Genomic DNA, 126725 nt, shown 5'->3' with positions numbered 1-126725 from the left:
TCTCAAACTTTTCCTTGCAACTGTATATGGCCTTCCTGATCATTACAATCCTAATCAGAGGGGTGAGCCATTTAGGATTGAAATAGAACATAGAAATCTACATCACATTACAGGCCCATTGGCCACAATGTTGTGCCGACCATGTAGCCTATCCTAGAAACTGCCCAGAATTTCCCTACCCCATTGTCCTCCACATTTTCTAAGCTCCATGAACATGAGTCTCTTTAAAGACCCTATTGTATCCGCCTCCACCTCCATTGCTGGGAGTGCACCCACCACTCTCTGCGTGAAAAACTTACCTCTGGCGTCCCCCATCCCCCTTGTACCTACTTCCAAGCACCTTAAAACTATGCCCCCTTGTGTTAGCCATTTCAGCCCTGGGAGAAAGCCTCTGGCTATCCACACAATCAATGCCTCTCATCATCTTATACACTTCTATCAGGTCACCTCTCATCCTCCGTCACTCTAAGGAGAAAAGGTCAAGTTCACTCAATCTATTCTCATAAGGCATGCTCTCCAATCCTTGTAAATCTCCTCCACACTCTAATATCCACATCCTTCCTGTAGTGAGGTGACCAGAACTTCATGTGGGGTCTAATTAAGGTCTTATATAGCTGTAACATTACCTCACGGCTCTTGAACTCAATTCCATAGTTGATGAAGGCCAACTCACCATATGCCTTCTCAACAACACTGTCAAAATGTGCAGCAGCTTTGAGTGTCCCATGGACATGGACCCCAAGATCACACTGATCCTCCACAGTGCCAAGAGTCTTACCATTATTATACTCTGTCTTCAAATTTGACCTACCAAGATGAACCACTTCATACTTATCTGGATTGAACTCCCATCTGCCACTTTCAGCCCAGTTCTGCATACTATCAATGTCCCGCTGTAACCTCTGACAACCCCCAGACCATCCACAACATCCTGAACTTTTGTTTCATCAGCAAACTTACTAACCCACCCCTCCACTTCTTCATACAGGTCATTTATAAAAATCACAAAGAGGAGGGGTCCCAGAACAGATTCCTGTGGAACACCACTGGTCACCATCTTCCATGTAGAATATGAACAATCTACAACCACCATTTGCTTTCTGGGGGCAAGCCAGTTCTGGATCCACAAAGCAAGGTCTCCTTGGATCCCATGCCTCATTACTTTCTGAATGAGCCTCGTGTGTGAAACCTTACCAAATATCTTACTGAAATCCATATACACTACATGCACTGCTCTACCTTCATCACTGTATGTTGTTACATCCTAAAAGAATTCAATCAGGCTCGTAAGGCATGACCTGCCCTTGACAAAGCCATGTTGACTATACCTAATCAGATTATATCTCTCCAAATGCTGCCTCTCAGGATTGTCTCCAACAACTGTCCTCCACTGAAGTAAGACTCACTGGGCTTTCCTGGGTTATCTCTACTCCCTTTCTTGAACAATGAAGATAAATTTCTTCACTCAGGAGGACTGAGGATGTTTGGAATTTTTTTATCCAACAGGACTGTAGGGGCTCTCTCTCTGTGACCATATTGCCACAAGTATCATTAGATTTATGGATAACAGATGCTATTTTGACATCTGTTTTGGGTAGGAAAATGGATTTAAGGTGAAAGGTCAGCTGCAATCTTGCTGAATGGCAGATCAGGCTCACAAGACCAAACTGCTTCCTTCCACTCCTATTTCTTATATTATTTTTCTTGTTTCAGTCTTCCCCTTACCTCCAGCCAGCCCTGTCTCCTTCTTCCTTAAATGATATACAATCATTTCTTACAACTCTTTCAAAACATTCACTCCATTTAACACATTTTTATTGATTGTATAGCTGCATCTACTCCTGCCTTTGTCACCATTATTTTCTTTCACTTTGATCACTCACCACCCAACCTGGTACAGCCCTCAGACAAAAATAGAAAATGCTGGAAATACTCAACAAATTAGGCCACATCTGCGGGAAGAGAAATAGAGCCAGTGTTTCAGGTCAAAGATCCTCATCAAAATGTTCCAATGAAGGGTCTATGATCTGAAACTTTAACCCTGTCCCACTTCCCACAAAGGCAGCCTCACCTGCCAAGTATCTCCAGCATCTACAGTTCCTTTGATTTTCCTTCCCAGTATTATTTTCTCACCTGTTGCTGAAAGCCTTAACTCCGGCATTGTTATCTCCAGGCTTGTCTATGTATTGCAGCTGTCTTGATATTATTCTCAGTAAATGTAAGGTAATTTTAAACTGTTGCTATGTCCCAAGTTGTGTCAAGTCCCATTCACCCACCATCCCTGAACTTGCTGATCTAGTGATTCCTGATTAGGTAAGTTTACAATTCTCTTCTTTTTTTCAATTGTCTTGTGCCCGTTCCTTGCAAGTTGCTCTACTCTTACAACTCCTAAAGATCTCCAAACCCCTCACTTTGAATCAGACCCAAATTTAATTCTTCCTTGACTAGTGCCGATGTCTTCATCTGACTTGGTCTTCAGTTCCTCCCTTTTCTCCCTCTTTCTGAAAATGATCCTTAAACACCACATTAATCAGTCTTTTGATCATAAATGTCATATTATTGCCTTGTGACAGGGAATTAATTTCTTGTTTGAATACACTCCTGTGTAAAACCCTTGTAGTGCTTCTCTCCACAACTGTTGCTGTAAAAAAAAAGATGATGATGTTGTTGTTCCTTGCCTTGTGTGTCTCTCCCCCACCCTCATAATCTTCACTGATAAACTGCATGGGAACCCTGCTTTGTTCTTAGACCTGTGGAAACACAACAGCAACGCAGATGTATAGGGGTGTGTGACTGAAACCCACAAGTAATTTAGGTACTTTTTCCAATACTGCACAGAAAATATTGGGGTTACAGGGCAAGCAAAATACAAACCCAGAGCAATTAAAAATGAGCTTGAGGCAAAACAGTGTACGCTAAGAGCAAAAGAGCACCACCTCAGGATGTTCAGAGCACTAATCCCAGGCAAGAATACTAGCTCTAAGTATTACCATTGGGTGGCAGAGTACTAGTACACAGCAGCAAAGAAGGAGTCTAATGCAACAGGAAAGTTGACCCCAAGTTGGGAATCCCCACCCTAAACCAGCCCAGGAACGAGCGCTTATAACGTAAGAGAAATGTAATATGATCCCAAAAATTTTATCAGAGAGTCATAAATATAACAATAAAATACAAATCCCAAAAACAGTGTATTAGTTTACAGTGGCAGCATCTATTGTGTTAGCTCAGGGAAAGCAAATACTAATTCAGAGCCTAACCTCCTTAATGTTTTCTGATGCACTGTTGCTCTAAACTATACATTTTTCATTAATAGCACATTTGCAGTTTTCTTTTAATCACTGTGAATGGACAGATCAGTCATTAAATTCTCAGGTAATTTTAGATCAGCAGAGAGATCATCTCAAATTTTGGGGCTGCGTGCTCTATCTACTTCCGTGCAGCTTAATTCTTCAAATGTTGTTGTGACCCGTGCTTGGAACTGAGAGATTTCACAACCTTGCGGTACAGAAAACTGACGTAGTTGTGGGAAGGATAGTTTGTTTGTCACACACCCTAACATGGGACCTTGTGGCAAAGTTTCAAGAAGGCTTGACATTATCTGTGTTTCCATGCTAATTGGCTTGGGGATTCCCAAACATCTGTTTCACATTCTGATATATTTCCACTCAGAGACTGGGGGTGGAGTGATATTTATTCACAGGGCAGGCCTGATGGGCGCAGCATATTACAATCTTGTTTAACCCTTTTATTACTGAACTTGCATTCAAATAGATTTATGGTAATACAAAATGCTCTCCGGTCCTGTTCACCCTGTACACATCAGACTTCCAATATAACTCGGAGTCCTGCCATGTGCAGAAGTTCGCTGATGACACAGCCATAGTGGGGTGTGTCAGGAATGGACAGGAGGAGGAGCATAGGAAACTGATACAGGACTTTGTGATATGGTGCAACTCAAACTACCTGCGTCTCAATATCACCAAGACCAAGGAGATGGTGGTGGACTTTAGGAGATCTAGGCCTCATATGGAGCCAGTGATCATTAATGGAGAATGTGTGGAGCAGGTTAAGACCTACAAGTATCTGGGAGTACAGTTAGACGAGAAGCTAGACTGGACTGCCAACACAGATGCCTTGTGCAGGAAGGCACAGAGTCGACTGTACTTCCTTAGAAGGTTGGCGTCATTCAATGTCTGTGGTGAGATGCTGAAGATGTTCTATAGGTCAGTTGTGGAGAGCGCCTTCTTCTTTGTGGTGGCGTGTTGGGAAGGAAGCATTAAGAAGAGGGACGCCTCACGTCTTAATAAGCTGGTAAGGAAGGCGGGCTCTGTCGTGGGCAAAGTACTGGAGAGTTTAACATCGGTAGCTGAGCGAAGGGCGCTGAGTAGGCTACGGTCAATTATGGAAAACTCTGAACATCCTCTACATAGCACCATCCAGAGACAGAGAAGCAGTTTCAGCGACAGGTTACTATCGATGCAATGCTCCTCAGACAGGATGAAGAGGTCAATACTCCCCAATGCCATTAGGCTTTACAATTCAACCGCCAGGACTTAAGAACTTTTTAAAAGCTATTATTAATGCTTTTTGAGATAGTGATTTAGATGCATATCATATTTTTTACTGAGTTAAGTATTGTATGTAATTAGTTTTGATACAACAAGTGTATGGGACATTGGAAAAAAAAAAGTTGAATTTCCCCATGGGGATGAATAAAGTATCTATCTATCTATCTATTACCTTAACTATATTTTCACTGTCTTCTGGTTCCGTACATGTTGACTTTTATTGGCATATTGCTTCCACAGGATTCAAAATCAAGTTCCCTCTTTAATTCATCAAGATATCTACTAAATTGTGGTACCTGACTGGCTCTGACAAGGATTTAATTTAATTTCCCAACTAACTGTGGTCAGAAAGGGGTTAAAAAGGAAATTGACTTCACACTCTACTGATGTATGTGGTTACAGTAAAGCAGTCAGTGACTTCCACAATGGCAGTAAATGGTTTATGCATTTTGGGTACAAGTGCACATTTTTGAGTTAATTGCCAAATTTAATTACCAATCATAAGACCGTTCAAACTGACTAATTAACCAAGCTATTAGCAAAACCACACAATAAGCAAAATTGAATATATTTAAACAGCGCAGAAGTTTTAATAAGTTCTTCTCAGAAGTAGTTTGTCAGAATGTGGATTGACCAAACACCCTGCCGTAGATGCACTCACTGAGATGCAGGCCCCATAAACACTAATTCCACTGGACAACAAATTTTCTCAGAAGTGTTGCTTCGAGAATTTTTATTTTGTTTATGATAGACTGCTTGAAGATGAACGCAAATATAATTTCAGAATACTTGTATCACGTAGAAATTTGGAGAAACAGCAAATTAACTTTTATTGAATATAATGTGTTTAATTGCATAATGGTGCTGATGCTTTGCAATAGTTCAGCTAAGTGAAAAATATTTTGTTAATGATTTTGTTAATGAGGCTTCTCGCTTAAATGTCCAACAATAATTTGTCAGCATTGATGGATTCCAGTTGCTCTGGTATCTTTTCTCCATGACCACAATGTCCTGGTGAAACCTTTCACCATGCTTGTCACTGACAGCACCAAGATTTGCAGGGAAGAAGTCTAAATGGGAATGCAGAAAATGAATCTTTAGTGACATCTTGGATTTGCTTGAAACATATGCTTGAAGCATGCTTTCAACCAGCTGCATGAATGCCTTCCATGTGATTTTCTCCGGTCCAACTAGAAATTCTTCAAATTGCCTGTCATTGATGACCTGTTTGATTTGTGGACCAACAAAAATGCTTTCCTTAATCTTGCCATCAGTTATTCTGGGAAGCATCTGTCTCAAATATCAAAATCCTTCATAGAAATTTTTGTGCCTGATGATAGCAGATTCCATCCTTACAGTCCTGAACCCAATAATTATTACTAAAACCTGTCCTGCCATGCAGCAGCCATACTGCCCAAGCATGCCTGGACAAGATAGGAAACTCTCCAGCTTACATTGTAGGCAATATTTTAATTGACTTGAATTACAAATTGAAATAATAAACATAAGTTTATTTTTAAAAAGGTGCATGATAGGGAAATTTCACGGTGATTTTCATGGTCAGTAGCCCAAAATTTATAAGATACACCTAAAGGTATTCAGGAAGCAAAATCTTTGTTGTCCAGTGGTCTCAGTTCAGTATGAGACTTAAAAGAGTTGCAGGGGCATGGGAACCAGAGTGTCAGAACAGTTAGTGGAGAGGTCATGGAGGCATAATAGTGCTGAAGATGAGGTAGCTGGTTTACAAATAGAGGCAATGTGTAGCAAGGGAAAGGTCCTAACTACAGGGCAAAATTGCAGTTAACAGGATGAGCTGCAATGTAAAAGGTGGACAAAATCAAAAAAGGTGAATACAGGACTGAAGCTGTTGTATTTGAATGTGCGCAGTATACAGAATAAGGTTGATGAACTTGCAGTACAGTTGCAGATTGACAAGCATGATACTGTAGGCATCACAGACTCATGGCTGAAAGAAGATTAAAGTTGGGAGCTTAATGTCCAAGGATGCAGATTGTATCGAAAGGACAGGCAGGAAGGCAGAGGGGGACGGTGTTGCACTGTTGGTAAAAAAAAATTAAATCAAATCATTAGAAAGAGGTGACATAATATGATCAAATTCACCCTAAAATTTGAGAAGGAGAAGCTAAAGTCAGATGCATCAGTATTACAGTGGAGTAAAGGGAATTACAGAAGCATGACAGAGGAGTTGGCCAGAAATGATTGGAAAAAAACTCTGGCATGGATGACGGCAGAGCAGTAATGACTGAAATTTCTGGAAGCAATTCAGAAGGCACAGGATATATACATCCCAAAGAGGAAGAAGTATTCTAAAGGTAATACAACCATGGCTAACAAGAGAAGTCAAAGCCAACATTAAAGCCAAAGAGAGGGCATATAATAGAGCAAAAATCTGTAGGAAGTTAGAGGTTAAAAAAAAAGAAAGCAACTAATAAAGTCACTAAGAAGGTAAAAATGGAGTATGTAAGTAAGGTAGCCAATAATATTAAAGAGGATACCAAAAGTTGCTTGAGATACATAAAGTGTAAAAGCGTGACAAGAGTGGATATTAGACCACTGGAAAATAATGCTGGAGAGGTAGTAATGGGGGAACAATGAAATGGCAAATGAACTGAATAATTACTTTGCATCAGTCTTCACTGTAGAAGACACTAACAGTATGGTGGAAGTTCCAGGTATCAAGGGTCATGAAGTGTGTGAAGTTACCATAACTTGAGGGAAGGCTCTTGGAAACCTAAAGGATCTGAAGATAGATAAGTCACCTGGACAAGATGGTATACACCCCAGGGTTCTGAAAGAGGTGGCTGAAGAATTGTGCAGGCATTAATAATGATCTTTCAAGAAATCACTAGATTCTGGAGTGGTTACGGAAGACCAGAAAATTGCAAATGTCACTCCACTCTTCAAGGGAAAGAGGCAGAAGAAAGAAACTATAGGCCACTTAGTCTGACCTCAGTAGCTGGGAAGATGCTGGAGTCGATTATTCAGGATAAAGTGTCAGGATACTTGGAGGCACATGAGGCATGGTAAAATAGGCTGTAGTCAGCATGGTTTCCTCAAGGGAAAAATCTTGCCTGACAAATCTGTTGGAATTCTTTGAAGAAATAACTAGCAAGATAGACAAAGGGGAATCGGTTGATGTTGTGTACTTGGATTTCAGAAGGCCTTTGACAAGATGCCACACGAGGCTACTTAACAAGACACAGGCCCATGCTATTACAGGAAAGATTCTAGCATGGATAAAGCAGAGGCTGATTGGCAGGAGCCAAAGAGTGGGGATAAAGGGAGCCTTTTCTGGTTGGCTGCCGGTGAGAGGTGTTCCACAGGGATCTCTGTTGGGACCAATTCTTTTTAAGTTGTATGTCAATGATTTAGATGATGGAATTGATGGCTTTGTTGCAAAGTTTGCAGATGATATGAAGATCAGTGGAAGGGCAGATAGTTTTGAGGAAGTACAGACGCTACAGAAGGACAAGACAGATTAGGAGAATGGGCAAAGAAATAGCAGAATACAGAAGTGGAATAGTGTCAGGAAGTCAGTATGGTCTTGCACTTTGGTAGAAAAAAATGAAAGGGTTGACTATTTTCTAAATGGAGAGAAAATGCAAAAAACTGAGGCGCAATGAGACTTGGGAGTCCTTGTGCAGGATTCCCTAAAGTTTAATTTGCAGGTTGAGTCTGTGATGAGGAAGGCACATGTAATGTTAGCATTCAAGGGGACTAGAATATAAAAGCAGGGATGTAATGTTGAGATTTTATAAGGCGCTGCTGAGGCCTCAGTTGGAGTATTGAGTGAAGTTTTGGGCCCCTCATCTTAGAAAGGATGTGCTGAAACTGGAGCAGGTTCAAAGGAGGCTCACAAAAATTTCAGGACATGAAGAGTGATGGCTCTGGGCCTGTATTCATTGGAATTCAGAAGAATGATGGGCGACCCCATTGAAACCTTATCGAATGGTGAAAGGCCTTGATAAAGTGGATGTGGAGGAGATGTTTCCTATGGTGGAAGAGTCTAAGACCAGAGACAGTTTTAGAATAGAGGGCCATACTTTTAGAGCGGAGGTGAGAATTTCTTAGCCAGAGAGTGGTGAATCTGTGGGATTTTGTGTGCAGGCAACTGGGGAGGTCAAATCTTTATGTAAATTTAAGGCAGAGGTTGATAGTTTCTTGATTGGTCAGGCATGACGGGATACGGGGAGAAGGCAGGAGATAGGGGCTGAGAGGATAAGTGGGTCAGCCATGATAAAATGGCACAGCAAACTAGATGGGCCAAACAGCCTAATTCTGCTCCTGTACCTTATGGTCTTAGAGACTCTTTCGGGGATATGGGCTCTCACTGTGTGGTAGAATCCCCAAAACACTTACACTCACTGGGTAAGGGTCCCTATTTAATATACACTCTCACCAAAGCAGGGGTTCCCAACATGGGGTCCATGGACCCCTTGGCTAATGGCATAATAACATTGGGAACCCCTGCATCAAAGACTCTTGTTAAGATTTAGGTTGCACAGACTTTCAATTCTTAGTAGAGTACCAATTCCATTGACAACAACTGACTCTTTTATATCTTCTTAAGCAGTACTTCAGGATCAAAGAGCTCCCTTCTAGTCTGATTTAATTAGTTCTGAGGTGACTGATAAGGCCAGTTTGGCACAAAGACTGTTCCACAGCTGGAGAAAGAAATCTTGGCAGGATGGGTAGCTTGGAAGGTGGGTGCTCCCACAGCCATTTATAATGGGTTTGTGTATTCTTCCAACTCAAAAATTTATTGCCTCCCAGAATGTTCCTCATCCCTTTTTAGAACAGGGGTCTCCACAAATTGTGCTACAAGCCCATGCCACAGAAACGAGTGCAAGGATCATTGTTGCTCGATAGACAATGAGATCTGCACTTGTTTGGATCAATGGATGAGCCAGTGAAGGGTCCGAATATGTGTATGTTCATGCATTGCCTGCACAGTACAGCCTAAGTTGAGGTGATCTTTCTGCTGCAGTGGAAGTGACTTGTTTGAAGTTTCTCCTTTTGTTCTGTAGTACAGTCCCACACCAGTAGGAAGCAGGCTAGGAGGTGAAGTACAGCAGCGGGGTGAGAAAGATCAAGCAGAGTGCTGGGACACTGACTCGGCCTTTTTTGGCAGTCATCTATATTGAGACCGGATTGAAAGCATTGTGATTCATCCTTCACAGCTCTCTGGGGTGGAGAACTCCAAAGGTTCAAACTCAGAAAGCAATTCCTTCCTCAGCTCTTTCCTTTAAAATTATGTCTTGTCTAATGCACCGGGGGTTCTTTTTTTTTTTAAATACAGTGTTACCCTGTTAAACCCTCTCAAAATCATTTTCAAAAAGCATCCTGCTGCTCTTCTGGTCTCCAGAGAGTATTGCCTCAATTTGTTCAGTCTTTCCAGATGAATCAGCCACTTCAAGCAAGGAGATCAAAGCTATTACCAGTGCTCCATTTGTGAGTTCACTCTGGCCCTGTTGTAGCAAGTCTTTGTACTTTATTCATCTTGCAATTAAGACCAAACATGCTATTTGCTTCCCTTTGTACAAGATGTACAGACACACTAATTTTGTGCTTTTTGATCAAGGACAGCCTGGTATTTCGGAACATTCATTCCTCTCATACCATTTAGAGGATTTCCTGCTTTTCTATTCTCCCTACAAAAGAACAACCTGTACCCTCACTTTTCCAGTGGAACATAATGCCTCTGCTACTTCCCGGCCAGCCCTCTGACTTCACATTAAAACCTCATGATTCTTATCGCCCCCCCCCCTTCCAATAATCACTTTCAGTGGCAAAAATGGAGAATGTAAAGCTGAACTTTGAGTCAGTCAGTTTTCATAGTAAAGAAGTTACATGAATAAAGACATGGCTGATCGTTTGTGCCCTGATCTCCACATCATTCTCCAGACACGTCCTAGGAATGGATCAGGCTCAGACGTCATCAAGTGCGTCAGACTCAGACGTCATCTGACAAAGAGCCATTTCTGAACAAAAGCTAAAAATAATCTGGGCCTGGAGACTATTACCTTAGAGCTCTGCCTGCATCAGCAGCAGCCTATGACAGAAAAGCCAGCATCTAACACCATGGCAACACTGACATCTTTTGATGACTGCGTTGTCTGCAGCAGGGGTTGAGAGAGGCTGGAAATCCCACTCAGTAAGGCAGCTAAAGAGAAGCACAGATTGGAACTGAAAACTGTGTGAACACATCAGGAACAGAAGCATTAGGCCAGTCAGCTCCAACAACAAGATCAAGGCTGATATTTCATCTAAATGCCATTTCTGCACGAATTGCATATCCTTGGATTTGATTAGTATGTGGATGGTAAAATAAAACTTAAGCCAACATTCCCCTCATACTCCTCCCTCTTCCTTCCCTTTCCTTGTACAGGCATGACAGATGTAGAACTGCAGTTGCCAATTGAATAGGGATTATTGATACAGTAAATCTCTAGGATATTGCTGTGAATGAGGAAGATGTGGAGGGAGAAAAATGTGAGGAATTAGACTGGATGGACAGTTTGAAGCTGGAATGCAGGGTTTTTGTTTTCTACCTTTATCAACTCCCCACATGCTGAAACCCTGCAGCAGTGATGATTTTGCAGCCAATCCTGGTCAGAGGGGTTTGTGATACAGAACAAACTGTAGTTGCTGTAAACCTGAAAACTAACTCATTCTCTCTCTAATGAAGAATCCTGGACCTGAAACCAAAAATTAACTTTCTTTCCCCACCCCCCCCTCCCCAGATGCTGCCTGGTTTGCTTACTATTTCTAGCAATCGTACTTGTCTTATTTTCATTTACTGTCAACTTCGCTTTCAGGAATACTAACTTTGAATAAGTTTTCCTCTGATCTCCGGTGGGTCTTGTCTTTCCTTTTCTTTTATTCACCTTTGGTGGCTTCTAGTTTCCCTTCTAGTCTTCCTAAACCCAACCTGATTTCCCTCTTTCCCAGTTCTGATGTAGATTCCTGGCCCAGACACTGAATAAACTGACTCCCTTTCTGTAGATGCTTCCTAAACTGCCAAGTGTTTCCAGTATTTGTTTTTAAAGACATCAGTTGGCACTGTCCAGTGCCAGTACCAGTTCACATGCTGCCGTATTGGAGAAAAAATTATTACAGGCCAGTGTATATTTGGAAGGACAGTAGCAAGATTGAGCTAATCATTGGTTAGTAAAGCAATTGGTTGTTCAGAAAGCACTGCTAAACCCGAATAAAATTGTCACTCAATTCTAGTTTCCTGCCTAATGTAAATTCATCAGGTACAGCATAATTCTCACCTGGAAGTTTGTTATAAAATTCACATGTAAATCATCTTCTGTGATTGACCAGTTTGTTGTTTTTGGTGTTTATGATATTTTGCTGTGTACAAACTAGCTGCTGCAGTTTTTATAACCTTCCACAAAACATAACCTGTAGTGAAGTGTTTTTGTGGTGAAAAGCACTCTATAAATGCATATTTTTTTTAAATTCAAAAGTTTCCAAGGTAAGATCAAGACAGAGATTCTATCATGACAATTCTTAATGAGACACATTTACCCAGCTGGCTGTTCTGCACCTGTTAGTGTCGCCAGAGCAATATCACTCTATTCAACCTTAGCAGTCATCCTCCTGTCTCCTACCAGGGATGGAGCTGTACAAGAGCCAACTTCTTGTCTGTGCCTTGGATTACTAAACTGTTTATAAATGTATCCTAACTGACACCTAAAGGAATGGATTAACCTGGCAAAGAAGTGCACACATCAGGATGTGAGAAAATTCAAAGTGGGTTGGAAAGTACACGAAGTTAAGGGAAGCAACCAGGATCACATTACAAACTTTAAAATTCTCACTTCCTCTTTCCAAAAAAAACCGGAACAGTTTAAAAAGAAAAGGGAAATTACTTGGCTCTGACTGAACTGAGTAAATGTCAGAAACATCAGCCCAGCATGTGAAATAACCCGATTTTGACCAATGGACACATCTTCTCACACAGCCTGAATTGGGCACTGAGTGAAACATTCAAAGCTCCATCTGCATCTGAAAGTACAGGTGGTCTTTGGCCTTTAGAAGTCTAGACCCAGTAAGTCTTTAAAGCTGGACTTATTCTCTTTCTCAGACACTAAATTACACACCAATCATTTCAACCAGAGGCAGAAAGTGCTGATCAGACTCATATCATCATACTAAACATTGAGACTCTTATTATTAGTCATTACCCACCTCCGACTTCTCCGGGCATGAACAATCTGCCCCAACTGGTTTATCTGGAGCAGAAATGGAAGATAAATTGCCCGGAAGATGATGTCTGGGGTGTGACTACAATCAACACACTATTTCACTCGACAAACCCAACTGGTGAGAATTGCAAAATGCAAATTTACTTCAAAATGAGAAACAGGGTTACAGGGAAGAGAGCATGGAGAAACATCATTTACCTATGTAATCTTCTCCTGCCCAGTTCAATTCACGATGTGTAAGGCTTGGATCAGTATTAGTGTAATCATGTCACTGTGCAAAGTTGGATTACTATAACACTAGGGTACAATCCAGGCAAGTACAGATCTATCACGTGCAACACAGGGGCTCAATACTTGTGGTACAGGCCTGTCCTGCAAACTCCTGGGATAAGGGACTAGTGAGGACAGGATGGACTAAATGCCAAAAAAAAAAGCCCGCACAGCTTTTGGAAATTGGAATGAAGAAAATTCTGAGTGATCAGGCTAGGCAGCAAACTTAGAAGGAGAAAAACCAAGTCAATGCTCTTCCTCTATAATACTATCGTTTGTGAGATTAAGATACAAGATTGGTGGGTACAAGCTCATCACTGTTTAACATGGGCACAGTGAAGGTGGGGTCCCCGACATCCAAAAGACCACTGGCTCTGTCATTGTGTGACATAGCGACACACTGTCTACTAATCCAAATCTAAACAATATAAGCACGGTGAAGAACTCTGTCTTTCTTATCATTATTATTTATCCATTCAAGGGGTTTGCACGTTGGCATTTATTGTTCATCCGTAATTATCCATTAAAAGAGGCAGCGATCATGAACAAACCACTTTGAGAGATTTGGAGTTGCATATGGCTAGGTTAAGTTAACAGATTCCACCCCCCCCCCCCCCACTGAAAGTATGTTAGAGGTTTCATAGCTATTGTGATTTAGTATAATTAAATTTCAGACTTATTTAATTAATTTAAATTCCCCAGCTGAAGACAAGAGGCTGCAAATGCTGGAATCTGGAGCAACAAAATATCTGCTGGAGGAACTCAGCAGGTCAAACAGCATCTGTGGGGGAGAAAGGAGTTGTCAATGTTTCAGGTTGTTCTAGTAGGGTTTCCACACAGTATTTCGAGTCCAGGGAACAGCGCTACAGGCAGCACTCCAAGATGAGGATCTCCGGTCTACCTTGGGGCATGGTTGCTACTTTGTTGAACTGCTTGCCAGACAAGTTGCCTCATTTTGGTATTTTCCCCATTTTCAGTGAACCCACCTCCCATTCAAACAGTCCTCAGAGTCCATACATCCTTCCCTTCCAGGATCCTCCAGAGCAATCTTGTTGATATTGTGTTGCTGTGGTGTTCTTGTTACTTGGCGACAGCTTTTCCTTTATCTGTTTAATGGGTGGAATATACTGTTTGACCAAAAAAATAACTTGGATTGGTAGATGCAATATGAATTTATACGTACCTCACACAAAAGTCTAGCTAAAGGTTTGAAATTCCTTATTAACCAAGAATGATTTGACAAACTCTGCTCCCATCCACACCAAGCTCGCAGATACTTAACCAAAAGCAGTGATAACCAATTGGAATTGGATAGTCCAGTCTCCAGGAAACCCTACCATTCCAGGTAGTATATGTCCAAAGTCTGTGCAGAAATTGTGCAAAACCAACTCATAAATGCAGAGCATTTCACTGTTTGATTATTTTGTTTAAAGAAATGTCACTTTTGAGGGTTTCCCTCTCTGCTCACTGCTTAGTGTTTACAGAACACAAGGGATAAGATTCAATAAATCAAATACTGACAGTAAATAAAGGCAGCTGTTGAGTGTCTACATGAGCCACGACTTGTGATTGAATTACCCCAAGACGAGTGGAAGAGATAGGGGTGGACGTTCAGCATCTCAGAAGTGGGTGGAGGGGGAAAATAAGCTTAACTGTCCCACGAAAACAATTCCAAACCTCCCAATCTGCCCCCAACACCAAACTCCATACTTATTCCTGTTTGTGTCACCAATTGCAAGGGCAAAGGTCAGAGCATGGATTAAGAGTTTGGAAAATGGCTAAGCAGGGGGGAGTTACGTCCATGAAGAGTGCATACTGGGGCCAGTGAATGTGATGGGAAGCAGCTGGCAGGTGTCACATCATTGTGATTGGCAGGCGGGGTGGGGGTTCAGAAATGCAAGCTCCTGCTTTCAATCCGAAGCAGAACAGCAATTCCAAGCTGACATATCTCGGAGAATAAATACAAGAACACACCCAGATGAATCATGGCCTGGCAACTGCTGCTGACTAAAAATTCTCTGAATAAACAGAGCATGTATAGTGACAGTGGGCCGAGGTGCAGCTTGATCCATGGGAGAGGCTATAATAACAGAGCAACAACTGACAGCTTTGCTATTGGATTAACACTCCCAGCAGGCCACCCAGACACCAGAACATTTTCAAGCTCTCCCTGCACACAGATCAGAACTCCAAATCAAATGCCCCATTGCTCAGAGAGAGACTACCAGCCTCCATCCTTGGACTACATAAACCTATTTTCCAGTCTCTCAAATTCAAAGAAGTGTTACTGCTGGTTAAGCTGCAAACTGCTGGTAAAGAAGTCTGCTCCTTAGACTTCCTTCAAACACAATTTATTTATAATTTACAAAACCCAGGTAACCAATCTCCAGTCGTGGATTTGTTACTCATTTACACAATTTATACAGAAAGCAAATACCGTCAGAAGCTAGTGGATGGGCGCACGCACACACACCCACACACTCACACACACACACATAAGCACGCACACTTGTTGTTCTCCTCACTGCTTCTTCACTCCCGATAGTTTTCCCGGTTTCTTCTCTTGTCCTCGGTTTGCTCCGCCCACCCCTCGACCACGGCCACCAAACACTCCTGTTGACAGCGAAAAGTACTGGGTTACACTGAGCTCAATCTGCAACCTTCAAAACACCCAGATTAAAAACAAATTCAGCCAGAGGAGTGGATCCCACTAAAACCTACAGCAGATTTGGGGTGCTGGGTCCCCCCCCCCCCCCCCCCACAACAGGTTAGATGATAAACTGGCCCTACTGACCCCTGATTTCCCCCACTCTCTCTCTAAGGAATTAGTCCCAGCCAGCCCAAGTTTTAGCTGGGTATTAGTCATAAAACTTATAGGAATCAGAAAATCCCATATCCTCTCCAATTCAGAGAATCAGGACAGTAATCCAGGATGACATATCAGTTATTAAGGCAATACAACTTCAGGACATTAAACAGAGCTGAAAGGCAAAAATAAAATTGCAGATGTTGAAATAGCGAAACAAAAAAAAATTCTATGAATAAATAGGTCAGACAGCTGGGAGAGATAAAGAGAAACAAATGTTTGTTTCTTCAGAGATGCTGTCCAACATGCTGAATATTTCCACCATTTTCTGTTTTGATATTAAGCTGAGGCCTTGTCTCTCAGGTAGCATCAAACAACTTATGGTACTATTGTAAACAGCAAGTGGCTTAGCTTGGCTGTATTGGAAGCCAATCCCTATCCTTCCAAGAACATTACTAAAAATGTAAACTGTTCATTGGGGTTTGTGGGAAGTGACTGCATATTTTATGTATTTTGATGATAATGATGGCGTTGGTTATGAGGTGCTATGATACATCCCAAGACTGTAAAACTTGGGGGGGGGGGGGTATTGGAAAGTGATCAGGAACACTGGGTGCTCTATAATCTCTGTGCTCCCCCAACCCAACAGCAATAAGAGTTCAAATCTACCCTTAATAGCAATGATAAACCAAGAAGGCCTTTTGAGTGGAGAACCCAAGCTCTGGCTGAATGAGGATTTTTTCCCCCTTCACTCTGAGCCCAGAGTGGGGTCTGACTGATGCTTCCCAGCCGGGGGATGGTCTTTCGTCACAGATGGCTGGAGTTAATAACAGTGAAGAGCATTACTATACTGCGTAACACTGCTTTTAATCGAACCATTAGTCCATGACCTTGGCTATGATCAGGTCTGCCACTGCCATTATATATATCAAGCTGAGAACTTACCTCGCCCAGCCCCTCCACCAACGCCTCGCCCCTTCTGCTGCTGTTGCTGCTTCTGCTGCTGGAGGCCACCTCGACCTCTACCCTTTGAAAGCACCTCCTCCTTTACCATGTCAATGATTTCATCAGGGATCCGGAGGTATTTGATGGTGCTGCCACGGATGTAGCATTCTGGCATCTTCCAGAACTTATCACCATCCTGTGGAGCAGGGGAGAGAGGAAAATAAAACAAATCAGACCAGTGGAGAGGTGGGTGGTGGTATGGGGTGTGTGTGTTGGGGAACAGCAATCTTTTTGATCAGGGGATGGGGGCTATGATGCATCTTCATGAATCAACATTTCACTCCACATACAGGAACATAATCAACTAAGAATATAAAGGAGCTACACCAACACAGTACAGTTATTACACAGCGTGTCACTGAACTAATTGGTGGAAATTCTAGAACTTTACGTGGTGTCGCTAGTTCTTTTGCAACACATAGCCATAACTAACTGAGGGAAGAAAAGCTTTTCTGTGCCCACCAATGCTGAATTTTTATGATATTCAGCACAGATACATCTCTGTCTAATAATGTTCTTCAGTCTCATGTATTGCCTGACCCGTTTCCACCAGTACAGGAGTGAGGTTGGATTGATCTAAGCGCCAAGCCAATTTGGACAGTCTGCATATGGGCCGGCCACAGTTTGAGTAGCAAGGTCCAGGCATGGAGTGTATGGCTGCAGTGGGGCCCAGGTCCTCATGCCGGGGGACGACCCAGCGTTTGGACTGAAAAGGCAGGTTGTCAGGATGGGAGGCAAGGGTAGGGCTTATTCCGCTCACTCCTCCATGACATTTAATGCTCTCTCTCCCCACAATGCTGAGGCTGTACCAGGCTCTGTATCAGCGAGCTTTGTGGCAATTTGCCCCGCTGTGTGATGAACTGAGACCACTATGGGCCTACTCCAGCTGCTCTAGGATCTGGGTCTATGGATTCCATTTCATTCTGAATGCTGTTGCTTGCTTTTATTGTGTTTTTAAAAAATATAAACATTCCCCCCACCCCTGCGCATTGATCTTTTTTTAAACTGGGTTCTTTCAGGTTTCTTTTTCTTTGTGGCTGCCTGTAAGCAGACGAATCTCAACGTTGCATAATTTGTACATACTTTGATAATAAATGTACTTTGAATCTTTGATCCCAGTGCGATAGAGTGTCAGACCCATCAGCACTAAAACAGCGTTATACACTGGCGTAATGTGGGAAAGAAGTAGCTAAAACGAGAAATAAAATTAACTTTGGTTTAGGATTTACACAATGTTACCTTTTACATTCTTAGGATATTGCAAAAGGCTGTGAGCCTATGACGAAGTCATAAATTGTGTCCAGTCCAATGGAGCATACTGATGCCAAGTCAACAGGCCACAGTGCTGCTGAAAAGAAATACATCTGACTGGTTCCACAGCAAGAGCAAAGCCTGTTCTGCCACCCAGTGGTTACACCAGGAGGTAGTAATATCTCAGAGCAACCGACACAAAGAAGTCGTGTTCAAGGAAGTAGCCAAGTAATGCAGATGGGTGCTCATGGACATGGCAGAGCTCCAGCTATTGGCAGCCTTCCCACAAGTTCACAATCCACATGGTACATTAACCTGCCCTCTGAGATATGCCTGCAGATGACTTATTGTGGTAAGTTACTGTGACCCAATACACGCTGTTCACAAACACTCCAAAGCATCTCACAAATCCTAAGTTCCTGTGCATTGCCTTAGCAACCAAAAAGGAAGCTGGTTTTGCAGGGTGAATTTCCGTATGAGTCTCTCAATGCATAAAAAAACCATGTAGATTCTGAGAAAGATAGTTACATTCTTCAAGGAAATGCAGACAAGACTGCAGAATGGGGAATAATTAGCAGAGGAGATTTAATGGTGAACGTATGTCATGTTTTCTTGCATTTTGGTAGAAAGAACAAAGAAATGAATTAGAAAGATACGTTTTTGAAAAGGGTACAAGAACAGAAAGGTCTAAGGGCATATGTGCAAAAGTTCTTTGAAAATAGTAGAGCAGATTGGGAAAGCACAAATTATCCTGTGCTTGAGAGTCATAGTTATACGGCACAGTCCAACTCATCCATGTAGACAAGGCTGTCTAGCTAAGCTAGTCCCATTTACCTGTGTTTGGCACATATTCCTGCAAACCTTTCTTATACATGCATCCAGTTAAGCAACTTTATAAATGTTTATAATAGTGATGAGCTTCCAGAACAAAGAAATCATAATTACAAATCATGGCTACAAATGAAGTGGAGTCCTACATTCAATACTTTACAAGAAAGATGAAAAGGGTTTACAAGGTCACAAAAGAAATTAAAATTATTCCAGAGATGAAGATCTTTAGTAATGCAGATTAACTGGAGAAGTTGTGGTTTTCTTCTTAGACCAGGGCAGGTTTTGAGAAGAAGTAACAAAAGTTATTTTTTTTAAAAACAAATCAAGAAGAGAACAGATAAAGAGAAGTTGTTATTGGCAGAAGAGTTCAAAACAATACAACACAGAATGAATGCACAAAAAAGTGAAAAGAGGAAAGTCTATTTAAAAGAAGTCAGCAGTTAGAGCAAACACGAGGAAATCTGCAGATGCTGGAAATTCAAACAACACACACAAAATGCTGGTGGAACACAGCAGGCCAGGCAGCATCTATAGGGAGAAGCACTGTTGACATTTCAGACCGAGACGGGCTGAGACCCTTCGTGACGAAGGGTCTCGGCCTGAAACGTCGACAGTGCTTCTCCCTATAGATGCTGCCTGGCCTGCTGTGTTCCACCAGCATTTTGTGTGTGTTGTCAGCAGTTACGAGTCAGGAATCCATTGCAATGCTAAGTGCGGAGGCAGATTCCCTGGGGCAGTGGGATTAAAGGGCTTGCATGACCCCTTTGGTTTTGGGATCCAAACGACCACCTTTCCTGTAATTATTTTATACTCCAGATAATATAGACTAAGGCTACATCCACACTAGACCGGATAATTTTGAAAACACCTGTTTCGTGTAAAAACGATAGGCGTCCACACTATGCGTTTTTGAAAATATCTCTATCCACACTGAAATGGGGATTTCGGCAAATCTCCTCCTCCTGCGCATGCGCAGGACACATCTACCGAAAACAAGCGACATGTTTGGTGTTGAATCTTGCCGTAAAAGTGCGCATTTGTGTAGTTACAGACTAGAAAAACTTAAAATGACGGACAGCCGTTGGCTCTCGTGCAGGAGAACTTAAAACTAAAAAAACACAAATACTGGAGCGTACGGCGGCAACCGACAGGGAGTTCACGGACAGATTGACCCGGCTGATGACGAACATTGAAAAACTGACTAACTCTGTTGCATTAATAAAGCACCTTGTTAAATGTATAAAACATGTCTGCATCAGTGTTATCTTGTATTTCCATACAATGTTACATTAGGCTGTTACACATCTATTGTCAGAGAAGCACTTGCATAAATAGGTAAACCACCTTCATACAAGCAAGGACAAGGACAAAGTGAGTATACTTATTTATTCAGTAAGTTATGGGTCAAAGTATTTGGTGAGTACATTTTTAACTCTTCTGGCTTCAGTCTCTTTGCCGTCTGTACTGAAATTGTTAGGTTGCGTTCAAGAAAATAACGAAATAGCGCGCTGCCGTCTGATAGCGTTTTCAAAAGTCTCCGGTTACTCCATCTACACTGATCTGCCCAAGCAGCGTTTTCAAAAATACCCAGCCTGGAAAGTGTTTCTGAAAAGCTCCGGTTTTGGGGGACGAAAACGCCATTTTAGTGTGGATGGAGGGTAAAAACGAAGAGAAAAAGCTTCGGTTACGGATTTATCCGGTGTAGTGTGGATGTAGCCTAAACTTCCTGCACTGAGATAGTTGAATGTGCCTCCATTATGGGAGTCAATCACAGCAAAGTGGGTACATCTACAGACTCTACGCTGCTGGTGGTTTTCCAGGTAACTATTAAACCTGATGTCATGGTTCTTGCAATCATTGGCATACAAACAAAAGATTATCAATTAATTGTTCTAATTATCACCTCATCAAAAATCAGCTGTGATATCTTACAGTTGATTAAATAATTACACTAGAGGAGATAATGGAAGAAGGCAAAGAAACCAGAGAAGGGAAGAGGAGAAACTCTCTTCCTGCAGAGAGCCGTCATGCAGAATAAGCTGCCCAAAGGGTGGCAGAAGCACTTTCAATGAAACCTTTCAAAAAGGAATTGGAACAATGACTTAACAATAAAAATCTGTGGGTCTCCTTAGGTGTTGTATAATTTTCTGACTGAACAGGAAACAAATTGAGGAAATTCAGGGTTTTAGCTAGGTGACAAGCTGGGCACGAGTGGCCAGATGGGCTCGGAGTCTGCATCCGTATCAATGACTGTGTACGAGAAGCAAAGGTTTTGCATAAGAGGGAGATAAGCTTACACCCCCAAGCAGCCCAGAGTTCCAGTAACAGTCCTCACGGAAAACATTACCATTATTGAAAGTCTCACTTTCATAACAGACTGAAACTGCAATCTCTAGAATCTAAGGAGGGTGGAGAACTGGAGACAATGAAGGTCCCTCACTAAGCAGCCAAGAGGTGGGAACCTTGGCACATAGACAAGGAATATGTTTCCACTTGTGGAAGAATCCAAAACTAGAAAATGATCACTAATAAATGCATTAGGAAGTGCAGTGTTCTTGCATTGAGAGTAGAACTCACCATCAAGATAACTGGCAGAAATGTGTTTGAATCAAGCTAACGTACAAGTTTTAATTATTTACTCATAGGATGTGGAGGTCACTGGCAGATCTGTTTTTTAACCACCATACCCACTATATCACTGGTGGGTCTACGGTGACATGTGGCCCAGACAAGGTAAGGTTGAAGATTTTGTTCTCTAAAGAACATAGTGAGAGCAAGATGATAGGGTAAAGGAGAATCAGTGAAACATGTCTGTTGAATGGTCTATTTCTGTACTGTGAAGCCTGTGAAAGAATCTGATCAAAGGTGCCAAACACTGAAGAGGAATTTGTAAAATTTAGATTAAATGACATTAAATTGGGCACACTAGTCATTAAGGAAATATTTTTACACAACATCTTTATTTTGAAATAATCAATCTAAGAGGCTTAGTGGAGTGACTACCCAGTTCCTATCCACAGTCTAAGCAGCACATTTCCTCATTCTTACTTAGAATCAACAGAGTCTCCTTTATAACCTCGACAAAAATCAAAGCAAACAAGTCGAATGGAAAATCATCAAAGCCAGTAGTGGTTAGTGTTCCCCGTAGCCTAATGCTTCAGTGACAGGACACCACTAGTATTCATACAGAACCTGATGCCAGTAGTATTTTGTGGCATCGCTGACAGACTTTGTGATTTGCCACAAAATAATTGTGCTCAAAATATTTCATTACCTGCTCATGTTCCACGAATCATGGGTTTCACTAAACTGATTCTCAAAGATCATTTTCTTACACAATCTTGTTAACAACACAAACAGGAGAAGGCCTTCCCCATTCAATCACGTAATGGCCAGTGTTAATTTCAACTTCATTCCCCTTGAGATATTTACCCCACAAAAGAAGCACCCATTTTGAGTTTCTCAGTTCATCCAACCCCCAGGACCAAATCCTTGGAATGGAAAGAATCATATTTCCATTGCCCTGTTTTACTCAACCCCCTCCTCCTCCTACAAATCACGTCACTGAAACCTCGCTCCATACCACAATTTATATGTTCCCTATACCTTGAGGTCTTGCTTTTAAATGTTCAGTGAACAGCCTGAATAACTTTAAAAAGCTATGCTGATTGACAGCCACATACCCGAGATGTGCAAATGACCTCCCGCAGGTTGATGTTCATCCAGTTGTCACAGCTGACCAGATGACCATTGTACGTCTCCCCATTCTTCAACTCCACAAGCTGTCAAACAAAACACACATCTTATTCAATGGAACATAATTTCTGAAATATTGCCATGACCTTGCTCTGGCATTCTTTAGGTATTCCTCAGCCTGCATTCCAAGAGATTAATTCCACTGTTTTAGGTGAATTTAATCCCGTAATCAGCTCCTGTCAAGGTCTGCCTTTTCTCATGACACTAGCAGTGTTACAGGCTGTTATAACTGGTGTGTTAAGGGTAGCCCAACATTGATGCTGGAGTGCAACAAACTGGGTCCCTGAGAGAATGTGTAGCCAGCAACCTCACTTTGAGACTGCCTGGGAAGCACTGAACATTTGTTACTCAAAGGCAAGCTAAGAGTGGGATGAAGAGCTCCACATCAAAGCCTTGCCCCATGAACAAATCATTGAAATAATAAAAGAGCACCTTCAGCATCCAGCAATTCTCAGGACGGTGAAGCACTAAATGCATCCAGTCTGCAGCAGCTGGGCACGGGCGACTGGTGAGAGAACAAATCTGGCTGCATCGGGCACTGCAAAGTCAAGGTTGTGAAAGACGATACAATGACTCAAAAATCCCTTCCTGGATTTCCCAAGAGGTTTTCCCATCACATATAGCAAAGACCAGAGCACAGAATATTCGGGGATTGGGAAAGCGTAAGCAAAATTAGCGAGGGAGTGAAGTGTTTTAACATTTTACAGTTGCAGATCTCAAAAGGATCCCAATTTTCCCCATTGCTGTTTTTCCTTTATTTCTCTGCTTCTCTCCCTTTTTCTTTTCTGATACGCATCAGAAATAAAACAGAGGCGTAAATGGATAAAGAGGTTCCATGGAATGCAATGTAGTCTCAGCAATGTTAGCTCCTGAAATTGTGCATTAACTCAACCTAGACAGGCACCAGGCGGCCTGACTGCGTCTGTTCCACAAACAAACATTTGTCAACACAAGCTATCCAGACAGGCTCGGCAACGTCAAACTCTACCACATATCACCAAGGGCGTGGATACTGAGACATGCTGTAGAAAACTGGAACGTGCAGACAGCTGTCTGAGTGCAATCAAAGAGCCTGACAGTCTGGTAGAAACAGGAATTGGAGATTGGTCTGAGGTGTTTTAGTGCCTGAATTAAAGCTTTCTGCAAATTCTAAACCATTTTTGACCAGCACAGCTTGCCATCTACACAAAGCCATTTAATACCATGCAGATGATGGAGTCAGCTCCTGAGCTCTCAATCCACAAGTTGCTCAGTTGGTAAACCTTACAAGGTCATCAATGCCAGAGTTTTCAGAAATTAAAATTTAAACCCCTGAATAACATGAGCAAGTACTTGGGGAGGATCTTAACAAGGCATGAAAAAAAAAGTGTTCTATTTTCTTTGAACAACTTGCTTTTCTACAGCATCTGGATTTCACTAAAAAAAAGTGCAAGGCGACTTCTCAGAAACCTAGTCAAAAATTATACCAAGCCACTGGTTGGTGGGTTCCACAGGACGTTCTCCAGATGCCACTGCAAGTGGGTGAAGGGGCATGACTAGCATACAAAATTATCAATATCTGTTAATGGCTTTAACCAGACTCACCATGGGATGATTCTGTGCTGTCTTCAGTAATGAGAGGGGTAGCTGAAACAAGAACAAAATTAAATCTTACAGAGGGATCTGCTTCACATAATCAAAATTTGCAATTGAAATACAACCTCCCACAAAATTTCCCCCGAAAACTCAGCAGCACCCCTAATTAAAGGGTAACTAATAACAAGGCAAGCGCTGATAACCAAAGCTGATCCCACCCAAAATAGTACAGAAACCACTGCTGAGTACAAACAAGCTGTCTTTACATGCATCTGCAAGTTGGAAAATACACACACACACACACACAAAAATCAATACGTTAACCATATCACCACAGAAAGATGGCCAATTAACACAAGTACATATATTTATTGTTTTTGGAGCGTAGCGGCAAAGAATCAGGATGTCCCTAGCACAATGGCTGGTTTTGATGGTCTTGAAGTATCAGTAGGTGTTTAATAGAGTATCATTGATACCAGTGCAACAGAAACAACTGTCTGTCAGTTTCCCAGAAACTCAAAGCCTGTGTTAAGAAATGGTGGTTATCTGATAATGCAAAGAAGTTACACATAAATAGGTTTTGCTCCTCCGCAATACAAAAAGGTTTAATTTTGTGCTATAATTTATATTAGTTAGTTAGAAGCCACCTGAAGTTACTGCATTCAGTTCTGGGCAGTGAGTAGAGGGAAGTGAAAATAGCCTTGGAGCACAGACAGTAGTGGTAGTCCTTCGGATTCGAAGAAGACACAGAAACCTGTGCGTGATGGAGTTTTAAGCGGAATAGCCGTTGCACAGGGGCAATCCCACTCTCTCAGCAGAAGAGATCTTGATCCAGTGGCACGGACAACCGTTACGGCTGGAGACCTCTCCTGCTGCAGTGGATGACCAGGACGTCTAAATGTCTTGCTGTGCTGTTCATTCTGTACAACGCATGCTGGGCCTGCCTTCCTGACCATTGGACCATTAATCGGTCTCCTCCGCTCAATCTGCCAGGGACAGACTTCAAACGCTGGGATAGTCAGATGCCCTACCTAACTGAGGGTCGAAGACCCGTCAGCTACCCTCACCTGGTTTAGCCCGTCTGCTGTGACAGTTTACCAGGGATGTGGCTGCTGCGCATGTTACAGCTACTTGGAGCCACTGGTGAGAGCTGAGTGCCAGGTGGTGACCAAAGGTGGACGTGCTGCCCTGAAAAGGGCACGGCAGGCCCCCCACCAGAGGTGCTACCCCTCCCTAGACACCCCATACACGCAGATAGAGATCCATCAATAACAACACTGAGACCCACACAGGTTCTTGCTTCCTAACAGTATCAATCTTTTCAAGCCCTTAAGAATCAGTTCTTTCATTGAGATCATTCTTCTTAATTCCAGGAATTATAAAACTTGGTCCATTTAATCTCCATGAGACACGTTTCACAGATCAATCTTGATTTCTTTGAATTTAGAAAATTAAAGGTGATCTAACTGAAGTTGTTAAAAGGTTACAGGATTTTGTGATCAATTTAAACCAATGGAGAGCTCTTTCAAAGGAACACCCAGATAGGCACAATAGGCCAAATGGCCTCTACAGAATGATTCTGATGTATTTTTTTACTCTGATATAATCTGGTGGTGTTTGGAGGTAGCTAGTCTAGCAGAAGTGAATGATAATGAAATAGATCTCAAACAGGCCATTCTGTCCCTTAAGCCTGCTTCACCATTTAATGACATTACAGCAGATCCTCAACCCTAACACCAATTTCTTGTCCATAACCATATCCCTCAAATCGATCTGCCTTAAGGACTGTGTCTAAAACACGAGTGAAGAAATTCTTCATCTTGTTCCTAAATGGCTGACTTCTTAATTCTTGACTCAGTATCAATATTTTCAAGCCCCTTAAAGAATAGCTTCTTTCATTGAGCTCTTCCTCCATAATTCTACTGAGGAGTGTGGTAGAACAGAGCGATCTGGGTATACAGATCCGCAATTCCTTTAAGTGGCGTCACAGGTAGAGGGACATAAAGAAGGCTTTTAGCACATTGGCCTTCATAAATCAAATTATTGAGTACAGGAGTTGGGACATTATTTCGAAGTCTTCTAAGACGCTAATGAGGCCAAATTTGGAGTATTGTGTGGTTCTAGTCACCTACCTATGGGAAAGATATCACTAAGATTGAAAGAATACAGAGAAAATCTATAAGGATGTTGCTGGAACTCAAGGTCCTGTGATACAGGGAAAGGTTGAGTAGGTTAGGACTTTATTCCCTCAAGCAAAGGACAATGGGAAGAGATTTGATAGAGGCATACAAAATTATGAGGAATGTAGATGCAAGCAGACTTTTACTACCGAGGTTGGGTGAGACTAGAGCTAGAAGTCATAGGTTAAGGGTGAAAGGTAAAATATTAAGGGGAACCTGAGGAGGAACTTCCTCACTCAGAGGGTGGTCTGAGTGTGGAACGAGTTGCCAGCAGAAGTGGAGGATGCAGGCTCCATTGCAACATCTAACAGAAGCCTGGGTGGGAGAGTATGGTCCAGGTACAAGTTGACGGGAGTAGGCAGAATAACAATTGGGCACAGATTAGACTGGCCAAATGGCATGTTTCTCTGACGCAGTGCTCTACGACTCTATGACTTCAGGAATTATAAACCTGGAGTCTCCTCTCAGCAGTCCATGGAGTAAGACATGTGTTGGTGCTACTTCTTCCTTTTACAACTTACTTTCCACTGCTAGTTTTGTTTAAACTTTGAAGATTTACTACTTTTAGTGAAGGATTTACAATTTAATTACGATGGCTGGAACCCAAACTGCAATCGAATTAAGAGATGGCAAAATTGTTTCTGAAACTGAACAAACTAAGCAGGCAGTGGAAGTCTCTACTTCAGAAAGAATGTTTTTTTTGGATGCAAGATATTAACACCAAGATCGGAAAGCTGGACACTAAGATTGATAAACTGACGAACTCTAATGAAAAACTTGAAAAAACTGTCTCTGCTGTCCAGGAATGTTTGAGGAATCTGGAATTTCAGTATCAGACACTTAAAAAGGACACTAATAGAATCAGAACAGGAGACAATGAATCAAGTGGTTAAAGATATCTACTATCTTTAGAAAAGAAAATTGTTGAGGTTTCTTCGGAATTATTAAGAATTAAGAAGAAAATGATTGATCCTGAAAGCAGAAGTCGTAGGATGAATTTACGCATACTGGGTTTGTCTGAAAACATGGAAACCAGTGAGCTACTGAAGTTTTTTATGAATATGCTACACTCACTTTTTAGTGAGATACTCGAAGCTCCTCCGTTGATAGACAGAGCTCACCGAATCTCCCGCCTGAAGCCTTCAGTGGAGATGAAACCTTACCCGGTGATTTTATGTTTGCATTACTTTGCTACTAAAGAAGCAATTCTTCGAGATGCTAGGAAGTGGGGGAAGCTAATTTATAATGGAGTAGAGATTCGTACTGTTACGAAAGTGCCACGACTCTGAGGGGCCAAAGGGTACAAAGTAGCCCCCTCCTTTTTGAGAATCGCAAGTTCGCTATTAATTCAGGTCTGGGGACCCAGGAAATGAGAGAGAATCCTCAAGGGTTTGGAATGTAGTCCTGCCCTCCACGATACAAAGCCACGGATACCGGCCATTGTCTCTTGGAGACGGAATTGTGTATTGAGTACTGTACTATTCATTGAAGCCCTCAGGGAATGACCAGAGTGGGCTGGTTGAGGGATGGCATCATCCCAACCTGATTGACATCTGAGACCCCGTGAGTAAGGATAAAAGAGGGTCTGGGGAACAACCCCTTCAGACGCACCAGGAGAAACGCTAGAAATCCCGTGACAGCGTTTAATAGCGACAGCCGGTGGAGCCCGCGTGCGTCCTTCCCTGTTGCCTGGGATTGGCGGGACTTACCACGGAAAAACGGCTTTAGCTAAAAGGAGAAACCACCACCAACGAAATTTGGAAGGATCGACATCATAAAAAGGAAAAGCTGGCAAGTTCTAAAAATCTGTCTCTCTCTCCAACCAAAAGCTGCAGCCTGAATGAACTTGAGTGACTTTTATATTCCATCGGACAATACATTATCCCCTAGACAACGATAGAGCTATTTCTTATTGATTATTATTATACCCGCACTTTTAGATCTAGTATTGATGACGTATAGTATCTGTATGTTTGCATTGATATTATTTTTGTGTATTTTCACCAATAAATACTGTTAAAAGAGTACCATCAGACTTCAACGGACCTCTCTATCTTTGCTGGTAAGTGACCCAGTTACGGGGTACGTAACAGTACAGTTGAAGATTTTGCCCCTGAGGTTTATGCAGAAAGAATTAAAAATCGGGAAGTGATGGCTGAACTTTATAAGAACTGTCATCCCTCTGAGTTATCCCCGCCCAACGCTCGCCCAAAACAGTTTGACTCCCCAGAAGAGGCTTGGAAATTTATAAAGGAGCTTAAGCCTGTCTTGCAAGCAACTCAAACACTTAATCCTTAGCCGAGAGTCATTTGTAGCTGGATCGTTGAAAGTTCAATCTACATTCTATGTCTGCCCAGACATTGTTTTGGCCGTTTTATTTTTTCCTTTTGGATTTGGGAGAGTTTAACACTAGTAGTAGTAACATATTATTTGGTTGGATCTATCTTTCTTGTGAATATATGATGAATTTTTATTAAATGAATTTAAGATGGCCACTGTTAACTACATTCTAACGTCTATTAGACACAATATCAAAATATTTGGAATTTGTTTATCTCTTTATCTATCTGTTGTTGTGTCTTTAGTCAGTGGTGTCAGCGTATAACTTTTTAAAAAGAGTCTGGCTATTGGAGACAAGGGGTTTAGGGAGTTTAGTTTAGCATGCTGTCCACCTATTGGGGTTTTCGGGCTTTGGGGGGAGAGGGGCGGGGCTATTAGTTTAGGCTTTTTCGACTGGGCAATCTTGAGAGGTTTTCTTGTCAATCATGTTTATTTTCTCTCTGATCGAATCCATAATTTGTTCTTCCCTGCGGGGTTGGTCTGTGTCAATGCACTAACTTATTTTATAAAATCTCAAATTAAACCCTTATTTTGGATGTTAATAAAATTAATATAATCTCTTGGAACCTGAATGGCTTGAACCAACCTATTAAGCGAAGAACGATCTTTAAGAAATTAAAAACATTCCAAGCTGATATTATTTTTGCACAAGAGACCCATATCCGTAGGGAAGATGAAAACCGTTTTTTTAAATTTTGGAGGGGCTCTCAGTTTCATTCTTCATCAGTAACTAAAATTAGAGGGGTATCTATTTTTATTAATTTTAAAATCCCTTTTGTACATTTTAATACATCACTGATTCAACTGGAAGATACTTAGTTGCCACTGGTTTGTTATGTGGCCGAAAGAGGGGGGGGTGGGTGGGTGGGGGGGGGGTGGGTGTGTGTGTCGCGCGCGCACCAAATGTAGATAGCTCTGAATTTTATAAAGAGGTTATTTTCTGCATTGCCAAATTTAAATGAATATAAATTGATCATGGGCAGTGACTTTAACTATTGTCTCAATCCTTCAATTGATAGGTCATCAACCAATCTGTAGCTTCCTAACAAGGCTGTGACCTGTATTAATTCATTTTTACTAGAATACAGTTTGGTCGATATTTGGAGATTTCTCCAACCTAAAGACAAGGATTTTTATTTTTTTTCCTCCACATATACATCATAAATTTTCAAGAATTGATTATTTTTTGTTGGATATGTGATTGGTGCCTTTTGTTGCTGACTGTGCATATGACGCTATTGCGTTGTCGGATCATGTGCCCACGAAACTAATACTGAAGTTCCTTGATAATATACGGAATGCATCTCAGTGGAGATTTAATGCTACATTGCTGCATGATTCAGCATTTGTAATTTTTATTAAAGAGCAAATTTCTCTATTTTTTAAATTAAATACAACTGAGGGTGTGTCAAATTTGGTTATTTGGGATACAATGTAATCTTTTCTTAGGGGACAGATAATCTCATATTCAGTAGCTTTAAGGAGGAAAACTAAAGTGGAGCTTTTAGTGATTACTAACAGGAATAAAGAAATAGATAAAGATTCAGTAACACCTAGTGAAGATTTATATAAGGGTGAAACTTCAAACGCAGCATGATCTGCTTTTAACTTTTCCCATTGATAGATAGATAGATACTTTATTCATCCCCATGGGGAAATTCAACTTTTTTTCCAATGTCCCATACACTTGTTGTAGCAAAACTAATTACATACAATACTTAACTCAGTAAAAAATATGATATGCATCTAAATCACTATCTCAAAAAGCATTAATAATAGCTTTTAAAAAGTTCTTAAGTCCTGGCGGTTGAATTGTAAAGCCTAATGGCATTGGGGAGTATTGACCTCTTCATCCTGTCTGAGGAGCATTGCATCGATAGTAACCTGTCGCTGAAACTGCTTCTCTGTCTCTGGATGGTGCTATGTAGAGGATGTTCAGAGTTATCCATAATTGACCGTAGCCTACTCAGCGCCCTTCGCTCAGCTACCGATGTTAAACTCTCCAGTACTTTGCCCACGACAGAGCCCGCCTTCCTTACCAGCTTATTAAGACGTGAGCAGGAACTTATTAAGATTGAGCAGGAACTTTTGAAATCCAGAAGTCAATTTTATATACATGGAGATAAGTCAGGTAAATTGTTGGCTGGCCAACTTAAAGCAACTATGGCTAGAAGGCAGATTTTGAAAATACGAGGAACTGATAGAACTGAAACATCAGATTGTCAGGAAATTAATAAGGTATTTTTGGATTTTCACTCTAACCTTTATAAATCTGATTTTCCAGACAACACTACTTTTATGAATAGATTCTTGCCAAGATTGAATATACTCAAAATTTCTATTCAAGATATGAATATATTAGATGAGCCTATTAAACGAGAGGAAATAGCAAGGGCTATATCCTCTTTTCAATCAGGTAAAGCTCCGGGACCAGATTTACAGTAGAATTTTTTTAAGACACTTACTAAAATACTTACACCTCACTTATGCCAAATTTTCACTGATTCTGTATCTTCTGGGACCCTCCTGAAAACTTTCTAAGAGGCATCAATTTCATTAGTACCCAAAAAAGAAAAAGACTTATCTGAATGTGCCTCTTACAGACCAATTTCCTTATTAAATGTGGATTCTAAAATTCTTTCTAAGATTTTGGCTAACAGTCTCAATAATATTTTACCTAAGGTTATTTCTAAGGATCAAACTGGATTTATTAATAGATATTCATACTTTAATATTCAGAGATTATTGACCATTATGCATTCCTCTCCATCTAAAGAATCCAAATGTGTTGTTTCCCTCGATGCAGAAAAAGCCTTTGATAGGGTAGAATGGTCTTAATTATTCAAGGTTTTAGAAAGATTTAATTTTGGTCCAGGTTTTATTTCCTGGATTAAGCTGATCTATCAGGCTCCTATGGTGGCAGTTATAACTAACAATCAAAAATCTCCTTATTTTAGGCTATACAGAGGTACCCTGCAGGGTTGTCCTCTTAGTCCGCTGTTATTCAACCTGGCTTTAAAATCTCTTGCTATTGCTCTTCGGGTCTCCAACAATGTTCAAGGTATTAAGAGAGATAAAGTGCATAAGGTTTCGTTGTATGCAGATGCCTTGTTAGTTTATATTTCAGATCCTAAGAAATCTATTCCTTCTATGTTATCTATATTTTCTGAATTTAGTAGTTTTTCTGGATAAAAATTAAATTTGCACAAAAGTGAGTTATTTCCTATTAATAACTACTTGGATCAATATGATCAAATTCCTTTTAGCATTGCTAAAAATAACTTTACTTATCTTGGTATTAAAATTACCAAAAAATTTAAGAACCTGTATAAATATAACTTTCTTCCATTAATTGAATATACACAACAAATACTTTCTAAATGGTCTCCTATGACATCATCATTAATTGGTCAAATTAATGCTATTAAAATGATAGAGTTACCAAAATTCTTGTATGTATTCCAAGCAATCCCTTCCTTTGTTCCTAAACTTTTTTTTTGATAGAACAGATTCTAAAATTCTATCTTATATTTGGAATAATAAAATTCCAAAATTGAGTAAACCTCTATTACAGAAATTAAAAAAGCATGGTGGTATGGCTTTGCCAAAATTTAGAATGTATTACTGGGCAATTAATATTCGATATATTTCATTTTGGATTCATTACTCAGACATACATGACTGTACTTTATGGGTGGATTTAGAGAAAAACTTGGTGAAGGGGTATTCTTTGGCCTCTTTACTGGGAGCTCCTCTTCCTTTTTTGCTTTCTACAATTGGTAGTCGAGACCTCAATCCCATTATTAAACATACATTAAGAATTTGGTTTCAGTTTTGTAGATTTTTTGAGTTTAATAACTTTGTTCTTTCTAGTAAAATCCATCTTAATTTTTTTTTAAACCATCAATTTTCGATCAGACCTTTTTAATTTGGAAAACCAAAGGAATAATAACTTTCTAGACTTGTTTATGGGGGATTGTTTAATGTCTTTCACTTAGTTAGTGAACAAATATGACTTATCTAATGCACAGTTCTTTTAGATATTTACAAATTAGGAATTTTTTTTTTTTTTTTTTCCCCCCCCAAATTTTCCCTCTGCTTATTCACCCAATATGATAGATACTCTTTTTCCAGGTTAAACCATTTCAAAAAGGACTGTTAGCTATAATTTATAAATGGTTATTGAATTTGCCAATTGTATCTAACGATAAAATTAAAGCTGCGTGGGAATTGGAATGTCGAGAGTCACTTTCAGATAATCAATGGGATAAATTTTTTCATTTGGTAAATACTTCATCTATTTGTGCCCGTCATTCCTTGATACAATTCAAGGTAGTACATCGGGCACATATGTCAAAGGATAAATTAGCCCCCATCTTTCCCAATATTAATCCTATTTGTAACAGATGTAATATTGAGGTGGCTACTTTAACTCATATGTTTTGGTCTTGTATCAAGATAGATAATTTTTGGAAAGATGTCTTTAAAACTTTATCAAAAGTCTTGAATTTGGACCTACAACCGAACTTTTTTTTTTTACAGCAATTTTTGGGATCACTCCACCGGAAGCAGGATATATTCCTGTTTCCGCTCAACAGATGATAGCTTTTACAACTTCATTGGCTAGGAGAGCCATTTTGCTTAAATGGAAGGATTCGAATCCACCTACTGTTTTTTATTGACTTACCTCCACTATGTCCTGTCTAAGTTTAGAGAAAATGAGAAGTCGGACATTTGATACATCCTTTAAATTTGAAGAAACCTGGCAACCTTTTATTCAATATTTTCATATGGTTTGATTTATTGATCTTCCAGTTACTTTCTCGAAACTTTGGATTTGATCAGAAAGTTTCTCTTTTCTTGCTTTTACTCTCAGTATGGGCTGCCCAGTCCCTTTCCCCCCTCTTTTTCTTTTTTTGTTTTTTTTTGTTTAGCGGGGTTTTTTTATGTATATAAAAATTATAAAAGTTCATTATCTTTTTTCTTCTTTTCATGGAATGATGAGAGGAATTGATTATCTTATTTTTATTATATACTATCTGATTAATACTATGTATGATCTTGATAATGCTTATTTTATCTTTTATATGAATTATTATCAATGTAGATACTTGAGATAGTTCTCCTCTTGCTTATATACATGTAGTTTCTTTAATTAATAAAAAGATTGATAAAAAAGGAATTATAAACCTGTCTGACTTAATCTCACACCATGAGACAGCCAGCTGAACCCATGAATTAACCTAGAGAATCTTAGACAAATTTAATCCTTCTTCTATTAAATTAGAGCTGCTCACAACACTCCAGTTATTGTCTCACTACCAACTAGTACTAGAGTTAACAACTTCATTACTCCTGGATTCTGAAAGTCAACACAACATTCACGTTGCCAGTTGCTTACTTCTCCATATCCCATAGTGAGGATAATGTGTGACATGTTGGGAGTTCATGGTATTCCCATGAACCTGCTGTTCTGTCCTTTTACGTAAGGCTTGAAAGGTGTTGTTAAAAACCTCATCACACCTTATTCCTGCTTACTACAATGTCTTATGTCTACTATAAACCATCAGGGTTTGTAGTAGCAGCAAACTTATTACACTCCAGTCCCTCACCTAAGTCAATAATATGGATAGTTTCAAACCAGGCACACGGAAAGTTTTGACACACTTGCGGGAAAAAAAAACATCAGACAGCGTACAAATTAGCAATTTAACCCTTCTGTTCTTCCTGTAAACAAACTGTCAGTTAAAAGAGATAAAATCAAGAGGGGGAAGATGACACACAAATGATCATCTTAAAACCAAAGCAAGTTGGAAAAGCACATCTTCACACTAAAATGCACCTCTCTCTCTCTCTCTTCCCAAAGGACTGCTGAAGCTCAAGGGGGTGGGATCAACCTAAAGAATTGGAGTTGGTTTATTATTGTTACATGTACCAAAGAACAGTGTAAAACTTGTCTTACATACTGTTAATACAGATCAATTCATTACCCAGTGTATTTTAAGGTAGTGTGAGGTACAGAATGCAGAGTGAAGTGTAACAGCTACAGGGAATGTGCAGTGAAGATAGACAATAAGATGCAACATCATAACAAGGTACTGTACTATGCAAAAGTCATATATATAGCTAGGGTGACTTTTGCACAGTACTACAGTAATTGTATATATTGCACTGTACTGCTGCTGCTGCTGCAAAAAAACAAATTTCATGACACATGAGTGATGATAAATCTGATTTTGATATGGGCCTCTGTTGTGGGCTGAGTGGGAAGAGGGCAGGGAGAGGGGAATCATGATTGGGAAAAGGGGAAGTGGGGAGGGAAGGGAGCAGGAAGCACCAGAGAGACATTCTGTAATGATTAATAAAACAATTGGTTGGAATCAAATGACCTTGCCTGGTGTCTCAGGGGTGGGTGCATCTGCAACTGCACCACCACCCCCAGCCCTGGTAGTCCTTGTATCACCTGTGCCACATCGCTCCACCCTCGCCATTCACAACATTCCTTTTCTCATGCCAGGTTTACAAACTCGCTCTCTGCTCCCACATTAACAAATACAATGCTGTGCAAATCCTAGGCACTCTAACTATATATAGGTGCCAAAGACTTTCGCAGAGTTCCGTATGCTGGGAGATAGAAGTAGGGAACCATTCAATAGTCTGACAACAGCAGAAAATGAGCAGCCCTTGGAATTAGTGGTGGGCAGTCTTTGATTATGCTGCCTGTTTGACTGAGACAGCAAGTAGTACAACAATGATCAACAAACCAATTGTTATAGATAGATGGAGTTAGAGTAGAATCTGGCCACTCAGTCATGAGTGTACAAGGAGTAGATTATGGGGCTCAGAACGCATCCTCACGGAGCACCGATGTTGATAATAATCATGGCAGAGGTGCTGCCACCTATCCCTAATCTTGTAGGATGTTGGCCAGGAAGTTCCAAAGCAAGTAATGAATTTTTGTTGACTCAGCCTACATCTATGGAAGGGAATAAATAGCTGCTGTTTTGGGCTGATACCAGGGAAACATCAATTGTTTATTCCCCTCCGTAGAGGCTGCCCGACTTGCTGAGCTCCTCTGGTATTGTGCGTAGATTTTTATTGGAGAGGGCAAAGGGCTATAGAAAGGATATTTACCCAGTGGCCATTTTATTAAGTACACATGTTCATTAGTGCAAATATCTGATCAGCCAATCAGGAGGCAGCAACTCAGTGCATAAAAACATGCAGACATGATGGAGAGGTTCAGTTGCTGTTCAGACAGACATCAGAATTGGGAAAGAAATGTGAACCAAGTGACTTCGCCAATGGAGCGATTGTTGGGGCTAGATGGAGTGCTTTGAGCACCTCAGAAACTGATCTCTTGGAATTTTCATGAACAAGTCTTTAGGATTTTCAAAGAATGGTGTGAAAAGCTAAAAAGCATCCAGTCTGTTGTAGTTCTGTGGACGAAAACACCTTGTAAATGAGAGGTCAGAGGAGAATGGCCAGACTGGTTCAAGCTAAAAGAAAGGTGACAGTACCTCAAATAACCACAGGTTATAACAGTGGTGTGTAGAAGAGCATCTCTGAATGCACAACATGACAAAGCTTGAAGTGGAAGGGGAACAGCAGCAAAAGACCACAAATGTACACTCAGTGGCCACTTCATTAGGTACTGGAAGAACCCCATAAAGTGGCCGCTGAGTGTAACGTGGACGGAGTTAAGAAACAGTATATGATCTAACTGAATAATTGAATGTACTCAAGTGGTTGAATTGTTTATTCACCCACGTCCTAAGCTTTGTTCCTTTACATGCCCCACTTTTTGGCTTTTCCACTCACTTTTAATCAGTACTCAGTCTGTGTAGTTGCTGGCACCAAAATTTACATTCCACCCACCTTCAAGATAAAGTAAAATTTCCATCTTCCTCCTTATTCAGTAGAAAGATTTAAATTTGTGCTATTTAACCACTGAAGTATTAGATTGATACCTGGTCGTAACTTGCCATAATCAAACAATTCTCTTGTCACTCCATCACCTTGTAATCACAAATTGAAGGCCCTAAGTTTGCATCCCTCACTTTAATCAACACCTCCTGGCAAACATCATTCCTACTATTTGCTAGTCTTTCTGTACAGTCCAAACATCATACACAGTCCTCCCAACCACAGGCCTGCTAAATACTTCAATATTTCAGTAACCTCCCTGATTTTCTACTCCACACCTCCAGATAAATAACCAGAAATTCTTGTAACCTTTAACAGAAATGAAACTATTTACAATTAAAGTTTGCATAAATCAGCAGTTATTTTTGGCTACAGTAGCTTAGCACTAAAATAAGTGTGCATAATTTATCTTTGTCTGAATTAAAACATTTCAGGCAACATCACCCAAATATTTTGAGGTGCTCCTTAACCCATTCTGCAGAGCCATAAATTTCTCCAAACCAATGTGTAACGTAACGATGCAGCAATTTGGAAATAAGCTACAACCATCAATCACTGAATAACATTTAGGAGTACCAGCCTTGGAATTACTGTCAGTCCAGTCAAGATAAAAACACACTTCAAACAAATGGAAAACATTTTGCCTGCTACAAACCCAGGACCTGTCAAAAACATTACAACCTTATTCTCACAGCTCACTTTCACAACACAAACTCTTTCATAGCTAAATAGTGCCACCACTGGCAGAGGATGCATAACAGCCCAGGATATTTAAAATGGACAGAGCACAGTATAAATGTTTCCAAAAAAAATCTCTGGTGTCAAAGAAAAAGTTGGGTGCAGTTTAAAATGGAGATGTCAAATATGGCAGTCCAATTAAGTTCAACGGTGCAGGTTGACAAAGCCCTGGCGGGAACAATACAGCGACTGACTGTGCTAAAGCAATGTGAACAGTATCACAGAGAGGATCACTGATTTGAGCCCTCCTTTTAGTGGCTTGACCATAAAATCTCGGCTGATACTTTAGCTCAGTGCAGAAAGAGTATTTGCACAATCTGAGATACCATTTTCAGGATGTGTCCGATCTGCCATTTTAGTTGCATGTAAAACAACTCAAGGCCTCTCTGAAAATAAAGGGGAACTTCTGAGGTGCCTGTCGCGATTAAGAAAGCTCACAGTAATGTTGCCTCTACTTCCTACAATCCAGCTCTTACTCCTTCCTCTTGTTCTTGGCTCCGCATTCAACAAAAATTTAATCATAATTTGTCCAACATTTCAGTATACATTCAGCGAGATTCCACCACTAGATACAGTTTCACCTCTCCCTCTGAGATTCTCTGGTTTGTTCTTCCATCACTACTCATTTCCTTGTGGGATTTACCGATGCAACAAGAAAACAGTATCAAGGCTTTTACCCTTCCCAACATCCAGGAATCCAATCTTTCCAGGTGAAGCAGCAATCCTTTGATACTTCCAAGTGTTTGCTTTCATTGCTCTCAACAACTTCTTCTACACTGAAGAACCCAACGTCTGACTGGGGTGAACACTTTGTAGCACACCTTCATTCAGTCCACAAGGTGACTTGACCTTCCAGATGCCGGTTACTGCAGCTCTTCACCCCCAACTCCTGCCTTCTAAGAAAGCTTAAGAAACAGCCTCTTGCCTTTTATCCAGGCATGCTGCAGTCCTTGGTACTCAATACAGAAATTTCAAATAACTACTCATTCCTGTTTGTATCAGAATTTGCCAGTTCTAATAAAAGATCATACACCTATAATAGTAATTGGGTTTTTCTCTACAAATGCTACTTGATCTGGTGAACATGAGCATTTATTTCTTATTTCCAGGAACTGATGTGTTGTGCAGACAACTTCAGCACGTTGATGTTTAATATTCCTTTGCTAATTCCCTCATTCATACTCGTTCAGACAGATCAGCTCTGTTTCAACAGTTGTTCTCTTTATTCTTACCCCCACTCTGAAATTAAAATACGCTCTTTCCCCACCCCAACTCTTTCAGCTCTATAAGAGTTGACCCAAAGCAACATCCAGATTGAACAATTACGCCAACTCTGTGCCTGCACCAACAAAACATTCAACCCAGCTTTCTAGCTTATTTAACAGGTTCTAGAGATGATGGGGGAAAATGGAAATGTCCACCTTCCACCTTGGATGGAAACTTTTGCAGAGCCAGAACTTCAGTTGTGGTAAGTAGATTGCTAGTCTGTTTTAAGATCCTGCTTTGATGGAGACACTAAAAACAACATGGCAGTGGGAAAACTCTTGAAGCCATTTCTGAGTATGGTGAACAAACATGGATTCATATTGATAGGGCATTTGAAGAAAGAATAGATGGGTAAGAGCCAAGAGAATTTCATACAGGGACACAATGCGAGTTTTTACTGTGACTCATCCCTCGTACAATCTTATTATGCTGATATCATAAGCCTGTGATAGGCATACATCCTTCTCCTGTCCCTCCCTGCCAATCCAACACAAGATTTAATAAGATACAGCACAGGCTGTGGTTTATTGTGGAGTCAAGGATGGAGTTCCGGTGACATATTTAAACTTCCAGCAGCTATGCTAAATCTACTTTTTGTTTATCAGGATCTGTACTGATTAATATACATAATATGGTTGGCTAGTTCTTGTACTGCTTCCAGTATTGCGATAATGCAGTCTTGGCTCAATGTAAGCTTTGCACAATGCAAGCTCGGTCAGGCAAAGGGTGGAAGGGGGTATAGGGAGTGAGGAAAGGGGCAGAACTCCTAACACCACCATTGTGGTTTGCATCGGGCACTTTAGCTGGCTGCAAGCAACCATATTGCTATTAACAATCCTGGTCAGACCATTTGTTCTTTATTCTTTTGCAAGCTTATTTTAATGACTATCAACATTGCAGTTCAATTGCTTTCGTGAAGATCCACACAATACTTCAGGGAAATGCAATGCCTTTAGAATACTGGGCATTTCCTTTGGGCTCCCTTTTATGATCCATTCTAGCAGGTAATCCAAAAATTGTGAAAGCCATCAGTTATTTTGCATTTGATTACTTGTGATTCGTTCACTTTCAGTTGTGCAGTTACACATCCCGCCCAGGTTACCACAGCGATCCATTCCCAAGAAAGGTTTGCAAGTTAGAAATATAGCCATGATCCGAGTTACAAGGCACAAGATGTCAGCAGCCCCACAAGAGCCAGCAAATTCATCTCACTGATCACCTAATTGTTCACATGTACGGGCTGCAAACACGTCATTGGCTTATTAGCTGGGGAGGACCTGCACTTGATTTCAGTGGAAGAGCCTTGCATCTTTTTAGCCTCGCTATGCATTTATGATCATCTTTTTTTCCCCCCAAACAGAAGTATTATGTAAATACCTTGTTATTAGCTTAAATGTGATTCCTACCTCGGAGACAAGAGATTGTAGAGAAGCTAGAAATCTTCCTGCATCTGCATTTTACAAGTATGCTGTCCAGTTTTTACTCATACTGTGCTTTAAACTCATCTTTCTACAACTAAACACAAGTTTCACTACACTATTCCTCAAACAATACATTACTGCTATCACACTTCTTCAATGTCATTACAAGTAATGTTCTGACTACATCTTTAAAATTAACCCTAAATGCCCATGTTACACTTAATACCATGTTCACAAAAAAATGGGGGGAAGGAGAGAAACATTTTCACAGTAGGACACCAAAGCCTGATCGGTCATCCAATAGACTTCTTGGCTGAATATTGGTTAAAACTTCATTTTTCTGTCTCATCATCTTGCTTTGATTCCTCAAGAATCTATCTTACTCAGCTTTGAATCTACTTAGTGACACAAGAGAGCGAACTTCTGGAAAATTCACATTCCTCAACAAATAAAAATCAGTATCCCCCCTCCCCACACCCATCTCAATAAGCTAACTAGATTAATACATGGAAAGGGAAGGTTGTCTTATGAGGAAGGAGTGGAGGGGTAAAACTTATATCTACTGGAGTCTAGAAAAGTGAGAATGAACTTGATAGAAACACAAAATCCTAAGGGGCATTGCTGTCAGATGTGGAGATGTTATTCCAGAACAGAGATCACTCTCAAAAATAAAAGGTTTGCTCTTTTTGAGACAGATGGAGTAAATTGATTTATCTAATGGTACTCTCCTTAAAGGGTTGTGGAAACAGAAACAAATGAATATTTTTAAGACACAAGTAAAAGACACCTTCCATTTAAGAGGACGAAAGCTGAGATGATAACAGATCAGCCATGATCTTATCAAATAACAGAGCCAGTCTCAAAATTATTTTGTTGTAAACCCTTATCCCAAGTGTTTGCCCTTAATCCCAGAACAGGACAAACATATCTACATCACCTACCCTGCATAGTAGCGTGGGTCAGTGGTCATCCAAACAGCATCTTCTAATCATCGACCACCTTAACTGAGTTTACAGGAACACTACTGAGAGTGTCCTACACCTCCCCCCTCCCCACCAATCTGGTACGAGATCAGCAGAGCGTCAGACAGGAAGTCCTACAAAGGACTATGAGAATGGTCAAGAGGATCATAGGGGTCTCCCTACTGTCCATCAGAAACATTTATCAGGAGCGCTGTGTACGCAGGGCACTTAGTATTATCAAGGATCCCAGCCATCCATCCAGCATCCTCTCTGACTTTCTACCATTAGGCAGGACACTCCGATGCATAAAGACAAGAACAGTCAGGGTGGGAAACAGCTTCTTCCCACAAGCCATTAGACCTCTGAACTCGCTGCCATATCACATTTGAATTGTCACCGGACAATCTGTACTGTACCCTACAATATTTAATATATGCACTTTACTTATGCATAACTCATTTGTAGATTTAATTCTTATTTTCCTAAATTCTGTGTTATGTGTACAACTGTGCTTACACACTGTGTACTACACCCTGGTCTGGAGAAACGGCATCTCGTTTAGTGGCATACAAGTATAGTATATCGTTGAATGACAATAAACTTGACTGTACATAAAGTGCTTCCTGATTTCATTCCCAAATGTCCTTCCACTAAGCATAAAATTAAGATTCCCTTTGAATCAAACAGCTTCTCCATTCACTCCATCAAATCCTCGAATCACTTTAAATACATCAACTGGAACACATTTCAATCCCTTGAACAAGCTAAGTATGTGTGACCTGTCCTTATAATTTAACCCTCAGGGCTAGCTTTCTAATTACAGATAACTTTACATCAGCAAAGGGGACTTCAACTTAAAAACAAACTCATGTGGAGAAACTGAAATTACTTAAACACTAGTTTGTTGAAGTGATGTTGATGCATCATGCAATGCAAGCACAGTAGGAAATCTGGAAGAGTTCCTTTGTAGCATTATGGGAAAGCACTCAAAGAACACAATGAAACCGCTCTACAACAGCCAAGGCACCTCACTCATAATAAACAAAGCCAAATTTTCCTAAACCAACTTGGTTCCCATTTTGACTTCCTATTAGTTACCCTATTAGTATCCTTCTGGCATGACAAGAAAAAATTTTGAACAAAGCAATTAAATCTTCAGCAATAGATGTAGCTCAAACATATGACAGTAAATATTCACCTTTGTGCTTCCCTTTTGTGATTGCTGCTGCTACTATTATGTACATTACACTCGCACTATTCTTGGAGCTGAGCAGTTGGGCAGCTAGTTACTTGCATTGAAGAAGACAGTAGATGACACTGAAGGATAACCTGGGCTCAAAACCGAGCTTAAGCATGAATTGTTTTGGCACTAGTGGTGGCTGTGAGTTAGCTGGTTCTGGTCCAGATGTGAGCCAAGGGAATGGGAGAATAAAGGTCATCATCCTGAAAAATACACAGATAGACCAAAGACACAACCTTGGACTGGGTCATCAAATGGCCGTGGTGCAGTTTTCTGCTCCAATGCCTCTACATCTACATGAAACATAGAAAAGCAGCATCCATCATCAGAGATCCCCACTACCCAGGTCACGTTCTCTTCTTGCTGCTTTCGTTAGGTAGAAGGTACAGCAGCCTCAGGACTTGAACCACCAGGTTCAAGAAGTTACTACCCCTCAACCATTAGGCCCTTGAATAAAAGGGGACAATTGCACTCATCATTGAAATGTTTTCACAACCAGTGATCTCACTTTAAGTACGCTTTATCTCATGTTCTCATTATTTATTTATATTTGCGTTTGCACACTTTGTTGTCTCTGCACTCTGGTTGGTCCTTCATCGATCCTGTTATAGTTACCATTCTATAGATTTGCTGAGTATGCCCGCAAGTAAATTAATCTCAGTTCTGCTGAAGGGTTTTGGCCCAAAACATACTTTTTTATCCCTCATAGATGCTGCCTGGCCTGCTGAGTTCCTCCAGCATTTTGTGTGCGTTGCTTGGATTTCCAGCATCTACAGATTTTCTTTTGCTTGGGGTTGCATATGGTGTTATTTATACACTTTGATAATAAATTTCTTTGAACTCTATCAATAACAGCAGCTAGCAGAACCCTAGTGAGAATGGTCCAACTTTCTTTTGCCGCACAGTACATTAGGTAAATTCCACCTGTGCTAGAATAATGGCCGAGTCTTCCACCTCCACCAAACCATCTCAGTTTTGGATTTGCACCCACTGATATGGCAATGTATCTTACCCACCTACCTGCCAACAGCAACTTCAGGTTTTGTATTGAGGACAACAAAAGACACAATGGACACGGTAAGATTATGAGATACTGGTCCAGTAAGCAGAGCACAGGGCTATCAATCTTAAAGCAAAGTTCAAATCTCACTGCCAACAACGATGAACATTACTTGTAGCAATTAAGTACTTGCAAGCACTGAACACTCAGCAAACATTTGCAGGAACCTGTGCTCTGAAGAACTGCTGGTAAAAGTATGCAATAAAACATTTGTATAGATGTGTTAATAATGCCATTGTAAAAGACAAATAACCAAGAATGGAGGCTCGGACTCAACTCAAAAGAATGGATGGCCTGTTCTTGCTCCTATATTTCACTTTTCTCCCTCAAGCAAGATCATGGAGCACTAACCCAACCATAATCACGTGGAGGTTGTTAGCACCCCCTTCCATCGTCTAACCTTCCCACTCTTATTACCCTCACTCCACTGTTAACACAGTGACGAGACAAATGTAATTAAATGTAAGGCATTGGGCTATAAAATAACAACGCAAGTACAACTTAAGCAGCAGAGCATCCCACTAGTACGAACTATCCTTTCTCACAACCATGGCAACACCCCCATCCGATCCTCCACGTTCTCTTTCCCCTCTTCTCCGTTTCTCTTTCCACCCTCCTCCTTTTACTTTCTTCCCTTCTTTCTCTTCTGCTTTTCTCACCATTTTCCTGCCGCTTTTCTCTTTCTCTTTCTTTCTGTGATCCCGGACCGGATCCAACCAAACTTGCTCAGTCCACCTTCTCCCTGAGTGACAGCCAAATGCACCAATCAGCGAATGCGCTCGCCGTATCGCCTCATCGATGATACGCTTAAGACAAGAGCCAATCAGCGAACGGAACATGTTTGGTTGGTTGGTAGAGCAGCGCCGTAGATTGTATTTGTGGTTGCTTCAGTGGCGGGAAAGAGGAGTTGTCGTAATGTAAGGCCTACTGGTAGGGGAAAAGCCTGAATTTTATTTTATAGGATTAATGGAATCAGTTGAAAGGGAGATGTGTTCTTGTTGGTTTAGCATATAAAGATGGTAAGAGCCTAGAATCCGGATATTATTTTAATCTCTGGGTTAAACATACGTAGAAGCCAACTTTGTGCACGAATTTTGGCAACACAAGAGATAAGCTAATTAAGTTTAAAGCAATCTACGTTGTCTGGCTAACACGAGGAAATCTGCAGATGCTGGAAATTCAAACAACAACACACACAAAATGCTGGTGGAACACAGCAGGCCAGGCAGCATCTATAGGGAGAAGTGCTGTCGACGTTTCGGGCCGAGACCCTTGGGCTTGGACTCACTTTCGAGGATTCTTCATCTCCTGTTCTTTCCCTTGGGTCTCGGCCCGAAACGTCGACAGCGCTTCTCCCTATAGATGCTGCCTGGCCTGCTGTGTTCCACCAGCATTTTGTGTACGTTGCCTGGCTTACGGTTTTAAGTGCATATTAAGGACAGCTAAAGTTTTAGAACGATCACTTGAGACACAAGTTCAAATCCCACCAATGCATCGGGGTATCAGAGATGGAAGGGGTTAGAAACACAGGAAAGTACCGCAGCACCTCAACTTTCTCAAATGTGTGCGAAGGTTCAGTATGACATCCAAAACTTTGACAAACTTCAATAGATGTGTGGTGGAGAGTATATTGACTGGTTGCATCATGGACTGTCATGGAAACACCAATGCCCTTGAATGGAAAATCGTACAAAATCTTACCCAGTCCATTGGGTCAGAGGTGTCGAACTCAATTGCACATGGGGCCAAAACTCAAAGCACACTTTAGGTCGCGGGCCGAACAGGATAAACATTTATTGAACACACTAAAACTAAACATTTTTTGAACATAAATATGAATAAAAACAGACAGGAATATTATTCCAGAAAAAATAAACTAAAACTTTAAATAACTTAAATATTTTGCTCTCCATAAAAATATCTCCTGTCAGTATTATACAAGTTAGAAATATGAGCATGCTGCAAAAAACCCTGAAAATATAAATAAAATTTGTGCTTTTCAACAAAAGTTAAAACAACAACAAATCAAAACACTCAGTTTTCTTTGCTCTTATGCCGTTTTGTCAGAGCTGGATGCTTGGCATCTTTTCTTGGCAATAAGTTCGTTTAGGTTTGGTGTAAGGTTCTGTGTTGTGGAGATTCTCAGGATGGACTGCAGGTGTTCATCAGTGAGACGACTCCTGTGTGATGTTTTGTTAATCTTCATCACTGAGAAAAGCTTCTCACACAGATATGTGCTACCAAACATGCACAAGGTTCGAGCCGCATGTAGACGGAGCTGAGGCATTGCTTCAGGAATGGAGCGAATAAACTGCAGTGTCGTACTTTGCCTTTAGTGTCCCATTACACTGCAGCTCTATCAGCTCCATCTGAATCTGTACAGGTGCAGTTTCCACGTCGACGGCAAATGGGTTGCGAAGCAGCTCGAAAATAATTTTTTGTGCTTCAAAGTCACCAAAGCGCCGTGCGAACTCAGTGCGAAGTGTGCTCAGTTTATCAGCAAAGTGCGCATTTGGGAACATCATTGTGCCGACCTGGTTCAACATTACTTGGCAACAGGGAAAATGAGGCAAGTTGCACTGGTGCATTTGTGTCTCCCATAAGAGCAGCTTCACTTGAAATGCCTTCACTGCATCATACATGTCAGTGATCATGCGGTCACGTCCCTGGAGCTGAAGGTTTAAGACGCTGAGATGTGTTGTTATGTCAGCCAGAAACGCCAACTCACATTTCCACTTTTCATCCCGCAAAACTGTGGAGTCTTTTCCTTTACTGTCCATGAACTGACAGATTTCCTTGTTGAGCTTAAAAACTCTATTGAGAACTTTTCCCCGACTCAGCCAACGCACCTCTGTATGATAAGGAATGTCGGCAAACTCTGACTCTATTTCCCGCATAAAAGACTGAAATTGCCGGTGATTTAAACCTTTAGCTCGGATAAAGTTTACGGCTTGTGTTACAGTGCTCATTACATGTTCCATCTTTAGGACTTTACCACACAGCGTTTCTTGGTGTATGATGCAGTGATATGTTGTTAACTCACCAGTACAGTTCTCCTCCTGCATCTTTACCCGCATCCTTCCCACCAGTCCACTTTTTTCACCGCACATCGCCAGTGCTCCATCTGTTGTAAGTCCAATAAGTTTGTCCCAGGGCAATTTCATGTCGGTTACACTTTGACATACATTTTCAAAAATGTCTTTTCCTGGATTTAATGTTCAATATTTCCTCTGTAACGCACAAATTGGAGTCCACTCCTCGGATGAAGATAGCCAGCTGTGCAGTGTCCGTCATATCAGCACTTTCATCCACAGCAAGCGAGTATGCAATAAATGGTTTGCTTCTTTCAATCAACTGTGTTCTTAAATCAGTGGCTATCTCACAAACTATACTCAGCAACCCATCGGTTTTGAAAGACTCTTTCTTCAGAATCAACTTTTCTCTTTGCCATTGTTAGGGGTTAGCTTTGACTTCAGAATAGCGTTGTATACAGCAGCAGACGCTTGACACGGGAATGTTCCCGGGTAGCCTATCAGCAGCTGTTGCACTGCATTATGGGATCTGAGGTTTGTGTGTTATCAGCGCTTCATATCGCCGGGCCATTAATAATTAAAATAATAGATCTATCTAAAATGATCTCGCGGGCCGGATATAATTGTACGCCGGGCCGGATATGGCCCGCGGGCCTTGTGTTTGACACCTATGCATTGGGTAAAGACCTCCCTGCTATCGATCACATCTACGTGAAGCATTGTCAAAGGAAAGCAGCATCCATCATCAAGGACCAAGGACATGCTCTCTACTCGCGGCTATGAGGAAGAAGGTACAGGCGCCTCAGGACCCACGTCACCAGGTTTAGGAACAATTATTACCCCTCGGCCATCAGGCTCTTGAACCAGAGGAAGTAACTTCACTCACTCCATCACTGGACTGTTGCCTCAACCTAAGGACTCACTTTCGAGGATTCTTCATCTCCTGTTCTTCACTTAGTGCATTTTTTTTTCTTTCGTACTTTGCATAGTTTGTTGTCTTTTGCACATGGGTTATTTGCCCGTCCTGTTGGGTGAGGTCTTTCATTGATTCTTTCGTGTTTCTTGGATTTATTGTGTATGCCCACAGGAAAATGAATCTTGGGGTTGGATAGAGTTGCATATATACTTTGATATTAAACTTACTTTGAGTGCATCTGTGCTATTTAAGTTCACAGATTTAATTACAGATGTGGAAATTTGGTGAAAATAAGATGGCTTCAGCAGGTAACAATGATGGCTGTAAGTCCAGTGAATTAAACTGATCTCGTTTAGCCTGGCCACATGCAGCTGATGGAAGAAATAAAATACAAAAAAAAACTTGTAAAGTTGCTGTAAAATCAGAAACCTTGACATGAGCCACCAGGCCCTTCCAGCCTGCCCTGCATCACCATCCAATATGTTTGAATAAGAAAACCCTTTGTTTTTCTGCATTACTAGGAATAGCCTCTTAATAGATCCATTCTCTCAACTCAAGAATTGGCCTTGTGAATCTTCTTTAGTGGTCTCCAATGTTACTAAAGCCTTTTTAGATAAAGGGACCAAACAGTACTGAAGCTGTTAGTGTAATGCTGTGGGTGGCGGGGTAGCACTACGCCTCTACCAAAGGAGGTGTAAGGTGCTCCTTCCCTTCGCTAGCCTGCAGGTCACCCTTGGGCAAGGTGTAGCACCTGCTTAGCCCCCCCCCCCCCCAATTGATTGCACCTATGGGAGCAGGTGGTTGGTGGTCGTATGAGCAGCTGGTGCATATAACCATATAACAATTACAGCACGGAAACAGGCCATCTCGGCCCTTCTAGTCCGTGCCAAACGCTTACTCTCACCTAGTCCCACCGACCCGCACTCAGCCCATAACCCTCTATTCCTTTCCTGTCCATATACCTATCCAATTTTACTTTAAATGATAATACCAAACCTGCCTCTACCACTTCCACTGGAAGCTCGTTCCACATAGCTACCACTCTCTGAATAAAGAAATTTCCCCCTCGTGTTACCCCTAAACTTTTGCCCCCTAACTCTCAACTCATGTCCTCTTGTTTGAATCTCCCCTATTCTCAATGGGAAAAGCCTATCCACATCCTGGTTATGTGATCACTGATGCCAGGCAGACAATCTCTCAAGAGTATCGATAATGGCTGGAGTCACCAATCTTGTAAAGAGACAGCCCAGAAGAAACCAAAGCCAAGCACTTCTGTAGAAAAATTTGCTGAGGACAGTCATGGAAAGACCATGATTGCCCACGGAATGTGACACGCCACGTAACTAAAATACGTACACATTTAAGTCATACACATGACACAATACATTCCCATATTACTGTCAACAATTTTATTTTCCTCTTTTCTCTGGTTCCCTGTACACCTCATGAAGGATGTTTGGTGCTGTTGGTGATAGAGGGCATCACCCAATGTTTTTGCCCCATAGGACCTATACACAGTTTGAGTTTCATTTTAATGTATCACACACCATGTATCTGGGGTCTTGAATTGTGCTCATCAGCAATATTCAGGCACAAACAGTTCCTTTTTACTGGAAGACCAGTAGGTTTCGGATGGACCACAACATTTCTTTCATCAAGTCTCAGCAAATGTCCCTACGAACAGTCCATAGCATCAGTGTGGCATTAAGTTGAAGAGGATGAAATGTGATAGGTACCAGTAAATCTCGACATCTTCCATATAAAGAGGCACAATTAGAGCCTCCAGGCCAGCTAACAGTGGAGGTGGGGCCTTAAAGGGCAAACCTTCCTCACTTCCATCCAGGACACTTCCTGGTTCCTCCTCATGAGTGTATGTACCTGATTTAAACCAATTTGGCAAGGGGATAGTAACTGGAGTGATAAGGCTGAGGATGGGCCAGTTGGTATACAAGCAGTGTGTAGTAAGACTGTGAGGAAGGACAGGCAGACAATAGGGCAAAATTGCAGACAGTAGGATGAGTTGAAATGCAATATGGGAGCAAAATCAAAAAGGGTGATGAATACAGGACTGTAGGTGATATATTTGAATGCACGTAGTATGCGGAATAAGGTAGATGATGTAGCACTGTTAGAGATTGGTAGGTATGAAGTTGTGGGCATCGCTGAGTGATAACTGAAAGAAGCTCATAGTTGGGATCCAGTTTAAGTGGCCCTGCCGAAGATGTGCAACAGCTTACTGATAAATCACAAAGCGAGAGAATCGACTAAAATCATTACTTATAATATCTTTCCTGAAGCAAATTGTGGTGAACTATCACCGCAGACAGTGAGGAGGCAGGCGGAGGCAAGGCTGGTTGGAGGGATGAGCCATGCTGGGGCATCGCGAGGCCCCACTTGTTCGAGCCACCGGGGAAGCAGACGGATTTGTATTGCTGCCGGAGGCAGAGTGAGCAATTTGGAGAGGAGTTGATGTGGAAGTGCTTCGATACCCGTCCACCTAACCTGAGTGTGAGGTTGGATCACTCCAAGCGATCGTGAATGGCTTCAGGCGGGCAGCCCAGGCATATCGGGATGCCTGGAATGGGGCACTACTCAGTGCTTAAACAATTTAAACATCGGGAAGAGTTGGGAATGGAGGCGGGGTCGGGCTGATCTTGCTCACTCTCCTGCGAATGTTCATTCCTTTCGCCACAAAGTTGAGGCTGTGAATTGAGCCAGCTGCAGTGTATTCTGCCCTATTGATATGAAAACTGGGGACCGAGACCTGCCTTGGGCCTATTCTGGGAACGGATCTGAGACTCTATCTGGTTCATGATGCTGCTGGCTTGCTTCTATTGTTCACAAGATGTGTGTTTCTTTCTCTCTCTTTCACCGCACAGTGGGATTTGGTCTTTTTAAAAATTGGGTTATTCGAGTTTCTTGCTTTGTGGCTGCCTATAAGCAGGCAAATTTCAAGGTGTATAATTTATAGATTCTTTGATAACAGATGTTCTTTGAATCTTAATATCCAAGGATACACGTTGTATCGAAAGGACAGTTAGGTAGGCAGAGCGGGTGGAGTGGCTCTGTTGGTAAAACAATGCAATCAAATCATTAGAAAGAGGTGACAAAGACATAGAATCCTTGTGGGCAGAGTTAAGAAACCACAAGGGTAAAAAGACTCTGGGAGTAATATACAGGCCTCCAAAAAGTAGTCAGGAAGCGGGATGCAAATTACAACGGGAGATAGCAAAGGCATGTAAAAAGGCAATGTTATGATAGTCAAGGGGGATTTCAATATGCAAGTTGATGGGGAAAATCATGTTGCTGCTGTATCCCTAGGGATGGAATTTGTAGACTGCCTACAAGATGGCTTTTTAGAGCAGTTGCTGGATGAGTCCACCAGTGGAAAGGACATTCTGGATGGGATGTTGTTTAACAAACCATATTTGATTAGGGACCTTAGGGCAAAGGAACCATCTGCAGACTGTGATCATAATGTGACAGAATTCATCCTGCAGTTTGAGGGGGAGGAGCTAAAGTCAGATGGAGTGACAGTGGAGTAAAGGGAATTACAGAGGCATGAGAGAGGAACTGGCCAAAGTTGATTGGAAGGAGACACTAGCAGGGATGATAACAGAACAGCACTGGTCGGAGCTTCTGGGAGTAATTTGGAAGGTGCAGTAGAGATACATCCCAAAGATGAAGAAGCACTTCAAAGGGAGGATGATGCAACAATGGCTGACAAGGGAAGTCAAACGCAAAAGCAAAAGGGATGGCATATAGTATAGCCAAAATAAGTGGGAAGTTAGAGGGTTAGAAAGCTTTTAAAAACAATAGAAGGCAACTAAGATGTGATAAGGAGAGAAGCGATTAAATTTGAAGGTAAGCTCACCAATTCTATAAGAGAGGATACTGTTTTTTCAGATATACAATATAAAGACTGAAAGAGAGGAATGTTTGATTACTCTGGGCTTATACTCATGGGGTTTAGAAGAATGAAGGGGGGATCTCATTGAAGCCCATTGATTATTAAAAGACCTAGATAGAGTGGATGTGGAAAGGATATTCCTTCTCGTGGGGGAGTCTAGGACCAGAGGGCACAGCCTCAGAGTAGAGGGATCTCCATTAAGAACAGAGATGAAGAGGAATTTCTTTAGCCAGAGGGTCATGAATCTGGAATTCATTGCCACGGACGGCTGTGGAGGCCAAATCATTGGGTATGTTTAAAGTGAAGGTTGATAGGTTTATGATTAGTCAGGGCATCAAAGGTTATGGGGAGAAGCAGGAAAATTGATTTAAGAGAGATAATAAATCACCATCATGGAATGGTGAAGCAGTGTCAATGAGCTGAATGGCCTAATTTTTCTCCTATGTCTTATGGACAGTTGAAAACCGTTTGCTCTGTCTGCATAGCTCAGTTGCTTTCCCCATCAAATTGTGAGAGAAACTGCATCAAATAAAAATGTAAACTAATTCAAGGGCAAAGATATTGCCATGAGATTCTGTGATGAGGAAAAAAATAGAGAAACAGAAGGAGGAAATTCCAGCATTTAAGACTTCAGGAGATGGAAGACACAACTGCCAATGACAGAGTGATTAAATTCTAAATCATTAATATATACCTAAAAAATCTAAGGGCTGAGTACTGAGTCCTATGGAACCCTGTTGGTGATGGGCTTCCTCTGGTAAAATCATCTTCAATCACAAGCCTTTGCTTCTTGATATTAAACAATTTTGGATCCAAAATGGTTTGGACACTGTGGTCTTTAATTTTTATGAACAGCCTGACATGTATTAAAATTCTTACCAAGTGTAGACTCTTTCAAACATACTGTCCTCATTGACATTCCTTCTTCCCTCATTGAAACATTTCTATCAAATTAGTGAGTCATCATCTTTTGTCAAAACTCCAGGGTGACAGTTGTTAATTAAATTATTGTTGAGTTATAGAGTTATTGAGCACAGTAAAAGCTCCTTTAGCCCAATTCGTCCATACCAATCAGGATGTCTTTCTGAGCCTGTATTTGGCCCAGAATCCTCCAGACCTTTTCTATCCATGTACACTGTAATTCTGTGTTCCTCTCTATGACATATGAATTCTGTACTTCAAAATTGATTTCAATAATTTGCCCATAACTGAATTTAAACTATTTGCAATTTCTTAGTTTATCCCTTTTTAGTGTTTACCATTCCTGTAGCCAATGGGAGGAGGACAAGTCAAAGTTTTACTCATAGTGATCGTCTAGGCAGACTTGAAAACTACTATTGGTTGGGAATTGCCAGGTTGTGAGATGCTGCCAGAACAAAGTTTTCTTTGTGGGGTCTTTGAGTCTTTCAATTAGATTTTCCTGAATCAGTGTTTCTATTGTCATTGTTGTTTAGGGACCAGACAGGATGGAGGTGATAGTTTGGATTAGGGGTGATTGGTCTTTCCATTACTGATACCTGGTATTACCATCCTGGGAGATTATATTTATGGCCAACTCCCCACCCCTTCCTTTCTACCAATCTTCTCACTATTCTCTTGCTCCAATCTTCTCTATCTTCTACCCTGTCTTCACATGCCCTACACTTCCCTCCCACTTCCTTCCAAGCAATCACCATTCAGCTTCCCTCTCCCTTATCCTTCCTGCTTTCCTCATGGCCCACCTCTTTCACCTTCCCTCTCATAACCTGTGCTACTCTCCTTAAACCGATTCTCTCTCCTTCCATTCATCCCATTTAGCCACTTAACCTCCTACCTCTTTCCCCTTTCCCCTCTTGCTTTTTTTCTCTCCCCTCCTCCTCATATCTCACCACTCAGTCCTTCCTCAGCACCTGTCCTTCTGTCATTTCCCCACTCTCACCCCTGCCCCTTCACTCCACTCTCCTTCTCATTCACTTCCTTCCCCCTCTCCATATACCTCCCTCTTCACAATTTAACCTCTCTTCTCCTCTCCCCTGGCTCAAACACTCCTCCAATGACTCTCCCTCTTAACCTTAATCTCCCTTCATTTTCCCATCTTCTCTGTGCAACTCCCAACTGAAGAGAGGGGGGGGGGGAAGAGAGTGGAAGAGAAAGAGGGAGTGAGGCACTCTTTCCCCTCCCTTCTCTCTCTTCCCCTTTTCTTCTCTTCCTCCCTCCCTCCTTTTCCTCTATCCCATCTCTTCTCTCCCTCTTTTCTCCTTCTCTCTCCCACCTCTTCTTCCACCATTCCCCCTCCAAACTCTTATCTCCCACCTCATCTTCCCACTTTTTCTCCCTTGCCTTCTCACCTCTCCTTCTCCATCCCTTCCCCACTATTTCCTCCAATCTCAATCCCTTCCCTCCTTTTCCCTCTCTCTTCACTCTCTGTCTGATCCCTCTCTAGTCCTTCCCTTTCCTCCATCATTCTCTTTCTCCCATTCCTCTCCCTTTCCCTCCTCTCCCTCTCCATCTCCCATCCCACCCCACCTTCTCTGTACTCTGCCTCTGCCCTCTCCTATCAGGAATGAAAGGGTTGTCATACGAGGAACGTTTGATTGCTCTGGGTCTGTACTTGCTGGATCTCATTGAAACCTTTCGAACGTTGAAAGACCTAGACAGAGTTGATGTGGGAAGGATGTTTCCCATGGTGGGAGAGTCTAGGACAAGAGGGCACAGCCTCAGGATAGAGGGGCGCCCTTTCAAAACAGAGATGCGGAGAAATTTCTTTAGCCAAAGGATGTTGAATTTGTTTAATTTATTGCCACATGCAGCTGTGGAGGCCAGGCTGTTGGGTGTATTTAAGACAGAGATTGATAGGTTCTTGATTGGACATGGCATCAAAGGTTACAGAGTGAAGGCCGGGAACTGGGGTTGAGGAGGAGAAAAAGAAAAGGATCAGCCATGATTGAATGGCGGAGCAGGCTGGATGGTTCAGATGGCCTAATTCTGCCTCTATGATTTATGGTCTTATCACCCTCCCCACTCCTATCTTTCACTCACACTCCCTCTCTGTACTATTCCATCTCCCTCTTCCTTCTCTCTATTCCCTTCCCTTCCTCTTCCCTTCTTCCTCTCTGCCCTCCCTCAGCACCTCTGTCTTTACTGCACCTCCATTGTCTCTCCCTTCCCCCACCTCACTTTGAGTGTCCTATGGACTCGGACCCCAAGATCGCTCTGATCCTCCACATTGCCAAGAGTCTTACCATTAATGCTGTATTCTGCCATCATATTGGACCTACCAAAATGAACCACTTCACACTTATCTGGCTTGAACTTCATATGCCGCTTCTCAGCCCAGTTTTGCATCCTATCGATGTTCCACTGTAACCTCTGACAGCCCTCCACACTGTCCACAACACCCCCAACTTTTGTGTCATCAGCAAATTTACTAACCCATCCCTACACTTCCTCAGCCAGGTCATTTATAAAAATCACAAAGAGTAGGGGTCCCAGAACAGATCCCTGAGGTACACCACTGGTCACCGACCTCCATACAGAATATGACCTGTCTACAACCACTCTTTGCCTTCTGTGGGCAAGCCAGTTCTGGATCCACAAAGCAATGTCACCTTGGATCTCATGCCTCTTTACGTTCTCAATAAGCCTTGCATGGGGTACCTTATCAAATGCCTTGCTAAAATCTATATACACTACATCTATGGCTCTACCTTCATCAATGTGTTTAGTCACATCCTCAAAAAATTCAATGAGGCTCGTAAGACATGACCTGCCTTTGACAAAGCCATGCTGACTATTCCTAATCATATTATGCCTCTCTAAATGTTCATAAGTCCTGCCTCTCAGGATCTTCTCCAACCACTTGCCAACCACTGAAGTAAGACTCACTGGTCTATAATTTCCTGGGCTACCTCTACTCCCTTTCTTGAATAAGGGAACAACATCTGCAACACTCCAATACTCCAGAACCTCCCCGTCCTCATTGATGATGCAAAGATCATTGCCAGAGGCTCAGCAATCTCCTCCCTCACCTCCCACAGTAGCCTGGGGTACATCTCATCCGGTCCCGGTGACTTATCCAACTTGATGCTTTCCAGAAGCTCCAGCACATTCTCTTTCTTAATATCTATATGCTCAAGCTTGACAGACCACTGCAAGTCACCCCCACAATTGCTAAGATCCTTTTCCGTAGTGAATACTGAAACAAAGTACCGGTATTCATCTCTCCCTCTCACACCTCTTCTCTCCCTCTCATTTCTCCTCCCTCTCCTTTTCCCACTGCTTCTCTCCTCTAATCTCACCTCTTCCCTCACCATCCCTCCTTTCCCACCTCTAGTCTTCCCTCCCCTCTCCTTCACTTTCCTCCCCAACACCTTATATCTCCCCCTTTCTTCCTTTCTCTTTCCTCCCCCCCCCCCATATCTTCTCTCCTCACTCACCCTGGCCCCCTCTCCGATCACTCTTCCCTCTCATACCACTCTCTCCCTCTCCCACCAGCCCCCAATTTTTTCAGCTGTCTTTCAGTCTTCCTCTCCACACCTCCTTTTCTTCGTTCTCCACCATTATTTCTCTCTGTCCTCCCTCCCACTTGTTTCTTCCCTCACTCTCTCCCTTTCCCAGCTCTTCCATTTTTGCCTCCCTTCCTCACTCAGCACGCCTCCCTCTCTCTCTGCTGCGTTCCTATTCCCCACATGTTCACTCCCTCTACGCCCCCTTCTGTTCCCTTGTCCTTCCACTGCACTCCCCCAACCTCCTGTCCCACTTCCATAGAGAAATACAGCACAGGAACAAACTCTTCAGCTGGCAGTACTATGCCAAACTAATTAAATCAGTAAATAAATTCTCAATTAAAATGATCCTTTCTACCTACACAATGTCCATATCCTTCCATTTTAGAACATAGAACATAGAACAATACAGCACATTACAGGCCCTTTGGCCCACAATGTTGTGCGAACCCTCAAACCCTGCCTCCCATATAACCCCCCACCTTAAATTCCTCCATATACCTGTCTAGTAGTCTCTTAAATTTCACTAGTGTAGCTGCCTCCACCACTGACTCAGGCAGTGTATTCCATGCACCAACCACTCTCTGAGTGAAAAACCTTCCTCTAATATCCCCCTTGAACTTCCCTCCCCTTACCTTAAAGCCATATTCTCTTGTACTGAGCAGTGGTGCCCTGGGGAAGAGGCGACGGCTATCCACTCTATTCCTCTTAATATCTTGTATACCTCTATCATGTCTCCTCTCATCCTCCTTCTCTCCAAAGAGTAAAGCCCTAGCTCCCTTAATCTCTGATCATAATGCATACTCTCTAAACCAGGCACTATCCTGGTAAATCTCCTCTGTACCCTTTCCAATGCTTCCACATCCTTCCTATAGTGAGGTGACCAGAGCTGGACACAGTACTCCAAGTGTGGTCTAACCAGAGTTTTATAGAGCTGCATCATTACCTCGCGACACTTAAACTCTATCCCTCGACTTATGAAAGCTAACACCCCATAAGCTTTCTTAACTACCCTATCTACCTGTGAGGCAACTTTCAGGGATCTGTGGACATGTACCCCCAGATCCCTCTGCTCCTCCACACTACCATTCATCTTTTCTACACATTCATCTTCCAATTTAAGAGCCTCTTGAACAACTTTGTTGTATTTGCCTCTACTGCCATTCTAGGCACCCAACACTCTCTATGTAAAAAACAACTTGCCTCACACATCTCCACAGAGCTTACTCCCCACACCCCTCACCTTCAATGCATACCCTCTAGTATTAGATATTTCAACTCGAGGGGAAAGAAACTGGCTCTCCTCCATCTATGCCTCCCCCGATCCCACACACCTCCATGGGATCTCCCCTCAGCCTCCGCAGCTCCAGAGGAAACAACCCAAACTTGTCCAAACTCTCCTCACAGCACATACCCTCTGATCCAGGCAGCATCCTGGCAAACCGCCTGCATCCTCTTTGATGCCTCGACACTCCGCCCACAATGGGGTGATCAGAACTGAATAATCCAGAAATGGCCCAACAGAGCTGGATAAAGCTACAAAATAAACACAACCCCACTCCATCCCTCTCCCCTCCCACTCTACTCCTGGCCCCACCCAGTCTCTCCCTCTTCCTTCTGCACCCCTGTGCTCCAACGTTGCGCTTGCCGTCTCCCCTTGCACACGCTCCCCTCACCCCACTCTCTATTCTCCCCATCCCGTCACTCCACAATTCTCTTCACTTTCCCCTTTCCCTTCCCCTCCCCTCACCCCACTCTCTATTCTCCCCATCCCGTCACTCCACAATTCTCTTCACTTTCCCCTTTCCCTTCCCCTCCCCCTTATCCACTCCACCTACCTCTTCTCCCACTCTCCCTCAATTACCCTTCTCTTTACACCACCTCCCCTCTCCTCCCCTCCCTCCTCTCCCCCTCCTGTCACACTTCCTCTGTACTGTTCCTACACTCCTCTCCCCCCCCCCAACAGCCCACCTTTTACTCAGGCACTGTCCCCCAGCACGCTCTGTACATCATCCCCATCCATTTTTCTTTTTCTCCCACCCTTCCCTTCCTATTCACTGTCTCCCCTACACTTTTCCCTCCAAGCCACACTCCCCAATTAAACCCCTTATCCTCTTCCCCCCACTCTTCACTGACTCTCCTCCTTCCTCCACCTTCCCTGTACACTCCATCTTTCTGCTTCTTTCCCACATTACCCTCCTCTTAACACACCCACCTCCTCTTTCCCTGTCCCTCACCTCACTCCCTCCATCCTCTCCTACTGTCCTCCCACTCTCCCAGCCTACTCTCTTCCCTTCTCCCACTATCTCCTACTTTACCTCTACCCCACCTTCCTCCACCCACTTTCCACCCCTTCCCACTTTACCCCATTGCCTACCCCACCCCTGCATTACCCCATCCCTCACCCCACACCCTTTAATCCCACCTCTTCACCACTCCCCTTTACCCCATCCTTTATGCACATCCCATTTACCCCATCCCTTACTCCGCTCCCCCACTTTTCCTCCATCTCCTACCCCACTCCCCAACATTACCACTATCCCTTACCCACTCCTTTACTCCCACCCTTACCCTCCCCTCCTTTACCCCCACCCTTACCCTCCCCTCCTTTACCCCTTACCCACTCCTCCACTTTACCCCCATCCTTTACCCACTCCCCTTAGCCCATTCCCTACTTTATTCCATTTCTTACCCACTTCCCACTTCACCCTCACCACATACCACTCCCCCACTTTACCACCATCCTTTACCCCACTCCCTCTTTTACCTCCATCCCTTACCCACTCCCCTTTTACCTCTATCCCCTACCCACTCCCCCTTTACCACCAGCTCTTACCCTCTATCCTGTTACCCCATCCCTTACCCACTCCCCCTTTACACCATCCCATAGCCCACTCCACCCATCCCTTAACTCATTCCCCTTTTACACCCACACCTTACCCACTCCCCATTTACCCCATCCCTTACCCCACTCCCCTACTTTACATCATCCCTTTCTCACCCTCCCCACTTTACCCCATCTATTACCACACTCCCCATTTACCACATCCCTTACCCAACCCCTTTACCCCATTACTTACCTCACTCTCACTTTACCCCATCCTTTAACTCATTCCCCACTTTACCCTATCACTTACACACTACCCTTTACCCCACCCCTTACCCACTCCCCGACTTTACTCCATCCCCACCCACTCTCCCCTTTACCCCATCCCCTACCCACTCTCCCCTTTACCCCATCCCTTACCACACTCCCCCTTTTACACACATCCCTCACCCACTTCCCCTTTAACCCCAATCCTTACCTACTCCCGTTTACCCCTACCCTCTACCCACTCCTCCCTTTACCTCCATCCTTAACCCCACTCACACACTTTACATCATCTCTTACCCACCCTCCCCACTTTAACCCCATCTGTTACCCCACCCCTGACCCACTCCCCCTTAATGCTATTCCTTAAGCCACTCACCCTTTAACCCCATCCCTTATTTCACTACCCCCTTTACCCCATCCCATAGCCCACTCCACCCATCCCTTAACCCATTCCCCCTTTACATCCACACCTTACCCACTCCCTGTTTACCTCCATCAATTACCTACTCCCCATTTACCCCATCCCTTACCTCACTCTCCATTTTCCCCACCCCTACCCCTTGTTTCCTTTACACCCACTACCCTTTACCCCAACACTTACCCAACTCCCCTTTTACCCCATCCCTACCAACTCTTCCCTTTACATTATCTCTTACCCCATTCCCCCTTTAGCCCCATCTCTTACCCCATTCCTCATTTACCCCATCCCTTACCCATTCCCCCACTTTACCCCCACCCATTACCCCACTATCCCATTTATCCCCATTTCTTACCCACCCCCTTTTACTGCCATCCCTTGCCTATTCTCTCCTTTACTTCCATCCTTTATCCCCTCCCTATTTACCCCACCCCTCTCCCTTTACCTCCACCTCTTACCCTCCCCTTATCCCATCCCTTACCCACTAACCCTTCACCCCATTCCTTACCCATTACCCCTTTAACCCTACCCCCATTCCCCCTTTACCCTCCCCCCTCCCTCTTCCCTTCCTCCACCCCATCCCTTACCCCATTCCCCATTTACCCCACACCTTACCCTCCCCTTTACCTCCACCTCTTACCCTCCAACTTAGCTTATTCCTCACTCACTCCCCCATTAGCCCCATCTCATCCCCACTCCCTCTTTACCCCATCCCTATTCCACTCCCCACTTTACCCCATCCCCTACCCACACCCCATTATCCCCATCTCTTACCCCACTTCCGATTTTACCCCATACCCACCAGCCCACTCTACCCTCACCCCTTTACCCCACCCCTTCCCATCCCCTTTACCCCATCCCTCCCCTCCCCATTTGCCCCATCCCTTTATCCATTACCCCATCCATTGTCCACTCCCCCTTTACTCCATCTCTTACCCCACTCCCCATTTTACCCTCCATCCCTTACTCACCAGCCCACTTTACCCTCACCCCTTATCCCACTCCTTACTCCATTCCCCTTTACCCACCCCTTACCCCACTTCCCATTAGCCCATTTCTTACTCACACCCCTTTCCACCATTTTCATATCCACCCCTTTACCCCCACTTCCCTACTTCTTACCCACTCCTTTTTTATCCCATCCCCTATCCACTCTCCCCTTTGCCCCATTCCTCTTTACCCTGAATCTCTACCCCACTCTCCCAGTTTACCCGATTTCTTACCTACTCCCCCTTTACTCTATTTTCTTACCCACTCTCCCTTTACTCCCATCCTTTTACATACTCCCTCCTTTGTTTCCATCCCTAACCCTCCCCACTTTACCCCTACCACTTCCCCCTTTACCTCCACCTCTTACCCTCCCAATTATCCTATCTCTTACCTACCCCTTACCCCATCCTCTCCCCACTCCCCCTTTACCCCTTTCCTTTTACTCCCACCTCTTACCCTCCCCTTTACCTCTACTCCTTCCTCACTCCTTCTTTACCTCCTCTTATTCTCCTCGCTTATCCGATCCCTCTCTCTCACTCTCCCCTCTCTCTCACTCAGCCCCTCTCCTTCCTCCTCTCTCAATCTCTCTCCCCTCCCTCTCCCCATCTCTTTCTCTCTCTCCTACCTTTGTCTCTCATTCTCCTCTCTCAAACTCCCCCTCACTCACCCCCACTCTCTCGCTCCCTTTCCCTCTCTCCCCTCTCATTCATTTCACTCACTCTCACTCATTACACTCACTCTCACTACTCTATCTCTCCTACACCCTCTCTTTCCCAATCCCTCTCTCTCCCACTCCTCTCTCTCTCTTTCCCCTCTCACCCTCTCCCCCATTTCACGCTCCCTTCCTCACTCCATTTCCCTCTCTCCTTTCTTTTCTCTCCCTCTCCATCCTCTCTCTTTCACTCACCCCTCTCTCTCCCACTCAATCTCTCCTCCTCTCCCCTATCTCTCTCTCATTCCCACTTCCCCCTCACTCCTGCTCTCACTCTTCCCATCACCCCTCTCTTTACCTCTCCCCTCTCTCGTGCTCTCTTCCTCCCCTCCCCTCTCTCCCCCTTCCTCTCACCCTATCTCTCTTCCCCCCTTACTCCCCCGTCTCTTCTCACACTCTCTCCTACTCTCAATCTCCCCCTTTCCTGTCACTCTCTCCTCTCTCCCTCTTTCTCTCACTCTCTCCTTCTCTCTCCTGCCTCTTTCACTCACTTCCCCCTCACTCTCACTCATCCCCCTCCCTTCTCTCCCTCCCCATTTCTCTCACTCTCTCTCCTCTCCCCTGTCTCTCTCTCTCCCTATTACTCTCTATCTCCCACTCTCTCCTCTCATCCCAAACCTCCCCATCACTCCCCACTTCCTTTCTTTTGGTTTCCCACTTTCTCTCTCACACTCTCCCTTCTCTTGTCTCATTCTCTCCCTCTTTATCTCAATCTCCCCCCTTGTCTTCACTCTCCCCTCTCCCTCTTGCCCACTCTCCCCATTTATCTCACTCTCCCCTTCACTCTCACCCTCTCTCAGTCTCTCCCCCTCTTATCCTTGCCCCTCTCTTTCACTCTATCCCTCTCACTGTCTCTCTCCCCCACACTCACACTCACTCTCCCTTCCCTCTCTCACTCTCACTCCTCCATCTCCCCCTCCCCTCTCTCTCCCCATCTCATGCTCTCTCCTCCCTTTCTCTCCCACTCTCCCTTCTCTTCTCAGTCTCCCTCTCTCAATCTCCCCCTCACTCTCCTTCTCTATCCCCCTTCCCCCTCTCTCTGCTTCTCACTACCCCTCTCACTTCCCACACTCTCACTCTTCCCCATTTCTCCTCTTCCCCATATCCCCATCTCTCCCTTGCTCCCATTCCCCTCTCTCTCCTCCTCACCCCCACTCCCCACTCTCTCCCCATCTAACTCACTCACCCCCACTCTCTCCCCATCTAACTCACTCACCCCCACTCTCTCCCTATCTATCTCACTCGTTCCCCCCTCACACTCTCTCTCCTCTCTCCCATATCTCACTCTCACTCTTCTCCATCTCTCTCTCTTCTCTCTCGTGCTCTCTCCCTCCCCTTCCCCTCTCTCCCTCTTCCTCTCGCCCTCTCTCTCACACTCTCTCTCTCCCTAACTCTAATCTCCCCCTTGTCTGTAACTCTTCCCTCTCCCTCCTTCTCTCACTCTCTGCCCTCTCTCTCCTGCCTCTTTCACTCACTCTCCCCTCCCTCACTCTCACTCTTCCCCTTCTCCCTCCCTCTCTCTTCTTGCCCCTCTTTCCCTCCCCCACTTGCACTCCCCATTTCTCTCACTCTCTCCCCTCTCCAATCCTCTCACCCCAAACCCTCTCTCCCCAAACCTCCCCATCACTCTCTCCTACTTCCTCTCACTCCCTTTCTCTCTCTGTTTCCCACTTTCCCTCTCTCTCTCATGCTCTCCCTCCTCTTCTCTCACTCTCCCCCTCTTTATCTCAATCTCCCCCCTTGTCTTCACTCTCCCCTCTCACCCCCCCACTCTCCCTTGCTCACTCTCCCCATCTATCTCACTCTCTCCTCCTCTCAATCTTGCCCTCTCTCACTCTCACCCCTCTCTCAGTCTCCCTCGTCTCTCAGTCTCTCCCCATTCTTGCCCCTCTCTTTTGCTATCTCCCTCTCACTCTCTTCTCCATTCCTCATCTTTCTCATTGTCTCTCTCCCCCACTCACTCTCCCTTATCTTCCCTCTCTCTTCCCTTCTCACCCCCATCTCCCTCACTCTCCCCCACTTTCTCACCCTCTCTCTCTCCCTCCCACTTGCCCCCACTCTCCCCCCTCTCCCCGACCCCTCTCCACCCCACTTCCCTGCCCACTCTCCCCTCCCTCACTCTCTCTGCCCCATTCTCTGTCTCTCTCACTTTCACCCCTCACTCTCTCTGACCCCTTCCTTTCACTCCCCCTCTCTCTTTCTCTCACTCTCTGCCGCTCTCTCACCCACTCTCCCTCTTTCACCCTCTTTCATTCTCCCCATTTCTCTCCCTCTCCCTCACTCTTCCCCATCTCTCCCCCTCCCCCACTCTTCCCCATCTCTCTCCCTCCCCTCTCACCCCTTCTCTCCCTCTCCCCATCTCATGCTCTCTCCTCCCTTCCTCCCTTTCTCTCCCACTCTCCCTTCTCCTCACTCTCTCCCCTTCTCTCAATCTCCCCCTCTCACTCTCCCTCTCCTCTTCTCACTACCCCCTCTCACTCCCCCCACTCTCACTCTTCCCCATCTCTCCTCCTCTCCCTCGCCCCCACTCCCCCTCCCCCTCTCACTTTTGCCCCTCAGTCTCTCCTGCATCTCCACCCATTCTCCCCTCCCTCACTCTCACTCTCTCTTCCACTCTTTCACATTTCTTCCCTCCCCCTCTCTACCGCTTCCCCAACTCTCTCCCTATCTCTCACTGTCTCTCTCCCCACTCACTCTCACTTATCTTCTCTCACTCTTCCCTCTCTCTCCCCGTCTCCCACTCTCTCTCACTCACCCCCCTCTCTCTCACTCTTCCACATTTTCCCCCTCCCCTCTCTCTTTCCCCCTCTCTACCTCTTTCCCAACTCTCCCCATCTCTCTCACCCCACTCCCTCTCTCATGCTCTCTCTCACTCTCCCCTTCCTTCTGTCAATCTCCCACCTTGTCTCACTCTCCCCTCTTCTCTTGCCCCATCTGCCCTCTTTGCCTAACCTCTGCCTCCACTCTCCTCTCTCTTGTACTTTAACCATCCGTCTCCCAACACCCACTGACCTGAAATGCTCTCTCTGCTCTCCCCCTCTCCAACACTGTCCCCTTCATTCTCCCCTTTTCCATTCCTCCCTCCTTCCACACTCTCCTCTGTTCCCATCACTGTCCCCAACCCTTGACTCAACTATCCCTCCCCTACCCTTCCCCTCTGTCCTCTCTCTCCTCCCCTCCTTCATCTCCCTCCCCATACCCCTTCCCCCTCTCAACCCTCCTCCCCTCCCTTCCTCTCTGCCCCCTACTCTCCCAATCTGTCCCATCTCACCCACCCCTGCTCTGCTCCCCATCTTGCCCACTCTCCCACCTCTCTCCATCCTTACCAAATCTCCCCTTCTCCCGCGCTCTCTTCCTCTCCTCACATTTCCCCCATTCACCCCTCTCCCTCACTCTCCCCCACTTCCAATCATTATTCCCATTATCCTCCTTCCCCCTCCCTTTCACTTCTCCCCCTCTCCCTCCCGTCTCCTCTTCCTGTATCCCATCTTCTCCTTTGACTCTCCCCTTGTCCTCTTGCTCTCTGCCTCTCTCCCCCTCCGGCATTCTACTTTGCTCACCCTCCTCTTTCCCCTTCCCCTACTCTCCCCACTCTACCACCTACCTCTCTCGAACCCCTCCCTCCCTCCCATCCCTCCCTCACACTCCGCCCTCTCTCCCCTCTCACGTTTCCCCTTCCACCTCTCAGTCCTCTCATCTCCTCTCCCTTCTCCCCTCCATTATCCTCCCTCCCGTCCCCCCTCACGCTCTACCCACACCTTCTTCCTCGCCATCATCATCCACTCCACACCTTTCCGCTTCGCTCTCCACTCTCCCTCCCAAGTGCACTCTCCTCTCGTTTCACGTTAACTTCATCTCCGTCTCTGCCTCTGGTCCTTTCTATCGATCTCTCCGCTTTCGCTCACTCGCACTCTCCAAACCTCCCGTACACGCTCCTCCGTGCTCCCTCTTCCCCTCACTTATTATCTGGCAGCCTCGCCTTTCCCTCTGCCCCCTCCCCCGGCCGCCGGCTCTCTCCTTTCGCCTGCCTCTCAGTTGATGCCAATTCCCCGAATGACATCAGCGGCGGTGGGAGCGCCGAGCCGCGCCGCGCCGGGTCAGTGCGAGAGCTCTCAGACCCTAAGGCGGGTCAGCGGGAGCTCTCCGGCCGGGGTCAGTGCTGATGAAGCCTCGCTATGACCGGTTCGGGTGCGGTTCGCTGACCATGAACGGCGGTGCGACTCCCGTGGCCGAAGAGCCGGACGATGCCACCACCTTTTGCGCGCTTTTGCCCAAGCTTCCGCCCTGGAAATTCTCGGCGTCCTCCCCGGGTTTCCTGGGCAGCCGGAGTCCGGCCCCGAGCACTGTACAGCCGCCACCAGGGCTGGCCACTGCCCTGGGATCCTGCGAGTCCTTGTGCCCCGCTCCGTGCTCTCTGCAGCCGCCGTCAAGGTGCCGCCGAAGCGGCGACAGCAGCGTCCGACTCCAAGGGGTCAGCCTGGCCGGGGAGCAGAGCAATCGCAGGGGAAGCTTCATTAACAAGCCCCCGCAAGGCTGGCTGCACCCGGAGTCCAAAATCCTGCAAGTCGGAGTTTTCTACCTGGTCCGAGTGAGTAAAATCTGCCAGCCCCGGCGGCGATCCGAACGAAGTGTGAGACAGGAGAGTGTCGGAGTGGGCAGCAGGGAGGGGCAGCGAGTGCCAGTCCGGGAGTAATGGAGGGGGGGGGGGGGGAGAACCGCAGAGTGACCGTGTGTGAAACTAAAGGAGAGTGACCGCCTCACCTCCAAAGTGAGAGTGAGTGTCAGCACCAGAAAGGAAGAGGCAGTGTGAGTTTCACAGGGTAGCAATGCACGTGATAACTGCAACAGCAGTTTGGTCAACACGGGGCCGGCCTCCCCACGCCAGTGTGAGGGCACCGGCACGAAGAGGGCAGCTGATGGAACACACTCGGAATGCGGGAGTGAACAGTCGGATCCTTCAGGAAGCCCCAAGCTGTTCACACTTTTTCCATAGATGCCGCCTGGCCTGCAGAGTGTGTGTGTGTGTGTGTGTGTGTGTGTGTGTGTGTGTGTGTGTGTGTGTGTGTGTGTGTGTGTGTGTGTGTGTGTGTGTGTGTGTGTGTGTGTGTGTGTGTGTGTGTGTGTGTGTGTGTGTGTGTTGCTTGAGCACTGGCAAGTGTGACTACCACAGGTACAGTGGGCACCCAGCGGGCACGAGGGGTCTGAGCGATAGGGAGTGGTTGTGGGGATTGGCACTATCAGCTACTGTGAGTTACAGCAGTGGGAAGGAGTGGTGGGGAACCGAGGACGGGTGTGAGCGGGGTGGACAGTGCCGAGTGTGAGCCTTGGGAGGCAGTACCATGAAACGAGTGTGAGCCTGTGAGATCTGGGTGGGTGGGTGGGGGCAGCAACAGCTTGAGCACCAGAGGCAGAGTATCCATGGGCAACTGTGAGTGTGAGTTCTAAGGTGCCAGGGAGATTTAATTGTCCGGGCGCAGCAGTGACTGTGTGCTTTGGAGAGCAGGAGGGTGGACAAAGACTGTCACTGTCCGAGTGTGTCACCTCCAAGGGAAGGGAGAGAAAAATGGGTGTGGCAGCGCGTGTGATTGCACGCCCAGGGCAGTGACAGAGAGCAGCGGTGAGTGTGACTGTCGGTGCAAGAGTGATTGGCAGCAACTGTGGGCACTGGCGACCAGCGGGGTGACGAGTGAGGGGTAGTGAAGGGAGGCAGCAGCTCGGAGAGTGTGATCATCAGCAATGGCGAGCGTCCGGCAGCGAGAGTCCCAGTGGATTCCGGGGAGCAACAATGAGCTCCAAAGTAAGGCAGGGAGTGTGTGCACCTGGGCACACCAGTGAGAGTGAGTACCAAGTAAATATTAATGGGGTGGAGAGCACACCAGCAGATGAAAGTGAGTGTGAGCCTACAGGAGGGACAGAGCTTTCCTTGCGACACGGCTGGTCTGAGCAGAAGGGGAGTGTGATTGAAGACGAGCACCCAATTAATTGTGAGTATCAGTTCGTGACAGTAAGCGTGATCACTGGTAATTGTGAGACGTGACTAAGTGCACGGGTACTGAGGAGTTCATTGGGCTAGCTAACATTTAGATATAACAATCTAATCTGGCTCTTCATTTGCTGAGTGATTTTCTGAATTCTGGCAGTGATTTGGGGACTCCTGCACTGCCTTGTGCACGGGAATAGACAGAGCAATTGTCCACAGTGAAGTAGCTGGTTAAATTTCTACCTCACGTTTGCAGTTTGCACTCTTCACTCTTGCTGCATTAGATTGATAAAATAAACTGTTTTTATATTGTCTTTTCAAGTTCGAGGAAGATGCAGTTGCAGTGTTTGGGATTTTGAACATTTATAGTTGATGAGTTTAGAACAGGGGAGGGATTTTACATCAGTGCCAAACTCTTCATGGCAGAAGTAAGGAAATACTTCACAGAGACTCTGGGATTTTCTCTCACAGAAAGCAGTAGCTGTTATCTCAGTTCATTACTGTAAATAAATCAAAATCAAATCAAGTTTAATTATCATTCAACCATACATGATAAAGTCGGATGAAACAGCGTTCCTCTGGGGCCAAGGTGCAAAACGTACACAGCACATTAAGACTAGCGAGTAAAAATATATATATAGTCGCGCAAAGCAAAGTATAGACCTTGAGCGACATGTCCGTCAAATTGATAATACAATTCCAGGCAAACTGATTATTGCTATGCAAGGATATTAAGACCAAAATGATTGGATGGAACAAGAATACAGACAAGCCATGATATCAGTGGACAGCAGAGTGGGTTCCAGGGAATGGTAGACTCCCGTTCTTTTCCTGATGAGATAGTTTCATAGTGAGAAATGGGAGGTGGGGCTGGTAAGGGGTGGTAGTGTCGGTCAGATATTGGGAGTGTGGAAAGAGGAGAATGGAATAAGTCCAAGGCCTCCTCTACTGCCGTGATGAGGCCACACTCAGGTTGGAGGACCAACTCCTCCACCTGGGTAGCCTCCAACCTGATGGCATGAACATCGATTTCTCGAGCTTCCTGTAATTGCCGCTCACCGCCTTCACCGTTCCCCATTCCCATATCCCTCTATTACCTTATCTCTGTACCTGCCCATCACTTCCCTCTGGTGCCTCTCTCCCTTCCCTTTCTGCCAAGGCCTTCTGTCCTCTTCTCCAGCCCTTCATCTCTTTCACCCATTGACTTCCCAGCTCCTTACTTCACTCCTCCCCCTCTCCCTGTTTCACCTGCTACCTTGTACTTCTTCCTCCCCTCTCCCCACCTTCTTACTCTGACTTCTCACCACTTCTTTCCAGTCCCGATGAAGGGTCTCAGCATGAAACATTCACTGTTTACTCTTTTCCGTGGATGCTACCTGGTCTTCCGAGTTCCTCCAGCATTTTGTGGTCTGTTACTTTAATTTCCAACGTTTGCAGATTGCCTCTTGTTTGTGAATCCCTTCGGTACTTGTAGGTGAGGTTGCTCAAATAGCAAAGCAGTTCATTTCCTTGCTAATATACTCATCTCTCTAAAGGACATTTCCTGATGGGACCTGGTCCAAAGATGTACTGTATTTCTTCATTTTGTGAGCTAGGCTGATTATTGTCTGGAGCACCGTTAGACAGGGAGGACGTGACATCTGAGTCTGACACAGTCCTTTTTCTATTGGGCCATGCACAGCTTCTAAGTCCACAGTGGGTGACCCTCTGAAAAACATGCATGGGGTTTGCATCAATCTCACGACGGAACTGCTGCTCACGGTGTGCAGTGCTGTCTTGTTAGCAAAGTGAAGCAGGTTTCATCCCAAGCGCTGCAGCCACTGAGACTCAGAATTGATGTTCAATTCAGAATGAGTCAGCACTTCACCCGATTTCCTCCTCAGCATTACTTGTGACCTGCTGGTGTAGCCTCCTTGTGTGGTGCAGAGGGAGCTGTGATTATAGACCAAGCTGTAACTTAAGCCACGGCAAAGCTCCCTTTGCAACCCTCCCCCAGCTGGCGGCATCTCTCCAGCCTTCCAGTCTGTGATGACAGCCTTTCACAGCCTTCGTGCTGGAACATCAGCACCAAACACGACATGTGGTCCTTGTGTGGGATAGATAAACCCTCCTTTTATGTTTCAGTCCTGCGTGCGTGTATTTGCGTGTATCTGTCTGGATGTAGAGAGTGTCGGAAAGTGGGAGAGCCAAGGGATCTATATTGCTTATTGACAGATAGCATGGTAATTGAAATAGATCGATCACTTACAGTTTGAAGGAAAATGTATTTCCTTTTTTTGGTGGTTCATCTTTATCAAATGCTTTTCTGGCTTCTCTGCTTGCCAGCCTCACCTTCTCTCTTCATCTGAGGTATAGGGGCATTAAAGAGCACCAGAAACCCTTACTCCTGGCCTCTGACCATCTTTCCTGGTCCACCCGTAAACAAGCCAAAGTTGGGCTGTAAAAAGTAGTTCTTTTGTGATTTATCAGGTCGAAATGGAGTTGTTTGTGACAGGATGTGGTGAGAAATCTGCTTTGTAAACGCTGTGGGTCTTTGTTTAATTATCTGGAATATAGATAAGCAGTGAAGTTATAATGCACACTTAAATTCTTGTTTCTTGACTAATGCTAACTAGACATTGAATAGGATGCAGAGAAGATTTATCGGGGATAGAGGGTGATTGGAGGAACTGGGATTGGAGCAGAACTAAGAGAAGTAACGATAGAATATAAAGTTGTGAATTAATTTGAAGTATCAGCTTTTTAAACTAAAACCAGCAAAATCAATACTAGATTAATGGTCTTCTGTAGTAGTCTTCTTCCATGAAGTTAATTCCATCCATCAGTAGATACATTGTGCTTGGTTTTCAATGTGTATTAACTCCAAAAGAAATGCAAGGCTTTTGTGTTTCTTTATTTGATCTCACGAAAGCCCCTTGATAACGTCAGTAAAGAGAGTCCGTGGAGTATTACTTGCAAATTTGGCTTCCTACAACGTTTTTCTCGATCTGTTATGTGATGGTGTGCAAGCCATGGTGGTGAGTACAGTACAGAATGACCTCAACAAAGCTGCACCTTTTTCTCAATCTCAGACCGGGACTCTGTGGGGCAACAATGAGTTCTGTCCTCCTGTACCGCTCAGAAAAATGGAAAACTTACAGCGTGCATCTCAAGACACCAGGGAGTTACCACCAATGAGTTCTCCAAATCCACTAGCAGGATAAAGAAAACAGCAGCAGCACCCTCTCCCGGAACTACATCCCACACTTACAGCCCTAATTATGTTTTGCTGATCCTGATCAGCAGACCGTAATGTTGCACAGCTGACACAAAACTCCAGGAACTGATGTCTGAACGTCAATTAATTGCAGACTACCAGGTGGATAGAGGGAACAATTTAAAAATATTCTCAAAGCCTCCTTGGGAAAGTGCAATGCGCCACACCCTATAGCATCCTCTGGGTCACACTCACTTGGAGAAGGGACATCCAGGATATCATTGAGAACCTCAGATCTATTTATCTGGAACACTACCAGTGTGAATGGGAAAAGGAGAGCATTACCTGCCATATAGCTGACACATCCACACCGTCAAGCACCTTAAGCTCCACGTGTGGCAGAGTCCGGTCTCATCATACACCTCAAGGGCCACAGAAATGGAGAGTACGCAAGTCATCCTTAACCAGGAGGGACTGCCAAATCGGCAAAGTGCCAGACTGGAAATGCAAGGAAATTAATAAACTTCAGAGATTCTGCAGATGCTGTAAATCCGAAGCCACACACACAAAGTGCTGGAGGAACTGAGCAGGTCAGGCAGCATCTATGGAAATGAATAAACAGTCCACGTTTTGGGATGAGGCCTTTCTTTGGGACCGGAAAGGATGGGGAAAAACGCCGGAATAAAAAGGTGGGGAGAGCGGAAGGAGAGCCAGCTAGAAGGTGGAGTCAGGTGGGTGGGAAAGGTCAAGGGCTGGAAAAGAAGGAATCTGATAGGAGAGGAGAGTAGACCATAGGAGGAAGGGCATCAGGGAGAGGTGATAGGCAGGTGAGGAGAAGAGGTAAGAGGCCAGAGTGGGGAATAGAAGATGAGGGAAGGGGAGGGAAAAATTACTAGAAGCAGAAATTGATGTTCATCCCGTCAGGTTGGAACATAAGGTGTTGCTCCTCCACCTCATCATGGCAGAAGAGAAGGGCACAAGGAACTCTTATCACTGTTAACACGGCGTGGGAAGTTGGGGGCAAATGTGGATATCTGGGAAATGGAAGAGATGTGGGTGAGGGCAACATCAAGAGTGAGGAAGGGAAATCCTAGTCTTTGAAGAGGGAGGACATCTCTGATGTCCCGGAAAGGAAAGCCTCATCCTGGGAACAGATGTGGCAGAGATGAAGGAATGGAGAAAAGGGGCTAGTATTTTTACAGGAGATAGGGTGGGAAGAGGTATAATCAAGCTAGCCATGGGAATCAGTAGGTTTATAAAAGATGTCGGTGGACAGTTTGTCTCCAGAGATAGAGACAGAAAAAAGCAGAGAGTTTTAAGGCATAGAGGGTATAGGGACTGGAAATCCATAGTGAAAATGAGGCAGTCAGGGCCAGGAAATTGAAAGTTGTGAGATTGAGAGCATGTGAAGTGTCACGGATGTAGGTGGGAAGAGGCTGATTCATGGGGGATAGAATAGAGATATGAGTTCAGTGGGGCAGGAGCAAGCAGAGACAAAGTGGCAATCCGGACAGTCAGTTTTGTGGATCTAGGGTAGGAGGTAGAAGTGGGCAGTGCGGGTAAAGGAACTATGAGTCTGAGTGGCAGTGGATGGGAGTTCTCTAGAGTTGATGAGGTTAGTGATTATTTTCTGTTGGTCTGTAGTTGAGCCCTTATCAAGGGGTACGTAAGAGGAGGTATCTAAGAGTTGCTGCTTGGCCTCAGCAAGGTAGAGATCCATCCATCACACTATGACAGAACGCCCTTTGTGGGTTTGATGGTGAGGTTGTGATTGGTGCGGAGAGAGCGTGGAGGTCAGTGTGTTCAGAGGGGTTGTAAGGTTCGAGGAGGAGAGAGGAGTGCTGAAGTTGAGCCAGTTGATGTCTCGTTGTCAATTGGAGATGAAAAGATCCAGAGCAGTCAGAGAACCAGGGCGGGGTGTCCGAGAAGAGGAAGAAGGTTGGAGACGAGAGAAGGGGTCATCGATGTAGGGTGAGGAATTCTTATCAAAGGGATGCAAGTTGTTGTGATCTGCTGAGAGAATGGAGGAAACAGGTTCACAGGAAGTTCAAAAGGAAATTGGATAACTCCTTGAATAAAATGAGAAAAAAAGTAGGAATTTGGGGGAAAGATTGTTTTTCCAAAGAGCCAGTATGTAGGCATGATGGGCTGAATATCACTCAGTCCTATATCTCTTGAATTCTACATTTAATGGTGTTTGTACTTTTGTCTTGTTGTAGTATATGGGCTGTATCGAAGTGTTAAAGTCAATGAGGTCCCTTGACTTCAGCACCAGAACGCAGGTGACAAGGTAGGATTATGTCCTCTACTGATCAGTATTGCTCCTACAAGCCTTGCACAAAATAGGCAAACAAATGGGTCTAAATCTTTGATCATTATTGGTTTAATCCTTGCAGGAAGAAGCTTAGACACAAAACTGATCAAGTATATTAAAATGCCATTATGTCTAAATTTTATTCATCAAGGATATGAAGGATATTCTTTACATTTATTTTTCATTTGGGGAATAAATCCACCAATCATTCAATGCAGATACCAGTACATTCCCAATAGCATCTGTGACAGACTCTGAACAGATTATGAAATTGCTTCCCTCTTCCCCTCTCTCTCTCTCCCCCTCTCTCTCCCCCTCTCTCTCCCCCTCTCTCTCCCCCCTCTCTCCCCCCTCTCTCTCCCCTCTCTCTCTCCCCTCTCCCCCTCTCCCTCTCTCTCCCCCTCTCCCTCTCCCTCTCCCCTCCCCCCCTCCCCTCTCTCTCCCCCTCTCCCCTCCCCCCTCTCTCTCTCCCTCTCCCCTCCCTCTCTCTCCCCCTCTCCCTCTCCCTCTCCCCTCCCCTCTCTCTCCCCCTCTCCCCTCTCTCTCCCCCTCTCCCTCTCCCTCTCTCTCCCCCTCTCCCACTCCCCACTCCCCCTCCCCTCTCTCTCTCCCCTCTCTCCCCTCGCTCTCTCCCCTCTCCCCTCTCTCTCTCCCCCTCTCCCTCTCCCCCTCCCCCTCTCCCCCTTTCCCCTCTCTCCCTCTCCTTCCCCTTCTTCCCCCTCTCCCCCTCCCCCCCTTCTTCCCCCCTCCCCTTCTTCCCCCTCTCCCTTTCCCCCCTTCCCCTCCTCTCTCTCCCTCCTCTTCCCCCCCCTCTCTCCCTCCTCTCTCTCCCTCCCTTTGTGTTGAGCATAAATAGTTGATGTGAAGTGGCTGACAGATTGATGGGCTCTGTGTGCACAGTGATGAGAGTGGGGTTAGAAACAGCAGCACCAATCAATAGACACAAGTGAGAGCTGAGTGCAGTTCTAATCTATTATTGATGATTCTCCATAAAGAGTCAGTTTTGCTCTTATATAACAGAGAATATCCCAAGTTGAAAACACAGACAATCTCGCAAAGGAGAAATAAAAATTTATTAAAATCCTGAGCAGAATGCTTTATCAGGAAGAGAGTATTGAGGGAGTTATATGAAGTTTTTCAAGTGTGTGCAGCCAAATAGTCGTCGTCCTCATGATGAATGACAATGTAAATTAATTCTCACTCCTTCTCCTTCCCATCATGCTAACTTTCTCTAGGGTATGCATAAACTGAGAGGTTTTGATAGTTCATTATTGCTCAATAATTCATTCTTCACCTGCCTGGCTCGACAGCTTCTATCCTCGAGGATATCACAGGCCAATCCTAACCTCACCAGCATATGTACAAATGTGCTCCCAGAGTTGCTCCAGGCAATCATTTATCCAGCTGATGTTTCTAGTCTGAAGAGTAGGACACTGAAGCTTTGCATTTTAAAAAATGTATTTATTTTTCAGGATGTAGAACATCGAATATAGAAATCCTACAGCACAATACTGGCCCTTCAGCCCACAATGTGTCCATTATTGGCCAACGTAATTCATGTTAACAGGGTTTCTCACCAGACCATTTAAAAATCAACAACATTCAACCATCAGACTCTGAACCAGTGCGGATAACTTCACTCACCTCAACAATGAACTGATTCCTCAACCTATCGACTCACTTTCAAACCCTCTGCAACTCATGTTCTCAGTATTATCTATTCACTTATTATTTGTTTGTTTGTTTATCTATGTACTGCATGTGTTTATTTATTTATTAGTTCTTTTTGTATTTACATGGTTTGTCATCATTTGCACATTGGTTGCTTGTTCGTGTTTGTGTACAGCTTTTCATTGATTCTGTTATATGTATTTGTTTTACTGTGAATGCCTGCAAAAAAATGTGTCCCAGGGTAGTGTACGGTGACATATATGTTCTTTGATAATAAATTTACTTTGAACTTTGAACATCGCTATTCAATGAAATATGTATAAGTAAGACTGGGTAGATTTTTCTGAAGAGCATTATTGAACCCAAGTGTTATAATAACCTGTTTCTTTTGTGATCATTATTTTTAAACTGCATATTGATCTGAGTTTAAATTCCTCATCCATGGTGGGATTTGGACCTGGTCACTTGTTAGTCCAAATTTCTTGAATACTGCATCAGTAGTTTTCACTGAGGCACCTACTCACTGATAGATGACTCTCTAAGTTCATTTCCCCTTCCTTCATTCACAGTATGTAGACTTTTCCTGAGGTACAGATGCTCTCCTTAGTTGAACGTCTAAGACCTTAAGACCATTAGGTATAGGAACAGAATTAGGCCATTTGGCCCATCAAGTCTGCTCTTGGCTGATGCAATTTTCCTCTCAGCTCCAATCTCCTCCCTGTATCCCTTGATACCCTGACTAATCAAGAATCCATCAACCCCTGCCTTAAATATACATAAAGACTTGGCCTCCAGGGCTACCTGTGGCACTGAATTCCACAGATTCACTATTCTCTGGCTAAAGAAATTCCTCTTATTCTCCGTTCTAAAAGGATGCCTCTCTATTCTGAGGCTGTGTTCTCTGGTCTTAGACTCTCCCACCACAGGGAACATCTTCTCTGCATCCACTCTGTCAAGGCCTTTCACCATTTGATGGGTTTCAATAAGGTCATCCGTCATGCTTCTGAATTCTAGTGAATACAGGCCCAGAGCCATCAAACACTCTTCATATGACACACCGTTCTCCATGTGCTAATGTACCTATTGCTGCTTTGAATGAGATGGGTTAATTTTGCGCATTGCAGACATGGAATTTGTGGCCTTCTGTCCTTTGTGGCCCTGCTACTCACTGAGGAAGAGGTTGGCTTGTAGCAATGTCCTGAGAACAGTGCACAAAGAATAACTGTGAGTCCCACAAGGGTAGTTGAGGAAATTAATTTGTTTTTACTAAAAATCTGGGAACAATGAATTGTCAAAAAAAATAAAGGAAATAAATCATAAACAAGTTCCTTCCAGGAATGGAAATGTTCTCACAACCCTGCCGCCGTTCCGAATGGTGTGAGTTATTGAGTTCTGGTTTTGCTGCTGCGTAATGGGTTTTTAGATCATGTAGGTCGCTGTGACATAGATTGAGACCGTGATACTTTGCTACTAGATAATACTGCTGTGTAATTCTCCTTGAGGCTTTGAAAGTTGTCAGAATCACATGGAATCAGTGTTCCAGGATTACAAGGAGGAATGGGTCAGGCAGCTTCTGTTATTCTGATTCAATCTTTTAACCCAATACATTTCCTTTTTTAGGGAAGCCATTAATCGGCTGCATGAAACAGTGCCGGGCATGAAGGGGGCTTGGAAAAAGAAGGTACAAGACCACACACACTGTCCCATGAGTCTGTTTCACAAATATTACTCTCAGCAGGCTGCCAGATCTTGCTTCTATAAGTTGTGGTGATTTGAATCTCATATTCATTGGGGGATATGAATCTCATTGGGTGGGGGAGGCAGTGTGTTGTCACTCATTTGTATCCCCCAGTGACTTCCACTCCCATTGGAGCTGGGTATCCACGGTTTCTGGTGATACCGGTGAGGGTGTCTGGCTCTAAAACCCCACAGCATCTTGCCAAGCCCAGTGAGATGAGAAAGGCGAATGTTGAAAATACACAGCAGTGCAGTGACATTCCAGGTTGATGACCTTTCATCTCTCTCTCTGTGAAGAAATAGCTTTCTGCAGTAGTAATCGGTTCCAATTGATTGCGGGGTTACACGAGCAACTGTCAAGAGAATGGTTCAATAGTCTCACTGAGTGATGGGTCCCACAGATACTGCCTCACTGGGGAATGAGTCTGATGGACACTAACAGCCCCGAGGGTACACCATCCAGAAAGGGGGTATGAAGCCGACTTTTCACCTGAGTACAGTCTCAGGCTGTCCCTGGCTCTCACGGACCCTGTGCCTCACTGGCGTTGGCGTTCCACAGTCACTGACTCTCTGTGGGGTACAGGCACTAATAATTCTGACTGCTGACTTTGGGTGGGTGGACAGGGCAGTTAGAGGCTGGGGTGAAGGATTGCTGGTGGAGGTGTTGGATAACTGAATACTTTAAAATGGTGAAATAAGATTTAGCTTGCATGCTGACTGATGACCAGTATATGCTGCCAGTTAATTCCTCCGACCTGGAAGCTGTGTGATTTATTTTTGTGTCCTTTCAGCCTCCAAATCACTCCCTCCATTCAGTTCTCGGGAGGAGCAACCTAAGATTTGCTGGCATGAGCGTCACTCTCAACATCTCCATCGAAGGGTTAAACCTGGCTCTGCCCACTACAAGGCAGGTATGGAGAGGCCGGGGAGAGTGGCAAGTGGTGGGAGTGGGGGAGGATAATCACCAGTAGGTTACTGGAGGAGAAGAATAAGGAGAGGGTTGGGGTGGGTATGAGTGATGGGTCCTTGAACACATCTCCAGTGGGGCATCCCACAAACACTGATTCTTGGTGGCTCCCATTGTGTATGGAAATAATAGTCTTTTGATACGTCATTGATCCAACTGGTGATCAGGCTGTCTCTTAGGTAATCGTTCAGTGGAAAAACAGATCAGGCAGTATCTGTGGAAAGTTAACATTTTGGGCCAAGACCTTCATCAGGACTGGAAAGAAAAGTTGAGAAGTCAGAGTAAGAAGCTGGGAGGGAGGGGAGGAAGAAGTACAAGGTGGGAGGTGATAGGTGAAATTGGGTGAGGGGAAGGGGGGTGAAGTAAAGAGCTGGGAAGTTGACTGGTGAAAGAGATAAAGGGCTGGAGGAGGGGGAATGTGATTGGAGGGCGTAGAAGAACATGGAAGAAAGGGAAGGGGGAGGAGCACCAGAGAGAGGGGGTGATGGGCAGGTAAGGAGATAAAGTGAGAGAGGGAAATGGGAACGGGGATTGGTGAAGGGGAGGGCATCACTGAAAGTTCGAGAAACCAATGTTCAAGCCATCAGGTTGGAGGCTACCCCTGTTAAGTATCAAGTAGTAATCCCATTTACCAGCACTTTATTCAGAGTCCTCTATGCTTTGGTGATTTAAGCACTTGTAGATTCTTCAAAAATGTCATAAGAGCACTTTCCTCCACTAACACCTCAGAAAAGTTATACTAAACTCCAACCATAAGTGAAAAAGTTCATCCTTTGGTATCAACAAATTTCTTTCCACTTTGTTATAGGGAAAGGTTTCCTACTATGCATTCTTTTTATCTATCCCTCTTATAATTTTGTATGCATCTACTGTTGTGCAATGAGACAGGGTTACTTCCTCATAGTAAGGGATCATCTTGGGAAATGGGATTACAATATGAGGGAATTATATACTGAGTTCAACAATGACACTTAAATCAGAACTTAAAGCCTTGAAGATGAGGTATGAGACACAAGTTGGTTCCATTGAATTGGGAACTTAGGTTAAAAGTTTGTAATGGATAATGACAGACATCTAAAATTCTTCATAATTGTCATAAAATATTTTTTCTACTGGAAACTAAAAGTGCCAAAGGAAGAACAACTCATTCTTGGCTGAAGAGGGTAACGAGAGTTTTAGATCTAAAACTGTAAATCATAAGATCCCAGAATCATTGTGGCATCAAAGGAAGCACACAAAGTTTCATTTGTCTCCAATCAGCCCATTCTCTTTACTTTTCCTAGAGACCTACAAATTATTCTTTTGCGAGAATAAAATCTGTATGATTCACCTTTGACCTTATTGACCTTTTTTCTACTAGCATTACCATAAGTAAGTTCTATAATAAGAAGTTTCCCCTTGGATCTCCCTTGTATCTATTGATGAATATTTTACATCTGCACTCCCCTCCTTGAGCGTTCACTTCTGTGGAAAAATTCCTTTTACACACAGTGCTATTTTATTATGTACACCTGTACACCTGCTCGTTAATGCAAATACCTGATCAAATCATGTGACAGCACCTCAATACATGGTAGCATGCAGACATGGTCAAGAAGTTCAGTCACTGTTCAGACCAAACATCAGAATGGAGAAGGAATGTGATCTGAGTGACTGACTATGGAACGATTGTTGGTATGAGTATCTCAGAAACTGCTGATCTCCTAAGATTTCACGCAAAACAATCTCTAGAGTTCACAGAGGAAAATAAAAAGCAAACAGCAAGTGGCAGTTCCGTGGGCAAAAATGCCTTGTTAGTGAGGAAAGTCAGAAGAGCATGGCTAGACTGGTTTAAGCTGACAGGAAGGTGACAATAACTCAAGTAATCATGAATTTCAATAGTGGTGTGCAGAAGAGCATCTCTGAATGCACAACACGTCGAACTTTGAAATGGATGTGCTACATCAGCAGAAAACATGAACGCACACTCAGTGACCATTTTATTGTGTCCAGGGGTTACCTAATAAAGTGGCCATTAAGTGTATATCCCTATCTATACTAGTTACGATCTTGTATGCTTCTAAAAATTTTCTCCTGAGTGTTTCCTCCAAAGAGAAGAACCTGTTCCTCCTACCTAACATAGCCAAAATCCCTCATCCTTGGTACTGGCTGATCAGAGAACTGAGGAGACAAAGAGTCAGCAAGCCAGCAATAAGAAATATTGCAAAAGTCTTTAACAAGTTTGTGACGAGGAAGAGAATGGAAAATATATTTTAAGTTCCTGAGAGACAGGAAAAGTTACAATAAAGAAAGGCTGAGATGTTAAATCAATATTTTATATTTGCCTTCCCAGACAAATAGACAAAGAATTTATGTGAAACTGTGGAAACCAAAAGTCTACCAAAGTGAGGCATTAGAAGTAATCAGTATTAGGTCTGCTAGACAGGAAATATTTCTGCATCAGGTAATGACTCACAGGGTTAGAGTCAATATACCCACCAGGGATATGGGAAAGATTAAAGGACATAAAGCATAGAGTATCAATATTCAGGCTCACAGGGCCCTAAATTAGTCACAATTTATTGCAATAACTTAGTTGAGAAGGCAGAATATAACTTACCCGAGTTTGCTGCTGCTACAAAGCTAGGTGTGAAGATAAACTGCAAGGGTGGATCAAAGAATTTACAGTGCACCATGGAAAGATGTAATTGAATGAGCAGGGAAGTGACAGGTGGAGTGTAACATGGGGGGCCACAGTGGTGCAGTGGTTAGCGCAACGGTAATACAGCTCAGGGTGTCGAGGTGTCGGAATTCAATTCCAAAGTCATCTGTACGTCCTCCCCGTGGAATGCAGGAGCTTTCTCAGGGTGTTCCAGTTTCCTCCCACAGTCCAGAAAGGTAACGGTTAATAGGTTCATTGGTCTTTGTAAATTGTCTGTGATTAGGCTTTATTAAATTGGGAGTTGCCAGTTGGCACAGCTTGAAGGGCCTGTTCCACAGTGTAGCCCAATAAATAAATATAATCCTATCAGCTAGAATGGTGAGAAGGTTTGTAAGAAAAATAACATTAAAAAAAAACAATTTCTATGTGGTAATGTTGGTGTGGGGAAGGAGTTGCAAGAGCTCTTTCAGAAAATTGCGGAACGTAACCTGCAGGAGTAACAAACGGAAGATCAGTGATACGTTGCTCTTCATTTCAGGAGAAATGGAGTTCAAAAGGAAGTGGTCTGCTGCAATTGTGCAGGTTTGGTGCACTGTGTACAGCTAACGTCTCGATATTTACGGAAAGCTACACCTTCCTTGGAGGCAATAAAGTGTCAATTCACAAGATTGACCTCTGGATCGGGGGTTGACCAATGGGGAAAGACTGAGTTAGAATGATACTCACTGGTGCTTAGCAAAATGAGAAGTCATTTGATTTAAATATAGGAGATTCGGAGAGGATTGTAGCTAAATGTTGATAGGCTATGTCCCTTTGGTCTAGAATTAAGGGCCAGATTAAAACCCCAAGACATAGGAGCAGAATTAGGCCATTTGGCCCATCAAGTCTCTCCACCATTTGATCAGGGTTGATTTATTATCCCTCTGAACCCCATTCTCCTGCCTCCTCCCCGTAACCTTTGAAGCTGTTACTAATCAGGAACCTCCACTTCAAATATACCCAATGACTTGGCCTCCACAGCAGTCTTTGACAATGAATTCCATGGATTCACCACCTTTTGGCTAAAGAAATTCCTCCTCATCTTTGTTCTAAAGGGGTGCCCTTGTATTCTGAGGCTGACTGCTCTGGTCCTAGACTCTCCCACTATTGGAAACTTCATCTCCACATCCACTCTGGACATTTCAACATTCAATAGATTTTAATGAGATCTCTCCCTCATTCTTCTAAACTCCAGTGAGTACAGGCCCAGAGCCATTAAACACTGCTCATACGTTAACCTTTTCATTCCTGTATCATTCCGGATAAATCTCCTCTGGACCCTCTCCACTGTCAGCACACCCTGTCTTTGATAAGGGGCCCAAACTTAACGTTTGGATAAGTATTGTGTGCTTATTTATTTAGTAATACAGCGTGGAGTAGGCCGTTCTGGCCCTTCGAGCTGTGCTGCCCCAGCAACCCTGATTAGCCCTCACCTAATCACAGGACAATTTACAATGACCCATTAACCTACCCGGAATTTGAACTGTGGGAGGAAACACTCGGAGAAGACCCACGAATCCCACCCGAGGGTGGGGGAGGACGTACAGAGGCGTCTTACAGTACTGTGCCAGAATCGAACTCTGAACTCCGGAACTCCCTGAGCTCTAATAGCATTGAGTAACTGCTACACTACCATGGCACCCAAACTGAGCAGATACTCTTGACTTGAAAAGCTGTTAATCTTTGGGGATTCTCTTAGAAGAGGACTTTCTAGACATTGAGGAATCCAGGGAAACGGAGAACCATCAGAAAGATTAGTTGGAAGTGTAGGATTGGCTCTGATATAATTGAATGCTGGAACATATTTGAAAGACTGAATACCCTTCCTGCTAATTTTTCCTGACAGTGTCCAGAAGTAAAATGATAAAATAGTGGACTCACTGAGTCAGTCAAATAGATTCCAAGAAAGATTCTTTCTAGCAGCTGGAATAAATGTCTAATGAACTTTGTTAAAATACAATGGAACCAATAGGAGGAGCAGATAAACATATAGGTACAGGGGAAAAAGCGCAGATACACATACGTGGTTAGGGGAGGAGGTTCATACATACACTCATTAGCTACTTTATGTGGTACACCTGCTTGCTAATGCAAATATCTAATCAGCCACTCAATGCATAAAAGCATGCAGATGTGGTCAAGGGATTCAGCTGTTGTTCAGACCAAACATCAGAATGGGGAAGAAATGTGATCTAAGTGACTTTGACCATGGGATAATTGTTGGTGCCAGACAGCGTGGTTTGAGTATCTCAGAAACTACTAATCTCGTGGGATTTTCACACACAACAGTCTCTAGAGAATAGTGCGAAAGCAAAAAAAAAAACATCTAGTGAGCAGCAGTTAGACCATCAGATAAAAGAGCAGAATTAGGCCATTTGGCCCATTGAGTCTGCTCTGCCATTTCATCATGGCTGATCCAATTTTCCTCTCAACCCCAACCTCCTGCCTTCTCCCCATATCTCTTCATGCCCTGACCAATCAAGAATCTATCAACTTCTGCCTTAATTATACATCAAGACCTGGCCTCCACAGCTGCCTGTGGCAACAAATTCCACAGATTCACCACTCTCTGGCTAAAGAATTGACTCCACTTCTCCATTCTCAAAGGATGCCTCTATTCTGAGTGAAAACACCTCGTTAATGAGAGAGGTCAGAGGAGAATGGCCAGACTGGTTCAACCTGACAGGAAGGCAACAGTAACTCACATAACCACGCATCAAGGCAGTGGTGTGCAGAAGAGCATCTCTGAACACATAACACATTGAACCTTGGAGTGGATGGGCTACGGCAGAAGACCACAAACATACACTCAGTGGCCACTTTATTAGGTGTAGACTCCATTCTGGTTGAAATTAAGTTCCTTATCGCTCTTTAGAAGTTCAAAGCCTTAAGATTCTTGCATGGAACTTTCCCTTCCACCCAATGAATATGATTCAGAGGTCCTGGGAATCAGTGGGCCATATATTGCTGATGTAGTTTTCTTCCCTGGGGCAGTGGTAGAGGGTGAAGTGGGGAGGTTCATATTGTTTCAGGTTGTCTCCATGAAAACATCATGTGCATTTCATTTTACAGATCATCGCAAACCATAACATGCAGTCCATCTCCTTTGCTTCAGGTGGAGACATGGTAAGGACCCCCTCGAATTCGCACCACTTCCATCTCTGTTTTTTCCTGCTTAATAACGATCTCCTATTTTGGCTGGACCTCAGATATGGGCTGTGAAGTAACTGCATAAGAACAGGATATTAGTTGACACAGGTCTGGGGTTAAGTTTCGCATCACGAATAGTGAGTTTCATGATTCAGTGATGATGATTCCTATACCGTCCTCCTCCCTCACTCTCCTCTCTCTAATTCCTAGTTGATCGAAGCAATGAATGAACTAGATTAATTGATCGTGGGCTGTGTGGGTGTCACAGCCTAGAGGGCCATAGCCTTGTTTCAGTCCACCTAATCTGAAATCTGGAGGACATGCACATGCCCAGACCAATGGCACAGAGGGTGAGGTCATCAGTGAAGGAGATGAACGGATGTGATATCTCAGTTGTCCAAGTCTTAGAGCAATCCCTACCCTTCAGATTTTTCTCAGAGAATACACATAATGAGGGCACAGACTTGTTCCAACAACTGCTTTAATGTGATTTTTTAATAATCCATTGATGGGAATTGAACATTGTTCATTGCTCTGATTTGGGAAGCAGTTAAAAGTCAATCATATTAGGGGTCCAGAGTCACATATTGGCCAGATGGTAAGAATGACAGATTTCTTTCCTTGCCAGACACTAATGAACTAAATGGTTTTCTACATCAGTACAGTTGTTTCATGCCTGCAATGACTAAAATCAGCTTTATTCCAAATTTCAGATTTATTTAATTACTTGCATATGATATACTGAACTGCAGTGGTGCAATTTAAATTTGTGCCTCTTTATCAATAAGCAAGATCCTTGTTGTTAGTCCAATAACTGGCTGCCTTATCTATCAAGCAGAAATAGGAATTGCACAAATTTGACCTGCCGAGTTTTCTGAGCTCATTACTTACGTTCAGAGAATTCACAAGGATCCATCACTTATTGTTGAATCAGTTGTTCCTCCCTTATTTTGTCTCTTATTAGGAGCCAGTTGATAACTGTCTCTGTTCCCCTGCAGGATACCGCAGATTATGTTGCTTATGTAGCAAAGGATCCTGTTAACCAGAGAGGTGAGTGTTTACTCATCATCATAAACTGTGCAATGTATTTAATGTGGCAAAGCATCTCAAGGCATTTCACAGGAGTATTAACAGACTAAAATTTACAAAGAAAAACCACATGAGAACAGGCTTGGCCGGAGGAGTAGATTTTAAGGAGCGTTGAAGGAGGAAAGAGAGATGAAGCAGTTTAGAGAGAGTGAGCTAGAATTTGGGACCTTGGCAGCTGAAGCTGCTACCACTAGTGGTAGAGTGATTAGAATCGGGGATGATCAAAAGGCAAGAATTGTAGGAACACAAACCTTGGGATTGGCGGCAGTAGATTAAAGAAACAAAATGAAGTAAGTTCATGGAGGTTACTCGAAAACAAGAATTTAAAAATCGACGTGGAAGCTTGCAGATCAGTGAGCACAGGTGTGGTAGGTGAATGGGAGCTGGTGTAAGTTAGAATTCAAACAGCAGGACTTTGGAACAGTTTAAAGGATAATTCAAGGTAGGTTGGTCAGGATAATTTGGAATTATGACTTACTTACCTTCGCCCAGCACCCCTACTTGGGCATAGGCCACTGACGGCAGTTTGCCAGAGTCCTCTGTCTTGAGCCAGTCCTTCAAGTTGTTCCAGGTGTAGCCCATCTTCAAAGATCCTTCCTCTCCTAAGGATGAAGCCTCTGTTGGTGGTTCTGTGTTACTGGGTTTTTATGGGATGTGGTTGCTAGCCTCCAGACCAGCCTGTCTTGGGACCGTCCATGGTGAAGTTTTGGAGTAGTGAAGTGTAGTCATCATGATGATCTGTAAAAATTTCAAGGACATATAAATGAGACTTAATTTGATTTAGGTGGCAAAATTTGAAACTTGATTGATGCTGAGTTAATTAAGACCTCTAGGGGTTCACTAAACCACAATTCCAGACACAGGAAATGGGAAATAATTGCCATATTTGTAGCACTAAGTTGGTTTCACTGATGCACAATGTCAGTCTGAGGCTTCTAAGAACATAAGACAGAGGAACAGAATTGTTAGTTTTTCCAAGGTTGTATGTTAAGGGAAAGGAGGGACCGTGCACGTGTCCAAGGATTTCTGAAGGTAATGGCATAGATAGATAAGGTTGCTAAGAATGCATGATATACTTGCCTTCATTAATGAAAGAATGGAATTCAAGAGCAGGGAGGTTATGACACAAGTATAAAAAAATCGGTCAGGTCACAATTGGAGTATTATGTGCATTTCTGGTCACTGTGCTTCAGGAGAGATGTAATTGCACCGGAGAGGTTGCAGAAAAGACTAGTAGGTTGTTGTCTGGGAAGGATGGTTTCAGTTACAAAGAGAGACCAAGTGGGCTGTGTTTGTTTATTTTTAAGAGCGAAAGCAGCTGAAGGGGACATGATTAAGGAAAACAAATTAATGACAGCGTTGAGGGTAAAACCAGAAGGCATAGGTTTAAGGTAAGGGGTGAAAGGGTGTTTCAAATCTGTAACACACTGAGTGTGGTGGTGGGCTTCTCTAGACAGGAAGTATCTGGACGAGCACTTGAATCACCAAGGTATAGAAAACTTCTGGCCAGATGCTGGAAGATGGGATTAGTATAAATAAGTACTTGATGTTCAGCATCAGCGTGATGGGCCAAAGGGTCTGTTTCTGACTGAAATTAACAGAGACTCGTGTTCATTTCCTGTAGCCTGCCATATACTGGAGTGCTGCGAGGGTTTAGCACAGACTGTGATCACTACAATAGGACAGGCTATTGAACTGAGGTTCAAGCAGTATTTGCACAGCCCCCCAAAACTGGTTGCTCCACATGACAGGTAAGAGCACTCTAAATGTGCTGTATCATTCAAGTAATAAAGCCTACTGAATCTGATGAGTTGGAATAAAATTTCTCCTTTGATCCCCTGGATGCCATGCTTTTACTGAAAAACAGGTTTCTCTCTTCTCCATGATGTAGGCTGGCAGTAGGGTACGTGTTCCTCTTCTCAGTGTGTCACAGGTGGCATTTGGGTAAAGTACAAACCCCCTTCCTATCGCCCTGTGGAAGAATCGCAGACCTTGATCGTTCACTGTGTGAGGGAACCACTGACACGAAAGACCGTAAAACACTGGAGCAGGAATAGGCCATTCAGCCCATCGAGTCTGCTCTGCCATTTGATCACAGCTGATATACTTTTCCCCTCAATCCCGTTCTCCTGCCTTCTCCTCATAACCTTTGATGCCCTTACTTATCAACCTCCACTTTAAATATACCAAATGACTTGGCCTCCACAGCTGTCTGTGGCAATGAATTCCACTCTAAACACCCTCTCCCTAAAGAAATTCCTCCTCAACTTTGCTCCAAAGGGATGTCCTTCTATTCTGAGACTCTGCCCTCTGGTTCTACACTCTCACTCTATTTGAAACATCCTCTCCATGTCCACTCTATCTATATTAGGTATGTTCTGATGAGATCGCCCCTGCTTTGTCTAAACATCAGCAAATAGAGACCCAGAGCCTTCAGAAACTTAAATGCTTGTCATACATTAACTCCTTCATTCCCGGGATCATTCTCGTAAACTTCCTCTGGACCCCCCCCCCCCCCACCCGCCCCCAATGCCAGCACATTCTTTCTTATATTTGAGGCCCAAAGTTGCTCACAGTACTGTGTCAGGACCATTGCCTTTTTACCCCTCTTCCACCCCCCTGTGGGGATTTGTGGATCACCATCCCATTGCCAACTTGTGCAGTGATCCTGGGACGTCTCAGCGAGGAATGAACTGGACGGTGCAGTGATCCTGGGACGTCTCAGCGAGGAATGAACTGGACGGTGCAGTGATCCTGGGACGTCTCAGCGAGGAATGAACTGGACGGTGCAGTGATCCTGGGGCGTCTCAGCGAGGAATGAACTGGACGGTGCTTAGACCTTGTGTACAGATCAGCTTGTTGAGCACTTTGACATTGCTGTCATAAAAACTCCATCTGAATGTTCCTCATCTCTGCTGACTGTAGGATGACAGGCAGCGAGGAGTCTGCCTGGGGTGAAGAGGAGGAGACAGCAGACCACAATTATTATAATAGTATTCCCGGGAAGCAGCCTCCCCTAGGAGGGGTTGTGGACATGAGGGGCAGCAGACAGTGGCACGTGCAAACCCAGGCGCCGTTCTGCACGAGCACCCAGCAGGTCAGTAATTTATGCTGAATTGTTTGTGCTACATAAACTAGACTTCTACGACTAAAGTCACACAATTACCTTTTTAGTTTTGTTTGCTGTTTTGAAGCCACTCACTCGTGAAATGCTTGGTAATAAATTTAAAGCCTGGCCTGACCCATATCCAACCTGAACCCAGGAAGCTAATTATTGTTTAAGTATTCAGTCTAAATGCTGTTGGCTTGACACTTCAGCTAGTCTTGGATACAGGGAAATCACTCACTAAAATATGACTAGGTTGAAAAACCTAATGCGGTTGAACGAACAACACCTTATATTCCGTTTGCATAGCCTCCAACCTGATGGCATGAACATGGATTTCTCAAACTTTTGGTAATATTCCTGTGGTGAACTACATATACCTGTCTGGACACGCCCCCCCCCCCCCCCACTGACTGCTCCTGTGGCTCCTCCCACTGACTGTGACTCCCCTCACGGTCCCTGGTATAAAGGCGATTGGAGACACAGCCCCGGCCTCAGTCTCCAGGATGTAGTGTGGTGGTCACTTGCTGCTTGTTCTTTCTTCCAGCCAATAAAAGCCTATATCTCACCTCACGTCTCCAAGAGTTATTGATGGTGCATCAATCCCATCCCCTTTCTCCATTTCCCATCTCCTTTTCACTCTCTCACCTCATCTCACCAATCAACTTCCCAGCTCTTAACTTCATTCCTCCCCCTCCAGGTTTCACCTACCACCTCTCCCCACCTTTTAAATCTACTCCTCAGCTTTTTTTCTCCAGTCCTGCCAAAAGGTTTCGGCCTGAAACGTCAACTGTACTTTTTTCCACAGACGCTACCTGGCCTGCTGAGTTCCTCCAGCATTTTGTGTGTGTTGCTAAAATATGATGAATGTATTTCAGCACCCTGAAGTATCCACATAACCCAGCACACATGGCTAGGTCCCATCTGGCTAGATTTTAGTATCTAGGCTCTAGCATTGACCACATCAGAGATTCCATGGGTCCCCGTACTAGTACCATGGGTGCCCACCGATACCCTGTAAATATTAACAACATATATTTTTTGTAGTGGTTGGATGGAAGCAGGTAATGGGGGCTGTAGTGGAGGGCAATGTAGGAAAGGTGACAAAAACTGTGACGAATGGAGGAGGATTCACAAGGAGAGGAGAAAGGGACAACACCCGCCAAAGGTGAGAATTACCTGAAGCTGGAAAACCAGTGTTCATGCCATTGGGTTGGACTTTGTCATGGAAACCAGAGTGACTTTGAGTTTTGTTTTAAGAGTTTATTAACATGATATCATGGAGAGTCTGCAACAGTCTCCACCACCACCCCAACTGATTTTTAGGTTGTACAAAGCTCATAGTTATACAGCAAGACAAACAACACATAATTTTGTTTGGCATCCCACGATCAGTACAAGATCAATCGTTTAAAAGACATGTCAATTATCCCTCAGCACGAGTCTAACAGTCCTCTTTGTTCCGTTATCAGGACTCATAATTTACCCCCAGACGCATCCTCCCTCCTGGTTCCAGGGGTCTAGTATCTTATTAATTGGAGTTCCTGGTACTGCGCTTATCATCCAAGGTTATTCTCGACGTGCATCAGCAGTCTTAAGACCAGCTGCTCCAGAATGGTCAAGTATCCCATCAGACACTAGTTTTAACCATTTCTACCACAGACTTGCTACCTGGTTTTGCCTTGGTAATTGGTGGAATTGGATCTGGTGATCCCACCAACTGATTTGGCGCGCATCTCAGGAACCATCCAACACAGTCTACCACCTCACTTTCCCTACGGGCCTCAAGAGTATTCTGTTCACACCTCTGTAGTTAGCTTGAGGACAGAGATGTTCTTTTACCTAGGCTTCATCCCTAGAGACAGGTTGTGCGACACAGTCCAGCTCTGTGACAGCGTGACCAGACCCATTTTTCACAATACTGGAGACAATGACAAGTTGAGCAGGTAGTGACTCTTGGTATTGCACATGAAACATCTTCATGCAGCTCGAGTCATCTGTTAATACTCTTTTGCTTTGCACATTGTGTCTCTGAGAACATGATCCAGATGAAATAGAGAAGGGTTTAATGACTACTTTGGTGTAGTAGTTGGTTACCGACCACACTTGCACCATGTATAGAGAAATGGCCAAGAGCCATGTCACACCGAGTGACCGGGTGTGGAAGAAGGGGTAATGAACTCGGTAGCTATCTTTCATTTCTCCATTTGAACTTTGTAACCCAATGTCCTAAGCTCAGGGCAGCAGACAGCAGACAGACTGTCACAATCAGGATGCAGCACTGTGTGCAGATGGCAGAAAAGAGGAACACACACTCATATCATTCAGTCATTTGTCTCTTAAAGATATCTTCCTCCTGGTCATACATACTTGCTTGTTCTTCAGAATAAATATAGGCTGAAATCGCTCTGTAACTCAGAGCCTTGCAGATTTCTGCAGGCCCCCCATGATATCATGCTGAATAAAGGTATCACCGCTTGAAGTCTGGTCTTTAGAGTCACTTTTCTTTGACACTAGGGTCGTTTCTGCAATTGAGAAGGAGCACGACACCCACAACTGCAGTTTCAGCTTCACCTCAGCTATACACTTCAACCACTTCTTGATGTGTTTGTAGTAGCCCCTCCCCCCCAGTGTTCCACACATACTTGGGGGTATATGTGAGTAGCTGAAGGCTGTCTGAAATCTTCCTGCTAAGTACAGCACAGGTCTGAACTGAATGAATCATCAGTTTTTTCTCATTCAAATGATGTAGGCTTTGTAGTCTGAGCCAGCCCATCCCTCTTTGCCCTTGAGAAGATGACAGTGAACTGCCTTCTTGAACGACTGCAGTTTGTGAAGTATAGGTTCATCCACAACAGTAGAGTTTCAAGATTTTGACAACAATGGTGAAGGAACAGTGATACTTTTCTAAGACAGGGTGGTATGTGGCTTTGGGGGGGGGGGGCAATTTCCAGTTGGTGGTTTTCCCATGCTGTTGTTGCCCTTGCCCTTCGAGCTGGCTGAGGTCGTGGATTTGGAAAGTGCTGTCCCAGGAGCCTTTCTGCTGTGCGTCTTGTAGAGCAGACTTACCGGTAAGTTAATTCACAGTGACTTGGCCAGAATATTGTAAAACACATTTAAAATAAATGAATCACCAATTATTCACTGTCTCTCTTTCCCACTTCTGCCGATAGAAGAGAATAATGCGGCAGGATTGGAGTACGGTACTGCACATTGCCAGTCAGCCTGGGCCGATTCAGTCTCATATGACTCAGCCAACAAGCCATTCTTTCTGGGAATTTTCTTTGCTTTGAACTGGGAATAGTGAGATCCTGCTCAGAAATAATGTGTGGTCTGGACTTCCACTTTCTGTCATTCTAAAACCTCCAACATAAAGCTCTGGGAGTCTCTCTGTGACTCTGAACTGTTTGACCAACATGGAAGGATTTACAGATTCTTAAAATGAGTTCTGATGAAGGGTCTTTGACCTGAAATGTTAACTTTTATTCCTTTCCAACATATACGATCTGACCTTCTGAGTATTACCAATACTTTTTCTTGTTTTATTTAGATTTCGACTATCTGCAGGTCTGTTTTATTTTCTTAAAAGTATCAGGCTGAATGTACACTGAAGGACAATCCTTTCCTTTCAATAACTTTCCTTGTGGCTACTGATTACAAATCTCCCTGTGTGAACTTTTCAGAAGTACAAATCCTTCCATGATGTAGATCTAAGGTTAGAAGATCCTCTTTAGATCAAGACAAAGACCAAGGCTTCTTTTCAGAGACAAATTACTTTTTGCATATATTTAGTTTTTGAAATTTCTAAGGATATTTAAAATCTATCAACCCATAAATTGCCCCACTAGTGTAACAAATTAATCTCTGTGATAAGTTTCTTTTAAATCTGCCCAGCACCTCCCTCTGATTCACCATCTCCTTCCCTTTATTCCATGATCCTCTGTCCTTTCCCTATCTGTGATTCCTTTTTCTTTAGCCCTTGATCTCTTCCTCCTAGCTTCTGACATTATCCCACCACCCCCACCCAGCCACCGTTCTCACCCATCACCTACCAGCTTATAGATAACAGGTGCAGGAGTAGGCTATTCGGCCCCTCAAGCCAGCACCGCCATTCAATGTGATCATGGCTGATCATCCACAATCAGTACCCCGTTCCTGTCTTCTCCCCATATCCCTTGACTCCGCTATCTTTAAGAGCTCTATCTAACTCTTTCTTGAAAGCATCCAGAGAATTGGCCTCCACAGACTTCTGAGGCAGAGCATTCCATAGATCCACAACTCGCTGGGTGAAAAAGTTCTTCCTGAACTCCGTTCTAAATGGCCTACCCCTTATTCTTAAACTGTGGCATCTGGTTCTGGACTCCCCCAACATCGGGAACATGTTTCCTGCCTCTAGTGTGTCCAATCCCTTAATAATCTTCTATGTTTCAATCAATATGTTTCAAGCTTGTACTCTTCCTCACCCCCACCTTCTTATTCTGGACTCTACCCTCTTCCTTTCTGGTCCTGATGAGGGGCCCCAGCCGGAAACGCCAACTGTTTGTTTGCCTTCACAGACGCTGCCTGGCCTGCTGAGTTCCCCTAGCATTTTGTGTGTGCTAATCATTCTTTTAAGTGTGCCTTACAGGATACAATAGTCAGTTTCCTGTGAGTCACAGACCCCTCCTCGACTCTAACCCATTGTCAATAACCTAACACACTTGTGGGTAATAGTGCACTTTTATTTAGCCTTTAATATTTTTTGATGTAATACATTTTCAAGTTACTTGTAGAAAAGGGTTAAAAAAGAGAAGTCCTTCTGTATCGTTCTGTAAAGCCATTTTCAGTCAGTTCAATTCAGGATCTTTCGAGAAGGTGTATGAGAAGCATATTAAAATGCCTGTTTTATTTTTATTAAACCTAGTTCCAATTCTGGTAATCAAATTGTATGGCTTATTGCCCATATGTGTATTAAGGAATAGAGAGTTATATTTGGAAACAGAAGTGGAAGATTTTATATGTGATAATATGCAAAAAAAAATGCAGAATTTGAGAAGAGGAAACTCAAAATAAGCAGTTTATTCTCTGATCATCGATTGTACCTAATTGAGAACCTTAATCCCAATCGATCATTGATCCAGAGATATGATTTTAACTCCCACTGTAGCTGCTGAGGAATTCATATTCAGGCAATTAAATTAAATCTGCACAAAAAAGTTGGTCTCAGCACTGATATAGCCATTAAACAACTAGAAAGACTTAAAGACGTATTTAATTCATTAATGCTGTTCAGGGAAGGAAATCTTGATCTCCTTCAAAAATAAAGAAAATGCAGATGATGTAAATCTGAAATAAAAGCAAAAAAATGCTGGATGCCCTCAGCAGGCCAGGCTGATCTATGGAAGGAGAAACAGTTGGCTACTCATGTTTAAGATGTGAAACGTTGCCTCTGTTGCTCTTTCCACAGATGCTGCTGATGCACCATCAATAACTCTCGGAGACGTGAGGCGAGAGATAGGCTTTTATTAGCTGCAAGAGAGAACACTATCAGCAGCAAGAGACCATCACACAACATCCTGGAGACTGAGGGAGGAGCAGTGCCTCCAATCGCCTTTATACCGGGGTCTGTGGGAGGAGCCACCGGAGCAGTCAGCGGGGTGGGGGTGGGGGGTGGGCGTGTCCAGACAGGTATATGTAGTTCACCACAGCTGCCTGATCTGCCAACTGCGTCCAACACTTTCTGCTTTTGAACCTGCTGTCTTTATGTGGTCTGGTCTACTTATGGGCCCTAGCTATTACTGCAGAGCACTTCAGCACAGGGACAGGTGCTTTGGGCCTTCCAGCCATTCCCTCAGTCGAAGCTCTCTGACTTGCCAAGTTCCCTCAACATTTTGTGTGTGTTGTTCTGGATTTCTAGCATCTGCAGGATCTCTTGTGTCGCATTATTAACAGTGATCTGGCTCCGTTTTCATCTTTTAAGACTGTGTTCTGGTGGAGTGGATGGCCTCACTTCTGCTGAACCTGTCTAATGTTGTTTCATTACATCTTGTGCAGGCTGAATGAGTTTGTCTTTAGACTTACCTCACTGCCTTCAGTAACAGCGCATAACAGCACACTTAGTAATCGTTGGTCTGGGAATATTATGTGGGTAAGACAGGAGATCCTGGATGAGGATAAATCCAAGGTCAATCTAGTTAGTCCACAACTGCTCTTCTAATGACATGACCTAATCATTATGGAGCTGTTGACTAATCACAGCTATCATTTTCTATTGATTAATCTGCAACACATCCAGACACGAGGCCAGCAAATTCTGATTGATGGAGAGTGCTGTGAACCAGATGTTCAAATTCTGCTGCTTAAACTGTGAAGCATTCATCACAACGTAGCATCAGTGTGGCTCAGATGGATTGTCATTTAGACTTACAGTGTATGCTTGTAACAGAATCTTGTAGGTTCTAGAAACTTTTACACGGGGGTTGCATTTTGACCGGGGTCAGATCTTCAGTTCATAGTGTGCAAGGTACCAGCTGGGCAAACAGCAGATAGCAAGCATTACAAAATTCTTTCCTTTATTGGCCACAGTTAGAACGCAAGAACAGGCAGATTTTGCTAGAACTGTAAAAAGTACTGATTACCCCATTGCTCAAATAGTGTTCACTGTTCTGGCCACCACCACCACCACACAGAGGATGTGCTGGCATCAAAGAGGATGAAGAAGAGATTTATGAGGACATTGACAGGGCTGGATAATTACAGTATAGTGAGAATGAGAAGTTCTTTCAAATGAAGGAGACTGAGGGGAGATTTAATTGAGGTTTATAAACCTCTGAGTGTCTGAGGGGGTAAATAGAACAAACTTATTTCTCTTATTAGAGAAATCTGTAACTTGGGGGGGGGGAGGGAACAAATTTCTTAATTTATAGAATTAGAAGGGAGTTCAAAAAAAAAAAAAAATTTTCCCGGCATCATGGCATTTCAACTGATTGCCTGAAAGGCTTCTGGAGGCAAATCCCCAAACCACGTCCCTGAATGAGCACTTGAAGGATTATAACCTGCAGGGAATGAACCACAGGGTATAATGGGATGAAAGGCCTCCTTATGTGATGTAACTTTGTAGATTTGATAGTGGTGTCTTGGATGATGGTGTTTATTGCTTTAAGGCCCTGACACATTTCTGGCGAGGATTCCTGAGATCAGGGCTCTTACTGCTGGCTCCCTTGTGGAATTTTATGGGTAGTTACTCCTGCAGATCGGTCCTTCACATTACGCGCCTCTCATTCCAGCTCAGCGGTTCGTTGCAGAAGGCAAACGGCCACATACCCCAGCAGAACATGGACGATCACAGTGAAGAGGCAAAACTCTTTGTGGCAGGTGAGTGGCGATCCATTCTCAAAGTCTTTGGCAGAATCCTGAGGCGGGACAGCTCTTAAGGTGGTGGAACACACACCTGAGTTGTATCAAAAAGTATTTCCTCTAGGCACACTATCCTGTTCTCTTCCCTTGATTGCAATGGAAAATATGTAAAGATTTGTGAGGATTTTTCAGGGCATAAGAAAGTTGGTGATGATTAGAAACTAGTTGGAACAAAGGAAACTGAAGAGAGATTTAACTGAGACGTGAGGAGCATCAAATTATTCCTTTTAGCAGACATGTCAAAGACTCAAGACGTACAAACAAGCTGGAGGAACTCAGCAGGTTGGGCAGCATCTGTTGAAACGTGCAGTCAACGTTTCGGGTGAGACCCTTCATCAGGACTGAAGAAGGAGGGGGCAGGGGCCCTATAAAGAAGGTGGGGGGAGGGTGGAAAACCAATCAGAGAAAAGATCAAGGGGTGGGAGAGGGGAAGCAGGAAGGGGATAGGCAAGAGAGGTGAAGAAGGAATCTAAGGGGAAAGCACTATGGGTAGTAGAAGAAGGCAGAGTCATGAGAGGTGATAGGCAGCTAGAAGAGGAGACGGAGTAGAGGTGGGATGGGGGAAAGGAGAGGGAGGGAATGACCGGAAGTTGGAGAATTCGATGTTCATACCAAGGGACTGGAGACTACCCAGACGGTATATGAGATGTTGTTCCGCCAACTGAAGTTTAGCCTCATCATGGCAGTAGAGGAGGCCATGTATGGACATATCTGAATGGGAATGTGAAGGAGAGTTGAAGTGAGTGGCAATTGGGAAATTCCATCTGTTGTGGCAGACAGAGTGGAGGTGCTCGACGAAGCGGTCCCCCAATCTGCGTCGGGTCTCACTGATGTAGGGGAGGCCGCACCAGGAGCAATAGATTACCTCAGCAGACTCACAAGTGAAGTGTTGCCTCACCTGGAAGGACTGTTTGGGGCCCTGAATGGTGGTCCAAGACTCGGAGCCATAGACTTGGATTATTTGGTAGAAGGACTAAACACGGGGGACCTCTTTTGTGCTGGGTGTGGAGACTGCTCCCACCTTAACTGTCTTTTCTAGTTGTCACTCATATTCAAGTGCATGGGCGGGTGACTTTACTCTCACCCCATTCCACAACAGGAGTCTGAGGCCAGCTGTAGAATACTTGGTTGCTCCAGAATATTGGAACTGATCCTGCATAGGGTTGCAGGACCCCAACAGGCTGTCTTATGACAACGTGATACAGCAGAGCAGAGTCTAAGGTAGAAATCTGGGGAAAAAAATGTCTTTGACATCCACATTGATTTAAATCAGGATTGAAGTAGCCAGCATGCACAGGCACTGGCCCAGTCCGGCCCATGTTCCACTATACATCTGCTCTTGTTTTTTTAACTCATTGTGCACTGCTGATGCTCTTGGTACTGTGGATTGTAGGAATGTCGAGTGATGGCTACCTTCGGCCATATGGGAAAGTCTCCTGTGAAGACCACATGTATGTTAATACCCAGTCCCTTGATGCCCAGCAGTGGTTGAATGAAACGTTGGAGGACACAACCAACACTCCTGAGAAGGATGTCTTTGACATGAGTAAGTTTGCTGAAGCTGCTGCCTGGGTCAGAGGTAACCTAAAGACCAGAATCGGATCTTGATGCCGTTTTAGAGAATCTGGGGTTTTAATCCACGAAACAGAAAAAGTTAGCATGGTAGTAGAGGAACTAATTATGATGCCTAAATCTGATCACAGTTCATTCACAAATTTTGTAAAAAGGCTTCACACTCTTCCTTCCCACCTCCAACAATAGTGACTTGAATTGGTTTGGTACTTCTCTGAAATACTGAGAGTTTGATAATAGCCAGTACTGGGAGGGCTATACAAAGGAGGAACCATACTATTGGGGTGTGGGTGGAGGGAGAACAGAGGGAACCTCACCCTGTAGGAAGGGGATTTTGGAAGCAAGACACTCATGTTTCTGATAGTTCTTCCACAGTTCAATTATCATGGACCAATCTGCTGCACTAACCTTGTGCATATCTTCTTTCATTAGTAGTGGATTTACTGATGATACAAAAAATAGTTGTGTTAGCCAATTATGAGGAAGACAGAAAGAACGTGCAAAGTGAGATGAAAAAATTAAGAAGGTGGTCAAGAATTTGCAGATGGAGTATGTGAAGTTATCCACGTTGGATGGAAGAAAATGATTAAGCAAAATATTACTTAAATGGAATGAAGCCATTACATGTTGTGATACGAAGAAATCTGGGAGCTCTAATCCTTGAAACGCTAAAGGTTAGCATGGTAGTAGAGGTAATAATTATGATGCCTAAATGAATAGTGCTTTTTAGTGCACAGGAGACAGAAGTAGGGAAACTTTGAATTGATGTGAGAGCACCCTTCAAGAGGGTGAGCATCTGGCCGAGTACTGAAGACTTGTGCTAATCAATTGGCTGGAGTGTTCACTGATATCTGTAACCACTCGCTTTGACAGTCTGCGGTACCCACCTGCTTCAAGCAAGCTTCAGTTATACTGGTGCCCAAGCAGAATGTGGTAACCTGCCTCAATGACTATTGTCCAGTAGCACTTACATCCACTGCATTGAAGTGCTTTGAGAGACAGGTGAAGAAACGTATCAACTCCTGCCTGAGGAGCAGATTGGATCTGCTCCAATTTGCCTACCGGTCCCCAGCAGATGCCATTTCATTGGCTCTTCACTTCACCCAGGAACACCTGGACAGTGAAGACACATACCTCAGGAAGCTCTTCATTTACTGCTGCTCTGCAGTCAATACCATCATCCCCTCAAGTCTGACCAATAATCTCCAAGACCTTGTCCTCAAACTTGTGTAATTAGACCCTGGATTTCCTCTCTTGCAGACCCCAGTCAGTTTGGATTGGCAACGTGGGTGCAATATGGAAAGCTGTGAGTGAGTGGACAAGAATGTGGCAGATGGAATGTAATATATGAGGCACCATGGCAGAGTAGCGGCTAGCACGATACTGTTACCTGTGGTAGGGGTCGGAGTTCAGAGTTCAATTCTGGCATCATCCGTAAGGAGTATGACTGGGTAGGTTAATTGGTCATTGCAAATTGATTAGGTTAGGGTTTAATCAGAGGTTGTCAGGGGTTGCTGGGGCACCGTGGCTCGAAGGCCTGAAAGGGCCTTCCGTGCTGTATCGCTAAATAAATAAACCAACCACAAGGCATGTGTTTAGCCCCCTGCTCTTCTCACTTTACACTGACGACTGTGAGGCTCAGCGCAGCTCCAGTGCCATTTTTAAGTTTGCTGGCTGTCATTGGCCGAATCAAAGGTGGTGACGAATCAGGATGTAGGAAGGAGATTGTAGATCTGGCCAAGTGGTGCCACAACAGCAACCTGTCACTCAATGTCAGCGAAAGCAAAGAGCTGATTATTATCTACAGGAGGAGAAAACCAGAGGTCCAGGAGACGGTCCTCATCGGGGGATCAGAGGTGGAGGTGGTCAGCAACTTTAAATTCCTTGGCATTATCATTTCAGAGGATCTGTCCTGGGCCCAGCTCGTAAGTTTCATTACAAAGAAGGCACAGTAGTGTCTCTACTTCCTTAGAAGTTTGCGAAGATCTGGCATGTCATCTAAAACTTTGACAAACTTCAGTAGATGCGAGTTAGAGAGTATACTGACGTTGCGTCACAGCCTGGTATGGAAATACCAATTCTCTTTCATGGAAAAGCTTACAAAAAGAAGTTGATCTATCACACAACACACACAAAATGTTGGTGGAACACAGCAGGCCAGGCAGCATCTATCTTCTCCCTATAGATGCTGCCTGGCCTGCTGTGTTCCACCAGCATTTTGTGTGTGTTGTTTGAATTTCCAGCATCTGCTGATTTCCTCGTGTTTGATCTATCACAGTCCATCATGGTTAAAACCCTCCCCACCACAGAACACATCTACAAGCAACACTGTCACAGGAAAGCAGCATCCATCATCAAGGACCCCCAGCATCCAGGCCAAGCTCTCTTCTCACTAATGCCATAAGGAAGCAGGCCCCACACCACCAGGTTCAGGAACAGTTGTTACCCCTCAACCATCAGGCTCTTGAATGAGAGTGGATAACTTCATTCACCCCAATGCTCACCCCCACAACCTATAGACTCACTTTCAAGGACTCTTTAACTCATGTTATTGATAGTTATTGCCTATTTATTTATTATTAATATTTTGCATTTTTCGTTTTTGTATTTACAGTTTGTTGTCAATTTCACATTGCCTTTGTTGTGTGCAGTTTTTCATTAATTCTATTGTGTTTCTTCGTACTTACTGTGAATACCCACAAGAAAATACATCTCAGGGTAGTATATTGTGACATATGTGTATTTTGATAATAAATTTCCTTTGAACTTTGAACCTGTAGGGCATTGGTGAGTTTACTTCTATACTACCACCTACAGTTGGTCTCTGATAATTAAGGATGTGCTTACATTGTTGGCGGTGCAGAGATAGTTCTCGAGGCTAATTCATGGGATGAAATGAAGAAAGTCTGAGCAGGATGGACCTATATTCAATGGTCCCAAAACAGACGGTCTTGACTTGCCTTCTCACTCCTCATCTTTCTGTCAAAGGGCCATTTGAGGACGCTCTGAAGCTGCACGGCGCCACCTCCTGCAGAGGCGGTGGCCAAGGAAATGGCTGCCTGTGGCCAAATCCTGGATCTGCCAGGAATACAGAGGAGGAGCAGCTAAAGCAGGAGCCCTGGTACCACGGGAAGATCAATCGGAAAGTGGCCGAGGCACTGCTGGTGCAGGATGGGGACTTCTTGGTGAGGGACAGCCTGACCAACCCTGGACAGTACGTCCTGACTGGGATGCACAATGGACAGGCAAAGCACTTACTGCTGGTGGACCCTGAAGGAGTGGTGAGCAACACTGTGCGGGTGTCTGGGCAGGGCTACAACCAGTATCCATGGGTTGGGGCAAGGGCAAATCAGCGGCAGGAACCAGCATGTAATATCTCTCTAACACAAGAGGTTCTCCAGATGTGGGAAATCCAGAGAAACACACATAAAATGCTGGAGGAACTCGGGCAGCATCTATGGAGGAGAATGAACATTTGACATTTTGAACAAAGACCCTTCAACTGGACTGGAAAGGAAGGGGAAGGAAGCCAGGAAAAGAACTTGGGCAGAGGGGAAGGAGTACAAACTGGAAGGTGACGGGTGAGAGCAGGTGAGGGGAAAGGTGAGTAAGTGGGGGAGGGAGGATGAAGTGAGAAGCTGAGAGATGATGGATGGAAATGGTAAAGGGATGAATAAGAAGGAATCTGATAAGAGAGGAGTGTGGTCCGTGGGGGAAACAGAAAGAGGAGGGTCACCAGAGAGAGTTGATGGATGGGCAGATGAGAAAAGAGGGGCCTGGAGGGGGGCCAGAATTGGGGGATGGAAAAGAGAGAAGGGGGGTAGAAATGATCAGAAGTCAGAGAAATCGATATTCTTGCTGTCAGGTTGGAGGCTACCCAGACGGGAATATTGGTGTCGCTCCTGCAGTCTAAGAGTAGCCCTCATTGTGGCTGTAGAGGCCATGGACTGACTTGTCAGAATGGGAATAGGAAGTAGAATTGAAATGGGTGGGTATCTGGAAATTCCGCCTGTTGTGGCAGAGGGGCGAAGCTGCTCAAAGAAGCCACCTCCCCCCCCATTCTGCATCACGTCTCACTGATACAGAGGAGACTGCACTGGGAGCACTGGATGCAGTAGACAACCCTGACAGACACATCAGCCCAATTGCTGACAATCCCTTTCATGTTCAACTATAAAAAACAATATTCCGTTCATTACCCTGTCCCCACCCTCTGAATCACATTCCCTCTCTCTGTGCCCTGCCCTGTCAGTCCCTAAGCTCACCCAGTTTTATGCTCCCTCTTCTCCCTCCAGGTGCGGACAAAGGATCTGCTGTTCGAAAGCATCAGTCACCTGATCAACTACCACGTTGAGAGTGAAGTTCCTATCCTTGCGGCTGAGAGTGAAGTCTGTCTGAAACAGGTCATCAAGAGGACACACTCGATGCCGATGTGAGTGTCGGTGCCTCAGAATGCGTCATTGATAAACAATCATAATGAGAGTGGGAAATCTCCAAAGATTCAAGTGATGGATTTATACGTAAAGATAAAGATTGGCTTTATTTGTCACATGCATGTCGAAACATACAGTGAAATGCGACATTTGTGTCAAAACCAACACAATCTGAAGATTATGTTGGTGGCAGCCAACAAGTTTCGCTACACTGCTGGTGCCAATGTAGCGTGCCCATAAACCCCGAACCCTAACTGTGTGTCTTTTGGAATGAGGCAGGAAACAGGAACACCTGGAGGGAATCCACATAGTCGTCGCCAAAACGTACAAACTTCTTACAGACAATGGCAGGAATTGAACTGATTGGTGAATGCTGGTGCTGAAAAGCGTTGAGCTAACTGCTCTGCTACCATGCTGCCCTGTCACTGGGAGAAGCCGGGACAACAGAGACACCTATCGCAGTACATTGCCTCGAGGTGGGAGTTGGGAGAGAGAAGGATTATTCGGCGTTAGAAAGGTTGACGACACCAGCTGTGCAGAGCTTTGGCAGATGGAATTTGATTCTGATGAGTGGGAGTTGATGAATTCCTGACAGTCAGATTGGGGGGGGGGGGGGACATGTACAGCAAATGATAGGGCACAGGGTGGCACAGTAGTGCAGTGGTTAGCACAAGGCTTTACTGTTCCAGCAACCCGGGTGCAACTCCCACTGCCTCCTGTAGGCGTCTGTACGTTCTCTCTGTGACCCTGTGGGTTCCCTCCACAGTCCAAAGATGTACCAGTTGCTAGGTTAATTGGTCATCGTAAATTGCCCCATGATTAGTTTAGGGTTGTATCAGGAGTTGCCAGGCAGCAGGCTCAAAGGGCCAGAAGGGCCTATTCTGAGCAGTATCTCAATAAATAATAAAACTGATGAAATGAAAAACCTTGAGATCCAAGTGTATAGTCCCTTGAAAGTGTAAACACAGGGATTATGGGGTCATAGGAGAGAAAGTGCTGAGGAGATTCATAAAGATAGTATCCTGAGTGGAGGACTCTAGGACTTGTTAGGGTGGGCTCGTTTTCCCTGGGCTGAAGGAGACTGAGGGGGGGGGGGGGTGATGTGAATCAGAATCAGATTCATTATCACTGACGTATGTTGTGAAATTTATGGTTTTGTGGCAGCGGAACAAATTACCATAAGCTGCAATGAGAAATAGAAAAACTAAAATAAATACTGGATAAAGAGAGCAAAATAATAAGGCAGTGTTTGTGAACCATTCAAAAATCTGGTGGTTCAAAGTTCAAAGTAAATTTTACTATCAGAGTACATATATGTCACCATATACAACCCTAACATTCATTTTCCTGTGGGCATAATCAGCCAATGTATAGAATAGCAACTATAACAGGATTAATGAAAGATCAACCAGAGTGCAGAAGACAACAAATGGTATAAATGCAAATATAAATAAATAGCAATAAATAATGAGAACATGAGATAAAGAGTCCTTGAAGGGAGGTCATTAGTTGTGGGGAAAGACTCAATGATGGGGCAAGTGAGTGTAGTTATCCCTTTTTGTTCAAGAGCCTGATGGATGAGAGGGAGTAAATGTTCTTGAACCTGGTGCACAAGTCCTTGTACCTTCTACCTGTGAGAAGAGAGCATGGCCTGGGTGGTGGGGATCTCTGATGACGGATGCTGCTTTCCTTCAACAGCGTTCCCTGTAGATGTGCTCAATGGTTGGTTGGGCTTTACTTGTGACGTACTGAGCCAAATCTATTAATTTTTGTAAAGGGGGGAAAGAAGCTTTTTCTAAAACATCTGATGTGTGTCTTCAGACTCCTGTACCTCCTCCTGATGGTAATAATGAGAAGAGAGCATGTCCTGGATAGTGAGAGTGCTTTAAGATGGATTCTGCCTTCTTGAGGTACTGCTTTGAAGATGTCCTCAGTGGTGAGGAAGAGAGTGTATATGTGGCCCCATATCTCAAAAAGGAAGCGTTGTCATTGGAGAGAATCCAGAGGAGGTTCATGAGGATGATTCTGGGAATGAAGGAGTTAACATCTTTTCTCAGCAATATTTTTATTGGTTTTTTAAAATCAAGAAGCATAGTACAGAGGAGGTTTGTGCAGTACGTAACAAATGTGCAATTCACATCTATGAAAGAGATGCACCAATCATGCTTTGGTGGCCTCCCTGCCCGGACCTACCCCTCCCAATTCCCATCTCCAAGCCATCATTGCATTAGCAAAAAGGGTTAAACAGAACCTTTATCCCCACAGAGCTGCATTGGTGTAGAGAAGGTTTATTTTCCTAACACACAAACTTTGTATGTTTACACGTCTGAGTTCGTAGAATTTTACCGGAGGATGCTGAAAGTCAGGAAGTCATGTGCAGAGGAAAGGAAGAAGGGATGAACCTTTAGTTTGGCTGGGAATTCTGAAAATACTCAAGAAAGGGTCCCCACACCTTTTGGAACTTTATGTCCGAATTGAGAGTTGAATAAAGGATCTTCTCAAGTTATGGACTGGACATGATGTCCCTAAGCCAGTGAGCATGGGTGTTAGCATCTGAGAAGCATTTAGCAGCTTTGGGCCTGTACTCACTGGAATTTAGAAGAATGCAGGGGGATCTCATTGAAACCTACCAAATGTTGAAAGGACTAGATAAGGTGGATGTGGAGATGATGTTTCCCATGGTGGGGGTATCCAGAACTAGAAGGCACAGCCTCAAATTTGAGGGGGCGACCTTTTAGAACCGAGGCAAGGAGGAATATTTTTAGCCAGGGGTAGTGAATCTGTGGAATACTCTGCCACAGACTGCGGTGGATGCCAAGTCCGTGGGGTTATTTAAGATGGAAGTTGACCATTTTCTGATCAGTCAGGGCATTAAAGGATATGGCAAGAAGGCAGGTGTATGGGAGTGGGATCTGGGATTAGCTATGATAGACTGGCAGAGCAGACTCGATGGGCTGAATGGCCTAATTCTGCTCCTATGTCTTATGGTTTTATGATGGCGCTGGTTGAGTGTATAACCCTCTGCAGCCTTTTCTCTATTCTGTGCATTGGAGCTTCCATATTAGACGCTGATATAACCAGTCAGAATGCACCCCTTGCTACATCTGTAGAAATTTGCTAGGGTCTTTGGTGACGTACCAGATCTGTTCAAACTCCTAATAATGTTCCTCCTTAGTGACGGCATCGATATATTGTGCCAGGATAGATTGTCTGAGATGTTGACGCCCATTACCTTGAAGCTGCTCACCATGTCCACTGTTGACCTCTCAGTGAGGACTGGTGTGGGTTCTCCTGACCTCCCCTTCCTGAAGTCCACAATCCATTCCTTGGTCCTGCAGATGCTGAGTGCAAAGTTGTCTCTGCGACACCACTCAACCAGCCAATCTGTCTCACTACTGTACGCCTCCTCTCCACCATCTGAGATTCTGCTAACCACTGTTGTGTCATCAACGAATTTACGGATGGTGTTTGAGCTGATACATGATTAGAGTATATATGACTGAGAGAGGCATAGGGATAGAGTATCGAGAAAATGTCGGCATAGATTTAACGTGAAAGGATGGGAATTTCAAAGGGGAAATGAGGTGTGTCTTTTTACATAGAGTACTTGATATCTAGAATGTGTTGTCAGTGGAGGTGCTGGAATCAGATATAATTACTAAGTTTAAGAAGCAATCAGATAGCTACCTAAATAGTTAAGGCAGAGAAGGATAAGATTCTAATGCGGGCTAAGTATAGACATTAGTATAGATGGGCAAAATAAGGTTGGCGTGGGTACGATGAGCCAAAGGAGCTGCTTTGTGCTCTATGACTTCCACTTTAAACATTACCGCTATTCCCATTGCTACTAAGCATGTTGCTCTTGTTCACAGGTGAAGCTCAATACGATCTGTGAATTGTCACCCTGAATTCGGCAGGACTGGGAAGTTTTGCTCAGGAACTTGGGTCTGCTGTGGATGACTGAAGAGCATGGTCGCTTGTTGAATACGGTTGCGGGCAGGGACCCCTGCTCCACACGGCCTGCTTCCTTACCGCCCTTACGCCCCAGCCGCTTCACAGGGCACGTTGCTTCCTGCAGATGGAGAATCGTTAATCCGAGGTCAGGCAACAGGAGTCGACAGAACTTTAAACTGATTGTCATATAGTACAGAACCACTCGCGATCAAATGGCGAATGAAGAAGTCATAGAGGATGAGGGGCTTGTGTCCGAACTGTGCAATTGCCCGTCTCTCAGTATACGTTGGCATTCATGGGATAAAAGTTTTACTCTGCCCAGGATTGTACAATCTGTGTGTCTCTGTGCTTTGTGTAAATATCCATGTATCAAATTATTACATTAATCTAACCCCCCCCCCCCCAAACACAGCTGAGGAATAGAGCAACGAATGGGGAAACAGGTCAGCTAGGTGGAGGGAGAAGGAAGCAGGGATCTGCTGAGGAGCAGAGGTGTACGTGGAAGGTGAGGACCGGAAGCAGGTAGAGGGGGAATTTTAGCTTGATGTGGAAATGCATTGGGTGAGGCTCTCCTCAAGGTGCTCACAGTGATGATGTGAAGGAGTCGGATAGCATCTGTAGGTTATACCTGTGTTCTTGGAGATATATGTGTGGTTTGGAAAGTGAGGGAGCCTGATCCCGTTGGAAGAAAGGTAGGAGAAGTGGGAATTCAGTCCAACTTCAAGCTGGTGATGTCTGATGGCACTGAATCCCATGAGAAGATCATCGAGAGGGCTTGGGTCTGCAACTCTGTGGTCAGCAGCTTGGCACCTCCTGTGAATTTGAAATGGTTTCGAAGACTTTCCCATTTTCTCTCTCCCTGGTTCTGAGCCTGTGAAGCTATAAACATCTGAGGACATTGAGTGGGAGTCACAAAGGTAGGCAATGGGACTTGTAGTGGGAGTACTGGGGACCTTGCTGCTGGATGAAGCACATAATTTTGTCTGAGTGGACTGGAGTGCATTGTTTGGTGTGAATTTGAGGGTGGATTGGATGGAGGGAGTCTGTCTAACGCTGGTGATATTTATTCTTATGGATGTAAATCAAGTTGTGTGATTCAGATTCTTTTCTTGATCTTTGAAATAAAAGTGAAGTTTGGAAGGTGCTCTGTGTTAGGATCATTTAAAGTGCACACACACACGCACACTCACTTTTCTCTGGAGAAATAACTATGCTTTGGCTGCAGTATTCTGCTGGTTGAGGTTTCCACTGAGCCTGAGAAGGCTTGCTAATGAAGCTGGAAGGGACCAGCTCTCCTACACAACCCTAAAATCCCCTCCATCCCTGCAGGGAGCTCCATGACCATCCCCAACGTCACACACTGTGACCATCTCCAGCGTCAATCCAGCCAGTCCAACCCAGAGCTCCAGATTAAGTTCCACCGAGGCTGGAGGTACAAGGATGGGAAGAGAAATGGACAATAACATTTCTGGACACCCCCGCTAACCCCACCTGGCAATGGACACTTACCATACAACAGTACTCCTCAGGTTTATCCAGGGACGATTGCATTGACTGATCATTTTGAGGAGGTGACAAAGAGGATCAGGGCAGGTAGAACATTTGATGTGGTCAATGTCAACCTTGGTCAGGTACCTCTCACAGCTCCATATGGCAGCCTGGGTAAAGTCAGTACAAGCCCATGGTACTGACGGATGGGGCAAATTAAATCCAAAATCAGTTTAGTGGCAGGGAGTTGTTGGCTATTTACCAGTGCAAGGCAGCTTCTGTGAGGTTCCACAGCACTTATCACTCGGTCCCTTGACTTTTGTAATACACATTAATGAGTTAGACTTAAGTGCAGATGGCACAATGAGGGAATTTTCAGATGATACAAAAATTGATCTTGTGGTTTTCAGGCAGAAAGCTTCAGACTGCAGAGGAATATTGATGGGCAGTAGAGCAGCAACTGGAACTCGATCCAGAGAAGTGTGATGTAATGCATTTGGTAAAGTGCATCAAGGCAAAGGAATATATAATAAATGGTGGGGGGGGATAACAAATGATATGGAAGAACAAGTGGTTACAGCATTTTAAAAGTGGCCAAACAGGCCAATAAGCAAGATGCTTTCTTTTATTAGACACAGAGTATATTAGCAGGGAGGTAGGCTCTGGTTAAACCACTGTTGGCATACTGCGTAAAGTTCTGTATTACAATAAAATGTGATGCCTGGAGGGAGTGCAGAGAAGATTTTCCTCTCAAGTTGCAGATAAGGGGAAGCTGGCTTGTTTGAAGCAGAGGGGAAATTTAACTGAGTTTTATAAAGTCATGAGGGACTAAGGCAGAGTCAAGATCTACTTTTCTTAACGCGGGCAACAGGGAAGTTGTATAATTAAATGGGAGAAAGGTTAGGAAGAGGATGAATGTTTTTTTTCACCAGAAGAAGGTAGAAGCACACAAAATAGGTACAGAGCGGGCCATTCCCCTCTCAAACCAGTCCCACCACTCAATATGCCCATAGCTGTACTAACTGAAATTTATGAAGTACCTGGTTATGCCAGAATAAAAAGATGGGGGGAAGGGAAGGAGGTTAGCTGGAAGGTGGGAGGTGAAGCCAGGTGGGTGGGAAAGGTCACAGGCTGGAGAGGAAGGAATCTGATGGGAGAGGAGAGTGGTCCATAGGAGAAAAGGAAGGAGGAGGGAGCCCATGGGGCAGTAATAAGCAGGTGAGAAGAAGTAAAATGTCAGTAAACACAAAGTATACTGCAGATGATGTGGTCAAATCAACACGTACAAACAAGCTGGATGAACTCAGCAGGTTGGGCAGCATCCGCTGAAATGAGCAGTCAATGGATGCTGCCCGACCTGCTGAGTTCATCCAGCTTGTTTGTAAGTAAAATGTCAGAGTGGGAATTAGAGGAAGGAGGAGAGGGGGGTGGAATTTGTTTACCAGAAGAAGAAACTGATAATCTGTTCATGCCATCAGGTTGGAGGCCACCCAGATGGAATATAAAGTGTTGCTCTCCCATCCTGAGGGTGAGCTTATTGTGGCACAAGAGGGGACCATAGACCGACATGTTGTATTGGGAATGGGAATTAAAATGTTTGACCACCGGAAAGTTCTGCTTTTGGTGGATGGAGTGGTGGTGCTCGATGAAGCTGCCTCCCAATTTTCAACGGGTCTCACCAGTGTAGAGGAGGCTACATTGAGAGCTCCAGACGTAATAGACAACCTCAGAAGATTCAAAGGTGAAGTTTTGCCTCAACTGTAAGGACTGTTTGGGGCCATGGATGAAGGTGAGGGAGGAGGCGAATGGGCACTGTAACACTTTGGCCGCTTGCAGGGATAATTGCTGGTCGGGAGATTAGTGGGGAGGGATGAATAGACAAGGGAATCACAGAGGGAACGATCCCTGCAGAAAGTAGAGAGAGGGAGGAGAGGTAAAGATATGTTTGATGATAGGATCCCTTTAGAGATGGTGTAAGTTGCATAGGATAATATGTTATATGTGGAGGCTGATGGGGTGGTAGATGTGAAGAGGAACTGTTAACTAAAAAAGCCATAAGGAGAGAAAAGATGAAATATGAAGGTAAACTAGCCAATAATATAAAAGAAGATACCAAAAGTTTTTTTTCCCAGATATATAAAGAGTAAAGGAGAGGCGAGAGTGGATATTGGACTGCTGGAAAATGATGCTGGAGAGGTAATAATGAGGGACAAAGAAATGGTAGATGAACTAAATATGTATTTTGTGTCAGTTTTCACTGTGGAAGACACCAGCAATTTTCCAGAAATTTGAGAGTGTCAGAGGGCAGAAGTAAATGTAGTTGCTATTACTAAGGAATAGGTATTTGGGAAGCTGATAGGCCTTAAAGTAAATCTTAAGGTTTACCTGTTTCAGATGGACTACACCCACAGTTCTGAAAGAGGTAGCTGAAAAGTTTGTGGAGGCATTAGGAGTGATGTTGCAAGAAGCACTAGATTCTGGAATGGTTTTGGAGGATGGGAAAATTGCAAATGCCACTCCACTCTTTAAAGATGGAGAGAGGCAAAAGAAAAGAATAGGCCAGTTCATCTGTCTTGGTTGGGAAGATTTTGCAGCCTATTATAAGAATGAGGATTCAGGGTACTTGGAGGCACATGATAAAATAGGCCAAAGTCAACATGGTATCCTTAAAGGAACATCTTGTCTGACAAATCTGTTGGAAATAATTGAAGAAATAGCAAGCAGGATAGACAAAGGGGAGTCAATGGATGTTGGTTACTTGAGTTTTCTGAGGGTCTTTGACATGTGCTGCACATGAAACTGTTAACAAGGTAAGAGCCCATGGTACTACAGGGCAGATACTAGCATGGATAGAGGATTAGCTGACTGGCAGGAAGCAAAGTGTGGGAATAAAGGGGGCCTTTTCTGGTTGGCTGCCGGTGACCGGTGGTGTTCCAGAGGGTTCTGTGTCAGGACTGCTCCTTTTCATGTTATATGACGATGATTTGGATGATGGAGTTGATGGCCTTGTGGCCAGGTTTGTGGGTAAGACACACACCACCAGGTTTCAGGAAAATTTATTACACCATCAGTCTCTTGAACCGGAGAGGGTAACTTCACTCAACTTCACTCTCCTATCACTGAACTGTTCATAGTGAACTCTGAGATCACTTTCAAGAACTCTTCATCTCAATATTTATTGCTTATTTATTTATTGCTTTTTTTTTCTCAGCTCAAGCTGGTAAAACCTGAGGTATGCGCACAGCCAAGCACTCTCATTTCTCAATTGCTAGGAGCTTCTGGACTATTCTAGTGCTGTTTAGTATTATGGCTTTTGGAGTTTTACATAGATATTGCTGTGTAGGCCTAATTGTTTAATGCTATTGTGTGGTGACTTTGGGATGGTAACAGTTGCAGATATTACTATCGGGACAATGTATACCCTGTTCATGTTCCAAAGTCTTTCAATTTCCTCTTCTAATTCAGCATATCTCTGGTGTTTTTCACTTACTGATTTCTGTAAGTTATGTGTGTTTGGAATGTCTATATCTATTAAATAGGTTGTTCTTGCTTTTTTTATACTGTATTACTAAATCCAGATGGCTATTATGGATTGTCCTATCAGTAATATCAGATTGGTCATAATATAATTTGTGGTATTCTGATTCTAAAACTGGATCAGGCTTGTATTTAAAGTAAGGCATAACTTCTTTTATGAGTTTGTATTTTAAAGCAAGATTTTGGTGAATGATGTTTGCCACTTAATTGTGGCTGAGTACGTAATCAGATTGAGTTAAACTGCTTCAGGATCTTGTAATGCGTTGGATTGTTTCTAGTTCCTTTTGACATTTTCTGCATTTATCATCTTGAATTTGTTGATCTTTTATTATGTATTTTTGATTTTTTGGGGGGGTTAACCACCTGGTCCTGTATTGCTGCAAGCAACCCTTCTATTTCTGGGAAGAGATCTCCAACTCTGAGCAGGATGTTCAACGCTTCCTTGTGGACATCTAGTCTGCTTAGATCATCAGGATGTCTTCTGTGGAAGGTCATGCTCTTCCATTGGTTAACTCTTTCTTCTGTAGTGTTAATATTGTAGGATATCATAAATAACATGAAGTGAGACATTTTATGTTTAATGAAACCCGTAACACATTTTATTGAACTCCAAAACCTACACCACAAACACACTAAATCTCTTTACCTAACAACGTCATCACACCAAACCAGCCTTTTAAAGTGAAACCCAGCTCATTGTCAGTGGTTGAGAATTATGTGCATTTCTCTCCATTACTTTACCCTACACCACCCGCCCCAGAATTCACTAAAACCGGGAGTGTGAGTCTGTCTGGAGCTCGGATGACCCACCCAGCTTGGCTCCTGCTTTCCGGGGGTGGAGGAACAGCAGGTACCTCTGGCTCGTCCAGAGGTGTGTTGGCATGCTCATTGTCATGTTGCGACACCAGGGACATGGCAGTGGGATATTCCGAAACCTGAGATACGTTCAGGTTGACCCCTCTTATCTATGATAAAAGTGTTTTCTCCCTGTTCCAAACCATGGAACAGGCCATCATATGGGGGCCTTAGGGGGTGTTGGTGTGCATCATGGCAGATGAAAACCAACGAGGTGGAATGTAGGTCAACAGGAACTCGAGTGCTGTACACTGTGATGGACGGTAGGAACAGGTTAAAAGACATTTAATTTCCTGAGGAGGGTGGAACGCTATTGAGAGGCTGACCAGGTGGCTACTTTTGATGGGAGGGGTTTTGCACCTTCTGTGGAGATGTGATGGTTGACAACCCAAATTGGCATTTGGCAGGTGTAATAATCAACCGCTGGTGGCTTAAGCACATGGGAAGTTTCTGCTGTATTTTTCAGTCCTAACAGCATGCGCAGAAACTCGAAAAAGCCAAACGGGGTTATCACAGCTATCCAATCACAAACAAGAATAAATCTGCAGATGCTGAAAATCTAAGCAACACAAACAAAACACTGGGGTACTCAGCAGGGCAGGCAGCATCTTAGAAAAAGAGTACAGTCGACGTTTCAGGCCGAGACCCTTCAGCAGGACTGCGCTCTTTTCCATAGATGCTGCCTGGCCTGCTGAGTTCTTCCAGCATTTTGTGTGTGGTTGCTTATCACTGCTGTTTTGGAAATGTCCTCTGAGCACACAGGCACCTGATGGTAGCCCCTAACAAGATCCACTTTGGAAAAATATAAATTTTCTGGCTAAACATGCTGAGAAGTTTTGAATGTGTGGGACCTGGTAACGATCGGGGATGTTGGCCTTGTTAAGGGGTCGGTAATCACCAATGGGCGGCAACCAGCATCGGACTTAGGGACCACATGAAGGGGTGAACCCTAGGGGCCATTCAGCCAGTGTACATTTCCGACTCTTTCCATGTTGCAAACTCAGCCTTCGCGGTTGCCAGCTTTTCTGACTCCAGTTGTGCCAGTGGGCCAGTTGTGGGAATGTGGTGCTCGACCCCATGCTTTGTGAATGTATTGGAGAACGTGGGCTTGGGGAGGTCTGGGAACTCACATGTGGTGGTGCGTGCACTTGACAGAGTCATTGTGGGGAACTTACTGGGGAGTAAGGCAACGACACAAAGTCCTGGACCTCCACAAGCTGGCAGTTCATAATTCGACTAACAGTCATTGGGCACACAGAAAGTCTGCTCTGAGCAGAGGTCTAGCCACTTTAGCCAGGGCAAAGTCCCATGTGTACTGTCGCCCACTGAAGCAGAGTGTCCCCTGACGTATCCTGTGAGTCTGGATCCTGCTGCCATTGGCGGTCTCCGGTGAGGTTTCATTGCTCTTTGCCTTCTCATCAATAGGCGATGCTGGCAGCACACTCACTAGAGCACCCGGGTCACATGTGGAACTTTGCCTTGAAGGGATGTCTGTAATAAACCGTAGACAGCTGGTACCCATGATGTTCAACATTCTCGGCACTGGCACCGTCGGAGATGCAAGGCAGCCAGCACTCCCTGGTGTTTGCACCAAGGTGAGCGTGGTAAAAACACAGACCCGGCGTTGTCTGCTTCACAGCCGCAGGCGTCCTTGTGTTGGGGGCCTTGTTGACCGGGCTTATTGAGGTAGAGAAAGAAGCAGGAATGGTGAACTGCTGCCCGGCTGAGTGTAGGCAATCAGACATTTTAGCAAGCTCCCTATAATCCATGGATGCATTAGTGAGGGCTATGTGAACTTGATCAGGAATTTGTTGCATGAAGAATTCTTTTAAAATAAAACAAGGATGGTGATTTCCCAGGAGAGACAGCATGTGGTCCAGTAGCTCTGAAGGCCTGGCATCACCGAGACCAGGGAAAGCAACTGTTTGGTGTGCTCAGACTCTGATAGTTCAAAAGTCTGTAAGAGGTGAGTTTTCAGTGATTGTTTTTTATCGTGTTCAGGCAGGTGTTCAAGCAGGCTTACCACCCTCGCAGCCGTCGAATTGCTGAGTATTGGAGAATAAAGTTGCAACATTTGCTGTGTGGCCAGAACTATGTGGCCAGCCTTGTGTTTGCTATTTGCTATGTATCCAATTTATTGGCCAGAATGTAATCTCTGTATTGTCTCTGTACTATTGAACGCATCAGTGCCTTAAGAATGTAGCTAACAGTGAAAGTAAGCATGTAGAGATAACGGTGATAGACGGGGTCGTGGAGTGGTGTGATGGTATGAAAACCAGTCAAAGCCGGGAAGGGGGACACGTGTTCCAAGAAGTAGACTAGACAGGATCGTGCGATGGTGTGATGGTATGAAAACCAGTCAAGGCACTCGAACAAGTATATGCTAATGTAACTGAAATAAGAAAGTAATATAAAGAATACCATGTACTAGGCTCGGCGGACAATTAGTGACACGCTCATTAATTGTCTCAGCTTTTGTTTGCAAATAAAGGCTTAAACTTCTCAAAGAACCTTCTGCGTCTCCTGGTTATTTCAAGAAACCATGACAAAATTGGCGACCGCGACAGGACCGGAAAGAGACCCGCGGAAAGGAAACGGCAGATTGGGGACGCTTCCCAGTCCTCCAGGGACCCCCACAGGGCTAACAGAATTAAGGGTGCACCCAAACAAAAGGTAAGCGCTTTTTGCGACAATTTGGACTAAGAATTCTGTTGGTTTTTGGGAGGTCTCGGAGACTCAGAAGTGTGGAACCACTGCCTAAGGGTCTCTCCGGTCCAAAGAATCTGGCAGAATTGGGGGTTAACAGGAGGCTCAGAGGATTGATCAAGAACACTGCAGTGGGGGTAAGTACAAATAAACTAATAAGAAGTTAAGTGAAGAAAAATTCCACGTGGTGTTGGTAAGTCCCTGTGGATACCGCTTCGTATGAAACGAAGGTCTGAACGGGCAGGGAAAGGAAAAATAGAGAAAATCCTCGTGGATACCGCCTTAAGAGATAAGGGTCTGAATAGACGAGGTGCAAAGAGAAAGTTCTGTGGATACCGCTCTAGGTTAGAGGTCTGCACGGGCAGAACAGAATAGGAAATAAGGACAGTCCAATATATAGTTTAAAGCGCTGGCAGATAGACGATAGACTAGGCATAGAATTAGAGTAAATAGTATTATCCAGTAAACGAACTGTGAATCTCTGAAATACCTTAAAAAGAGAGAACAACATGACAGATAAAGGAACGGCAGTAGAGATTCTGAGCAAAAAATTCCCGGTAAATAAAAGTGAGATCACAAAAACTTCAGAAAAAATGGGAAAAAAGAACCAAGAACCTGGTCACAAAATGGCCAAGAGAAGGAACGTTTGATGTAAGCTTGTGCGAAGAAATTGAGGTGCTAATTAAAAATGACAAAACAAAAGATAAATCTAAGAAAAGAGAGCAAAAAAGAGAACGAGAAATAGAAGTGCTAAAACTCTTCAGAACGGAAGAGAGAGGCTGAGGAGGACAGGTAGAATATTGATTACAAGCGAGGAAGACACTAAGGAGAAGGAGAAACAGCCTGTTAGAGAGAGAGGAAGGTACAGTGAGAAGCTGGCTTCAGCTCCATACCCGGATGTGAAAGAAACAGAAAGGCCGCCTCCCTATAATGAGGAAGGAACCCTAAGCAGTGCCACATACTGACGGGAACAGTAAACATGCAGGGAGAAGTTACTGAGACGGAATTGCCAGAGGAGATGTGAAAAGTACTCCAGGGGCCGACCAAGTATTGAATCAGGACGGAAAGGAAAGGACTCCACAGGGAGACCGAGGGGAGAAGAGGACCCCGGAGAAATTTGTGTGGGAGGCAGTAAAGACATACCCTGAGACAGATGGGGAGTCAGGTGAGGAGGAGAGCCAGGACAGGTGGGAAGAAGGAGGAAGAATGATGCCATTGTTAGTTAAAGGATCAGGACAAGTGCAGTATATCCCTTGGGGAGCCCAGGACCTAGAAGGGCTGAAAAACACTCTGCCCAGTCTACATGAAGGAGCAGGGAAATGGATTAGAGCCTTTGAAGAAGAAACGGCGGGACGATTATTGGCTATGGGAGATTTAAAGGCACTATTGATAAGGTTGATGGGAACCTCCAAATTTAACGAACTAATGGAAATGGCTGGCATAGTAAACCCGAACGACCCGAGAACTGACGGAGACGGGTTCGACAGAGTGAGGCAGAGGGTATGGCAGGCCCTCAGGAGGCTTTATCCACCCAAAGTGGACCCCAAAGCCTTAAAGGGGGAACCACTGGGAGACACTGAAAACCCAGCAGCCTATGTGGAAAACCAGTTGAAAAGCTGGAGACTGGAGACTGAGCAAGAGGTGGAAAATAGAAAACTGTTCCGACATAGCATTTTGGATGCAATGTCTCCGCAAGTTAAATACAAACTGGAGGAAGTGGTTGGGCTGACGTCAATGACCCCACAAGAATTTAGCGACCATGTAGTCCATGCGGTTGAAAAATACCGAAAAGACAAACGAAGGTTGGCTGAGCAGCAAAGAAAGTTAATACAAATGCAGCTTGAAGAACTCAAAAAGAAGGAAAAAGAGAAAAGCAAAAAGATGCTGCCAGCAACCACCGGTCCGAGTACAGCCATCGAACTGGATGAAGAACTATATGGAAGAACCGATCATACTGTAAGACAAGGGCTGGAAAACCTCATGCCAATAATCAACGTCTTTGGAGAAGCATTCCCACAAATGCCCTATCAGGAACAGACTAAATTCAAACAGCCCAGACAGGACTGGAAGTCCCAAGGAGGGGGACAGAGGAGCTATGGGCAGAGGGGACCAGTGAGGAAACAGGGGGAAAGAGAGGTAGAGAGATTGTGCTGGGGATGTAATCAGCCAGGTCACACGAAAAGAGATTGTCCGTTTGAACTATGGCCTGTCACACACCAGCAGGAACCGATAAGAAGGGAACTAAAGTTTAGCCAAAGACCAGCCCCCACAGGCCCAAGCGGACCTGTGAACCCCTATGCGAGGTATTAGGGGTATCCCGAGAACTCGAGTGGGAAGGGACATTACCCAATGATAACAAAGGAGGCAGATGAGGAACCCATTGTTCAGGTTATGTTAGAAGGGCAACTGACACCAATGATGATAGATACTGGAGCCACGTACACTTGTGTACAGCCACAGTATGCTCTTCACCTTCCCATGTCAGAAAAGTTTATTAAGACGGTAGGGCTCTCGGGGAAAACACAGTTGACACAGTGCATGGCTCCAGTGCAGTTAAGAATGGGAAATAAAGGAATTGTTTTGCCAGTGCTAGTATCTAAAGGAACTCCGATTAATTTGTTAGGCAGAGATGCCTTATTGAAACTGGAATTAAAATTAGAATGCACCAGAAATGGGCTGAGTGTGGAAAGAGCAGGGGCTCAATTGATAGTGCGAGAAGACAAGAAGGCTAATGTTTTTTGGATAGGAGACATAGCAGATCAGATTCAGGAAACCTGGGAAAAACGGAAAAGGGTGTGCAGGCTATATTACCCAGGGCTGTAATGCCCAAATCTGAGCTACATTGTACAGTGATTTTTGACGAGACTCAGAACAGGGAGTTAGAGGAGAGATGGCACCTGGAGGCATGTACCCAACAGCACCTGGAAGGGGAGGCTGTGATAATTGGAAAGCAAGGGGCAGCTTTACAAGTTAAGTGGAACACCTTTTTAGAAAAATGGTACAGGATACCGGAGGCTGCGCCCCACGTAACGTTGTTGGTAAACAAGGGATATCAGTCTAAAGACTTAGGATCCTTAGTTAAGAGTGCTGAAACAGTAACAGTGTGGAGGAAAATCACGCCGGAGGTGTGGATATCGAAAGACAACAATTGCATTAAAATAATGGTAAGTGTAGATATGGTAGGGACAATGAAAGAGGTCGAAATAACTCCCCAACCACACATGCCATTGCGGAAAAGGAGAAAATATGAACCCAACTCGACGATTTGGATAGATAGTATAGGTCAGCCGAGAGGTATACCTAACGAATTTAAGGCGAGGAATGAGATTGCTGCAGGCTTCGAAGCATTTCTACCCTTGATGGGAACTATTAAGAATGTTGAATGGATAAATTATATATATTACAATCAGCAAAGATTCATCAACTACACTGATGATGCATTGGAGGCCTTGGGACAACAGTTAGATGCAACTAGCAAAATGGCGTGGCAGAATAGACAAGCATTGGACTGGCTGTTGGCAGAAAAAGGATGAGTTTGTGTTTGGAGATGTTTGGAAAGCAGTACTGTACTTTTATACCAAATACCACTAGTCCAGAAGGATTGTTTACTAAGGCAATGTGTAAGTTGAAAAGTCTCAGAAAGGAAGTTAAACAGAATGCAGGTTTTGGACATCAGTTACTTGACTGGTTAGAAAGTAGACTCGGAGGATGGGGAGTATGGCTGACTGAGATGGCAATGACTGTCGGTATTGTATTGCTGAGCTGTGCGCCTGTTCTGTGCTGTTTTCTTCCTTGTCTTAAGCCTCTTGTAGTGTGTGCTGCAACCAAACAATTTCCGATGCTCGTGGCGATTACTGAACCAAGCTTAGTGGAGAAAGAAGCACCGAAGAAGTATTGTTACAGCCTACAACGCCTGCAGGATGAACAAGAGCAAAACGACAGTGTGGGAGTAGATTGTAAGGGCTAATGAGTTTTTTTTCCCTGTCTCAGATACAAAGGGACAGGTTTTTGACTCAGCGGCCCAGGGTAACAGGTATACTTTGAGGTCTTGGCACAGAACATTATAGTTTAACCCGAGATTTGGGAATAAGTGCTGGACTTTATTGGGGCTTTTGTGTGCGGACTCTTAGTCTTCTTTCTCTGTGTGAGACCCTATGGGTCTCAAAGGGGGGATTATATTGGAGAATAAAGTTGCAACATTTGCTGTGTGGCCAGAACTATGTGGCCAGCATTGTGTTTGCTATTTGCTATGTATCCAATTTATTGGCCAGAATGTAATCTCTGTATTGTCTCTGTACTATTGAACGCATCAGTGCCTTAAGAATGTAGCTAACAGTGAAAGTAAGCATGTAGAGATAACGGTGGTAGACGGGGTCGTGGAGTGGTGTGATGGTATGAAAACCAGTCAAAGCCGGGAAGGGGGACACGTGTTCCAAGAAGTAGACTAGACAGGATCGTGCGATGGTGTGATGGTATGAAAACCAGTCAAGGCACTCGAACAAATATATGCTAATGTAACTGAAATAAGAAAGTAATATAAAGAATACCATGTACTAGGCTCGGTGGACAATTAGAGATACGCTCATTAATTGTCTCAGCTTTTGTTTGCAAATAAAGGCTTAAACTTCTCGAAGAACCTTCTGCGTCTCCTGGTTATTTCAAGAAACCACGACAAAATGAGCAACGCTACCATGTTGTAGAATTTGGTATCATCCGCGGTGATTTTCCGCAGTACGAACTGAGCTTCAGCTTGTACCAACCAAGCGACGGCATTCTGCTCCCAAAACTCCGGCAGTTTCAGAGCAACTGCATTGGCCGACATGTTCAGTAACTCTGGAATCATCCTAGAGCATCGGGGTCACCAACGTAGGTTTTCGCAATAAATCAAAGTGAGGTGTTTACATTTAATGAAACCCGTAACACATTTTATTGAACTCCCCTTACAGATCAGTTTTGGCCCAAGATATTATTCCAGAAGAATACATTAAGATGGGCATAGTGAAAGTGTTTATCGCTTGTGTTATATTTTTATCTTTGAGCTCTGTTGGGCAGATTTTCTTAAACCTTGAAGTGAATTCTGTCCAATGTTTTCCCTGATTTATTCTCCTTGCCTGTTGGTATCACGGATACTCACATTTTTCATATTCATCCATTGGTTGTATTGTAATATTATTATTATTTCCCTTTAAAAAAATTTTTTATTGGCACAGTTTGTTCTCTTTTGCATATTGGTTGTTTGTCCATCCTGCTGGGTGCAGTCATTGATTCTATCATGTTTCTTGTCCATACCGTGAACGCCCACAAGCAAATGAATCCCATTGTTGTTCATGGTGATATATATGTACTTTGATTGTAAGTTTACTTTGAACTTTGTTGAGGAAGCAGGGAGTCTGCAGAAGCACATAGATGGGAGAATGGGCAAACAAGTGGCAGGTGGTGTGTTGTTGCAAGACAAATACAATGTTAGCAATGATTTCAAAAAGTCTAGAATACAAGAGCAAGGATGTGATGCTGAGGGTTTATAAGGCACTGGTGAGGCCTCACCTTGAATATGTATTATGAACAGTTTTGGGCTCCTCATCTAAGAAAAGATGTGCTGGCATTGGAGTGGGTTCAGAGGATGTTCATAAGAATGATTCCGGGAACAAAAGGGTTATCATACGAGGAAAGGTTGATATCTCTGGGTCTGTACTCACTGGAATTTAGGATGAGGGGGATCTCATTGAAGCCTTTTGAATGTTGAAAAGCCTATACAGAGTAGATGTGGGAAGGATGTTTCCCATGGTGGGGCAGTCTAGGACAAGAGGGCACAACCTCAGGATAGAGGGGTGTCCATTTAAAACAGAAATGAGGAGAAATTTCTTTAGTCAAAGGGTGGTGAATTTGTGGAATTTATTACCACAGGCAGATGTGGAGGCCAGGTTAGTGGGTGTGTTTGATAGGTTCTTGATTGGACATGGCATCAAAGGTTATGGGGAGATGGCCAGGGAATGGGGTTGAGGAAGGGGTAAAAGGATCAGCGATGATTGAGTGGTGGATGAAGACTCAATGGGCCAAAATGGTCTAATTCTGCTCCTATGTCTTATGGTCTTATGGAATTTAGTGTAGGGGTGTGTATGGTCATGCACTTTGATAGAAGGAATAAAGGTGTCAAATATTTTCTAAAGAGGGAGAAAAGTCAAAAATCAGAAGTGCAAAGGGATTAGGGAGTCCTCATGTAGGATTCTCTAAAGGTTAACTTGCAGGTTGAGTTGGTGGTGCAGAAGGCAAATGCAATGTTAGCATTCTTTTTGAGAGGATTAGAATATGGATGTGATGCTGAAGCTTTTAAGACCTTGATCAGACTGCACTTTAAGTAATGTGAGCAGTTTTGGGCTCCTTAACAAACAAAAGATGTACTGGCATTGGAGAGGGTCCAGAGGAGGTTCATGAGAATGATTCTGGGAATGAAAGAGTTAATGCATGAGGAGCATTTGACGGCTCTGGGCCTGTACTCGCTGGAGTTTAGAAGAATGAGGAGGGATCTCTTTGAAACCTCATCCAATATTGAAAGACCTAGATAGAGTGGATATTGAGAGGATATAGTGGGAGGATTTAGGCCCAGAGGGCCCAGCCTCAGAATAGAGGGATGTTCATTTATAAGAGTCAAGGAGTTATTTCTTTAGTCAGAGGGTGGTGAATCTGTGGAATTCATTGCCACAAAGGGCAGTGGTCATGGGATATATTTAAAGAGGTGGTTGATAGGTTCTTGATTAGTCAGGGCATTAAAGGTTATAGGGAGAATGCAGTGGAATGGTGCTGAGAGGGATAATTAATCAGCCATGTCGGAATGGTGGAGCAGACTTGATGGACCAAATGGTCTACTTTGCTTCTGTGCTTTATGGACTTATGATAATTATCACATAATCCGTAAAAGTGATGTAGGGGCTCTGACTTAATTTGGAGAGGGGGAAGGGAAGTTTCTGTTTGCCCTGGAATATTTTATCGTGACGTGACAAAGAAAAGCTAGCCTTATCTGATACTCACAAGAACGCACACAAAGTGCTGGAGAAATTCAGCAGGCCAGCCAACACCTATGGAAAAGAGTATACAGCCGACCTTTCGGGCCGAGACCCTTCCACAGGACATGTGGGACCTCCAATATAGCAGTACTCTATTGCCACTTTTCAAGTGTCAAATTCCTTTATATTTTATAAATAATTAACTTTGGACCATAAAATAAAATAAGCTAAATAGCTTTGTAGAAGCTGTTCTGAATAAAATATCGTCACTGTCTTAAATCGTCATTACATTTTCCAAAGTGAGAGGAATCCCGGGACAAACGTCCGGCTTCTGTTTTGTGGGGAACAGGTTTTGAAGTGACACGAACCTTCGCCCCGCAGAAAGATGGCGGCGGCAGCGGTTTCCGGTTGGGTACACGGTGCCGAGCTGCCTCTCCCAGATGGGCTTTCATTCACACTTCGTGAGGCGCTGCTCAAGGTTCTGGAAAATCGGCCCGAAGACCCCGTCTCCTTCCTGGGTGAATACTTCCAAAACCTAGCGGTGGCTTCCGAAGGAACAGCAGAGAAACCGGTTCCGAGGCAGCAGGAGGTAACCAGATGGCGGGATCGTGATCAGGCTAACCCTCACGCTGCAGAGGGGCCGTGCTCGATCCTCGACCCAAGAACTACCCCTCAATCTCCGCACCTCCTCCCTCCCCTTCTCCTCCCCCTCTCCTCTCCTCCCCCCTCCCCCTCTCCTCTCCCCTCTCCCCCTCCCTCCTCCCCCTCTCCCCCTCCCTCCTCCCCCTCTCCCCTCCCCTCCTCCCATTTCCCCTCCCCCTCTACCTGCCTTCCCTCCTACCCCAACCGCTCCTCACTTCGTATGAGGGCCTTCAGCTATCGATGCACTCTGCTGATACCCTCTCCTTTTCAATACCCCTTTTTAAGATTCCAGAACATTATTTCCATGATTATACTCATATAACCACATTTGCTCTAGAGTTTCTATTCCTTGGCAATTTAGGCACTTTCAGCACATTACAGCAAGTAGAGGTCCTTTTAACCTATTCTAAGATCAATCTAACCCTTCTCCCCTACATAGCACACCAGCTAATCTAGGTGTTGTTTAAATGTGAGGGTGCTTGCCACCATGGTGCCCCCTCACAAATTCAGGCTGCACTTTGTGTTCACATTCAGGTTCCCTTCCTCCTCTTCAGGGAAAGCAGGTGCCTGTTGACATCTTGGAAGGGAAGGTAGATGAATGAAAAAGGGAGAGTTGGGTAGGAGACTAACCGAGTTTGTTTTGGTCTCCCAACAGGAGCAGATTTCCAGTGCCTTTAAACAGCTACTGCTCTGTCACTACAGCAGACCGGCCTTCAGCAGGAATACAGCCCTGGCTTTCCAGATCCTAAGCTACCCCACGAACAAGAGGAAAAAGCCTGGTCTCAAGGGCAGAGTTTACACTGAGCTCTTGAGGCAGATTTGTGGAAGTGCAGGCACTCCCTCCTGCTCCCTGATCCAGAAATTGCGATGCTGGGACCATGAGGCAGTTCCTTTCAGCGTCTTCAGACACGGAGTGCTCACTTGCTTTGTCTTCCTGGACTTTGTGAAAATTTCCGGGAGGCTGTTTGAGGTGGTGGCAGAGTCTGGAGAGGCCAGTCGGACAGTGTGCCAGGCCCTGCTCGAGGCTCTGCAGGATGCTCTGAGTGTTAGTGGGTCAGCCAGTGGCAATGGGTGCCTGGGCGCTGCCTCAAAACTCAGCCCTGACCAGCTTGGGATGACCATGGAGCAGGCAATGAGGCTACAGAGAAATGAAACCACCCCACCGATGACACAGGAGGAGTTCACTCAGCTCACTGCACCTCTCTTTATCCAGAGAGTGAAGCCCATGTGTTGACTGAATAGAAGCAGGCAGCAATCTCATTCAGACGTGATGGCACCAGATCCCTGCATGCTCCCCCTCAGCCAGTGCTGCATGATGCTGGCATATCGTTGCCTGGCTCGACACAGTGTATCGTCCACCTTGAGGCAAACTCCACGCTCACACACCCTCTGCCATCCTCTCTCTTGTCCACACTGTGCCTGATTATTTCTCTCCTAGGCTGGTGCCTTATCCCCAACCTAGTTCTTCAAGCACACCTGCCAAATTAATCTTCTGGTTGTAATGCCTGACTTGTAAAGATGTGCTTCGTATACCCAAAGACTTGGCCTCCACACCTGTCCATGGCAATGAGTTCCACAGCATGGTCAGCCTCTGACTAAAGAAATTCCTCTTCATCTCTGATCTAAAGGGATATCTTTACATTTTGGTCCTAGACTCCCCCACTATAGGAAACATGCTCTCCATATCCATTGTGTCTAGGCCTTTCAATATTCAATAGGTTTCACTGAAATCCCCCACATTCTTCTAAACTCTGAATAAGTACAGGACCAGAGCCCTCAAATGCTCCTCACACCTTAACCCTTTCATTCCCAGAGTTATTCTCGTGAACTTCCTCTGGACGCCTTCCAATTCCATCACATCTTTTCTCAGATAAGGGGCCCAAAACTGCCATATTCCAAGTGCGGTCTGACCAATGCCTTATAAAGCCTCAGCATAACATCCTTGAGTGAGTGTATTTTAAGTGAGTTCTATACACACAAATATGCTGGCTGGTGGTGTGGTGGTATCAACACCGGTTTCCGAGGCGAGTGGCCCCGGGTTTGAAACCGGCCGGCTCCTTGCACGCTTTCCATCCGTGCTGGGTTGAGCGTCCAGCTCGCAACTCGGCCTTGTTAAAAAGCAAGTTAAATGCTACAGATATGGAAAAAATGCCTCCCGATGCACCATAAGTCGTGAAAAGGAACAACAATACAGATAAATTCCTCAACCCAATGCCATTGATAGGGACCAATTTCAAAACTGCCCCTGATCTAGTTGGACTGGATAGGAGCTGGGAGCAGGAAGCCTCCTCAATGTGAGGAAACACTGTCTCATATGGTTTTCTTCCATTCCGAGGCACAGAGCATGATTCTACCTGTACAGGTGCATCACAGTGATATAACCTTGTGAACATGACCACATGAAAGCAAGTTACTAAACTGCAGGACGCACCTTGATTGTCTGGCTGGAGATTTAGATCAAGGATTGTTGATTGGTTGTAACTTGTTTTATACCAGTGTTGCATAAAGGACTCTTGCGTATTGCGAGATTAAATTAAACAAATGCTATTCACATTTTGGGTTTACTCTCTGTTTTGGACCCCTTATTTTTGACTGTAATATAAACCTGGCCCCCAAAGGTACCACCTCCGATTGATCTGGAATTCTCAATTGCCCTCGGTTGGACAGCGAACACGGACAGGATGTCAGACCTTGATGTGAGGTGATGGCATCATAGCACCACTTTCTTTCCTCAGCCAAGTGCAACAGTCCTTGGAGGTGTGTCAGGCCACCTGTCTGGCTGTCATTATTTATTCTGGGTGAAGTACACCAATGCTCTTGGACTTCCCTCATGGGTCACTGGAACCCCTGTGAGGGTTGTGGAGTGGAGGAAAAAGGCCAGAACTCCTATGAGGGTTGCCATCACAGGCCACTGGCACTTAGAGCTGTCAGCGTGCCACTAAAAACAATCAGTATCAAAGAGGGAATTTTGTAACAGGAGGCTATTCGCCCCCTAGAGTATTCTACCACTCAACAAGATCAGAGGTCTAACTCCCTTTCCATGTTATCAACAACCTGTCATTTAACAATGAATTATTTGTGAATGAGTGTTATAAAATTCTGCATTCCTCAGTGAGTAGAAATGTTTTCAAAGTTTAATTATGAAAGGCCTATCAATTTGGGAAAATACCTTGTTTTGGATTCCCCAAGCAGAAGAAATAGAATCTGTCAGTTCCTCTTAATATCTTGAAAACCTTGATCATATCACCAGTTAGCCTTCTAAATCCATGGAGGAAAATCCTCCTTTGTGGAACCTCTCTTCACACTTAACCCTTTGGAGTCCAGGGCTCATTCTGATAAACCTGCTTTGTACTCTCTCCTATCGAGTAAGAGAACTAGAAATCTTTTCTCAATCTGCAGTGAAACAATGTAAAGCAGAGATTTTATTCAGGAAAGTTCCCAGGATGGGTGAAGGCAAATAGTTTGCAAGAGGAGTCCTCTTGTCAGATGACTGAGTGAATTAGTTGCTGCTGCCAGATTGGCAGCATCTGAAGTTGCCTGCAATGGGAGCTCAGAACTGAGGTCAATTGTTTGAATCCAAAATTGCTTTTATATATTCAACTTAGATATACAGGGCTCCATTGACTTGCATTCTCTATGAAGTATCTCAATTTTTGTTTTCAAAACAATGATGGAATTCTAGACCTTGTAATCAACACTGACCCAAGGATATTTGGAGTAGAGCTTACTTCTGCTTCTCCATCAAGACTTCAAACCATCGTTTTAGAGACTCCTTTCCCCGCCTTCCAGGTCTCAGACGAATGGCGCTCCCCCGTGAACGGTACCCTCTTAATTGAAGTTTCCTGGAATCCGGCCTGATTCTACGCCGAAGCGAGGTTGGTGACTTCGGAATATCCCTGGCACGCACTCTAGAAACGTCAGCTATTCCCACTGGGAAGTTTTGGAATGATTGGTTATGAGCGATGTCCCTGGCATGCACTCTGGAAACGTCAGCCATTCCCACTGGGAAGATTTGCAGTGTTTGGTTGTGTAGGATGTCCCTGGCATGTACTCTAGAAACATCAGCCGCAGGGAAGTTGTGGAATGATTGGTTCTGAAGGTTGTCTCTGGCAGGCACTCTAGAAACATCAGTTCCCCCTGGGAAGTTGTGGAATGACTGGTTTTGAGGGTTGTCCCTGGCATGCACTCTAGAAACATCAGCCATTCCAGTTTGGAAGTTCTGGAATGATTGGTTGAAGATGTCCCTGGGATGCACTCTAGAAACATCAGCCATTCCAGGTGGGAAGTTCTGGAATGATTGGTTGAAGGAGATGTCCCTGGGATGTACTCTAGAAACGTCAGCCATTCCCACCTGGAAACTTTGAAATGTTTGGTCGAGGTCATCGAATTTCATCGAAATCTCTCCTGCCAAATCCCTGCGTGTTTGGTTGCGGGCCTGGACCAGGGTTGTGGCCATGATAGAATACATGTCGTCATCATCTGAGGGTAATTCAAAGGAGGAGGAATCCATATCATACTGGTAGAAACCGTTTTCTTCATCTGCCCCTAGGCTGAATGAAGCAAGGATCCTGTCTGCAGCCCATTCAAACCCAGCCAAGAATATATTGAAAACAAGTATCCTCCAGTATGGGAACAGCAGTGTTAGCAGTTCCCACAAAGCCATTTTCTGTTTTCACCACCCATGCGTCTGAGGTGCCCTGGTCCATTGGACCTCATTGGAAAAACTGAACAAAATGAATTGAACTAACTTGAGCTTGAATGTAGATGGCTTGCTTTAGTCATAATGTTGGTGTGATGTCGTTCAAGGCCAAATCATTGCGGGGGAGGGCAGCAGAAACTGTGATATTGTAAACCGTGTGTCAGTTCAGAAATGTGGTAAACAGAATGTCCAGATTCTCATTAGAGCTGGTGACAGCAACACGAGGACAATGTCTCCACAATTCCCTACATGTAATGGGATACTTTGCACTTCTTGAGGTGGATTATAAACAGCAGGACTGACATAAGAAATTGGGGAACAAGCAAATTCACATTTCAATTCCAACTTTATCTTACTCCCAGGCATTTGTTCTATTCATATATATATAAATGCTCTAAAAGGATTTGGTTTCAGCCTGCAACTCACGCAGGATACCTATTACTACAAATATAAAGTTGTGTGGATCACTCATCAGTTAAATTCTATCCTGAAATTCAGTCCATGGTATTTGAATGTTCATATTAAAAAAAACAGCAAAATGTATTTGAGATTCCACTCCATAAAACCCTACATCAATCTTTTAAGGTTTGAAGATAATTTGCTTCCAGTCCATATCCTTATGTTCTTGAATGGCTAATGAGGCTAACCTTATTAGGATGCACAAAATTCTGTCACAATTGAAACAGGAAGTTTGCTTAAATGGTTTACTCCTTCTGCAGTTTTCTTCTGTGGCCTCTCAATGATGAGTGCCAAGTTCTCAATAACATGCTTAGTATGTCATATCCATTTTAAGCAGTCATAGATCATGAATCAGTAGCATTTTTTGAAGAAGGCTTTAAGAATATCTTGAATTATTTTGTTTGTCCACTTGATAACACTGGAGAACAGAGATTTTGCTTCCTGAATACTTTTGGGTGTATCTTATGGATTTTGGGCTGCTGATCATGAAAATCATCATGAAATTTTCCTATCATGCACCACTTTTAAAAAATCACCTATTATTGTTATTTCAATTCATAATTCAAGTTAGAACAACAGATGCTTAGATTAACAAAGGCATTTTTGTTGGTCCACAAATCAAACAGGTCATAAATAACAGATAATTTGAAGAACTTCTAGTGAGACCAGAGAAAATCACATAAAGGCACTAGAGGATGTTGAAAATTTTCTTGGCAATTTTATTTTTTACTGCCCATTATGCTGCTGGTGTTTTGGGCAACAATCTAACCATATAGATAGATAGATACTTTATTCATCCCCATGGGGAAATTCAACTTTTTTCCAATGTCCCATACACTTCTTGTAGCAAAACTAATTACATACAATACTTAACTCAGTAAAGAATATGATATGCATCTAAATCACTATCTCAAAAAGCATTAATAATAGCTTTTAAAAAGTTCTTAAGTCCTGGCGGTAGAATTGTAAAGCCTAATGGCATTGGGGAGTATTGACCTCTTCATCCTGTCTGAGGAGCATTGCATCGATAGTAACCTGTCGCTGAAACTGCTTCTCTGTCTCTGGATGGTGCTATGTAGAGGATGTTCAGAGTTATCCATAATTGA

General features: G+C 44.1%; 3 protein-coding genes across 7 annotated transcripts; 2 read left to right on the top strand and 1 right to left on the bottom strand.

The window, feature by feature from the left end:
• Positions 1-15410: 15410 nt before the first annotated feature.
• On the bottom strand, positions 15411-44198 carry lsm4 (LSM4 homolog, U6 small nuclear RNA and mRNA degradation associated). Its single transcript, XM_073068479.1, has 5 exons — positions 44092-44198; positions 24309-24350; positions 22652-22750; positions 16827-17022; positions 15411-15688 (listed from the first exon to the last, which is right to left on the bottom strand). Exons 1-5 carry the CDS (start codon positions 44092-44094, stop codon positions 15597-15599), a joined length of 432 nt encoding a protein of 143 aa, XP_072924580.1. The 5' UTR covers positions 44095-44198; the 3' UTR covers positions 15411-15596.
• A 20670-nt stretch (positions 44199-64868) lies between these two features.
• Positions 64869-105917, top strand: shc2 (SHC (Src homology 2 domain containing) transforming protein 2). Of its 4 annotated transcripts, none has more exons than XM_073068473.1 (13): positions 64870-65576; positions 72384-72454; positions 75770-75830; positions 76678-76797; positions 82606-82659; positions 83682-83733; positions 85397-85523; positions 86698-86869; positions 94144-94231; positions 95667-95819; positions 98834-99126; positions 100141-100277; positions 104151-105916. In XM_073068473.1, exons 1-13 carry the CDS (start codon positions 65151-65153, stop codon positions 104152-104154), a joined length of 1758 nt encoding a protein of 585 aa, XP_072924574.1. In that variant the 5' UTR covers positions 64870-65150; the 3' UTR covers positions 104155-105916. The 4 variants fall into 4 exon arrangements, with proteins under 4 accessions (XP_072924575.1, XP_072924574.1, XP_072924576.1 ...); XM_073068476.1 differs by lacking the exon at positions 64870-65576 and adding an exon at positions 66107-66972 and having other exon boundaries at positions 104151-105908; XM_073068474.1 differs by lacking the exon at positions 82606-82659 and having other exon boundaries at positions 64869-65576; positions 104151-105917.
• A 14249-nt stretch (positions 105918-120166) lies between these two features.
• Positions 120167-123014, top strand: tpgs1 (tubulin polyglutamylase complex subunit 1). Of its 2 annotated transcripts, none has more exons than XM_073068472.1 (2): positions 120167-120337; positions 121117-123014. In XM_073068472.1, exons 1-2 carry the CDS (start codon positions 120260-120262, stop codon positions 121693-121695), a joined length of 657 nt encoding a protein of 218 aa, XP_072924573.1. In that variant the 5' UTR covers positions 120167-120259; the 3' UTR covers positions 121696-123014. The 2 variants fall into 2 exon arrangements, with proteins under 2 accessions (XP_072924573.1, XP_072924572.1); XM_073068471.1 differs by having other exon boundaries at positions 120167-120408.
• The last annotated feature ends 3711 nt before the right edge of the window (positions 123015-126725 follow it).

The sequence above is a fragment of the Hemitrygon akajei genome, chromosome 16 (assembly GCF_048418815.1).
Source record: "Hemitrygon akajei chromosome 16, sHemAka1.3, whole genome shotgun sequence".
Taxonomy (NCBI): Eukaryota; Metazoa; Chordata; class Chondrichthyes; order Myliobatiformes; family Dasyatidae; genus Hemitrygon; species Hemitrygon akajei.
Note: the sequence above shows the minus strand (reverse complement) of the source record. Positions and strands in the feature narration are given on the sequence as shown.

Coding starts and splice junctions, on each gene's coding strand:
- shc2 (XM_073068473.1), top strand. CDS start 65,151: ATGAAGCCTCGCTATGACCGGTTCGGGTGCGGTTCGCTGACCATGAAC. Junction 76,798..82,605: donor CTCTGCCCACTACAAGGCAG/GTATGGAGAGGC, acceptor TTCATTTTACAG/ATCATCGCAAACCATAACAT. Junction 95,820..98,833: donor GAAGGATGTCTTTGACATGA/GTAAGTTTGCTG, acceptor TTTCTGTCAAAG/GGCCATTTGAGGACGCTCTG.
- tpgs1 (XM_073068471.1), top strand. CDS start 120,205: ATGGCGGCGGCAGCGGTTTCCGGTTGGGTACACGGTGCCGAGCTGCCT. Junction 120,409..121,116: donor CGGTTCCGAGGCAGCAGGAG/GTAACCAGATGG, acceptor GTCTCCCAACAG/GAGCAGATTTCCAGTGCCTT.
- lsm4 (XM_073068479.1), bottom strand. Junction 22,751..24,308: donor CAGCACAGAATCATCCCATG/GTGAGTCTGGTT, acceptor TTTGTTTGACAG/CTTGTGGAGTTGAAGAATGG. Junction 15,689..16,826: donor TGGTGGAGGGGCTGGGCGAG/GTAAGTTCTCAG, acceptor CGCTGTCAACAG/GAGTGTTTGGTGGCCGTGGT.